This window comes from Ambystoma mexicanum, chromosome 5p (genome assembly GCF_040938575.1).
Source record: "Ambystoma mexicanum isolate Mex_15411 chromosome 5p, UKY_AmexF1_1, whole genome shotgun sequence".
NCBI lineage: Eukaryota > Metazoa > Chordata > Amphibia > Caudata > Ambystomatidae > Ambystoma > Ambystoma mexicanum.
The window spans coordinates 111,074,213-111,218,391 of record NC_090930.1 but is presented as its reverse complement, the minus strand read 5'-3'; positions in this window follow the sequence as shown (position 1 = coordinate 111,218,391).

The following is a 144,179-nucleotide window of genomic DNA, read 5'->3' as shown; positions in this document are numbered from 1 at the left end:
GAACGTACCTCTGCCACCTCACATTGACCAACAAGCACCTGGTGATGATGAGGATGAGGAAGGGGAAGATGTAGCACATCGGCCAGGTCGCGATGCACGATATGGACGTGCTGTGCACCAATTAGTGATAGGCAACCACTGGGATGCAGAGGGTGCAATGGATGTTGCACTCTGGGCACTGGGATAGTGTGCATATGGACACAGGGTGTGGGGGTAGATGGGCACTGTGCACTGTCATGCATTGAATAAACACACACGCCAAAGAAACCAAATTTCCACTCATGATATTCTTTTTAACACAACAGGTGTATTTAACTGTAAAATTTAATTTCAAATGACCCTCCACCTCCCACACACCCCCTCCGCCCTCCCCCCCAACACACCCACACACCTCCTCCCCCCAAAACACCTCACACATGATGTTCAATACATGTTTTTGGGTGCAAATGGAGTCACCACTGCTGGGTGCCCTTGCAACTGGCAGCCTCTCTTTGGATCCGGGGGCTGCATTTCTGAGCGCCATGTGCTGCGCCTGGACATCCTCACAGGGCTGGTTTGGGTCGAGCTGGCTGGTGTGCCAGATGATGTGGATGTGCCTTGTTGTGAGTCTGTTGGTGCAGGACGCCGCTGCTCATAGTTATGTGCAGTCCTGCCCAAGACCTGGGTTACTGCTGCTAACCCCTCATTGATTAGCTGTGTGTTTCTGTTCATGGCCTCTATGATTGACGCAGTGTTCTCACGGAATTGGCACCGGGTCAACTCACCCTCTGCCACATACTGCCTAACAAGCTCGGTCATCTGCTTTTGGCTCCCCTCCATTCGCGTCATGCGCCCCTCAATGTCACAAATCGATGTGGAGGTGGACGGGGCCCTTGCAGGGGGGCCCAATGCAGGGCTGTCCTCTGATGGGGACCAAGCCCCTCGACTCCTCTGTCCTCTGGACAGGGGAGATGAGGGGTGTTGTCTGGGGTGCTGTCTGCGGTGCACTGTGCGGTGTGCTGAGTGGTGGCCTGGGGCCTTGGTGTAGTGCACCATCCCCATACAGGTTGTCGTCCCCGTGTGAGTGCTCCTCACCATGGCACTCTCCCTCGGCATCACTATGGGGCGCTGATGCAGCTGCCTCCCCGATGGAGCTGGTGGCGGCAGACTGTATCCCGTCTGCCTATGCTTCCACTACAGTGGACAAGTCCGGTGTTGCAGTTTCCTCATGTGGTGTCTCAGCTGCTGTGTGTCTGTCCTGTGGCTTAGCCTGTGTTGATGGTGGTGCTTTGTGTGGCAGTTTGGGCATTGGAACGGCCCTCGATGTTGATGCCCTGGTGCCATCATCCCTGGGCCTGGATTTTTTAACAGGTGGCCTGGCCTGTGCGGCTGCAATCTGTCCGTCACTGTGAGCATCCGTGCGTTTGGGGGACCAAGAGAGGCAGGACATGAGTGATGGTAGTACGTGCATCATATATACACTGGTCTTAGTGCAGTTATTCCCATTGTATGCATTGCATTTGTGTAGTTGTGGCAGACAGGGCTCTTGCAATAGGGGGGTTATATTGACATACGTTGGGTTCTCACATTTTTGCAGTGGTGTGTGTTGTGGGGCCTACCGTTGTGTTGTGGTTTGCATGCTGTGTGACACATGCAGTTCTGCTGTGTGTAGGGTGTCCATTGGGTATGGAATTGGCATGCAGCATTCATGTTAATGTGACAGTGGTTGGGCCACCATCTGAACAGGGATATGTCCATGTGTGTATGATAGGTCCTGCATTGCCTTACTTCACTATCACATTAGTTGGCCTACATCATGTTTTGGTTATCTATGGTTTGTGGGGACACTCACCTTCATCTGCCGATGACGGTACTCCCAACTCAACATCTCTGAATCCTTTGATTGGCCACTTCCTCCCATATTTCCTTCTTGCGTATTTGGGCGGGACGCCTCAGGTCTGCAGCAAACACTTCATACGCGTGCTCAACCAATGTGTCTGCCAACATGTTGAGCTCATAATCTGAGGATCGCTTCTTGTGCTGGCGGGGGGAGCCTTTCCTGGTAGCTTTTGCCATTTTATACAGATTGTGTGTGCTCTGTAGTCAGTACAGGTCCTGTGTTTGGAGGATTGCAATGGATTGTGTTTTTAAAGATGGACGCCGGTGCATTTCCTGTTCCGGCGTGATAACATAACTTCCGGGTCCGGTATTGACGGACACAGTAATACCATTAATGGTATTACCGGGTCAATTGTTTAGGGGTGGTCAGAGGCGGAGGCGGTGTCAGCGCATTACATGATGCCGCTATCAGGGGTTTGAGGGTCATAAGCAGCAAGGCGGTACAGACTTTACTGGTATGCCGGCACACGCGTGCATACACTCTCGTAATTGGCTGCTAATTGCGGCATCAAGGCTACTCGGACGCGTTATTACCGGCATACTGCAAATCTCGTAATGAGGCCCATTGTTTTGAGTTGATTCCCTCACAAGAAGGGTTGGACCTCCCCTCATGTACAGGAGCTCCCACAAGGGCATCTCTTGAAAACTCTGCTTCAAGGGGGCACAGCAAATGCCAGGCTGACATTGGGGTGTTGCAAACCAGAGGGCCATCAAATTCAGCAGGCTTGAAAAGAGTACAATGTTACAGTAGCCAGGGAGAGCAATGTGGACTTGGGTAGTGGTTCCACCATCATGGTCTTTTGTTCAGGCTATTTCCTGTCCCCTCCACTTCCTACAGGACAAGGCATTCTGAGTATGATGCATGAAGGCAAGAGTCAATTGTTACAGTGTCCATGATTGGGCCCCTTTCTGCAGGCATGCTTGTCAAATCCACTGTAACATTTTTCTTTTATAAGTGAGAGGTCTACAACCACTTCCTTGACTGTCTCCTGAAGAAAAAGAAAACACTTTTGTAACTTTGCAGTCCATTCCAAAGTCTACTGATATAGAAGTGAAAGCAGAAGGCATCTAAGGCAGATGATATCTCTTTCCCTAACCATCCCTAGAGAACATACAGGTTGAGCAGCTGTGGACAAAGGTATGCCAACCTGTCGGCTGCAATGGAACCAGGATCCTCATTGGAGATGAAGAAACCCATGTAGGTGCCAGCCACATGCCCTGGACTAGTAGTGCAGAACAATAAGGACTCACCTTGCCTATGGGCCCCTTGATTGAGGCTCACGACAACCAGAAAGCCCAATATCAGCAGTTAACTTGGTTCCACAACTTTGGAACACCTTCAAACCACGTTGTGGTCCCTTGAAACTGACACAGGACTTGCAGTGCTGCTTTTGGGACTCAATGCAACTTCGACTTGAATTCCAGTTCACTGCAGCTTAAGGCTTCATCTTGCTGCATCTTAAAGGACTGCATTGTGCCAACATGACTTCATCTTGACCCGATTATAACACTCATTCAAACCGCTGAAAGCTATCATGGCAAGCGCCTTCTCAACCCAGCGGTAACATCATCATGAACGGACTCAACCACCGATCAAAACCTGTTAGACCCTTCGAAGTGCATTGCATGAAAAATGCTGATTTGAACCACACAGAGCACCATCTTGATGCCGACTCAATAGCAACTCACCAGCTTGATTAATGCTACTTGCCACATCTCTGACTCAGTTCAGCTCAGAGAAAGTGTAGCAAATGCCAGTTGTATTCTGCCACCCCGGACCAACCAAGCAAAAGTTAGGGTTAAGAGGCTTTGCCCCCTGGCTCACTAAATGAGAGCATAGTGACTTACAAGACTCCTTGTAATCCTTTTAGGGAAAAGCATATCCTCAATAGTGACATGGCTGCAAATGCTTTGCCAGATCACCCCTGATCAATTATCAAGAGTGGTATCAAGAGTGCTATTCTCTACCAGGTCTGCATTTTGTGAGTTTGCTCCATAGGGGTGGGTTTTTGGTGATGTTAGTACTATTCACTGTGGCTACACACTAAAACCTATAATAGACGCTTACCAGCTAAAACATGCTCCAGCAATATTATAGCAATTTGATATGGCTCTGACATATGAGGTGGCTAACAATTAAAATAATTGGCCATACTGGATAGGAATTACACCAATTAGTGTACGTATTAAAATATTAAAAGCAAAAAAGGAGGTACAAGGTCGAGCACATTTTCACGTACAATTAATCCCTGAAGTGAGAAGCAAGATCTTATTGTTTTCTTCCGATGGTGGATATTTGGCCCAAATTACAGTCCCCACTAAGGCACCCCCCCTTCATTTCTCACCATCTTTTCATCACATTCCTACTGCATTATACACTCCTTGCTCTCCCCTCTCTCTTTATCTCTAAAATCTCTTTCACAAATTTCATAACTGCAAATATTAGTGAGTTTTGCCCTCCAAATAGAAACAAATTCCACCACTCCTCTTTTGTTAGAGTGGTCAGTACTTTCCCTCTTCCCCCATGTATTTGGATCTTGTATATTCCAATGCAGGGCATGCCATTATCAAGAGTTTAAGTGACTCCCCTTGGTTCTCCTTTCCACAGAATATTCAATGTACCTCCTTTTGATTCAGCTGTTTCCTTAAGACCATCATTTCTCTCATTGGTAAAGTATTCAGTCTTAATCTCATGAATAGCTCTCTCACTTTTGGGCATGGGAATTTCCTCAGATATAATGGCAGTTGATTAATCAGTCTACTTTCATGGGTAAGATCAATAGCCATTTAAAATCTTGCTCTTTTATCCTGCGTGTCAATCCAGTTTTGAAGGTGTAATTTCCTATTCGCCCACTCTGAGTTGTATTTTAACGTCTCCGTGGATATTTCCAACTCCTTCATCCAACTGAGGTTTCTGTCATGTAGAGACTTAGACACTTCCATAAAACCACTGACTGCAGTGAGTGAAGTGCCAGTTTGCATCTTATTAGTACTATACGGAAAGTCTTTGAAAGATTTAAAACTTGCCACCAGAAAATAATCTCCAATAAGTTCCAAATCTACCTTGACAGTGTCAGTAAACCTTCTGCACCATATGTTATTATGGATATAACCATCTGCTTGTAGGAGGTTACTAGAGGTTGCATTGTGAACTTCCCATATTTCCTCTGTAGACATTTGGCCTGTGTTGCTAGACTTTTTACTCTTGCTCACAGTTTTTAATGCCATATGTATTCTCGAATGCTCCCATTCATTAGAACTCCTAGGGACCTCATTGAAGACACACATTCCAATTTTGTGTTTGCAACGTGACATTTAAATGATTTATTTTCCCGGTTATCCCAGCTCACTATCAAAAACACATAACTATGGTTTATATTGCATTTATCTCCAGGAAATTGTTCTTCGTGTATGTTTCCAGAGCTGTTAATCTTCTTTTTATGCCAATGGTATTCCGATCAAGGATCACTAAATTATCAGCGGATATTACCCATGGCACTTCCAGGCCCTGAATCCTCGGTGGAAAGGTTAAGAAATGTCTCTGCTCAGTGTTCATATCTGAGATAAAGAGATTGTATAGTGCTGGTGACATGGTACATCCCTGATAGGTCCAGATTTCCCCAGAGAGAATCCCTTGTTGTGAGAGTCTTACTTGGATTGAGTACAGTCCACGCAGTATGTTTTTTTGATCTCTAGGGCACTCGCAACCCCTTAGTTTATGCCATAGATGCTCTCTATTAATGCTATCAAAGGCTTGCTTTAGGTCTATGAACGCAGCATAAAGTTTTGTTTTCACTTCCATGGCTTCGATTTTAAACAGGTTGATTATGAACAGGTTGAGGTCCGTCCCTATCCCCTTGATGGTATGACTTTCATTCATCCCCCGGTTATTTTTCGCAGCATTATTTGCCAAAATATTGTTGCTGAAAAAACATCGGAAAATCTGGGGAGTGGGGGAAGAGGGCATATAAGTGTAAGGGGGTGTGGTGTATAGGGATAAATAATAGGGGAGAGAGATTTTGGGGGATCCCCCAAATAAAAAAAACAAAACAAATAGGCAACATAAACACCCAGCGAATGCACATAGAACCCCCTTGACAAAGTCTATCTGTCTTTGGATCTATTTTGTTGTTCTTAAGTGCCCATTCCATTAAATGATACAATAACAGCGATGTGGAAACCTTGCCAATAGGGTCTAACAACGCGATTGGTCGATAATTGCATAAGTTAGTTCTGATTTCTTTTTTAAATATCGGAATAATTATGGCTGTTTTCCAGGAGGGCACCACTTCTTTTATTCACATGATGCGCTTATATAGCAGGTTGCAGAATAACGACCACTCTTCTGGATTGGCCTTTAATATAGCATTAGAAATGCCATCTGGACCCGCTGCTCGTGAACTATTCAATTTAGCAATTTTCCTTAGAGTGTCTTCCTTGTCCATAGATATTGCCCATTTCCTCACTTTGGACTCTTTCTTTTCATTGTACTCAGAGTCTTTTTTGTGTGAATAGGGCCGTAAAATGGTCTATCCACCAGATTGTGTCCCTCATCATCCCCTCCCAGACTGTTATTATTGAAACCATTATTCTCAAGGACCTCCTTCTCTCCAAGTTATTTCAATAAATCTGCTTTCTGATCCTCGTATGCTAGCAGATTTCCTACCCTTCAAGAGGTTAAAGTTTCTGTGCCTTCTCTCTCTCCTTTTGTAACGTTCCCGGGAATAGAAGTGTGTTAATCTTGCCAGGCTGTTCAATATCGCCAGCTCGCACTCTCTCTTCTGAGCATTCTGATACATTCTGCTTTCTTTTAGTGTCTCCATCTCTGCCTAGCCAATCTCCCTTAATGTTCTCTCATGCGAGGCTTGAACTTCTACAGCCACCAAGTCTATCTGCTGATCAGTTAGCGAGTTGGCAGTGTTTGCCTCAATAGTCTTGTCAGAAGCTGGTGTATAAGCTGTGAGGGGTTCAGTCAACTTTGCAGTGTCTTTTGCTCACTTATTTCCTGTGCCTCTGTCTGCTTCTTTTGATGTCTCATCCTTGGACTTTTCCCCTCTGCTTCCATTGTGTGTTGATAAGTCTTTCTTCCACTGCTCTTCCACCGGTCTAACTCTGCTTCAACTCCGCCCAACTCAAACGCCCGTGATACCCACTCGGCAGTGCTTTTATGAGCAAGGTAGTCTTTGTAGCTTTAAAGGGACACAGCAGCAGAAAGCTCTCACCTCGACACTCCAGTTCAACTCTGCCCAATACACCCAATGCGTTCGCGCCCAGAAGTGTTTTATTGAGTAAGGCATTCTTTGTAGTGTTAAAGGGACACAGCAGCAGCAGTCTCTCTTCTTGACACTCCGGTTCAACTCCACCAATCTCACATGATGGCACTACGTGCTAAGCAGTGTTTTTATGAGCAAGGCTGCCTTTGTACCATTAAAGGGACACAGCAGCAGCAGTCTCTCTCCTCAACACGTTGGTTCAACTGTGCCCAACTCACACACAAGCGCTACATGCCCGCCAGTGTTTTTATGAGAAAGGCGGCATTTGTAGTGTTTAAGGGACACAGCAGCAGCATTCTCTCTCCTCGACACTCCGGTTCAACTCTGCCCAATTCACATGCTGGTTCGAGCACGGCAGTGTTTTTATGAGCAAGGCCGTCTTTCTAGCGTTAAATGGACACAGAAGCAGCAGTCTCTCTCCTTGACACTCCGGTTCAACTGTGCCCAACTCACGCCAAAAATATCAGAGCATAATTCTGCCTGTCATCCATTGAAAACCAAATAATAAAAAGAAATGTGACTGGTGAACAAAATACATATGCCAGAATCTCTCAGTCTGCTATACCAACTACTACAAACAAGAAGCAACTGGATGATGTAGGATTATTTAGCGTGTTTTTGGAGTGCAGCGCCACTACATGGGATTAATATATAGAGTGTTTGCGGAGTGCAGCACCACTGCAGGGGATCAATGTATTGCTATAATGTGGTACAGCAAGCCATGTGTTGCCGGTGTAAAAACACAGCATTTTTTTCACGTTTATAAACGCACCATTTTTTTTTTTCACCCGAAATTCCTCTGTTGCAGGAGACACATTAGAGGATTAATGAACTAATATAATTAACAGTACTAACATGATTTTAACTTATTAATATCATAATGTGTTCTCCAAGTGCAAAATGAGGCAGGCTGAAACTCATTTTAAACGGACATTCAGAATTTTTTTTTTTCCTTTCTCTTTCTCTGTGCTTTCAGGAAACAAAACTCAAATAAGCAGGAAATTAGTGGATGCAGTTTCTTACTGAAAAGTGAGCTACTGTTTGAAGAAGGAGGGTATGACATGATAGATTTTTATTGGATGCACGTCACATTAGGGGCTGTAACAGAGGTCTCTTGGTGCATCACGGGGAGGAAGAAAGGCAGTGAACATTTTGCACAGCTTCGGTGAGGACTTGGCGGGAGTTGCTGTGGGGCTGCCTGATTGAGGGGCGTCGTTCCAGTGTACTGCTGACCTTCACAGGCTGGAGGTTCCAGTCAATTGGCACCGGCTTGAGGACCAAAGAGTGCAGATTGGAATTGCATGTCCTCGCCGGGTGCTCTAAAAGGAAGCCCCGAGCCATTTAAAGAAAGCGACCTGTCCAGAGAGTTTGCGTGCTGAACTGCTACAATTTTGCTGGTAATTCTCTTACACAAAGCGAGAATGCGGTGTGTGAATGAAAGCTATTTCAGTCGGGCAGCGTAGCGATAGCTGCATTCTAATGTTGCCATTCAGAAATGCAAGTCAACTGATGCACTGTTCTTTTTATTGTTGCAAATAATCTAATGAAATGCCATGTATTTTGCAATTGCTTCTCTTATGTTTATTCTAGAAAAGACTGCCTTGCAAAACTGGTAATGTATGATTTTTGAAATTAAACTGATGTAAATCACAAATTGTGTAAAGGCTTCTATTTGCTTCTGTTTTTCTCTGGTGCAGTTAGCCCATATCACCTGATAAAAGGGGAGGTTATTAGGTAATATATGCCAAGCATCCCATGTGGAAAAAGTTATGTTATGAGTAATTATAAATAGCTGTGTGCGTGGTTCCACTCAGTGTATATGTGTTTGTGACTTCTGAGTGGAACACAATCTGATAGTCTGCTGGACATACATGAGTCAGCAGAGAGAGAGGCCTCTGGAAATAGTTTCACTAATGTAAATAGATTAGTGATTATACCACATGTTATTGTAAATACTTTATGGAAGCATAGCTCACGGGTGTAGATAAATCAGTGATAACAGCCATAAGCGGCACTCCATATGAAAATGTGGTGTTCTTGAATAATGGAGAAGCCTGAGGCCTCTAGAGAACAGTCTAAACAAAAGAAAGGGGGTTTGTATGTTGGGGCCACAAATAAAGCAAAGAAATTATGCTCATCACTATACCACAACAAAATGCATACCAACTAAATGTATCTGTGTACTGAAATAATGCATAGCCACGATTCCACTATAATACCAAACCCAATCTGAATGCAAGGAGTGATTATTGCTAAATTATTTTTATTCTTGGTGGTAAGAAAATACCACTAGGCCCCAAATCTACACAAAATATCCTACAATGATCCATAACATAACCCAAACCTTAAACAAACTGTATAAGGAGTCCTTGACCTGGGCCAACATCATTAGATTACCAATCTAACATATATTGATATTACACCTAGGCAGCCTCTAAAAACCTTGATATCAAATGAACAACTTTTGATTGATCTCTCAACAAAATATTAATAGCATATGGATGCATTCAACCTAATACCCTTTGGGGGAATAAACCATTATATGTGAAAGAATAACCTAACAACAAAATGAAGATGGCTATATTGTATTTAAAGGCAATAACATACAAACTTTGGAAATACAATCCCAGCTGCCAACAAACACTGTTGATTATGTTCTGCAGATAAATTGTATAGTCTGAAACATCTAAATATGCATTGTGCAGATATTAATGATGAATGTAGGAAGTACTATACCGGGTATCATACCCATGTATCTAAATGAAACAGGGAAAGAGAACATCTGGAACAATGTCATGTCAGGGAATGATGTACAACTGGTTTACTCTACTATCTAATTGTGGCATGATATCTATTACCAAAATATAATACATAACATAATATTAACCATATGAAGATTTTGGTAAATGTCACAGTTATCTTAATTCCAGCTGATTATACTACAGGATGTGCATCAAACACTATGGATTATGGAATATGAATAACATGATTGATTTTAAATGTTTGAATTTTAAGGAAAGACATCATTTTTGAAATTATGAGTTGTATATTTCAGATATACATTATTGCGCGCTATAATTTAATTACTGGAAATGTGTTAATATATTGAATGCCATTTTCTCAGGACTATCAAAAACAATTAAAAAAGTGGTACAATGCAAAGAAGCAACATATATGGGATGAGCTTACATGCCGAAGTAATCTCCATATTTACGGTTAGTATCATAGATCTAATCTGAAAGTTGCATTCATAGGGCAGTTTTTGCTTAGGCAACATTGTATACAAACATTGTGGTGCTTGAAGATTACTTGTATTACATCAAACATTAAAAAGTGAATGCAGGGACAAATCAGATAAACGTTCACATGGCCAATGAAGATTTGAGGATATCACTTAATGGCTAAATTTGGCTTTGTGAACGAGTTGCTAGTGGTACAGTATACATGTGGTAGAGTCAGTATAAGAGTCATGTTGGGGGTGGAAGGGTATTTGGTTATTGTACATGAGCATATGTGGTTATATGTTCTCATCGTTGGGCCATAGTTTTGCATTCCCTTTGACCCTATTCAGGGAATAGCAGGGGGTCATGATGAATGTTCAACGGCACATAATCTGACAGATACTACTCAAGCATTTCCTCAGCTTTTCATATTGAGAATTGATATGTTGGCAAAATTTTGGGCCAAATTGGGGCAAACATTTCCAAATAGGGTTCTCTGATATTTACTTAAATTGAGCAGCTTTGCAGTTACAAAAAGTACAATTAGGAGTTTCAAGTTTTTTTGCAATCTCCTGGAAGTGTGGTTTCGTGGAAAGTGGTAGTGCAACTGAAACAGCTTCTTTTGGAGGTAGAAAAATCAAGCTTTCTTTCAGTTCCTTTCCTGAGAATTTGCAAATGAGACCTGTTTAGTGAGGATGCTCAAACATCGATGTATTCTTTAAGTTCTCTGATTGAACTTGACCATCAAGCACTGTAGATAAGCCCTGCTCCATGTCACTCCCTCACCAGTCTGTCTAACGGCTGTCTCTGGAACCGCCATCCTACATTCTCTCCCAACATTCTCTCCAGGGGTACCATGGAACAGGAGCCTGCCCAACTTACAACATAATGTAGAGGGGCAGCCTCTATGCCTCTCTTTCTGGCGAGAGACAGGTAAATATGGTATTTAGGGCCAATACCCCACCCTCCTGTCCAACATTATAAAGGTCAGGAGCATTGTCAATTGAGGCAGCTAGGCTGCCTTATTTATGGCAGTTACATTGGAAATATGTGATTCTGGACACACGTATGTAGGGCAATATAAACCATAAAGGAATACTTAACTTATTTCTGACATAGAATATAGGTCTGCAAAAAGCAGCCTTTGTATTACCGATAGCTATAGGCCTCAAACCTCCATGAGCATTTAAAAGTGTTGAGCAGACACCGAAATATAGTGCTGTGTGCAGAAAAGGGTGTGCATTGGTTAGTAACCAAGGTACAGTGATATAGTAGATTTAAATAGCAGAATATTTGATTTCCAATGTTGTGACTCTTAAAACGAAACTGTAATACAGTCAAAAGTAGATAAGCAGGGCGAGATGGCCTAGAACAAAATGTGCTAAGAAGTCTGAAAGTAAATGCGTCATTTCCAGAACCTGTTCTGTCCAGTTTAAAGGTTGCAACATATATCTCGTGGTTCAGTGAAATTTAATCTCCTTACTATTTTATTAGTCAGGTCCCCTGATGATTTCAATTCTGCTCTATCCAATTTAGTTTTCCTTCCCTTGTCTTTCCCCATCTATGGGTTCCTGCTCTCCTGCTCTAGGGCATCCTCCTGCTCAACATCATCTAGGTTCAATAATGCCATATCCGTGAGGCTGTCTTCTTCCATCATCTCTGTTTCCTATTTTTGTCTATAACAGATTTATCATTTCTTATTTCTTGTATTTTCTTTTTGTTTATTTCTCTCCTTTTGTCCTGATGCTTATTTTTACCGTCAGTTTCTAGTTGTCTTTTAGCTGGTCGTGCTTTGAGGTTATGAATAAGGGCTTGTCAACCATTTGATTTTGCTTTCTGTTGATGAGTTATAGTTTCATTTTTTTGAAAAATATTACAAATGTTTTTGTCTGTTTTTATCCCTTATCTCCCACTCTACGGCTTCTTCCTTTTCCATGGCGGGCTGATATTTTCAGTTTCTCGTTCTATCTCTAGGGCCGTTTTTTGTTGACCTTTCTCCTGTAATGTTGAAATTATTTTTCCTTGCATTCATCTGTATCTGTGGGTTGTTGATTTAACCTTTGGGCCTCTGTTCTTTTAGTGCTCTTACAATTCCTTGTTTTACTGTCTGTTTCCATCATGTGGGGCTTCTTCAAGGCTTATCCAGTACTAGGCACTTCCTCTTCTCCTGGCATAATTTTCTTAGGTGGAAATTTTGTCTGCAGCCATTTCATTGTATCTATCATGCCGGCAATCAACATCTTTTTATCCGAGTCTTCGCCTCTTGCCAGATCACATAGTCGCGCTTGCCATTGCACTGATTGTTCCGCTTCGACATCCAATCTTGCCTGTACTGTTTTTGAGAAGGACTCCAAAAAGATTAGTTTGGAGTGAGCCATTGCTTGCAGAGTGGCTTGGTCTCTCAAGGTATCATGTAATGCTTCAGAAAGTTTTATGAATGAGGCGAGCGCTATTGACAGTGATGACATGATGGTATTTTGGAGTAACATCATCTGTTTTGGCAAAATCTCTTCTTTTGAAGATCTTTTTGCAGATGTTCTCTCACTTCCTCCATAATATGGGCTTTGATTGATCGCTAAACTTTCAGAACTATCTGAGGCTGTAGTGTATCTTACTCTTTCCCTTAAATGCTGTGCATTTAATCTCCTTTCTGGTGTGATGTAGGGTGTTTCTACTATTTGCTTTGAACACGCTTGTTCCTGATCGCATTGCAATGTCTTCATTGCCTGACTCTCTACTCTTTTGGCATTTCCATTATCTTTGATTGTTTTTGAGTCTTTTTCCATGTCTTCTTTTGCACATTCACAAGTGTATTTATCTTTTATAACTGTAGTTTGTTGTGTTTTTGATTTATTTGGAAAACTCCACTTCTTCTCTTTTTGCACTCCATTAGTCGCTGCATCTCTATAATTTTGTTAGCTAGGCGAGCTGCATGTTCTTTTGGTTTGCTATATTGGGGATATACTTCTCCCAATTTCCCCACCAGATTGTGTCCCTCATCATCCCCTCCCAGACTGTTATTATTGAAGCCGTTATTCTCAAGGACCTCCTTCTCTCCAAGTTATTTCAATAAATCTGCTTTCTGATCCTCGTATGCTGCAGATTTCCTACCCTTCAAGAGGTTAAAGTTTCTGTGCCTTCTCTTTCTCCTTTTGTAACGTTCCCGGGAATAGAAGTGTGTTAATCTTGCCAGGCTGTTCAATATCGCCAGCTCGCACTCTCTCTTCTGAGCATTCTGATACATTCTGCTTTCTTTTAGTGTCTCCATCTCTGCCTAGCCAATCTCCCTTAATGTTCTCTCATGCGAGGCTTGAACTTCTACAGCCACCAAGTCTATCTGCTGATCAGTTAGCGAGTTGGCAGTGTTTGCCTCAATAGTCTTGTCAGAAGCTGGTGTATAAGCTGTGAGGGGTTCAGTCAACTTTGAAGTGTCTTTTGCTCACTTATTTCCTGTGCCTCTGTCTGCTTCTTTTGATGTCTCATCCTTGGACTTTTCCCCTCTGCTTCCATTGTGTGTTGATAATTCTTTCTTCCACTGCTCTTCCACCGGTCTAACTCTGGTTCAACTCCGCCCAACTCACACGCCCGTGATACCCACTCGGCAGTGCTTTTATGAGCAAGGTAGTCTTTGTAGCTTTAAAGGGACACAGCAGCAGAAAGCTCTCTCCTCGACACTCCAGTTCAACTCTGCCCAATACACCCAATGCGTTCGCGCCCGGAAGTGTTTTATTGAGTAAGGCATTCTTTGTAGTGTTAAAGGGACACAGCAGCAGCAGTCTCTCTCCTTGACACTCCGGCTCAACTCCACCAATCTCACATGATGGCACTACGTGCTAAGCAGTGTTTTTATGAGCAAGGCTGCCTTTGTACCATTAAAGGGACACAGCAGCAGCAGTCTCTCTCCTCAACACGTTGGTTCAACTGTGCCCAACTCACGCACAAGCGCTACATGCCCGCCAGTGTTTTTATGAGAAAGGCGGCCTTTGTAGTGTTTAATGGACACAGCAGCAGCATTCTCTCTCCTCGACACTCCGGTTCAACTCTGCCCAATTCACATGCTAGTGCGAGCCCGGCAGTGTTTTTATGAGCAAAGCCGTCTTTCTAGCGTTAAATGGACACAGAAGCAGCAGTCTCTCTCCTTGACACTCCGGTTCAACTGTGCCCAACTCACGCCAAAAATATCAGAGCATAATTCTGCCTCTCATCCATTGAAAACCAAATAATAAAAAGAAATGTGACTGGTGAACAAAATACATATGCCAGAATCTCTCAGTCTGCTATACCAACTACTACAAACAAGAAGCAACTGGATGATGTAGGATTATTTAGCGTGTTTTTGGAGTGCAGCGCCACTACATGGGATTAATATATAGAGTGTTTGTGGAGTGCAGCACCACTGCAGGGGATCAATGTATTGCTATAATGTGGTACAGCAAGCCATGTGTTGCCGGTGTAAAAACACAGCATTTTTTTCACATTTAAAAACGCACCATTTTTTTTTTCACCTGAAATTCCTCTGTTGCAGGAGACACATTAGAGGATTAATGAACTAATATAATTAACAGTACTAACACGATTTTAACTTATTAATATCATAATGTGTTCTCCAAGTGCAAAATGAGGCAGGCTGAAACTCATTTTAAACGGACATTCAGAATTTTTTTTTTCCTTTCTCTTTCTCTGTGCTTTCAGGAAACAAAACTCAAATAAGCAGGAAATTAGTGGATGCAGTTTCTTACTGAAAAGTGAGCTACTGTTTGAAGAAGGAGGGTATGACATGATAGATTTTTATTGGATGCACGTCACATTAGGGGCTGTAACAGAGGTCTCTTGGTGCATCTCGGGGAGGAAGAAAGGCAGTGGACATTTTGCACAGCTTCGGTGAGGACTTGGCGGGAGTTGCTGTGGGGCTGCCTGATTGAGGGTCGTCGTTCCAGTGTACTGCTGACCTTCACAGGCTGGAGGTTCCAGTCAATTGGCACCGGCTTGAGGACCAAAGAGTGCAGATTGGAATTGCATGTCCTCGCCGGGTGCTCTAAAAGGAAGCCCCGAGCCATTTAAAGAAAGGGACCTGTCCAGAGAGTTTGCGTGCTGAACTGATACAATTTTGCTGGTAATTCTCTTACACAAAGCGAGAATGCGGTGTGAATGAAAGCTATTTCAGTCGGGCAGCGTAGCGATAGCTGCATTCTAATGTTGCCATTCAGAAATGCAAGTCAACTGATGCACTGTTCTTTTTATTGTTGCAAATAATCTAATGAAATGCCATGTATTTTGCAATTGCTCCTCTTATGTTTATTCTAGAAAAGACTGCCTTGCAAAACTGGTAATGTATGATTTTTTAAATTAAACTGATGGAAATCACAATCTGTGTAAAGGCTTCTATTTGCTTCTGTTTTTCTCTGGTGCAGTTAGCCCATATCACCTGATAAAAGGGGAGGTTATTTGGTAATATATGCCAAGCATCCCATGTGGAAAAAGTTATGTTATGAGTAATTATAAATAGCTGTGTGCGTGGTTCCACTCAGTGTATATGTGTTTGTGACTTCTGAGTGGAACACAATCTGATAGTCTGCTGGACATACATGAGTCAGCAGAGAGAGAGGCCTCTGGAAATAGTTTCACTAATGTAAATAGATTAGTGATTATACCACATGTTATTGTAAATACTTTATGGAAGCATAGCTCACGGGTGTAGATAAATCAGTGATAACAGCCATAAGTGGCACTCCATATGAAAATGTGGTGTTCTTGAATAATGGAGAAGCCTGAGGCCTCTAGAGAACAGTCTAAACAAAAGAAAGGGGGTTTGTATGTTGGGGCCACAAATAAAGCAAAGAAATTATGCTCATCACTATACCGCAACAAAATGCATACCAACTAAATGTATCTGTGTACTGAAATAATGCATAGCCACGATTCCACTATAATACCAAACCCAATCTGAATGCAAGGAGTGATTATTGCTAAATTACTTTTATTCTTGGTGGTAAGAAAATACCACTAGGCCCCAAATCTACACAAAATATCCTACAGTGATCCATAACATAACCCAAACCTTAAACAAACTGTATAAGGAGTCCTTGACCTGGGCCAACAACATTAAGATTACCAATCTAACATATATTGATATTACACCTAGGCAGCCTCTAAAAACCTTGATATCAAATGAACAACTTTTGATTGATCTCTCAACAAAATATTAATAGCATATAAATGCATTCAACCTAATACCCTTTGGGGGAATAAACCATTATATGTGAAAGAATAACCTAACAACAAAATGAAGATGGCTATATTGTATTTAAAGGCAATAACATACAAACTTTGGAAATACAATCCCAGCTGCCAACAAACACTGTTGATTATGTTCTGCAGATAAATTGTATAGTCTGAAACATCTAACCATGCATTGTGCAGATATTAATGATGAATGTAGGAAGTACTATACCGGGTATCATACCCATGTATCTAAATGAAACAGGGAAAGAGAACATCTGGAACAATGTCATGTCAGGGAATGATGTACAACTGGTTTACTCTACTATCTAATTGTGGCATGATATCTATTACCAAAATATAATACATAACATAATATTAACCATATGAAGATTTTGGTAAATGTCACAGTTATCTTAATTACAGCTGATTATACTACAGGATGTGCATCAAACACTATGGATTATGGAATATGAATAACATGATTGATTTTAAATGTTTGAATTTTAAGGAAAGACATCATTTTTGAAATTATGAGTTGTATATTTCAGATATACATTATTGCACGCTATAATTTAATTACTGGAAATGTGTTAATATATTGAATGCCATTTTCTCATGGCTATCAAAAACAATTAAAAAAGTAGTACAATGCAAAGAAGCAACATATATGGGATGAGCTTACATGCCAAAGTAATCTCCATATTTACGGTTAGTATCATAGATCTGATCTGAAAGTTGCATTCATAGGGCAGTTTTTGCTTAGGCAACATTGTATACAAACATTGTGGTGCTTGAAGATTACTTGTATTACATCAAACATTAAAAAGTGAATGCAGGGACAAATCAGATAAACGTTCACATGGCCAATGAAGATTTGAGGATATCACTTAATGGCTAAATTTGGCTTTGTGAACGACTTGCTAGTGGTACGGTATACATGTGGTAGAGTCAGTATAAGAGTCATGTTGGGGGTGGAAGGGTATTTGGTTATTGTACATGAGCATATGTGGTTATATGTCCTCATCGTTGGGCCATAGTTTTGCATTCCCTTTGACCCTATTCAGGGAATAGCAGGGGGTCATGATGAATGTTCAACGGCACATAATCTGACAGATACTACTCAAGCATTTCCTCAGCTTTTCATATTGAGAATTGATCTGTTGGCAAAATTTTGGGCCAAATTTGGGCAAACATTTCCAAATAGGGTTCTCTGATATTTACTTAAATTGAGCAGCTTTGCAGTTACAAAGAGTACAATTAGGAGTTTCAAGTTTTTTTGCAATCTCCTGGAAGTGTGGTTTCGTGGAAAGTGGTAGTGCAACTGAAACAGCTTCTTTTGGAGGTAGAAAAATCAAGCTTTCTTTCAGTTCCTTTCCTGAGAATTTGCAAATGAGACCTGTTTAGTGAGGATGCTCAAACATCGATGTATTCTTTAAGTTCTCTGATTGAACTTGACCATCAAGCACAGTAGATAAGCCCTGCTCCATGTCACTCCCTCAACAGTCTGTCTAACGGCTGTCTCTATAACCGCCATCCTACATTCTCTCCCAACATTCCCTCCAGGAGTACCATGGAACAGGAGCCTGCCCAACTTACAACATAATGTAGAGGGGCAGCCTCTATACCTCTCTTTCTGGCGAGAGAAAGGTAAATATGGTATTTAGGGCCAATACCCCACCCTCCTGTCCAACATTATAAAGGTCAGGAGCATTGTCAATTGAGGCAGCTAGGCTGCCTTATTTATGGCAGTTACATTGGAAATATGTGATTCTGGACACACGTATGTAGGGCAATATAAACCATAAAGGAATACTTAACTTATTTCTGACATAGAATATAGGTCTGCAAAAAGCAGCCTTTGTATTACCGATAGCTATAGGCCTCAAACCTCCATGAGCATTTAAAAGTGTTGAGCAGACACCGAAATATAGTGCTGTGTGCAGAAAAGGGTGTGCATTGGTTAGTAACCAAGGTACAGTGATATAGTAGATTTAAATAGCAGAATATTTGATTTCCAATGTTGTGACTCTTAAAACGAAACTGTAATACAGTCAAAAGTAGATAAGCAGGGCGAGATGGCCTAGAACAAAATGTGCTAAGAAGTCTGAAAGTAAATGCGTCATTTCCAGAACCTGTTCTGTCCAGTTTAAAGGTTGCAACATATATCTCGTGGTTCAGTGAAATTTGGGAAACTGCCGAGTCATACGTATTATTAGTATAGCAAGTCATGTGTTTCAGTAAGTGTCCAATGAAAATCAAGTGATGTTTGACCTATAAGTAAAATGGCCAATCAAAGCCTATTGAGATATAAGGTTTATATATCAGCATGAAATGATTGAGTAATCATACAACTGTGATATATGCAGTACAATGTTTAAACATTTACTTTTTCAGATGTAAATAGCAGTAATTAAACTAATTTACTCCCACAAAAGTTAAACATAAATATAAGAGGACTTCCTCTTATTTCCAGCAATTCAATCCTGGATCCATGTCTTGTATTTTGCCAAAACACTGTCAGAAAATAGCAGACAAAAGAGATCCAGAGTACACATTTGAAATTGTGGCACACATGAAGTCTTCAGAAAAAAACATTTCTTTGTAAATCCATTTGTTTCTAATGGCCAGTCACAAAGCTTTACAATTCTCTTCTTTTCTAATGTCCTGCCCCATGGACTCAATCTGTTTTTTGAGAAGTTGAATTAGAGGAATCACATCAGTGATGGTAGTATTAGCATTGTTGATGGTCTGTGTACCCAATTGTGTGGGAGTCTGCAACCTGGTCCACATGTAAGCTGTATCACACGTCTGTTGATAACTTTGGACTTTACATATAGGCATTGAAACATAAATAGGGTTGAATTCCATCAGGTGGAAACCTCCTCCAGGTGGATAAATTGCAAGTCAGATGTAATGGTTGAAAGTGAACAACAAATGGATGTTACTTGACTAATAGCATCGGAACAGCCTTTTTATCATACCAACTGTTCTATAGAAAGACCATCTTCCAACACACACCAAGCACTAGATATCCTAAACCAAAACCTTACTCATTCTCTGGATCTCATTGAACATCTAAAAAAAAGTCCACATCATTAAGAAAAATAATTTCTCAATCCTGGAAACACAAAATATCAGGCTAAGAAAAAATGGGGTTCTTAGAGCTGAAAGAAAATTGTTACTCTTAGAACAGATACATATCCTGAATCACTACATTTAATCTCTTGAGGCTGTAGGAGCATGCTTCTGTGTTCAGAACACATCTAATATGATTTGAGAAGGTTCTATGTTCTTTCATTGAAAGTTTCTTTTTATTTTTCAATTTGTTTTTAGCAAACATTTTTCAATGAAAAAAACAAATCACCTTTGTTAAAATTATGTTTGGGAGGGCCCCCGTAACCTCCCCTCCCCTATTACTTGATCCGTATGCCCAATCCCCCTTAACCTTTATATTATCTTACCCACCCCTATATTGATCGGTGAGATTTTTCGTTGAGCTTTTTTCAGTAAAACATGAATAAAAGAAAAATCCGGCAATGAAACATCATTGTACCTTGTGAGAATGTTCTGTTTAGATGATATTTTACAATAAATATTCAGAGTTTTAAACATGTATACTTAAATCTGCTCTAATGAATTTAATGTTCTCTGCAATCTTACACCAGAGTGCTTCTCTTCCAAAATGTCAACTATTTGTTCGGAGTTTCAAGACTCACAGTCATTCCAGATCAAAACAGCTAAATCAATTGTTGTGAGTTTAATCATCCTTAGGATGTATTCAGCACATTTCAACTGTTAACAATTGAAAACTGTCAGGCTCTTGTTTTCCTCTGCTAAATGTTCTGCTTTCCCAAGATACATTTGACAATAAAAATCTTTGACAATACTGTGTCCTCTGAGGCAGCGATTCGACTCTTGAGCCCATCTCTGTCCTTCTCAATCATTCCCGTGGACTTCATACAAGCATGAGGGCCTTCTCTGCCTCAATTAACAGTCCTTGTATCTTACTGACCCTATTAGTTTCCAACCTTTTTCCTGGTTACTTGTTCTATGTAAGCTGCTGGATACTGCAGCACTGCATTTACTCCAGGATTTCATTGAGTCGAACGGTATGTTCAACTCTTTATGAGTTGGCTTTAGGCAAAGCAGGGGTATTGAGAGAGTGGTCATTTCTATGCTGAATGACATCTGGTGGATGGTGAATGATGATGGGTCTAGCTCCATGGTACTGTCGGATCTATCATTGGCCTTCAACATAGTTGATCACCACTCCAAACCTCATCTGTTCCTGCCCCACCGGTACACTCAGGTAATCTGTGATGGGCAGGGAAATGTGGGGAAGAGCAACAGAGCATAAAAGAGTGGAAAATGAGTAGAGTGTTCAATTAACACCACAAGAGTGCTAAGGAAGGTGAGCCAAAGGAAAAGACATGCAGCGTGGCAAAACTGCATATTTTGGCATTTCTGCTGTGATTCAGGTCGCATAATGTCTGACCTGTTTGACAGGAAGAGGAAAAGCACATTCTCATCAAAGTAAATGCAGTTGGCAGTAGATGAGCTCATTCAAGTGGATCATCATTTCCCATTGCAGTCACATGTTCATGAAGACAGCAATTTGAGAAAAGATCCTCAGGAAAAGAAATACACTTGCTACTACCAAAAAAGATGCTGAAGACAGCAAAGGATGGCAATGCAATATCTGGCAAAACGTTTAGGTGAAGGTCCTTTGCACCAAGGAACATTCTTATGGAATGGATGGTGGATCTCCTGACATGCTAGCTCTGACCTGTATCTAGGAGAGGGCACTTGCTATCATGGATGTGGGCAGTCTAGATGTTGTCCATGATGTTGATGTTGAAGGGACTAGCTAAGTCTTCAAAACTGCTGCACCTCTTTGAATGCAGAGGTGACAGAGACATATGTAGGTCTAACCTTGTACCCCAGAGTGTATCTCAATCAATCGCTATGGAGTATATAAAAGGCAGCAGCCTATCTCTGATCAATTTTTGAAGCTTCAAAATAAAAAGTAAGCAAGCAAGCACTGAACAGAACACTAAATGAATGTTGCTAGGCGAATCCACAAGTGCTAAGGTCTTGTATGCATCAATGATATGATATGATATGATATGATACTTTATTTATATAGCGCCTATACACAATGCGTTTCAAAGCGCTTCAAGGAGGGAGGGGACATAGGAAAATACAGTTGCATTCAGTAAAAGTCCTTGAAACAATACAGAATGTGAAAAAAAACTATCGTAATAGGTCTGTCGACATTTCTGATAGTGCAAGTGCATAGAACAAGTAAGGTAAGAGGTAATGGAAAGGAAGGAGAACAAAGCAAGCAGTAACATTACTATGTCTGACGACAATTTACGCAGTGCAGGTGGTAACATGAGGTGGGGTGGGAGGGAAGGGGGGCAAGGGGAGGAGGGGGAAAGAGAACAAGGCACGCTACTGATCAAAAATGTCGGAGACAAATTTAAAAAGCAGGGGCGGGGGGTGGAGGGAGAAAACAAGGGGGGGGAGGGGAGACAGACAAGTTGCTATCGAGAGTCACGGGACAGATGATAGGAGTAAGTGCTAGGAGGGGCACACAGACACTCACAAGGGTGCAGGGGGGCACATAGACACTCACGGGGGGCAGGGGGGCAACACAGACACTCACGGGGGGCAGGGGGCACACAGACACTCAGGGGGGCAGGGGGGCACACAGACACTCACGGGGGGGCAGAGGGGCACATAGACACTCACAGGGGGGCAGGGGGGCACACAGACACTCACGGGGGGCAGGGGGCAACACAGACACTCAGGGGGGGCAGGGGGCACACAGACACTCACGGGGGGGCAGGGGGGCACATAGACACTCACGGGGGGCAGAGGGGCACACAGACACTCGGGGGCAGGGGGGCACACAGACACTCACAGGGGGGCAGGGGGGCACACAGACACTCATGGGGGTGCAGGGGGGCACACAGACACTCACGGGGGTAGGGGGGCACATAGACACTCACAGGGGGTCAGGGGGACACACAGACACTCACGGGGGGCAGAGGGGCACATAGACACTCACAGGGGGGTAGGGGGGCACACAGACGCTCACAGGGGGGCGGGGGGTCACATAGACACTCACGGGGGGCAGGGGGCACACAGACACTCACAGGGGGCAGGGGGGCACACAGACACTCACGGGGGGAGAAGGGGGGCACACAGACACTCACGGGGGGGGCAACACAGACACTCAGGGGGGGCATGGGGGCACACAGACACTCACAGGGGGGGCAGGGGGCACACAGAAACTCACGGGGGGCGGGCGATCCGGCGTACCGCTGTGGACAGCGGTGGACAGGGCCTTAGTTGATGGCCTTCGGTGTGTGGCTTGCTGGGCAACGGAGCAGGAAGAAAACAATTGCATTTTCCGGCAAGAATGACAAAGCGGCCATCTTGAAGGGCCTCAAATCATACTGGTAGTTGGCAGGGCAAAAGATATACAGTAAACAATGCCAGGTAGAAAAGGCGCGGAGCGCAACATGCTGCATAAAGAATCCAGAATTACAGAGACACGATGCGATTCGTGCAATTACCAGCAAACATCAAGGTCAAACGTCGCCGCACTCGAAAAATGTCCACAAAGTCAATGTTTCTTTTCCCAGCAGTGCGCACCAGGGAGAAAGTCCGGCACAGTTGGAAGGTGCTGGGGGGCTGAGGGAGGAAGGTCCACAACGAAGAGTAGGAAGGGGAGAGTGACTAAAATGTCTAATGTCTAATATGGCTGTGTAGGATGCGTCCTCTCTCACCACCACACACTCCTCTCTGGAGGATATGGCCCAGAGGCTCCATCCATCATCATCTAATGCCTCAAATGCCCGAAGATGTTGCAGGTGCCCTCTCAAGAGCAGGGAAGTACCCTTGCAAGAAGTGCGTATGAAGTGGTGGTATTTGCAAACTCATTTTACTTCCATTCACTTTCATTTGGACTGGTTTACAACGTAATAAACAGGTGTACAGTTGATGTGTGATCCTTAAACAGTGCTAGTAGGGCACATCCTATAAGGCATGAGATACAAAGTGTTACCACTTTGCCAGTCTATTTGTGTACATCAAACGAGGGTCCGAAAGACCACATGAGTTGCGATGCACTTGAGAATGTGATGAGGTTCTGTGTTGTTACGAACAGACATTTTGCACTTGTGTCATTGTCCATGTCTGATGTGCTACCACGCAAGGGCTGAAAAGAATGCTCTAACATTAGGTTGAGAGCTGCACATGAAGGCAGGTATGGCAGCACAAAGACATATCAATATCTGCCATTTACGGGCACTGTCTCCTTGGACATATGTTGCCTAGTGTAAGATGAAATGTGCTGTTAGCACAGTGATCAGAAGCAAGATCAGAGACCACATGGCCATGCAATGGCCTGTACCAATCCCCTATGAAGAAGTAAGGAATTGATTAATACGTTATAGGCAGTCCCAAAATAGAGGCATATCTGTTTTTTACCCAAACTAAAGTCATAAGAGGAACAGTAAGAAGAAACTAAGACATACAAGAAAAGAACATACTTTTTGAGCAATCAATGCATACGCTAAAAAGGGTAATCCACATTGGGGTAACAGGTATTTTGAGCATTGGGTAATTATCAATTAGATTACACTTATCTATAGCAATACTCAAGTATGTCCAATTGGGGTGTCTGTGTCAGATTGTATGCTCATCATGGCAATGGTTAAAAGGAGAAACCAATAAAAAATGCAAATGTGATGGACATTGTTTGTCCATTTAGTAATATGTATTTATCCGACGGACACCAATTGATCGTTTGTGTGCTGAGTGATTGTTAGAGCCCGAAACATTGGATACACATTTAAACATGTATGTATTTCTGTGTGAGATTTGGGATGGGTCCAGATCCATAGAGAATGTAAGATAACTGTGATTACCTTCACCTAGCATAGCATATGCCAATCTCTCTCCCTCTCTCTCTCCCTTTCTCTCTCTCTCTCTCTCTCCCCCCTCTCTCTCTATCTCTCCCTCTATCTGTCTCTATCTCTCCTCTCTCTCTCCCTATCTCTGCCTCTCTCTCTCTCCCCTCTCTATCTATCTCTACCTCTATCTATCTCTCCCTCTCTTTCTCTCTCTCTTTCTCTCTCCTTTCTCTATCTCTCCCTCTCTCTCCCCTCTCTCTCTATCTATATCTCCCTCTCTCTGTCTCTCTGTCTCTGTCTCTGCCTGTCTCTCTCTCTCTCTCTCTCTCTCTCTCTCTATCTCTCTCTCATTCCCTGTCTATCTCTGTCCACTTTTTCTTCTCTGTCTTTTTCTGTCTCTCTGGCTCACTCTTGCTCACTCTATGTCCATGTCTCTCTCCATGGGTGTGGGAAACAGGGCTGGGGAGGGGTGATAAATCCCCCTCCCAGTTTTAAGCTGGGGGAAGGCTGCCCCTCCCCCACACAATCTGTAGCAATTGAACATAAAGGCTGTTTATTTTTCCATTTAGGAAGCATGGCCGCATTTTTAGAAACGTGCATTTCTTTTGCCATGTGCTCGAAATGTAAACAGGCCGTGCTTTCCTTCTTTTGAATTGCCCTCTAAGGTCATTGTTCTGGTAGAGAAGGGGGTGAGTAGGTGCACTGCTGGATGCCAAGACACGCCCTCCCACCAACCTGTCAGATGGTGCAGGGCAAATCAAAACAATAAAAGGCAATCTGCAGAGCATCTTTTCAAATATAGTGAAATGATTTGAGCGTTAAGCCCCCAAAGTCACTAAGCAATATTTTCCTTGTAGGATTCAGAGTTAAAAGGTTTGAATATACTGGTACAGTGGCTGTAATTTTGTAATGTATTAACAGCAAATAAAAACCTTTTAACCACTCTTCACCTCTAACATCAACATATATGTAACAAAGGCACAGACGGGGCATCTTTAGAGCGCCACATGATTTCAGATCGACTTGTCTACTGTTTACCTTTAAATGGCTTATGTTAGACTTAGCAAGGCGAGCAATGGCCTCCTGTTAAACACATACTGGTTATTATTGGTAAGCGATTTATTGGCAAGGAGACATGTGCTTTTGTACCAGTAGATTACAAAAATGTCAAAGTTTAACTTTCATTAAAAGTTCATTGTGAGGGCATGGAAATCACTCTGTTGCAAAACTGATTTTTCACAGCTTGCTACAAAGAGATGTGACAACTGTCACTGGAAAACACGTGTTAGAGAGGGGGGTGACTTTTTCTAACCATTTAGTTTGGCGGGCTAGGTTAAAGTCACACTCTTTCCTCTGCAAATCACCACACAACTACAGCCCAGGCACACAATGAAACAAATAATAGACAGATAGTTGAGCAAAATATTTAATTTTCCACCTAAACAAGAGGTGTCTTAGCAGAACTGTTGTTCCCCAACCTGAAAATGACTTTAAACTGAAGGAGCTGCCCAGTCCCGAACCCAGGAGAAGCTACTTCTTAGTCTAATTTCCTACTGGAACTTCTTGCTTGCCGCTGGAGGAGAGCTGCTGCCCGCTGACTTTGCCATTCACACCAGAGCAAAAACGGCAGCGTCAAGGCAGCTTCCCTGTGTTGCAGTCTTACGACACAGAAACACATTTCTTTAATTTGGGACATTAAATGTATGCAGCACACGCTTTCCAGGATATCACCTCCTGGCAGTCTCTGGCAAAGTTCTTAGCATCGCATTCCCTTTTTATTCAGGTTTCCCCATCAGTAGCACCAGGTGTGCAATTAATAGCTTTTTACAGGACATTTAGGCCCTAATTCACAGAATGTTTCCAATGGGATTTTGCCATTATAATTCACTTCTCTACATTAGGCCATTAGTGTTTCAGCCCCCTGCTGGATGCTTTTCTTGTGATAATATGCAGCTATCAACCACTTTGATGAATTCCTTTAACTTTATTAACATTTAAACACCCCACTTGTGAATCTGTGTTCTTAGAAACACGTGTCGATTACAAAAGTGCTAGGGGGCCGCAGGATTGTGTCAGGAAGTGCTAAAAACAATATACAATTTTGATCATACATACTTTTGTTTTTAATTGTGGCCGAAAGTTGGCAAAACAGACCTTATTTTAAAAGTGTGAGGAAAGCCTTTCCTTTTCCTTTATTCTGTAAATTGAAAGTGTGTTCACCATTAAGGACATCCTTTAATTATAAAGCATGAAGAAGGCACACGTTTTGCTCAAGTGTGCTTTAGTAATAAAAATGGTAGAACTGCATAGCACTGCACATGCACACACACTAACACCAGCTAATTCAAACCCCTAGCCACATACGTACACAAACCACCCCATCACTCCTCATACTCCAACCCACTGCTCTACGCACTCATGCCAACCGCACTGCATACACACTCTACTCCAAGGAGCATCTGCACTACCCAGATCAGTGGATACATGTCACCCCACTTCACACCCACACTGCTCTGCACTCATACCACACTGCTCTGCACTGCAGACATGCACACAACACCAATATTGCTCTGAACTCACACCTTCCCCATACTGCACACATGCACACAGCGCACATTTTGCTCTGCACACACTTGTTCCTAACCTGCACTCACCATTCCCACATTGCACGCAGGCTCACAACACCAACACTGTTCTGCACACTCTGCATCCAGCATAGAATTCCCTCCAAATACAAACTATTACACTGCACACATGCTCAACCACTGCCCCAGTACTGTACTGTGCACACATATCGTCATCACTCCCACACACATTGTTCCCATCATTGCATTGCACTGTATACAGACTAACCACAGCACTGCACACACAAACTACCATGCACTACACCTAAAGCACCCAGGGACTGCTTCAAGATGGCCTCAGTACTACCCTATATGCATAGACACCACTCCAGCACTGCATATATGCACATACCCACACTGCCCCAGTACTGCACATCTGACATACACAGTACTGCACACTCACCACCCAGATTCACTGTGCACATACCCTCAGATTTGCACTGCACAGACACATATCATTCCAGCATTGCACTGCACACATCAGCCCGTGGTACACACAGTGCCATTGCACTACACACTCACACTGCCCCCAGCACCACACATATACATTCACTGCACCACATAGAAACACTTGTGTATAGGAGCGGTATAAATGTCACATCATATCATATCATACATCTCCCTTCAGAATGTCTGTGCAATTCTAACTTGGAATGCAGATGCCTTGGTTTACTCTACTGGTGGTCATAATGGTACATTGCTTTACTGTGGGAACTCCAAATAATGGAATGGGGCCGTAAGGTTCTAGTTGGCTTATTTGAATTCCCCATTGCTTATGATAAATTGGCTTATTAGTATCTGGCCGTTCTGTGATAAGAGGTTGCAATGGGACCTGCCATTGATGCCCACATTGGCCGAAATGGAATTCTGCACTGCTATGCTAGACATCATAGGATATTGCGCTGCTGCCTGGTTTGGCATTGTGGAGACTGGGACTGCTATACTAGACACAACCTTGACAATGAAGTGAATAGCTGGGGATTGAGCAGTAATGATACAACAGCCTGGTGTATTGGTGGCTATAGCTGGTAATGGTATGAGTGCCTTGGATTATAATAAGACAACCTTGACATGGTAATACTGGGGCCTTTGGTGACATTATCTGCAAGCTATTGTACATGTTATGAGTACCAGAGCACGTTATGCCAGTACCTGAAGAGTTGTGCTTCTCTCTGGACTCATGATGGAAATAGGTGGTAATTAGTATTAGTAGCTAGAGCTATGGTAGCAATGGCTATAAAATGCTTATAGATGAGCCTAAACTGTTGGCTTCATCAGTGCCAGTTCTAAAGGGAGCCTGCAATGTTACAGCAGGCATGGCAATAGGCAAATCAGTAATTGGTTCTGGTGACCTTTATTGGGGTCTTCATCTACTTACATATGCCCCTCTCAAATCATCCTCTACACGGATATTTCTGTTTTACCACCACACTCAGGATAATGTATTAACAACTCTCCCCCCTCTCCCCTCCCACCGTCCAATCTCTTCCATTCATCTCTTCCAGCAACCAGTGAAAATCTCTGAAAGTATTGCAAAACACCCAGACATCATTTATTTACACCTCTCTGCACAAATTACAACCTCGTGAAACGTTCATAAGTATTCTTCAGTCTCAGAACTGGTAGACATTTGTCAGAAAGACTCTTCCCACAGGCAGAGATGTCATTGCACAGCTGAAATAACTGCAGATCCTATCAACTATTCCAACTTCCTCCTGCGGGGCAGAGACACGCGTCAGTGTTTTGCAACGACTGAAACCCTTGCAACATTCAACCATATCTCCGAAAAGACTGAATCAGGTTGCCATGTGCAAGATAACATGGATCTGGTAGAAATACAATACTTATTTGTCATGCGTACTGAACGGCACAAAAAAACTAAAATGAGCACATTTTCATGATCATCATGGACTATGAAATAATTGCACTTTTACACTCTGGCTATTCATCCAAAGAGACATGGCGAGGGAGTGGGAAACAGCAGTGCAGACAAAGATGGGAGATGGGACTCATTGGTCTAAATGGAATTTCAGGTTTATACTTATTGTCATATTGCATATATTTTATATAATGGTATTTCTGACTTATGCTTGTTTATACTTGTGTAAATAAACCAGTGTGTGTGTTATGTAGTGTACATGCATGAACACAAAACATATATTGTGAGACAACCATGTTTTGTGGTCCATCTTATTGTTTATTGATAGATGATATTTGTTATCAATACTTATATCAGTACACACCACATTCTTAATACTGCCTGTTTAGTGGCAAGGTCAATGGTGTATGCATGTGGTGTGAGGATGGGTCTTTCCTGATCTTCTCTCACTCGCCGACATTTTGAGTGAGATTCCAGCAGTAACGCACCGTTAGTTCTCGGGTGTTGACTGGTGGAACTTCTGACTCTAGAATCAGGACTCTGATCCCACAGCAGTGGCAACCCAATGCAACAGAAATCACATCTGTGAGCTCCATCCAACCAAGGCACATTGGCGCTATAGGGCAACAGCATTGCAGCTTTCTCTATTGTCAGTGATCTAAGGCTCCAAAGTAGTTTATTTTTTTATTGGTAGTGCCAGGAGATATATTTAAAAAACACATTTTCATTATTTGTTTGTTGAACCTAAAAAAGATTTTGTAGCTTTTTGTTCCTGCACTCAATAGTACAGGAGTGCAGTGCAGAAACATATCTGTATTGCTATTCTACCTCGGAAGCCCCCGGTGGCACACTAAGGAGGCACGGACAGCAACGTCACTAGAGGATGAACTTCAGTGAACATGTTTGTGAAGGGTTTGTGAAGGGTCCAAGTGTTGTGCACATTCCCCCCAGTGCTGCACCCTCATTTAGATGAGATGACTTCTAAACCTGGCAGAACTCAAGTGGATATGATTGTGTGATAACTGGGAGGCGTGCACCTTATTTCCGTTGGAGTTCAACTTACATGTACTGGCTGGCCATTGATTTTTGTTTGCACTGGCATTTGTATTTGTTTATTATTTATATCGCGCACCGAACCCTGGGATAACTGGGCGCTGGAGAAACTTAGGAGTTACATACATCGTAAGGCACAATACAGTGACAGATGGGAGGACCTGTGGTGACAGAAAGGTCAGATAAACCGCAAAGTAAGGCATAAATGTTGCCTTGATTTTTGATATGTTTGCTGAAGGGTGCAAAACAAGGACACTGCCTTTACCACAGGGGAAAGGGAGCATTGGGGCGCCTTTTGTATGTGGCAGATAGCGAAACCCGTGCTTGCTGCATGAAAATGGAGACCAGATATGAAACACTAGATTTCACACACAAAAAACAAATCAAAATTTGACCCAGACCCCACATCTCATGGTTCTGGTGCAAATTAGCAGAAATGTAGGAACCACGATATAACACAAGACAGCGATGAATGAACACCACCATTGCAAATTGCTTATTGTTGGGGAGAGTATTGTGTACATTGAAATAAGCCCACCCAAGAGAGCATTTTGTATTCCGTGATTCAACCACACAACTCTTTTATCACAGACATGTTTGGTAAGCATGAAAATCCGTGTTGTTATGTTATGTTACTTGATATTTGTATATTGCCTAATTGCCATCGTTATGGCCTTGAAGCACTGTGGGATTACACAGCCCTTCCACAGACTATATTGTGGATAGACATTAAATAAATAGAGCATTCATTTGCATGGAAATTGTATTTATAATTTCAATCAACTTTTCATTTATTTACAGAGAGGCCTAGTTTATTGACATTATAACAGGCAAAGTATAAAGATATGATATGACTGGTTATTTGTAACGCGCTTAATACTCAGAGGTTTCTAAGCACGGACCCGGGGATCGAGGCTGTGGTGCTCCGTGTCGTCTTGCTTCCAAGGTGAGCACTTTGCGCCTGAGCTATCCTCCCGAGACTGTCTAGGGGCAGAGTGGATTTTTACGGCAGTGACGTTGTGACATCTGGACCACATTTTTCATGAGACTCAGTCGTATTCTATCAGGCAATGCACTAAAGGTGTAACTGGAGCAAGCATAAATCAGTCGATCAACCCCACGGGCAACTTTAAATAGGTTAGGGCTCTTCCATACTTTACATATCGATTACACGCACAATGGCTAACATGCTGTCACATGCAAATAAAATAAACATTTGTCAGGCACATCAACGAATCATTCAGTGCATGTTCGCGTGTCAGGCCATATTTAAGACTGACAGGACCTAATTGATATGGGCTAGGCTTACAGCCTGTTGAGATACATGTATTGTTTTCAGTGTTTTGAAAACTGTATTGAAACAAAGGGACGAGAGATGTCCTTAGTGGCAGACAAACTATCCTGACGACAATGTTAGTTTTGTGATAGTGGTATTACGTTAAGTCATGTTGTGGATGAGTGATGGCCTTGAAGTGTGCTCAAGAGTTCCTAGGAGTTGAGGACTCTGCAATATAATCATATCGGACTCCCACCTGTTGATAGCTGGAGGGGTTCCGTGCAAAGCCCAGCACGCTAACGGAGGCGTCCTAGCTGGGTACTGGCTTACTGGCTGTATGCAGCATGAGTACTGGCAGATACAAAAGGAGAGATTGACAAAAGGCTCTGCACCACCCTCAACCATATCAGATTGGTTATGAATAGACACGACATTGCCCGTGTATGCAATTCATTGATAAATAACCCACTAGAATGCAGTATGAGCAAATACAATTTGAAGTAAGATAAATGAGTGGTGATAAAACAAATTGTCAGGCTATCTAGGTCAAAGGGGACATTCAACTTCCGGGAAAATACTCTATGAGGGCAGCTCATCATCTTAAGGCCTGTATTCAGAGGCTGCCCTGCACCATAAGCACACCATTGTTGTGTTCAAATAATTGCCAAACGAGTAGTTAAACACATATTCTTCCCCTTCATCCATAGGCACAGAACGGCCAGGTTGTATAGACAAGAAAGCTGTGAGGAACTGCATGCACTCCTATGTGGGAATGGATTTTGGACTGTGGCTCATGGGAACAATACCCTTTACCAGGCTACCTGGAAGTGTCTGAAGCATGCAGAGCGCGTTATTGGTGTGACAATGGTGATGTGAGACGTTGGATTCCACTTGGCCTGAGTCTGGGGATTAATGTGAGCAATCCTGTCTTGCCTACCCATGTTCAATAAGTGCTCTTTAATTTCATGCAAAGCAGACCAAAGCCCTCATTGATGCTATTAGTTCCCTTTCCCTTTGTCATAGAGGTATTTTGAGAGAGTTTGATTTAGTTTCTTTATTTCCATATTTGTACAATTGGAGTACACCAGACTATCCATCATGGGAATTATAAACTAAGGTTATTCTACTGCAGGTTTTGATAATGGGTCTTGTCTGGTAAAACATGCAGCACATCGTATTGTGACAATATTATGTAGTGGAAGTGATCAATATAAACGTTGTGATATTTGAAGACAAGACAGTTGACACTGTTAATACAATATTACATGTTTTCCATTTTTTATAAATAGCTTCTTTTGCCAAGAATACACATTTTTTAAATCTCAAAATATCCTTCCTTCTCGGAAAAGGTAGCACTCATGTTAAAACCAGCGTTCTTTTTCCTACTGTGAGCACCAGGGTAATGTTTATTTGTGTGTGCAGGCAGCTGGCGTGTGTGCATTACTGGTGAAACAGCAAATACAATTGTAGACCCTGAAACCTGGTCCTCCAGTCCCTTACAACACGTTTCGTACCCCAGCACCCCCTGAAGAGCCTCTTCACATCACTCACACCTCCCTCTGTGCAGGCAATGTGTCCTCGGTGTGATTGTGACATCCCTGCATATGACAAAACACGTCTTCAATTACCAGTCCAGTTCCTACTTCATTTTTAAGCTGCTTTTGTAAGTATGGATGTATATAGTTTGAATACTTTGAATATTTAATAAACATATATGTTATTTAAGGATGGCCTCCATTACTTAGTTCTAAATGCATATATACGTCCTTTTACCTTTTGTATATAGCAGCCCAGAAAGTTCTAGTGGCTTCTATAATTGGTGTCTGCTCGCCTGTCTATTCGGGTAATGCTGAAGTGCTGCATTGTCACATGGTCTGTCTTTAGTATACAGAACTGCTCATTCCAGCTCTAATGAAACTGGAGCATTCGTGATGTTTATTTTAATTGTTATGCAGCTGTGGAAGATTATTATTTTAGAAACAATGATTATGTACCTTGGCAACCAGCAGCATGCCATACAAGGGTGCTTCACTTTTTTCTCTCAGTAAAAAGAGCAGTATTCTATCTGTTCATTTAGTGCCAATGACGAGAATGCGCGTCCTTTTTGCATAGACTTGCATTATAGCCTGGCACTTAACCCCTTAAGTGCCAGGGGCGAGGTATGTTGTCCTTGGGATTACCTTCCTGTTGCCAAGGTCGAGATACCTCGTCCTTGGCACTCAAGTGGTTAATGAAACAGAAAACGTTAGAAGGCATTGAATGGCGTAATACCAAAATCACCAAAAAAGGCCTTGCTACTGGGGGGGGGGGGTGAAGAGGCCAATGAATGTGTCTGGAATCCCACCCTCATGGGAAAGCCTTCCTCGATGGCCCTAAGTGAGAGGCGACCTAGCATGCCCGTCCCACTCATGGGCATGGTGTTGCAGGTGTGAAATGGAGAAAGCGCACTAGCCGTGGAGGATAGTTAAGGGGCAACGCGATTGTCTTGGAAGCAAGATAGCGCGGCGCACCACACTTAGAGACTGGTCTCCGGTATTAAAAGATTAATCAGGCAATCTCCATCCCGCATGTGCAGTTGAGCTGTCTGCCGGTTGGCTTGGTTTCACCGTCCAGTCTTAATGGCCGCCTGAGCATGTTATCATTTAAACACCTGCAGGCATGAAGTGAAGTTGACATGGAATCCTCTCATGTTTCCCACTGAGGCAGAGATTGCTGTAAGATGCTGACCGCACGCCGGAAGGAACAGGTAGATGGGTGGGTGAAGGAAGCCACCTTGTGCTGGGTGACCCCTCCACCCCCCTCACCTGTGCAAGGCTGATGCTTTAGCCCTGTCCAGGATGGGAGTTGCCCAGCAAAATACGAGCCTTCCCCCCTGTCTATTGCTGCCATCTTGAGGGACAGAGATGGGGATCAAAAGACAGTGGGCATGTTTGCATGTGGCATGTGTCTCAACGCTTTTGTGTGAGCCACTGTGTGGGAGAATGAAGTGATCAGGTCACTCTGTGTACGTTCTTCTGTGCTAGCGGAAGGTGTTGGAATGTGGCCACGTGGGACTTCCGTGGGCAGAGAGAAAGCATTGAAGAGAAAACCCGGAACTGAACTGGGGCAATGAGTGTGGTGCAGTGAGCACCACGTGGGGCAACATTGAGGCAGAGTCACAGGTTGGAGGACAGAGATATTGAGAGGGACATTGGGGCACCAACTGCAAAATGTCATGGTTAGCAGGGAGGGCCGTGATAGTGGCCGCACTACATACTGTCTGTGTGGAAGGGAGTGGGGTACACCACTTCTTCCATGTTATAATACAGAGTTGTCACAACTAAGAAAGAAGCCGACCCTGGCTTCACAGCCCATTGTCACAAACAGGGGAGAAGATAACACAAGTAATATCATTAATTGTAACAATTGGCAGCAACCCTTCCAGCAAGCCTTTACACACTCCAGACACACATGTTTATCTCCATTGGCTTCAACGGGATCACATGGGAAACACATCTCGCTTCACCCAGCTCGCTAACTGATGGGGTTGGGTGTACATTACTGATCTGCCTCAAGAGATTATAAGGCAAGCTGAGCCACAGTGTGCCTCCAGAAGTGAAGGAGCTGCTGTGGTGTTCCAGATAGCACTAATCCCCCATGCACAAAACTCCTTTCCCAACATCAGCCCTTTCTCTGTGCTCTTTTTCTTTGCTTCACTCATGTATCTCATTTTAATTTTCTTGCTTCTCATCTAACCGGCTTGTTTGCTTCTCCCATTCGTTCTGTATTACTTTCTTTTTTATTTGCTCCTCTGCCTCCATTCTCAATCAGTTTGCTTCACGCCATACTTCCTCTCCTCCACCTTATTTATCTTCTCATTTATCCTTCTTTTACAGCTTTTTTCAATTTCCCTTGGCACTGTCTCCTTGTTACCTAATCATTCTTCACTCGTTTGCTTGTCTTCTCCTGCCTATGTTCCTGTCATTTCTGTGTTTATTCTGCCATCTATTCATGACATTCCTCCCATTTCTTTTTTTCCAACCACGTTTGTCAATTTCCTTGCTTGTTTCCATTTCATTGGTATTATCTGTTCAACTTTTTCTCAATGTTCCGCTACCGATTTTCCTCGGTCTATTTCTTGTCCAAGAACCTTCTTCCTCCGCCTCTCTTTATACCTCTATGCTGTGCTCTTCAATTCCATCTAATTCACCTTTGCTGTTTCTAACATTTTGCCTTTTTATTCCCCGTATCCACATTGTTTCTCTTTACCTTTCTACTCATGTGCACTTATTGTCCTCCTTATTTTTCCCTCCATCGTTTTATCTCTGATTTGTTTCTTTTTTATCATCTTATACTTGTTTTTCAATTATTTCCCTGCATTTCTATTTCCTCATTCTTTTTTCATAACCCGCTGTGTTTTCATTTATATGTTCTGCCTTCTATTACTTTCCATTTTGCTTACTGTTTCTCTTCATCCATCCACTTTACCTTGCCATGTCCTTTGTCCGTTCTTGCACCATTTCCCTCCCCGTTTGCTCTGATCATCCAATTGCGTTTGCCTTTACACTAATCTTTCAATTTCTTCAACATATTATTTACCTGTGTCATTTTTGTATTTATGTTGATCTCGTTTTGTCATATTTCCATCAGCGATTTCCCTAGATACTCCTCCTCCTAGTTGCCTGTATTTATTCCTCCTTTTGCTTCCATTTCCTATCAATGCTTTCCTCCTCCTTCTCTTTAACCTCTCCGTTCCAACTATTTTTCCACTACTCAATGTGATTGATGTTGAAGTGTAGAAAACACATCACAGGCATGTTCCCCAAAGTGTGACGAAAAGGAGAAGATATGTACATACATATGTTCCAAAGTAAACCTCACAACGTATGAAGAGAAAGGGGTAGCACCCTGGAGTTTCCTGCAATTTGCATGACCAATAGAAAACCTTCATTGCATTGTACTATACCTTTTCCGCCAACTTTAATATGATGAGTTGTTTTCTGTAACAACTTTTGGCACTAAATGTTAAGACTTTCTTTACCACATAAAGCAAAAGGTTAACATTTTTGGAAACTAGTATGCAAACATGTACAGGTGGACAAATCGAACCTGCTCTAGGTGACAACCCTGTGATGCCACCAATTGGTTTTAAGGCAAAAAAGTGTATATAAAATATGTAACATTCGGACAACAGAAAATCTCTCAATTTTCTGTTCTGGTTGGCCCAGAAAATGTGGATCGCTGGACTTCCCATCTGACCTGGGATGGTGCTGCAAAAATGGACAGGTACAAGATTGCATATATATGTACATATTTTTTTTTTGTGTTGTATAACAGTTAAACAAAGTTAATCTTTAACAGAATACACAAAGAAGAAAAACAAAAGAGGACAAACACACATCTTAGACAACAATTGAAATCACGTTAAAAGAAATAGAAAGTAAGCATGATTGGAATATTAAACAGCGTGTATTAAATACCCTGGCCCTCATTACGACCCTGGCGGAAATCGCGGTGCAAAATGCACCATGGAGCACGGCGGAAAGCTGCCGATAGCGCCATGGGGGTTGGCGGATTTTCCGCCCCATTCCGACCTTGGCGGGGCGGTAAATCCCCATCCCCCATTTTACCCTTCCCCATTCCCATTTAAGCCCCATAGGGTATAATGGGAGTGGGGAAGGCGTTAATTACGCCACCTCAAAATACGGTGGCGTAATTAACGACAAGGTCCCGTAGCGCCATGGATTTCTCCGCCCGGAAAAACCAGGCGGAAAACGCTCCATGGCGCTACGGAAACTCGTAGTAGGGCGGACGGGTCCGCCGCGAATAACGCTGGCGTAAACCCACTCCGCCAGGGTCGTAATGAGGGCCCCTGTGTTAAATTTCATTATGAGTTTAAATAAAAAGAGATGGGCAGAAGAAAAGAAAACAACGGACACGGAGGTGCATCATATAGCCTCAGGAAGTAGGAAAGCCCTCCTTTATCCTTAGTGCTTTTAAAAAAAGTAACATCAATTACAGTTGAAGTAGAGTGACCAGATACATAAGATTGTATATATGTTGTACGACTGTAACAAAGTAATACACTTTGCGGAGAAAGAATTGCAAATGGTAGACATATTGATGAACTGTCGGATTCAGCGCACTGTAATGCTATGTGTACTAGGCATCTTCCCATCAGAACTACATCTACCATCTTATAGGGCATTGATTGTGACAACAAAACAGATCTTGTTAATCTGGGAAGATAATGGAAATGAATGACAAACCCGGATGCAAGGACGGGGAAAGTAAAGATCTCCTATCTGAAGAGGAAATTGCTGGCCTACTATATATCAAACGAGGGTTCCTTCAATGAGTTGTAAATATGACATCTCGTGTAGTGTATACTGAATATCTGCTTGCATAAATTTCCCTATAACCCATCCACAAACCCCCTTCATTAACACATTACCCACTGCAGGTCTTTACCAAGAGATGGTACTGCGTAAACTGTTATAACTATCTAAGACCACCATTATAAGTTGTCCCTTGAAATTCACTTGGATGGAATGTACAGAGTGCATCTCCTTCTTGTATTTTAAATAATGTATTTTTAAAAAATGATCACCATTAAATTGTGGCCAAATTCATCTCATCTTCTGACCACTCACCTCCCTTCAAAATACTTGTTTGCATAAACTCCTCCCACACCACATGTCAAGCATACAAACCTAGATGAGTACGCTGGGATTGATTGAAAGGAGTTTAGGATTGAGGAGAAGGTCCGCCATGGAGCAAGTCCTCACATGACCAATATGGAGGGTTTGACTGGGTTTCAAATTAATATTATTCAATATTTATAGCAGAGTTCCTACCTTCAATAGTAAGAATGTACTCCAGTAACAGACCACCCCCAAAAAGGAGCATCAATTAAGATGTAGAATCTGCACCTTCAGAAGGGAACGATTATTCTAATAAAGCACCCCACGTCCCTCAGATGGGAGGTGTTATTCTGATTCAGCGACTTCCCCTTTGGGGAGAGGACATTATTCTGTTACCGATCCACACGCAATTTGAATGGCAATTGTTATCCTGCTTCAGAGGCTTCCCTTTCAAGAAGGGGAGATGATTCTGATGCAGAAACCCACCTCATTCAAATAGCAGCTATTGTTCTGATTCACAGGCTTTGGCCCTGAGGAGTGAAAAACGATTATGATACAGCGTCTCCCCCTGAAAGGCGAAAATTGATTCTCGCTTTCTACCATTTCATACAGGATGGTGTATGTGATACTGAGTTTTCCCTTCAAGCCGGAGAGTTGTTTCATTACGAATAGTCTCGGCGTTCAAAGAGTAAAGTCGTTATTGGCAAACACAGGGGCTAGATTCTCAGCTCATGATAAAAAGTGTCTGGAAATACGACAGTTTCCAGCACCATCATTCTGAAGTGGATGGGAGTATTAAAGGGGAGATGTTGTGCTTTACAGCAGCAACAGCTGGTTAAATCAGTGGTTGTGGGTGATACATGTGCTCCAGGGAATTGTGGGAATTTCTTAAAAGACTGCCACTTTTCCAATTTAAGAAAGTTTACTTAAACTGTCATTAAACTAGAAAAATGATGCTATATTCACAAAGGGAAAACGTGTGCAGTGGAGTATTCTAGCCTTATGTCATGCTAAATCAGAGCTGCTAGGAGGAGAATCCCCTCCATGTGGCTGCTGTGCATTCCTGATGGTTGCTAGGGCTGTTGTCAAGCCATACATCAGGCAAATACAAAAGAAGCGTTCACCCCCCTGCACCACATTCCTTTTTTTATTATCAGAATATGTTATGGTAAGTGATTTCAATCCGGCACATACCCAAGTCAAAGCTCAGCATGTAGTACACAACTGAAATCTTTATTTATTTTTGTCTAAAATTTCATTATTCTGAACGATATACCACTCATATCACACCCTTTGGTATCAGTCTGTACCACAAAGATTTAGTTGGTAGCTGTGGCTAAGCAGTCAGACTTATCTCAAGAGGGAGATGAGCAGTATTGAGGGTTTATACATTAGGACTACAATGCTATGGAACAAGGAAACACTGACCAAAGCTTTGTGTCAAAAAGAATATATATATTTATTTTAGACATTCTGATGTTCACACACAAATCACTATTATAAAAACAAGTTAAATCAGTCAGGAAAAGTATACACAACTCCCTATTTAAATTGTAGAGAAGTTTGAGCAAGAGTGAAAACTGAGCAAAACGGCACAGTGAAAATCAAGTAGAAATGGCACTCTAACAATTTTTCAAAAGGGAGGGAAATGCCAAGTTATACAGAAATATACTCTTAAAGACACCAGCAACACTTCCCAATGAGATTGTGAACAAGTTAGGCAAGCAGTACTTTAGCATGCATAATAATGAGGTGAAAACCGAGCAAAATGGCACTTCACAAGTTTAAAAAGAGGGAAGGAAAAGGTGGTTATAAGAATTAGGTGCACCATCACATTTCTAGGTGAGAAGCAATCTAGAAACGGCAGTTATAACAGATTTAGCCAGAGTACCCACCTTTAGCAGTACCCAATGAAAAGGGAGGCCTGGCGGAACAATGTACCTTAAAAGTGGAAGAGGCTCCTGCGGTGGCCGTAGTTCCTGGCAGTTCCTGCAGTTTGGGAGATCCAGCAGAGGAAGAGAGGCTCTCATTGTGGAGGAAGGTTCGAGTTACTGCACTGCCCAGGGATGAAACCAGCCGCGGTGCTGCCCAACAAACAAAAGGTACGCTCCTTTTTAAATCGCGGTACGGGTGGACGGGTGCCTGGCTATCCGGTCTCCTAGTGCTTGGCACTGGAAATTCGACCAAGGCAGGTCCGGGAAGGTGATTGGCAAACTGGTTGGCCCCACCAGCTCAAGGGAAGAAGACTCTTGCAGGTGAAGATCTTCTCGGGTCGTTGAAGAAAAGTGGTGAGAATCTGCAGCAGGGCTTCACTGGTAGTTCAGTCGTTGCATATATCTTTGGCTTCTCTCCTCTTCGGCTTCTTAGTTCCAGTGGCAACGTCTTGTCCTCAAGTCCTCAGGACCCTGCTTTTATGCAGCAAGACCCCCATTTATACAGCCTAGCTGTCACTCACACAGTGGGGTGGCTCTCCTGGCGGGAGAACCCCCCAGCATATCAGGGCAGAGTGTGACCTGGGTTGCATAGGCAACCCTGCCCAGGGTGCCTATTCCCCCTCCCTGTCTACCCCAGACTCAGTGGCACCTAGAGGAGAACTTCTGTGCAGAAGCCCGCCAAAAGGACGAACAAAGGATCCCCGACCTGGGTTAGGACTATAGAGAAAGACACGAGAAAGAAATTAAATCAAAGTTCTGGCAATATAAACCTACTGGAGTAAAGTTAATATTAAAATAAACTGGCGGTATGTTAGAGGCTGCCAGTAAAAGTGGTAGCCTCGAACAATGGGAAAATCCTATAGGAAAATATTTGCGGTCGAATATTTACGGTAGTAACCACTGCCACCAGCCAGAAACTTTTGAGAGAGGGACTGTATGGTACCCCTCGAAAATGAACACTAGGGGAAAAACTATCAACCCTTCCCAGTACCTCCATAGTAAGATGGGTTGTACTGGTTTTGTTCATAAGGTTTGACTAGTAAAGTCAATGGGGACTTTACATGCCCTAGGAGACAATAGTCAGTCTCAGGGTATGGAGTCTATGTTTGGGGGTCGCTATGGCACCCCTGTGGTACAGCACGGAGGGTGCTTTGTACCACACATGTAAAAGATGATTCCTATGAGGGTGAGAAAAACCCCATAGACCATAAGCACACAAGATAGCCTAAAACACACGCTAGCAATCTGACTAAGAGTGGGAAAAAAGGGTCTCACTCTTAGCAGGAGAAAAAAAGAAACCCCTCAAATCCAGCAAGGCTGCTGGGGGACTCGATAGGTAAGGGAAATTAGCCATAGAAGAGAATTCTCCCTAACAGTTTGCAAAGGTAAATATGTATTTATGTATTTCAAATTTAATCACAATATATTTTAATAGGTAAACAACAATCACCAATGGGGTGACAGAACACTGAGTAATATCTTTAATACACGAGGAGTAAGTTATGAGCAAAACAAAAGCAGCACAGAAAATAATACTTTTGTGTTGGTTCAGATCAGATAGCACTGTGGTTAGCAGTTCCCCCTGCAACACCCCTCAAACTCCCAATAGGCAATGTAAAGAGATAGGAGGAGAAAGCAGGTATTCAGGAAGGGCACTAATCAAACAGAATATCAGTCCCACTTTCCCCCAGCAACACAAGAAAAAACGGAATTGACTTTCAGCTGTCAGACTGGCTTTCAAGATTGACTTTAGAATGGACTGGGCAAAAACACCAAATATGGTCAAAATTGCTGAAATTGTTATAACTTCCTATGGTAGCCACTTCGGATAGTTGCACACAAGCACAAGCAATGATTTGGTCAGTAGAAAACAATTGAAATATTAAGGTCCATGTCAGAAGCAGTTAAAAGCTATTTTACACATGTAGAAATTCTCAAAATGGAAGATGTGTTGTGTGCAAGAGGGGAGGAGACCATGCTATGAAACTCTGCTTGGATATAATATAGAGGGAACAATAGATGCATAGATCCAGTGTGTGTATAGAAAGGAACACAATTGTGTTAGATTCATAGCTTTGCATGGAGGCGCGGCCCAACTATAGCTCCATGGAAGAACTCGACTACGCCCAGACCATTAAGACAGGATGACCAGTTCTCATGGAAGCTTCCCCTTGTCCCTTCACTGTTGCAATTACTTAATATGACTGGGAGGAATGCACCCTGCAAGACCGTGAAACAACACCAGGCTTTTTGCAGTGCCCATTCATAACAACCAAGCTATCAGCACACCTCTAATCCCCACCCAGCCTACCCAGAGCCATGACTGCACCACTGACCCAGCCCAAGAACCGCTGCATTCCCTGATAATGAGTGACCGCCAGCCCCCAGTCATAAAACCAATGGCCATAAAGATCTGAGCATGTGTGGCCGTTTCACCTCTCCACATGAATACATCCTTTGTAAAATGAGGTACATGGAGGGATAAATCATAGATCAAAACAAGGGCGGAAGCATTTGGTGCGAGGGTACTATATCAACAAAGTTCAAAATGTGTGGGTCAGCGTGACTGTATTTCTTCCTTCCTTCCCCTTAGGCACCAGTACCCGAAACTCCCAGGTGAATTCAACAGTGATATACTAGTAGTCTTAGTGTATCACAGCAGTTCTGATATTGTAACGTATGAGGAACCTGACCGTCACTCTCGGCGAAATGAGCCCAACTGACCCACATGGGAACTGACAGACGGCGGAAACACAAACCAATCATAGTCTGGCATCACCTATGGAACATGCCCTTGTATGGTCTCACCAATCAGCCATGTGGGTTTCTATTTTATATGATGATGTCACTGATGATGCTGTGTACCTTCTTAATGTGCTGCTCATGTAGATTTTGCCAGAAGGTTCTCGAGCCGCAGAGTCTTTTGCTGATACCTTTGTATTCTGTACAAGTAAACCTTGTTATCCTCGCAAGCTATCTCTTGGCCTTTTTCCCTAGAGTGTTGTATTCATTCTGGCCTGAGCGTAAACAGGGAATTGCCTTCAACTGATACCCAAAGTTAGAGCCTAAGCAAAGTAAATGCAATTAGAATAACCACTCAGAAAGAGGGACATAGACTCTTAGTCTTGTTGGCATTTATTGGCTACAGATCACAAATGCATCTGTTGGTATAATACCAAAACTTGCAGACACAGTCACTAGCCCAACATGGAGCTTTACATGTTACCCTGCACATTTTGCCATTTCTGTTGGGGTCATATGCCCTAACCAGGGAGGCAAGAACGTGCACCATTACGAGAGAACATTTGTCAAACAATAGTCCACATTTTCCAAAGAAATCATAGTAACAAGGTGAACGATGCATGTTCTGTCATGGGTCTGCAGAAAGGACACATGCCCTCATGATTCGAATATTTGCTTCTTGACAACAATGTCCTGAGACTAGTGAGTTTGTATGTTAGGGCAGCCTACAACTCTCTGTAAAGTAGAATAATGCAACATAACACAAAAATAATAACAGCAGCAAAAGGACATTCCAATGAGAAGGATTAGGGAGTGCGTATGTACACCTATAATTATTTCTATAACTAAAATTAAAATTTTTATAGCAAACTGTAGAAAAGAATTACATTGAGCTTCACAACCTCCAGGCACTCTGCATAATAATGATGGAACATACATCCGAGATGTGGGGCCTAACGTTTCTGGTTCTCACACCATAGAATAAATACCACTTTTGGTGCCCAGCAAATCACTCAAATGTATGCTGCCGAATGTCCAATGTACGTTTAATGCCAGCGGTGGGTGCAGCAACCAATCAGGTTGCTCTGAATGCAGGTTGCATCTACAAGTGCAAGCTCTCCTTCAGCCAATGTTCCAAGTAATTTCTCTGTCTCTGTCGCTTTCATTTAAAAACAACTAGTGTCTAAGCCCAGGACCAGGATTCAAACCTGTGTTGCTCGGAGTTGGCTGGCCCCCAAGAAAAACACATCCCCCCTGAGTAATCCTGCAGGTATACTTAGCTCTTCTATCACGTTTTGCTTCTGCTCTGCTCCCTTCTTTCTTCACTCTCTCTTTCATCACCCCTTCATTGGGCCTCATTCCGAGTACGGCGCTAACCAATGGCGCTATTAACGCCTTGGTTGACGCCGTACCCGGACCGGCAGCGCCTTGGTGGTTGGCGGAATTACCGCCCCATTCCAAGGTTGGCGGGGCGGTAATTCCCCAATCCCCATTTACCCTTCCCCATTCCCATTCATGCCCCATAGGGCATAATGGGAGTGGGGAAGGCGTCAATTACGCCACCGTAAATTACGGTGGCGTAATTAACATCAAGGTCCCTTAGCGCCATGGTATTTAACGCCTGCTAAAAGCAGGTGTTAAAAGCACCATGGCGCTAAGGGAACTCGGAGTATGGCGGTAAGGGATTACCGCCACCGCTCTCGTTAGCGGTGGCCGCTATCCCTTAACGCCATACTCGGAATGAGGCCCATTGTATTGAAGAGAGAAGAATTAATTCTGTGGCAGGTGGAGAGTAGATAAGAAAAACACCAAGTGGAAAGGTACTCTGTATTGAACATGTAAACCACAATCGTCGAGTTCTAGTAATAACGTTCGCCTACATCGATCGCCTGCATCAATGTGGGTGCTGCAAACGATAGGAATGTACCCCGCTTTGAGCTACCGCGAGAAGATGGGCAGTTACAAGTTTCTTTGGCTTTCCGTCTTGGTGATTATTGCCTAAATTCTCAAGTGTCTCATTTCAAAACGAGAGGCTGCACCTGTACTGCAAAGCACAGCATTCTGAAAGCTGCGGGGTCTCGTCATGCTGCCCATTATCATGTCCAGTAGTCCTCGTGTCTTGTTCTCCTGCAGTCATATTTGCAAAAAACCTAAGTGAAGAAAATATTGAATAGCAATACTCTTTTGTAAAAGAATAAAACTCACTTCTTCATAGACAATGAGATTAATGGAGCTGATTGACACAAACACAATCCTCTCCGAGACCTGCATGCAATATCCATTCAATAAATGAGCAATTCTTCACAAGAAAAAACATTCAGATTGCTACATTTAGCAGGAGATGGTTGCCATCTTGTTTCATTTATTTATTTATCCATCTGTATAGCTCACACAAGCCCTGAGGCATCGTGCTCTCATATATTCATGACATTATGGAATCTACAGCAAGGTCATTACTGTAAAGGTAATGCATTGTTTACATACTAGTCGGCCCTATTGAATCATTACATGATATCGACTTCTCGCACTGAAGAGATCAGCCCCAAAAGATCATCTGCAAAAAAACAAAATCTAGGGCTGTTATCAACTCATTCTTCCAATGAAGATGTGATTTATTTGTATTATTAAGTCTAATCATGTACAATCATAACCCCACATCATATCAGGACTGTATACAAAAGAGAAAGAATAAATACACATATATCCCGCCTCATTACAGGTTCCCACAAATGTGGTGGTGTCTCTCCCACACAACTGCACAAGCTTCTGCCCACTCCCCCACCCCCGACAGGATCATATTCAATAATGCATGTATAGCCTGCAGTACCGGAACACCAACTTACTTGTTGACTGATCTCCATGCCTCTGCAGGCTCTTGTGCCTCACGTTGTAAAACCATGAACAGGTTGGAAATAAGGCTAGCTGAGGAAGGGAAGACTCGGAAGAAGCCCTCTCTTGGTAACTCAACGACCATCTGGAACTCAATCCCGGCAGGGTTTGAAAACGCACATACCATTTTTCCATTCCACGTAGTACTAAAAACGTGGCTCTTCCAACAATAGCTGCTGGACGAATACAAATCCTACCTTCTCCCCACCAACAGGATTGTGATATGTGTAAAAGACAAAGCCAATGCTGGGACCCTCCTGCTGTTCTGGAGCTAGATTTGCATTTGGAGCAATGCAAAATAATGAAAGAAAATAAGTGACAAGAATACTTATAAACTTCTAAAAAGCTGGACAATTAAACCATGATAACAATAATAATGATAATAATAATAATAATAATAATAATAATAATAATAATAATAATAATAATAATAATAATGTAACCCGTACTGTATGCTTTAAGGATATTGCAAGTCACAGTGGAGTTCTGTCAATCAAATAAAGGAATGACTTTATAAAGTCATGGAACTCTGAGGTGACTTTCAAATATCCTTTTTGTGTACAGTAGGAGGTAGTTTATTCCTTATAATACATGGCCACACACCGTTACTCCCTATACTACCTGGCCTCTGGCTTAATCTAATGCAAGAGATCTTCCATATAATGAATGTAGAATGTACAAAACGAGGTCCAGGCGCCCTCTGGAAGAACGAACATGGCATGATAACCTGTTCTGTGGGAATGTACCCACTCACGGTCCCCAGCCGCATGTTTTAGCTCACTGTACCTTTCACAACGGAGGAATATTCATTTGCATATCAGTCGTTGTTCTGCCCACATGACAATCCAGCACTGAAATGCTACAGCAATCCTCCTTTGAACAAGAGTACCAACAGAAACCCCATTCACATGTGTCAGCCTTGGTGCGCCTCATTAGTGAGGTGAAGCTGAGCCTCTCTGAGCACAGTGAGGAAGGGATACACGTCTGTATGACCATAGGAAACCTAGGGTGACGAAAACCAAGTTCTTTTTACATACAAAAAGAGGTCAGGTCGCCCCTCCTCAAGAAAGAACACAGCATGATAACCTGTTCTGTGGGAATGTAACCACTCACAGGCCACAGCCACATCTTTTAGCTCACTGTACCTCTCACAAAGAATGAATACCCATTTACATACCCATCGCCAAATCCTTGTCGTAATCACCGGTAAGCGGTAGGAGAATCTGAGTGTCATCTGCATAGTTAGTGTAGGTGACACCCAGAAGGTCCAGATTGTCGAACAGTGGCCTGGTAAAGATATTGTAGAGGGTGGGTGAGACGCAAGATCCCTGGGGCACTCCGCAAGTTATGGGGATGGGGTTGGCTGCTGCCATAGGAGAGAAGACTCTCATAGTCCTGTTGGTTAGGAATGATTGTATCCATGCAGTGGCTTCTTCGGAGAAATGAGCTGCCGAATCCAGATGGCTGCATAGGACCCTGTGGTCGACCAGGTCGAAGGCAGCTGATAAATCTAGGAGCAGAAGGCGGGCTGATTTTCCTTCATCCCGGAGTTCATCTATCTGTGACTTGAGGTCTATGAGAGCTGTTTCTGTCCCATGTTGGGGCCGGAAGCCTGATTGCCTAGTTCCTAGTAGAGAGTTGGTTTCCAAGTATTTTTGTATCTGGGAGTATGTCATTTTATCTAGGATCTTTAGGAGAAACGGCACTGTAGTAATCGGGCGGTAATTAGTGGGTATTAGTGGGTCTAGGGACTGCTTTTTCAGTAGAGGAAGCACCCATGATTCTTTGAGGTTGGATGGGATGGTATTGGTGGAGAAGGATGAGTTAATACGTTTTGTGATAAAGGGGGCCATATCTCTGGCTGCATCCTTTAGAAGTTGAGCGGGGCATAGGTCTCCTTGACAGTTGGTGGGTTTGAGAGATAGTATGGTATTTTCTGTTTCTTTTATGGTGACTTTGGAAAACTTGAATCTGGGGTGATTGGTAGAGTTACTTAGTTGTTCTAGGTTGACGCTAATGGGTTTGTTGCCGGCGAGTGTGGCTTTTTTCTTGGCTATTTTTATTTGAAGGGTAGTGACTTTGTTGGCTAGAGCTTGTTGTATGTTGGAGCACCAGAGTTGGTCTTTGATGCAGTTGTCTGGCACCGGGATGGGCGCTTCTAGCTCTTTGAGGATGACAAAGAGTTCTTTCGTGCTAGAATTAGCTTGGGCAATTCTAGCGTTGTAGGTTTCGCGTTTAGCTAGGATGATTTCTTTTTTGTATAGGGCTGTGATGGAGCAGAGGTTGGCTTTGTTTTCGTCAGAAGGTTGTGCTCGCCAGGATGTCTCACAGTGCCTTTTTTGTTTGCGCAATGATTTTAGGTATGGGGTGTACCATGAATTGAGATGGGCTTTGGGTTTGCTTTGTCTAAGTTTGAGTGGTGCAATAGAGTCTAGAGATGTGGTCATGATGTGGTTAAATTCCTTAACCATAGTTTCGGGGTCCAGGTTTTCCAGGATGGCGTTGAGTGTAGGGAGGATGAGGGGTAGCAGTTTGTCACAGGTGATGTTTTTCTTGTTCCGGGTGGGAATGGACGGAGCTAGGGGTGTGGGAGACAAGGTAGGTTTGGCGGCAGTTAGGGTAAAGGTTATGAGGTGGTGATCTGTCCAGATCTGGGGGGATATGGAGGCTATCGTGGTTTTGCAGTTGTAGTCTGCTACCCAGTCCAAGGTTCTGCCTTTGTTGTGTGAGGGGGTGAGCACTCTTTGGGTAAATTCTTGTTCCTCTAGGATACTAGCCACATTAGATGCATGTGTGTCTTTGGGGTCGTTATAACCTAAGTTCAAGTCGCCTAGTAGTAGGACTTGAGATGAGTTTTTTAGATTATTCGTGATGATATTTGATATGTCATCTTCAAAGGTCCCAATGGGGCCTTGAGGTCTATAGACCAAGTATATTGTGAGAGTCTGGGTGTTATTTATGTTTAGTTTGGCTATCAAGAGCTCACATGAGTTGATGACTGGGGATGGCACTAGTCTGCAAGGTAGATTGTTTCTTATTATGAGTGCAGTGCCTCCACCTCGAGTGTCGGTTCTGTCTGATCGCAGTATGGTGTATCCGTTTGGTATGGCCAGTGAGAGGGCGGGTCCTGCTGCGGCGTGTAGCCAAGATTCGGTGACTGCTAGGAAGTCTAGCTGTTCAGAGTTGATGATGTCTGCTATATCTGAAGCGTGTGCAACTAGCGATCTAGAGTTTATTAGGCCACCCATGAGGTTAGGTTTGTTTATCTTTGGAAAGGTGGGACTAGTTGTAGTTTGGGTCTTGGAGGGGGGGTTGTTGGTGGTGGTTGGATTGGGCCAGTGTTCTGTTGTTCGTTTGTTATAGGATGTCAGGGTTCTAGCTAGTGGTTCATAGAGTTTTGCAAGTCTTGAGCGGAGTCTGCTGTTCCTCTCGAGGGTATTGCAAGTTAGAGTGTTTTGTGTCTGGTGTTGCAGGTTTAACGTGGTTGGCCAGGGTTTAACGTGGTTGAGAGGTAGTGACATGGTGTTGTAGTGAGTGGTATGGTATTGGTACGTTGCTAGTACTAGGAGCAGGATGTGTATGATACTTGTTGTGTGGGAGGTGGGGAGCAGGAGGCACAGGGGTTCGTATGCCCCCCTGAGGTCCAATTCTTGACTTGGTCCAGCAGTTCTGCGATAAGGGGTAGGGGATAACGTTTTTTTAACTGTTACCTGGTTTAGTGCGCGGTAGTCGATGCACGTTCTCAAGTCCACCTCCTTCTTGGGTACGAAGAATATGGGCGAGGCTGTCGGGGATTTGGACGGGCAGATAAAACCGTTTTCCAGGTATTGGTCCAGATATGATTTCAAGTGGAGGTTTTCAGGTTCGGTGAGTACATAAATTCGACTACACAGGATTTGTGCACCAGGTACGAGGTCAATCTGACAGTCATATGGCCTGAAAGGGGGCAAGGTATTAGCCTGTTCTTTTTGGAAAACATCTTGGAAATCCTGGTATTCGCTTGGTAGTGTACTTGTTACACCTAGTACCAACACCTCTTTATCTTGGACAGGTGTCTCTGGGTCGGACAATGGCATTTCCACTTGGTAGCACGTATGAGCACACTCATTGGAGAAGGTTAATTTATTGGCTCGCCAGTCCATGTTAGGATTGTTATCCACCAACCATGGCATCTCTAGAATCACCCGCAACTGAGGGGCCTTGATAAGGTCGAAGGCAATGGTTTCCCGATGTCCATCTTGGCACAGAAGGAACAATTCTGCTGTTCATTGAGTTACAGGAACAGAAGCTATCTCTGTTCCGTTGACAGTGGTGACCTTCTCAGTTGTTGTTGTCTGACAGAGGAGAAACCCCATCCTTGTTGCCAGGCCTTGGTCAATGTAGTTACCAACGGTTGACGGTTGTTGGTGACTGATCAAAATCACAGGCAGGGCAAGGTGTGAGGTCTATGGCTCTTTTCCTTCGCTCGACAAATGGACCTCTATGCTTCCTTTTGTCTCTTTCGGCCTTGGTTAATGGGCTCCGTACCCCCCCAATTTCCATGGGTTCCAAAGTGTTTTCTGACGAACGCGGACTGTTCTCCTTTGAGCGTACATTGCCAGTCCGATTCTCCGTTCTGGCTGCGGTCTAGCTGCACCACTAGATTGCAGAACTCTGCACAGTCTTTTGGCGGGTTTATCACCTGAGCTAGGACGTCTTTCAATTCCCCCCATAATCCTCGATGGAATAACGTTGTTCGTTTCTCCTCAGGCCACCCAGTTTCAACGAAAAGTCTGTTAAAAGTCGCGATTTATGTTTACAAATCTTGGCTGCCTTGGCGGAGGGACAGAAGTTCGTTATCCAGAGCTTGGCCCTGGGTATGTTGGGCGAACAGCTTCTCCATCCCCTTTTGAAACCCCCTGATATCCTGCAGGAGTGGGTCATCCTGGCTTATTAACAGTATGGACTAATCCGCGGCACTGCCACTCAGATATGACAGAATGAAGGCAACCCGTGACTGATTGTTAGGAAAGGGTCTGGGTCTACAAAGAAAATGGAGGCAACACTGGTTCATGAATACTGCATGTTTTCTTGTGTCCCCCGTAAAACGTTCCGGTGGGGCCAAAGGAACTGCCCCAGGGAGGACCACCTGCACTGGATTGACGGAAGTGGCTGGAACCGACAGAATACTTCCTGGCAATGGAGCCTGCCCAGCCTGTGTTTGGAGCAATTGTCTGGCTAATTCATTGGTGCGGTCCTTGGTGACAATCAACTCCCTCCTAAGGGCATTGGTTTCTTGCCGGGCGGAGTGCACCTCGGCCCGTAATTCTCCCAGTAACTGGGCTAGTTGGTCAGTCTCTGATGTTTCCATGACACCCAAGTGGATGTTTTAATTGAGGCTTCGAGTTCTGTTACGCTCACCTGGTATCCACGGGGGCGCAACACAATACTGGATGGAGGTCTAAGCACTATCCCGGACCCCTCTCTGCTTGATTATGTGCCAGACATTGGGTAGCGTCTTAGGTTTTTGTGCGTTGAACTCTCCGTCCTGCGTCTCTGTGCAGGGATGCGTGAATGGTGTGGGCGTTCCATGGACCTAGTTGCTTCACTGCTCCATGTGCCCTTATGTCGGGTCTAGACCGGCTGTGACTCCGACGCTGCTTGCTGTCTTCCAGGTGAGTTATAATGTCTTTTCCGTCTTTATTCTGTCTCTAACTTTCCCTCCGTTTTCTCTGTCTTCTCGGCGTCTTGCTCCACTATGCTGTTCCCTAACAATGTCTCTTTTTGTTTTCACAGGGATGGATGCAATCTCAAGATTTGCTGTGCCGATGACGAAGACCACGGTGAGTTGTTGATGCGCGGAGCGCTGCGCTGTTTATTGGTGTTAATTGCTAACCTGTATCCTCTTCTCTTCTTTGTACAGGTTGCAGTGATGTTCTGGAGTGATGAGCAATCGAAGCACTGCTTGCCCAGGTAAGTGCTTTGTTAATGCTGACCTTGTTCCTTCTCCCTTGCAGGTTGTGGTGAAACCCAGAGATGTGCGAAGTAAAAGAAGTGCAGGGTGCTGCCAGGACTCTCTGCTTGCCCAGGTAAGAATTGTTATTAATGCTGTTCTTGTTTCTTTACCTTTGCAGGTTGCTGCGAAATCTGGAGATGGGCGAGGTAAGCGAAGCGCAGGATGGATTCAAGGCCAGTTACTTCACAGGTAAGTGTTCTCGCTTTCTAATGCTGTTCTTGTTCTTCCAGGTTATTAATGGAATCCGGATCTAGGGCTTCAGGATCGGGTCGCCTGAGAAGGAGATGCGCAGGTGCTGGACACTGTGAGCGTTACGCTGCAGGAGTGCAAAATAACTCGAAGCGTGTTCGGCTGTTTGGGTGTGGTTTAAATAGCCCAGGTAAAGTAGTTCCAGGCCCAGCCACACCCAAAATACTAGACCGCATGGCTTGGTTCTAAGAACTGAGCTGTGTAATAGGCCTCCATGTTGGATTAAGGTCCAAAACTGGTATTGCTTTTTTCCCGATAATGAGCCTGGCGCCGAAGGTGCCAGGACTGACTCCATGTATGTTTCTGATGGCATTCTAAGGCCCTTGGGGCCAGTGTGAAGGGCTTTAACCCCACTGCTGCCAGGGGGCTGTTATACCTGAGGGGGTCAGGGGCATGGATCGTGACACCTTTCCACGTAGATGATATTATCAAGACGTCATACATTTTCCTTCGTCCTCCTTCTGACAATTTACTGTCTGGGAGATGGGCAAAACAGTGCATGGGGGCATATCGTGTTCTCTGGTACAAGGTAACATTTTTTGTACAGCTTATCTGTGTTGCTCCTGAAGCCTAAGGTCAGTCTGCTCTAAAGCTTGGGAATAGGGTTTTCTCTAGAGGAGCACGTTGCAGATGCACATTATTACAATTAATGGTTCAGTGGAGAAACCATGGTTGAGACAGGCAGGCACCTAACTTATAGATTTAGCTATGCTTCTGCATGGACCTCAAGGTTCTACAGTATAAGACAAGCAACACGCTTAGCAGAATGTGCATTCCTGTCTCATAAATAACGGAACGTTCATGCCGCAGTCTTCTACCACGTTCAGAGTTAGAAAGGCAAAATGAGACAAGGAACTGAACATTGCATCCAAGATGGTGACTAAAACAAAATGGCAATGCGGCCACCATTATTGTGGCAATAGCTTTGTAGCGTGATGCTAAAATCTGCTTAGGCCAATATGCATACCTTATAAAACACTAAACTAAATATATTTTCACTCCTCTGCCTCCTGCCCCAATTCCAGACCCTCAAAACCCCACCAAACTCCTTACTTGAAATGTGCTCTTCAACATGGGCCACACTGTCTGGCTAACTTTCTGGTCATGCGATGGAAACAGAAACCGAGCCCCACCTTCCATTTCATGGCAATCCTGACTTTCCCCAGCTGCTGTTGAGAATGAGGCAGAGCAGATGTTTTCTTAAAAATATGAATTGCTAATAGCACCTCAAAGGTTTTGCTTTTGTAGATCTTAATGGACGTTTTACAAGAATATTCAACCTTGTAGTTCAGTCAAGCAGCAGTTACTTCAAAGTCTTCATCCAGACCACAAGAATGTTAAGCACATGGCTCCCATTAGGTACCTGAGCTATGAGCATGTGTTTCCACTTCCTGCATTCCTTAAATAAATTAATGTGAGAAAGTATGACATTGGGTGGAAACTCGATGAAGAGTTAAGGTAAATGGAATGGCAGAGAAGCAGTGGTTACACTTTCCTAGGAAACAATTACTGATGATATTGACTCTTTGGGAACGTTGTGCCCTTTGTCTCTAGTCACATTGGACAGCCTGATTTCTGGAAGACCACAATTAGATGCCAGCAAGACCCTCGCTGAGCCCACTGCATAATAGTATTGGTGAGGTCCTCAAGATAAATGGGCGCTGACCGACAGATCCTTTGTGATAACTTACATGACCAAGTTCAGAAACATCAAGGCCCTAGTCAAGTGAAAAGGAAAGTGGGTGTCAACAAGGACCCTTCAGCCTTGTCACTGTATATATTCCCTCAAAATGTTTCTTTAACACCCATTAGGTAGCCACAGCTTTTGGCAGTGCCAACTTTCCATGTCTTTTGGGCCCACTAGCCAGGCTTCTGGCTCTGGCTAGTGACCACGGCCTTTAGCTGTGCCCACTTATATTTTAAAACACTACCAAAATTTCAGACATATCCCTTGTACGAGTCAAAAGTTATTAGCAATTCATTTTTGGGGTTTCTTATTGTACTTGATACTCAACTTAACTATAGTGTGGCTACCACAGCACAATTGTATATAGATATATATATCTTCACTGAACAATCTTTGTTAAAGGGACGTTATGGTTAAGTTGCACTAATAAAAACCTATGAAATTCAATGAAAAATCTTTGTTAAAGGCATGTTATGGTTACAAGTAAAACCAAAAAACCTCAGAAATTCGCCAGTTATGGTAAGCTAAGCAACCATCACTCGCACCACCACTGTGCACTGCTAAGACCCAGGATATCAAAGATAACATCACAAGTTTTTCTGTGCCATAACGTCCCTTTAACAAAGTTTTTGTCAGTGAATGTCATGGGTTTTTACCAGTGCATGCTATTTTCCTACAAATTACTAACATCATACTTATCCCAATATAGCAACATTTTTGTCCATTTCCCACCTTCTAGCATCATTTTTAACACTTCTATACACTTTTTGCAATGTTTTCTACTGTTTTTGCATCCGTTGACGTTCACAGATCTTCTGGACAGTGGCACGTGACCATGCACTTGCGCGCTGCATGATGACGTGTCTGCACTTTGCAATCAGGTCCGTGCTTCGAGGACAGTTCGGAACTGCATTTTCGACCAAACTAGCAACTTTCAAGCTCAAAATGTACCCTTGCACAACTCCTACACCTAAACTTACTCATTATCCATTACCAATCTAGTACAATGCACATACTTGGAAGAATATTAGCAAAAATGATATTTATCTTTAAAAAAAAGGCATCATATATTGCCATCCCTCTTCCCCAAGAGCCACCACCACCACCAGATGGAGGACCTACACAACATAAAAAGTGCATTACTTCCTGAAACAATGAAGATGACCAAGAACATGAGGTAGAGGAAGTGACTACCTCTAGCACCCAGAGCGAATCATGGATGTGTCAGCTCATTACCAATGTTGGGAATGTACCAAAGGCTAAAGCTACTAAAGTGAAATGCACTGAGTGCAACTTTTTACTCAGTCGCGGACTACCTGCACAGTACTCCTACGGGACCACCTCTATACACAGCCACACCAAAATCCAACCACTGCAATGCTCTCAGAAAGGTTGTTCCTTTCTTAGCAAGTAGTAGGCTGTCTTCCTCCACCTCATCTTCCTCAACCAATACTGTAACCACACAGCCTACTTCTGCTACCTTGTGCAATAAAAGTGACTGTTGGTCCATATCTTTCGAAAACAACAGTCCTCTGTATATACTGCAACACACCACTCTGCAGGGGGAAGCAATTTCAAAGTGCTTTGGAAGCTGTCATCAAGGAGCATGATAAACACTGCCCAGGAACTTAGAAGTAACACACACGCAACAACTTCCCCTGTCCACCTGCCACTCCATATTACTGCTTGCTGCCTCTTCCCTCTTTTCCCTCCCCACCTTACATCATAGCATCTCCTGTTAAAAGAAATACATCAAACAACATCAAAAGGAAGGTTCCTTTAGGAACCACCTTTCACAGTTAGAAAATAGAACTAAAGAAAAAATCTTGTAGACTCCATCTACTTCACATTTCTCAGTAAAGTACATCGACTAAGATTTTCCAACATTTCCATTAGCATTTTGTGTGATGCTAAAGGGAATAATGTGGTGTTCATCCCCCGTTCCCAAAGGGTTCCCATCTTGAAAGGGGCCCTTAGGGGTCCCTCGTGCTATGGAAACAAGGCAATGACCATACATGAAAAGATGCGCCAGACACGAGGTTTCAAAATCCCAATGCTAGGGTTTATTGCAAGCAAAAGATAGTATGAATTGGTCAATTCTGATCTCACGCCCCACGACGTGAGTTTCCTAGACCTCGAGGGACGCAAGAGAGCGAATTACGTACATCAGTTATATATATACAAAATGCATATCATACAATCAGCAAAGTCATGTTCAACACCACTCTGTACTAAGTTCCTTTGAACTCGGGATGGCGATGGACATATCCGACGAATATGACGATCATAATGCTTTCGATGTCTATTCTAGTAACAATGTGCAATTTACAAAGTGCGGAGGCATCTTTTAGAACACAGCGGTTTTGTTGTTGGAAGCAATCTGTACATGGGGGAAGAGCCACATTCCAAGCTTTACTATCTATGAGGTACTATTCGTGTCCTGGGAGCCGACACGTTCTAAGGGGTTTTGCGAAGGGGGGCCGTAAGAGAAGCATAATTCAAGCCTTTAACTGTATTATTCTAACATATTCTACCATCGTACGAGACTGGCTGGCAGCTGTGAAGTGAATAAATGCCCTGCAGCTTCCTCACAAGGCTACAGAGAGGGAGCTACTCATAAGGAGTTCAGTAAACTCTTCAGTCCCGCGACCTTGTCCTTTCATATTCAGACAACAATGTTAACAGTTGAGCAGAGTAAGCAGAATCCGCAAGAATTGCAAGCTGCAAAGCAGTTTTTCGACAGAAAGCAATGAGCAATGGTTAACAAGCAAAATGGTGATTCTGCTACGTTTAAAATGGCCGCTTCTTGGTCAAGCATAACAGTCTATATTTCTATAATTCAGTGCATAAAACGGTTGGCCCACGGCCATCAAGTTACGTCTGTCATTCAAATGAAGGGTATTCATTTTTCCAGATTGACAAACCCTCCTTTTGGCCATGTGCCAAACGTCTTATTTATTCATTGTATCCTCCTCTTCGGAGGAGGAGTCTGGGGTATCTGCATCTGAATCATCTCCATCATTAATGTCTATCGCCATGAATTGTTTTACTATCTTTGTTTCCTCAGTGTCTCTGTTATTCCGGCCATGCGTCTGTTTTCCTCTCAACACCATGTGCATACATCCCTTAGTACATCCATAAGTTATTTCAGTGCATATTATTGGTAAGCATTGTATTTAACAAAAGCATATTATGAATATCCCAAGTACCATCATTAGTATTGAAATTAACTTCCATCCCCAAAACCGCAATAATCCCCATAACCAGGATTCTATCCCCCAACCCTCTGCTTCAGTAGAGAGTGTGGAACTTATGACATGTAATTTCCAGATCGCTTTAAATATCGTAGGGGAGTAATCATCGATATACACACAGCATGCAGTTTTTACGAGCTTGCAAACTCCCCCACGATCAACTAATATTATATCGAGATCCATCCTGTTTTGAAGTGCCATCAGTCTTATTCCTTTTTCTTCTAACGTCATATTCAATAAAATATCTGTTGTGGAATCTATTGTTTTTTGTAATATTCCAGACAGTTTTCTTATATTGTAAGAGTTTTCTATTTGGGACAAGAACGGTATAAATGATTTGGCTATATCAATTGCTATCATTCCATCCTCACTACTCCTTTGAGTTCTACCTTTTGTTCGTCTGGCTACTTCTGCTGTCACCAAGAGGAACACTCCTGGAAGCAGTAGACCTAGGTAGCATGTACCTCCCCAGTTCCTAGGTAACCATGGATATGCTTTTTCTCCACATATAAAATAAACAGGGTCTCCCACGTACACGGGTTCTATTTCATGTTTTAAAACCACTGTGTTCATGCAGTTACTAAACGTTCCTACTTTATAGGAACCCTTTTTCTGTAGACATAGGAGAGCAGTTTTGGGGCTGTGATCCACTGCATAGGCAGGGGGCAGGGCATCTTTTTTCCATTCATCCCTCATCCGAAATGTCATTACTGATGCTCTTTCTGCTGGCATGGTTGGTCTATTCTGCCTATGTAATCTATCTAGTCTTGTTATTTTTCGTGTATTCTTTCTCACAGGTTCTAGTGCAAATACGCGAGCTTTTTGGAATATGGAACGACCCACAGGTCTCATGAATTCTTCCTCAAATTCATTCATATTGGTCTCATCTAGCTGACCCGTATTACTCTTGTTCCACTTCCCAAAGAACATTGCACTTAACGTTACTTCACAGGAATAAATCAATGGCAATGGTTGTGAATACCATCCTATCCCTTTCCCACCGTGCTGTGGTAAATGGGCGCAAACCCAGCAATTTTTTTTCTTTAACACTGCATGTTCATGATGAGCAACAATGTATTGTTGTCGTAACCTTCTCTATGTCTTTCTTCCATTGGGGACAAAGTACCAGTGATTACATGAACCGGGCTTTCAGTAGCTGTTTTTGGCAAAAGTGTTTCTAATGGGTGTACGTACTCCAGGAACCATAATGTAATAGCTGTTATTGTTGGTACTATCATACTTAAGAAATATAGGACCAATGTCCAAATTAGTACCTTATTCTTCTCATCATGCTTTTTCCCTAAATTTACAGTCTCTAAATCTATTATCTTTTCAGCAGGGGTGCAGGAGGAGGCTGAAACCGGTCTTGACCTCTTCTTCATCGTCCTTCTTCTTGCTGGCAAAGTTTGTCGTGAATGTCTCTCGTTCTTGATGCCAGAAAAGTTCAACGAAAAATGTCACAGTTCAATTCTCCCAGCCTTTTCACAGCCTGGATCATTTATTCACTCCAGTGCAAGATTAGTTGTTCTTTCTCCCAATGCTCAGACCATTTCAGAACAGTTCTTTATTGATAGAGTACCATGTGCATCCAGCTTGTCCCACTCTGGCTTAGGACACAGGTACTCTATAAGCGCACCGAGGAGCCGTGAGTTTTGAATTGTCCGACTAGCACAACTCTCACACTTCTCTCCTCTACGCCCCTGGTTCCTACTCCATCCGTGAGTAGAACCAAAGGCCAAAAAGAAAAGCACCAAAGATCTGTGGATCACTTTGCCTGTCGAGGCCGCAGATTATATCTATTCACTCCTGCTATGGTATGATCCGTGAATAGTGCCCTTGCATTTTCAGTATCAGGTTCAGTGTCTGCCTGTGGCACAATGATGGGCAGCGATGGGCGTCGTGGCAATGATGTAGTTTCTTTCTCTGGCTTTGGTGCAACGCGAGAACTGGTGAACGCCAAAGGGGTACACGCGTTGTTTCTGCTCGTGTTTGCAATGCAGGGTTTGTGTCGCTCGGCAGTGATGTTGTTTCCGCTGAGCAACGTTAGGGCACTTTTCGCCCTTCCCCCTTACTGGCAGCCTCCTCAAACTCTGTTTCGAGTTTCACTTCTCATTTGCGCTTTGTTTCAACTTTCACTTCTCGCTCAGGCTGATGCTGTGGCACTGGACTGGCAATAGTTTCTTAAGTTTCCGAGACCGTTGTCTTTTTATCGTCGTTTGGATCAGGCAAAGTTTTCAGTGACGCTGGGAACCTTTTGGCATGGATAGCATGGATCCATGCCTTACGTCCGTCCACTCGGATGGCCGTCTGTGTTGCCAAAAGTACTTGATAGGGGCCACGCCACCTGGGTGCTAGTGCTGTCTTCCGTTCAAAGTTCTTGATCAGCACCCATCTCCTAGGCTCCAGTGAGTGTCCTGGTCCTGTATATCTCATCGGCAACGCCTCCTGCACCTGCTGATGAATCAAACGCAACTTTTGTATTAAAAGTCCACAGTAAGTGCTTAACATAGGATGCTCGACCTCACATAATTTTCTAGGCTTGGGTGCGCACCATACATTTGCTGGTCTCCCCATTATAATCTCATAAGGGGAGAGCCCAGTCTTAGCCTGCACAGACGTGCGCATACACAACAGCGCTAGGGGTAATGCATCCACCCAACTCAACTTGCTCCCAGCGCAAATTTTCGCCATCTTTGACTTCAGGATTCCGTTGTGCCTCTCCACAAGCCCGGCAGAACTGGGATGCCTGGAACTGTGGAACCGCTTCTCTATTTGCAGACCTGCACAGATCTGCAGCACTACTGCGCCCACAAAGTGGGGGCCATTGTCTGACCACAGGACACGAGGCAACCCAAACCGGGAGAAATACTCCTTCAGCATTACTTTTGCTGTGGACATGGCAGTACAGTCTTTTAAAGGATATGCCTACACCCACTTGCTGAATGCACAGATTACCACTAACACGTACTTGTAGTTCTGGCACCTTTCCATTTCTATGAAATCAAAATGGATTACCTCAAACGGCATAGAAGGTGGGCCGAAACTACCTGCTGGAGTCATGGTTCCCTTTCCTACATTGTGTTGCAGGCACGTGATACAATTCTGCACTAGTCTTTCTGCATTCTTTTTTATGTGCTCATTTTTCCATACTGTGGAAAAATGCTGTACCATTTTCTTTGCGCAAATGTGTGTAGGGCTATGCGCCATTATAACCATTGCAGTTACGTAACAATTTGGCAACATCCAGTTCTTTGTTTCCTTGTCCACCCAACATCCTTCCAAATCTAACTCAGCAGAGCCCTTAGCCCACCCCTGAATCTCTTCGGTCGTGGCCTCAGCCTGCATTTCTTTGACTGTGGCAACTCCATTCTCTATCATACAAGGTACTTCCTCAGTCTGTACTGTCATCATTTTATTCCCCAAATCTGTGGCTGTTTGCTTAGCAATCCTGTCTGCAAACGCGTTTCCCTCTCTGCATATTACTTTCTTATGCGCCTCTCACTTTACTATAGCCAGGCGTTTTGGAAATGTTAGCGCAGACAACAATCGCACAATCAAAGGGCCATGCTGAATCCTGGCTCCATGTGATGTCAAGAAACCCCTCTCAGCCCAAAGTCGGCCAAAATTGTGAACCACGCCAAAGGCGTACTGGCTGTCAGTATAAATATTTACGTTCAGATTCTCAGAGGGTTCACAGGCTCAGGTCAGTGCTATTATTTCTGCGGCTTGTGCCGAATTGTAGGGGATCCTTCTGCTCTCTACAACTCTCTTTAGGGTAGTAATTGCGTATGCAGCCGTTGATGTGCCATCAGGTAATTTAAAACAAGAGCCATCGCAAAATAACTCCCCATCTGGCTCTTTTTGCGGGATATCGCTCAAATCAATCCTTCCCTTTGTTTCTTCTTCAGTGATCATTAAACAATCATGGGGTGGTGATTCGTTGTCACCAATTTCTGCTATGGGCAGTGGCATTAATTCTGCAGGATTCAATGCGCTACACCTCATAATTTGGATGTGGTGTGCAAAGAAGATGAGCTCATATCTTGTCAGTCTAGCTGAGGTGAGGTGTTGCATCTGCGTCCTATTTAATAGAACGTCTATAGCATGTGGCACCATCAGAATTAAAGTGTGCCCCAATACCATTCCTTCCGTTTGTTTCACTGACGTAGCAGCCGCTGCGACGGATCGCAAACATCGTGGTAGTGCGCGCACTACAGGGTCCAGCGTGCAAGAAAAAAAGCCACACGGCCTATTTCTTCCACCTTGTTCCTGTGTAAAAACTGCCAATGCACATCGTTCACTCTCACTCACAAATAGTCTGAAGATCTTTTTATAGTTAGGAGTGCCTAAAACTGGCGCAGCATACAATGCAGCTTTCAATTGCTCAAATGCTTTCTGACATTCCTCATCCTACTGTAAAGGCATCTCTGCATCCTTTTTAGTCAACTTTATCATCGGCTCACAATCAACGGAAAATTACTGATCCACTGCCGACAATAAGAGGCCATGCCTATTACAGCTCTCACTCCTTTTTGAGTTTTTGGAATAGGCATACTAGAAATAATTTCTATGCGTTCTGGTGTTAATCTTCTCCCTTCTTTCGAAAGTAGGTATCCCAAATAAGACACCTCCTTTTGATTATACTGGAATTTCTTCTAACTTGCCTTATGACCATGGGTCGCTAAATGTGTCAAGAGTAATACAGTACTTTCTTTGCAGATCTCTTTCGTGTCAGCAGCTAATAACAAGTCATCTATGTACTGCAAGAGTATGCAACCTTCGGGTAATTCTAGCATGTCTAGCTGCTCTTTTAGCGCTCTGCTGTAAATGCTCGGGATTTCTGTATATCCTTGTGGAATGCGTGTGAATGTGAATGATCGACCTCCTAGAGTGAACGTGAACAGATATCTACTGCTCTTATCCACTGGAATGCTAAAGAATGCGTTCTTCAAATCGACTACACTAAAGTATTCTGCAGTGGCCGGTATCATTGTCAGTATTGTTGTGTCATCTGGGACCAAAGGTAATTGTGGGTCTACCACTTTGTTTAATGCGCACAGATCAATTATGAAACGATAGGGTACTTCATTGCCTCCTTTCTTGTAAACTGGAAGAATCGGGCTGTTGCACGTGCTTCCTGCAATTTCCTCAACCACCACCAATCTCACCAGGTCAGTAACAATGCTTTTCAATCCCTTCTCACCTTCAACAAAAATCTTATACTGGGGAATTCGTGGTAGTGTGACACCTTCTTTCAAAGTTATTTTTGCTGGCTCTATTTTCAAGCATCCTACATCATTATCATGCATTGCCCACAGACAGGTTGGTACTCTACTTAGCTCTTCTGGCAACTCTTTTGACATAAATTCTGTCACTGGTGCATCGTGAGGCCACATTGTGAGGAACACCCCGTCTGCCGTACAATGTATGACTGCCCCCAATTTTCTCAAGAAATTTAATCCTAGCAAGTTCTCTCCACAATTCTCTGTCAAAAGAAATGGACACTGTTCCGTAAATGGTCCTATTGTAATTGGGACAGCTTCAGACATGGGGTTATTTACTGGTGTACCTGCAAACCCTACAGAAACATTCTTCTGCCCCGAGAGTGGTATCTCCGGAACCAAGTGGTGGTCTATCGAGCACTTCTGTGCCCCTGTATCTACAAGGAAACGGTGCTCCTTATTCCCGACTCTCATTTATACGTAGGGTCCTCTCTGATTCACGGGAATAGACACTGGTTCCGACCCCTGCCGTGGGCTGTCCTATCGCAAAAATAACACATTGTACGATGTGTAGTCACAGCTGCTGCTATAATACATGTTTGGCTGTGTATCAAAAATATTCCCATTTCCCCCTCAATGTCCTCCACTCTGATCATTTCTCTGTTGGCCCTGCCCGCCCTGATTTTGGTTCGAAACACTTTGGTTCAATGTCTGGTTCTGTTGTGCTTGGTTTTGGCCATATGATTGGGTTTGAGTACCTCCATTGGTATATCCCTGCTGCTGCTGCATGTTACTTCTGCTTTGCCCGTTTGACCCCTGATGTCCTCTATGAGGCCTTCTCTGACCAAACCCACCTCTATTCTGTAGGTGCGGGCATTGTGCTCGCCAGTGTCCTTCCTCTTTACAGTACGCACATTGATTTACTCCCAATGACACCCCGTGCATATTATTCAAATTTCCCCGGCCTTGTGCATTACCTCTACCATTATTGTATCCAATGACCTGCTGCAGCAACACCCCTACTATCGTTTGCATCGCTTCCTTCCTCATCTCCAATGGGTACCCATTACATATCTCACTTACTTCTTTTACTGACGTTCATTTGTTCGACATCCATCGCATTGTTTCCCCTACCAATACCTGCAATCTTTGTTTATCGCCTATCTGTCCCGGTATCGGCAAATGCTTTGTACTACCTGGAAAAACTCTTGCCCATGATTTTTTCATACTCATCCTTGACGCCTCCTTCCTACCTTTCTTAATAAACTCTCTACTATACTCAGGTGTAGCAAACATTTCAGCATATCTGTCTTCCATTTCATTCTTTACTTCAATCAGTTTGTGAACATGTTCTCTTACATCCTTATCTCTTTGCTCACTGCGTGCTAACTTATTCAAATCTAACAACTGCTGTGGCGGTAAATTCCCAAGTATCTTTTTCCACTCTCCCAACAGAATTTCCCCCATGCATTCCAACACTACCTGTCTCTCGTCTCTTCTTCGTTACCCATACAATGAGGCCAATGCTGCCGTCTCATCATTTCCTTCTATGTACATTTCTGCCTCTTGCCGTAATTCAATCTTTCTCTCTTTGCTGATCGCGCTTCGAGTTACCCGTCCAAATCCAGTTCCTTCAGCCCCGCCTCTCGCCTCCCCAGTCTCAATCTCGACTTCGGGAGGGGCGGATGGTGCTGAATCTGTCTCTAAAGCGGGAGGTCCGGATGGGACAAGTGACACAGGCAGCAACTGTGAAGGGCCTTGCTGGGTGCTGGGAAATTGTATGTCTGCGGTCTGCGCTTGTGGGAGGGCTCGAGCTGTGGGTGGGGCTTGGGTTAATGCTTGCGTGAGGGGAAGTGCTTGGGCTACGGGAAGGGGTATGAGAGCTATTGGTTGGGCCCGCGCAGTCACTGCTGGCGTGTTTGGTTTCGATTCTGGTTTTGGGCCTCGACCCGTGTTAGTTAACACATGTTCCATTAATTCATCTGCTATGTGTAGTTCCCGCTGCGGGTATATTCTGTCTATGTTCATCTGGTCACGTCTCCCTTCCCGTCTTAGACTCTCAGTCCACTCCTCCTCTTCCTTTTCTTCTGCTATCTCAAGTTTCATTTTATGCCTATGCGCATGCTTCTCTCTACTCCTTAATCGGAGCATCGCTTCCCTCCTCCAATCTTTGACGGTCTCAAAAGCTGCAGGTCGCGCTTTCTTTCTAATCAGCACCCTCTCTAGGTTATCTATTCTCCCCATCTCAAAACTACCATTAATCGGCCACTGATGGTCGGGTTGCTTTCTAGGTTGCCGATGCCAAATTTCACAAAATATTATCGCACCCACACCATATTTTGCATACATATCATAGGCCGGCGTTCCCCCAGGCGGTGCACTTTGGCCATATTCCAAGGACTGTCTACCGCAGCTGAAAAGCCCCGCTAAAGTGGACAGTACTCCAGGCATGTTTCTTTAACCTTCCCCTTTGGTTAGCCAACTTTACCTGGACTTTTGAGTTTGCAAAATCAACACTCTACCAAAAATCAGGGTTCTCTTTGAATCGGGGAATGACTCACCTGATAAAACAAGTCACCTGTTCTAACACACCCTCTCCCCATGTCGTGTCTGCGCTTCTCTGGCTATTGCCTCATCTCGTGACCCTCGCCTCCTTTGCCCTCTGGCCCGGTACGTCGATCAGGGATCAGATGTGTGCAGATCTGCGGAAGGAATCTCTCCTCTCTTCTATAGGGCGCCCCGTACACTTCCGCCTTTACTCAGTTACAACGTATACGACGGGGCAAGTGGGGGAGGGTCCCTATTCGGGCACCATCTTGAAAGGGGCCTCTAGGGGTCCCTTGTGCTATGGAAACAAGGCAATGACCATACACGAAAAGATGCGCCAGACACAAGGTTTCAAAATCCCAATGCTAGGGTTTATTGCAAACAAAAGATAGTATCAATTGGTTAATTCTGATCTCACGCCCCGCAACATGAGTTTCCTAGACCTCGAGGGACGCAAGAGAGCGAATTACGTACATCAGTTACATATATACAAAATGCATATCATACAATGAGCAAAGTCATGTTCAACACCCCTCTGTACTAAGTTCCTTTGAACTCGGGATGACGATGGACATATCCGACGAATATGACAATCATAATGCTTTCGATGTCTATTCTAGTAACAATGTGCAATTTAGAAAGTGTGGAGGCATCTATTAGAACACAGTGGTTCTGTTCTTGGAAGCAATCTGTACATGGGGGAAGAGCCACATTCCAAGCTTCACTATCTATGAGGTACTATTCGTGTCCTGGGAGCCGACACGTTCTAAGGGGTTTTGCGAAGGGGGGCCGTAAGAGAAGCATAATTCAAGCCTTTAACTGTATTATTCTAACATATTCTACCATCGTACGAGACTGGCTGGCAGCTGTGAAGTGATTAAATGCCCTGCAGCTTCCTCCCAAGGCTACAGAGAGGGAGTGTGGGCATTCCTTTCTGGGCTACTCATGAGGAGTTCAGTAAACTCTTCAGTCCCGCAACCTTGTCCTTTCATATTCAGACAACAATGTTAACAGTTGAGCAGAGTAAGCAGAATCCGCAAGAATTGCAAGCTGCAAAGCAGTTTTTAGACAGAAAGCAATGAGCAATGGTTAACAAGCAAAATGGCGATTCTGCTACGTTTAAAATGCCCGCTTCTTGGTCAAGCATAACAGTCTATATTTCTACAATTCGGTGCATAAGACGGTTGGCCCACGGCCATCAAGTTACATCTGTCATTCAAATGAAAGGTATTAATTTTTCCAGATTGACAGGGGGTGCTAAAAAAACAAAGGGTTTTTCTTCCTACACGGGGACGCCGCTATAGAGCCCATCTTCCCTTTCCATGGCAGCCTGCAGAAGGTAAAGATAGAACCCTATGACCATATTACCACAAGCATCATTTTTATTTCCTTTTCAAACATATCCCACTTTCGAATAACTTTACCACATAGCTGGTCCCAGATGGACAAGGCCATTTTAACCCAATTTGTCGTCCCTTATGTCATGACCCGGATAATCTGGCCACTGCCCATGGCCACAGGCTATACCTCAGTCACCAAAAGTATATCACTATTTTTTGTGCCTAAATTATGACACGTTTCAAAAAATAAAACACGGACACATTTGGAAAACCATGCTTTCAGGTCCTTGCCAATGCTTCTTGCACAAGTTTGCTACAAATTCTTCCATGTTTTTTTATTTTTTTTTATTTTCCATATCTTCCATATTTGAAAAGTGTCAAAAAGTATGTACATAAAATAGTCATATAATTTAGCCCCCACTTGACAAAATCCATTCTGACCTTGCACATAGATTCAAAGTTTGGTCTATAAACTTTCGGCAAACTTGTGTGCACATTCATCAAATCACAATACAAATATAAGCCATCTAAAAATGTTGAGACCCCCCTCTTATTTTGCTCCCTTTTGACAAAATCCCACCAAACTTTCCAAATCCATTCCATTCTGGGTCTAAAATTCTTTTGCAAACTTTTATGCAGATTTGTCAAATGGCACCACATTTATACATCTTTCAAATAATTTGGGACCCCCCTCTACTTTTGCTCCCTTTTGTCAAAGCAGCACCAAACCTTGCAGAACCACTCAAGGCCAGTTCTAGAGTGATATTGCAAAATGTCATGCAGTTACATTGAGTTATCAGCCCAAAAAAAAACTGTTTTTCACCAACCTTGTAATTCAGAAGTAGGCATGGATGTCCTTGAACATCTGAGAGGTTTGCGAACATCACTGCACTGTTCCCGAACATCCGGACTGTTTGCGGACTTTGTGGATGAAAAAATCCAAGTTCTATGGCTTCTTATGGCCATATTCCATCCCATCCTCATCACTTTACTGCGATGTTCGCGTACAACAGGTGCTGTCCATGAATCGAACATGGCTGACTTTTCCCAAAAACATGACGCACCTCAAGCTTTTTACCATACAATATGCAGGCGCGTCCAATATCTGTGGACATCACACCACCCTCTGGACCAATCAGAGGCCCGTCCACAGACCGAACAGGGAAATGAGTCCGCGGACCGAACTCAGATGTCACTAATTTGTTTTACTTACATTTTGTCCATTAAAAAAAAAACTACTGAGTGGATTTAGACCAAGCGCCTGCACCTGGCACAAATTTGGTGAACATCTGTCCAGCGGTTTGAGCTGTACGCATGAGCAAATTTGTTTTCCATCGTTTCTATGGGAAACACTATAAATTATGGGACCCCTATATAACTTTTTCCCCCTGCACAAAACCTCTACAAACTTCACAGAATCTATCTGACAGGGCAATATACATTTTTTGCAAAGTTCTGTGAGGATTCGTCCATGAGGGCAAATTTATAAGCCACCCAAAAAGAGCTCTTTCAATGGGTTGTGCAATTTAACAATAACCAAAGGGCTGCTACTGCAGGCTCTGTAATACACCTACGAGCCATGAGAATTTTGATTATTCTATTGATAATAACATTTGAATTGCATGATGGATTGGGCTAATATTTTCCAAATGAAAAAGTTTGTCACAAGCCCTCCCAACTGTACTTTTTGGAAAGTTTTGTTAAAAAATGCTGTTGTCAGCCTCCAGGGTAGTCCGAAGTGCAAAATTCAGTGGGCTTAATTGGACCAAATAAGCAACAACTTGGTCATAAAGCATTGACTCGATTTCCGGTAATGGTTTGGGGAAAATCTATCCAGTCATTTTTTTTTTTATATTTGAAAGGGAAAAGGGTTCTCCCTTCTCCCAAAAAAATAGCTATATCTCGCATGCTGCTTTGCAGCAGAAAGGCTGAAAGGCATTTCAGAAATGAAAAGTTGAATTTTTCCCCAAAATTTTATTCTAATAACTTTGGACTTGTTTGATGGATTTAGATGAAATGATGCAAACAAAATGTTTGTCAATGGGCCCCCCAAAGTGGACATTTTGGGAACAATACATTAAGATATGTTATTAAGAAAACAAAAAAAGCACAGTTTGTTTTCAACGTACTCTCATTCATATTCCCATAGAGAAAAATAACAGTTTTAGAACAAATGTAGCTTGAAAACTGCTGCACACATTAGGATCAAATAAGAAAGAACTTGGGCACAAAGAGGTGATTTAATTTCCTTGACTGGTGTGAGGTAAATCCATCCAGTAGTTTTTTAATTATTTGACAGAGAAGGGAGTGTGCTGCACTCCTGTAAACCTTTATATCGTCCTTGGTGCTTTGCAGCAGAGAGGCTGAGAGTGGCTAGTCATTTTTGACTACCTGGACAGGTTTGGATGACGTTTTCCAAACAAAAGGTTTGTCATGGGGGTCCCCAAACTGGACATTTTGGGAAAAATACCAAAAAAAAGAAAACTTTATTAAGAAAACATAATGAAAGCAGTTTTGGAGCAGCCATAGCGCGAAAACCACTGAGCAGATTTTGACCAAATAAGAAACAACTTGAGCATAAAGTATTGACTTAATTTCCTTTACTGGTTTGAGGTAAATCAATCGAGCAGTTTCTAAAATATTTCACAGAGAAGTGGGTGGGTACATATTGGCCCTGGTGCTTTGCAGCAGAGCATCTGAGAGGGGCTAATAACTTGTGACTTGTGACTTGCTGAATGATTTTGGAGGACATTTTCCAAATTACTTGTTTGTCAACACCCCTCTCCCTTCCTCCTCAATGCCCCCATCTCGAAATATTGGGAACAATTTGTTAAAAAATGTATAACATATTAAGAAATCATACAAAACACAGTTTTCCACCGATTACCATTCATTTTCCGATATAGAAAAAGTACAGTTTTTGAACAACAGTAGCGTGAAAACTGATTGGCAGATTTGGAACAAATAAGAAACAACTTTGGCACACAGTGTTGATTTAATTTTCTTGACTGGCTTGGGATTAATCATCTAGTAGTTTATAAAATATTTGACAGAGAAATGGGGGAGCCAATGGTCTTGGCTTTGGTCACTTGCCATGGCTAGTTCAACCGAAAGAAAACTATTGGTGCAATGTCTACTGTGGCATCGGAAGAAAGTAATGGTAGGGAGACTTCAAGAAACAAACTGTGCAATGTCTTTGGCCACGGCTAATGGAAATGGCTAGTAGGCCCAAAAGAAAACGATTGGTGCAGCATGTACAGTGGCCTCAGCCAAAAGCCATGGCTAGTGGGTTCTAACGAAACTACGGTATAACAAAACCCTTGAAATTCAATAAAAAACATGATTAAGAAAGTGTTAAGGTGATCAGATTTAACACCCCTGAAATGCAGCACTTGCATTTCAAGTAAGCCCACCTTAACTATACGCCCCCTTTGCACAGCATATGACCACACTGGTGACATCACACAATACGACCCCATGAATTCACTGATGGTGTCACTAATGACATCACATATGACATTGCTGATGAGATCAATAATTACATCATATATAACATTATTGATTATATGGGTTCACATGGAGCAATACACTAATACAGAAGTATCACATGATTGTGCATGGAGAGTTCATTTGTAGTACTTATTAACTTATACACTTTAAAATAAAAATATGTAATGTTATACAAATGGTTTAATGTCATGCATTAGTTAAGCAATGTAACTTGGGGATGGGAGGGTTATTACCAGTGAGGTAATGCCCAGTGGCAGCAGTTAGAAGTCCACATATTATATTGCTATTAGCACCCCGGCACATGGTAACAAGGTGCTAATAGTGTATTTTTCTTGAGTTGAGAAACGTTGTGTTACCCGTTTCTAAACTAAAGAAAACATTATAAAAAATGATGGTCATGGATCAGGGAGAAGGGAACTACACGTAGTCCCTGCTCCATTTCCATGGAATCCATTTGAGTGATGGGGAAGTGCCGGGAACACTGCTGTTCCTGGCACCGGCAAGGGACAGCAGTGCAATGTAAGTGGAGCGGAGGTTGGAGGGGGACTAAATATGTTGAAAAGTGGTGTTGGGGCAAGTGGATGGGCATGCAGTGCTCAGAGGAGGACTTACATGATTATCTGGCAGGGGAAGTGTTACGGAGGGGGGACGATTATCCCACGCCCCCCAGCACTTTTGGATGAGGCAAAGGCCTGAATGTGTGCAGTAGGAACTCAGGCAGGGTATAGGGAGCAGGGAAGAATTGACAGAAGCTACTGTACGGGGAGGGGAGTGTGTGTTGTTGCTGTTGTTGTACAGGGGGAACCAAACGCCATCTTAGATAGTAGCAGCCATAGTGGCATTGAGGCCTATTTCTGCGCTGCAGCCAGGGTCACGGCTCAAGCCACACACATTTGTATGTATGCAAGACTAGGGAATAAAGTGTATTGTGGACACTGGTGAGAAAGACCAGCTCTACAGAGATTCATAGAGCCATCATTGTTTTATGCTGCCAGCATTTGTATTCCAGAAGGAATGAGCCATGCAAGATCACGAGGGGGTTGAGAGCTCTCTCCGAAAAGCAATCCCATGAGAAGGAGGGCACGAGCCTCCGATCGTCCACATCCCAGCTCTAAGTAATAGCACTCAGATGCCCCATCCCAAAATTCCTAACATTCCAGGGTACCAGTCAGTCCCACACCACTGAACATAAAACTGTTAAACCCCCAAACAATCAAAAAAGATCTGAAAACAGGGATCAGATACCTTCATCACACGTCAAGTGAAAACAACAAGGCCAAAACGAGGGTAGGGAGCTTTGGCTGGGCGTCGACGTGTCTGGAATCGAGCTGTAGTTTGCTAGACGTGATGACCTCAAAGTATCTTCTTAGCCCATGTCTGCAGTACCAGGTGGACATCCGGTTAGAGATAGAACCAGCATTGCTTTTCTTCACATAATTGCCAATTATTTGTAGCTTCATGCCTGATGACACGCACAGAGGAGCCAACGTCGAAGAAGATGGAAAGATGGGGTTAGGACCAATGGGGTCTCGATCAACCAGCCATTTGGATTTGTACAGTATGTAATTTACGTCACTAATAATGCAGTGTGCCTTCAGAAAGTGTTGCTCGTACTGAGTTTGCCAAAATGTTCCGTGACAGCAGCCTGCTATGCTGGCTCATTTTCTAATTTTTGTGAAATAAAACTTTGTTCTCCTTGCAAGAGGTGTGCTGGGTCTTTTTCCCTAGGGAGTTGTATTTTTTCTGGTGTGAGCATTGAGGGGTTTCTCTACAGAAGATGGTGCCCTCCATCTCTGAGGATGCTCAGAGCAGGGGCTTTACCATTTGGTAAAGCCCTTAAATGGTAAAGCCCTTCTTCTGAGCCTCCACATTGACTGGGAGGCCGAGAGCAGGCCTACACTGAGCACTAATAAGCAATTACAATACTTAATTGTAGGGAAAGTACCTGATTCTGGTAAATCTATTTCAGTTATTTCAAACATAGTATAATAAGAACATGTAGTAGTAAAAAATAAATAAGAATAGCTATAAGTAGAATTAAGTGTAATAGTGCGTGTTATGAAACTAGTAAATGTGCACATTTAAACCTGCAATTCTCCTTATTGTAATAAAACTACATGAGCACATTATTTTCTAAATAAAATCACATATAATGGAAAGTACATGCCAGTGTGCATTGTGATAATCTAAGAATGCAGAGTTAATATACAAAAACAATCAGTTGCTTAACACTACATATTTACATTTCTAGAAATTAAAATAATATTAGAAAGTAAATAATAAATTATAGATATGGCAAATGTAATTACTAATATTTATTGTAATTTCTTTTGAAAATAAATGATGACTTTTATTTTTACGAAGGCCAAGGCTAGTGGGCCCAAATAGAACTATTGGTGCAACATGTACAGTGGCCAAGGTTGACAGCTGCCACCCCGGATCAGGGTCGAAGGCCATGGCTAGTGGATCCAAATAAAATTATTGGTGAAACATGTACTGTGGCCAAGGTCGATGGACGCAGCCCCTGATCAGTGTCGAAGGCCATGGTTAGTAGGCCTCAAGAAGCTATTGGTGCAACATGGACAGTGGCCACGGATGCAGTTCATGGATGGTGGGTCGCCAATGAAACTATATTATAACAAAACTCTTACATTTTAAGAGAGAGATAAGGTGATCAGATTTAATGTGAAAAATTCTAAGCAACAAAACCCTTGAAATTAAGCACACAAGTCAGGCATAGCCACCTTAACTGCTAGCCCCCTGCCATGCAGCGCATTACCACAATGATGACATCAGAGATTGCATCTCGGATGACATCACAAGTGAGTATGGGCAGATCAGCAGCAGGTACAGCTCTTGACTGATATTCTGGCCGGATGCGCCAGCAATCTCAGTAAACCATTGGCAACAACAGACGAGCAGTGCTGAGCATCAGCAACCAAATACAACCACAGCCGAACATTGGCAACAATTGTCATCGGCTGCCAGTAATTGTTCACTATTGCCAGCCTTGCTCCACAACTATCAGTTTTCAAGGCCGAGGATCAACAGCCACAGATGATCATTCCCAAACATTGTTAACCATTTTCAACCATGGCCAAACAAAGGTCAAATGTTCCCAAATGGTGGCAACCATTGTCAGCGATCCCAAGCAGGGTCAACAATGAACGACCAGGGTCATTGGGCCTCATTACGAGGTTGGAGGTGGCCATGGCGCTATTAGCGCCATGGCTGTCTCCAAACTCGTTCCGACTCAGCCCTGGTGAATGGAGCAATTACCGGTCCAGTCCAAGGTTGGCGGTACCGGTAATTCCCCATTCACCAGGGCCCTTCCCCATTCCCATTTGAGCCCCCATAAGGCTCAATGGGAATGTGGAAGGTGCTAATAATGGTACCGCAAATTGCGGTACCGCTATTAGCTCAAGAATCCCTTTGCGGGTCACGTCCTTAATGCATGGAAAAACCAGGCATTAAGGGAGGACCCGCAAGGGGAACTCGTAGTAGGGCGGTAAAGGATTACTGGCACCGGTGCCCTTACTGGTGCCAGTATTCCCTTACCACCCGCCTCATAATGAGGCCCATTGTTTGTTTGTGATAAACCAGGGTTGTCCATCGTTGATCATAGATCGACCATCAGCAACCATGGTGCATGTCCCAAACATGACCAATCCCATGTCAACCATAGCAACCCATGAGTGACCATCACCAGCATAGTGCAATACAATCAATAACCTTTTTCAAAGCCAGCAGGGTACTGTCTAACATTGGGCCTTATTCCGAGGCTGGCGCAAAGGGATTACCGGCACCGGTACACCGGTGCCGGTAATTTCTTTGCGCCCTATTCTGAGGTTCCTTTGCGGGTCCCGCTAAGGCCACCTGGTTTTACCAGGCAGCCTTAGCGGGAGCCGCAAAAGGTCCAGGGAGCAAATAACGGTACCGCAAATTGCGGTATCGTTATTTGCACCTTCCCCATTCCCATTGAGCCCTGTGGGGGCTCACATGGGAATGGGGAATGGTATTTTCAATGGGAATTTACCGGTCCCGCAAAGGTCCAACTAGACTGTTAAGTCCCCATTGAATGAGGGCGGACTCGGTACCGTTATTGGAGGCAGCCATGGCGCTATTAGCGCCATGGCTACCTCCAATCTCGGAATGAGGCCCATTGTCTTGGTATTGCACAATTTGGGTTGCCCAGACTTGTTTTAAATGCTTTAAACATTGCAATGATTGCATCATTATTGATCACCCTTCCTTCAATAAGGCGAGGTCAAAAGGCTTTTTGCACCTTGGAGACGATCTTGACATATCCCATCAAAATGCTAAGCGAAGAAGTGCAACACTTGCTTTTCTGCAGCGTTTTTCATTAAAATTGCAGAGCTTGGATGTTCTCTGGGCAGGCAGTGGGTCATCTGAGAGGCATCGAACAATGAATACAAGCAGCACGTATCTGCAGTCTCCCACTTTTCACACTTTCAGCAAAAAATGTCACCTATCCCGGGGGTGGTCACATTTCTCAATTCCCCTCACAGTGGGCGGAAGAACCATTTATTAGAGATAAAATGCACGTCTTCTTTTTAAAAGGGCATTTATTTTAGGAAGCAAACAACATGAACAGGGGGCAGGTGTCCTTCCAGAAATGCAAACAAACTGAGTTTAATCATGTCAATAACTCTCTTCTCAGCATCTGAGAGTTTATGAAAGCCAGTCATATAAAACCTGCAGAATTCTTTAGACACTCTTTAGACACTCAGTGCAGTCACATGTGCTTTAACCCTTGTTTTGCTGACACTTTATGAGGTGGGCCTTAATTTTCAGAATAAAACTTATGTAAGTCAAATGAGGACCGACCACACAATATCCAGGAACTGTTTAGTATGTGTTTATTCCTAGTCTCCTCAAAACATGTTGAGGTTTTCAAAAAAACGGATTGAAGTGCTTCAATAATTGCCTAATATAATTAAGTGAATACCTTTGTAGACCACAATGAAGAGCTTGTCCACTGTTGAACATTACAGCATGGGCGTCAGGAAGCCTGGCCGAGGGCAAATAAATAAATAAATAAATAAATAAATAAATAAATTAAATACTTCCGGATTGGACAGAATTATATGTATTTAGTAAAGACTGTTGGTATGCACAGTATGTGCCAGTACATTATACTTGCCATATTAGGTTCATCTGTGCTGATAGTGATAGTGACAATATCTACTACAATGATAATAGCATACTTGTTGTATACCCCTTTTCTCTTCTCCATTTCACCACATTGTATCTCGGGTAAATGTGGTAAAATTGGTGAGGGGTCATGGTAAAAAAAGGTGTGCGCGTGACAAAATCACTTCAAGGGAGAGTAGTAGTAAAACCACTTACTCAGTAATCACACCTCTTCAATCCAACAGTGATCACACTCATAATTGAAAAACAGACACAGTTAAGAGACATAACTCCTTTGCTGCAAATTGTGGTAACGTGGGTTGAGGGCAGGCTAATCTCTAAAGAGGGGTGTGAATGTGATTCTGCAGCAATACAAATAGCAAAGTACAACAGTCCAAAATAAAGGGAATGCCCAATCAATATTCTATACAATTATGTAATCTTTAATTAAACACACCATCTGCAAGGATAGGTAAATAGAAAAATAGTACAAAACCCACCCTGTGGACAGAACAGAGAAGATACAGAGAAATGAAGCGGAAGCAGTCTGGATAAGAGTGCAGGGGTGAAAGGCAATTCAAGAACCACAATGTTCTTTGAAAAGGATATGTCTTTGAGGGAAAAGGTGGACAGGTGACCTAACCAGCCTCTATGTGCCAGAATTGGCAAGGGTGGCATATATGGCGTAATAGTACTTTCTTGGTGGTTCAAGAGCATCGAACAAGGCTTCAAGAGGTTGTGCACGCAGATTGACATCACTTTGGGCACACAGGATTGTGTTGGCCAGAGCGGCAAGCTGTCCTCAAGGCGGTTCAAATGCATTAGCTCAGAGCAGTTTGAGGGAGGCATTTTGCAATGTGGGTCGGGGTGTCCATCAGGATCGGTTCATCGCCAAGCCGGCTCAATACATGTGCTAACTGCTCAGTACGGTAAAGTGGCGGTGCTAGGTCAAGCCAAGTTGAGTTATTCGGAAACTGATGGTATGAGTCAATGAGTGACACACCTGTGGTTTGGGTTGGTTCTGGCAATGAGCAATTTGATTTGAGATGAGCAGGAGGAGGGCTTTGCAAGGACACACTGTGGTGCTGAGCGCATTGAGCTGGTTCGAAGTTACAAGCAAGGTGGTCCAAAGTTTTGGTTGAGTGCCAAAAGCAGCACCAGTGTGTACTGAGGTTTGAGCCATGGCAAACCCAGTTTTAAGGCAATGAGATCAGTTTGAGGCAATTAAAAACAGGGATCTTGGCTGTCTTGGGTCTCAGGAAGCAGTGGGCCCCCCGCTGTGGTCTGAGGGACAGGTTCAGTGCTTACTCCCAGGCTTACAAGTAAGGGAGCCTGACCACATATTCAGGATTCCTTCACCAGGATGAGGTGATGTGCAGTAGTGTGGGTGGCAGAAATGCAGGTCTTGTTCCAGCTGCAGGTCACCCCAATGTGCTCTGCCTAGGATACACAGGCTTCACTGAGGTCAGGGAAATTGGGTGAATGGTTGGAAGGACGGAAGGTACGGAGGCTGGCCGCCCCGTACACAAACACCAGAAGAATATACAGCGAGATGACCAGTAAAGGGATCTTTTCAAAGCTCCATATTTAATGGGTGAATCACGTCTGTGTGTTCTGTGCCAAATGCTACTAGGAGATTCAGTTGGACGCATTACTTTCAATGCATGAAGTAGAAACAGCATCGACATGTTTCTTGTACCAGAGTATCAAAATATTAAATTTAATACATAAATATGTCGCATTAGTAACACTCAAGTAGGCTTAAACTGGATATTTAAGCTCTGCAAAAGTATGTGCAGTTTATAGGTGCAAAGTATGGGGATGTGCTTGGAAATCACATCATTTGAGCCAAAAAATGCTTTGACGAACTGGCCGTACATGTCTGCTCCAAAGATCACTACTTATTACTAATTTAAATGACACCAATATTTTCATTGCATGCTCTCGCCTGCCGTCATCTTCCATCCTTGAAGTTATTCCTTGGGTCTTAAGTCTCTGTTTATTAACTTAAGCCACCTGACCCTCTCTGTTCAGTGATCAAAAGAAAAGCATCTTCTTCTGTACCTGAAATAATAAAGTCACATTTACCACCTTTGGCATTTTGGTCTGATCGATTCCAGCCAATGCAGTACCTGCCAGCAAAGGTTGTGCATAATATATATATATATATATATATATATATATATATATATATATATATATATATATATATATATATATATATATATATATATATATTCAGTGAAAAAACTTTGTTAAAGGGACGTTATGGTTCCAAGTAAAACCGCTAAGCAACCATAACTCGCGCCACCACCGTGCACTGCTAAGACTAACACCCAGGACATCAAAGATGACATCACAAATGTCATTCAGAACAACGCGATAGTTCTTAGAACACTTTCAACTTAACAACGAACAATACGGACAGCGTCCTAAGGACACCCCCTACGAACATTCCAGGACACCGGGAGTGTTCTCAAAAACGTCTTCAGAACACCCCCATTTTGTTTATTTGCAAACATTTCAGGACACCGCAGGTGTTCTTAGAACACATTCAACTTGACAGAGAACAATACGGACAGCGTCCTCAGGACACCCCCTACGAACACTCCCCGGACACCGCAAGTGTTCTTAGAAGCGTCTTCAGAACACCACCATCTTGTTTATTTGCAAACATTTCAGGACAACGCGAGTGTTCTTAGGACACATTCAACTTGACAGAGAACAATACGGACAGCGTCCTCAGGACACCCCCTACGAACATTCCAGGACACCGGGAGTGTTCTTAGAAGCTTCTTCAGAACACCACCATCTTGTTTATTTGCGAACATTTCAGGACACCGCGAGTGTTCTTAGGACACATTCAACTTGACAGAGAACAATACGGACAGCATCCTCAGGACACCCCCTACGAACACTCCCCGGACACAGCAAGTGTTCTTAGAAGCATCTTCAGAACACCACCATCTTGTTTATTTGCGAACATTTCAGGACACCGCGAGTGTTCTTAGGACACATTCAACTTGACAGAGAACAATACGGACAGCGTCCTCAGGACACCCCCTACGAACACTCTCCGGACACCGCGAGTGTTCTGAGAAGCGTCTTCAGAACACCCCCATTTTGTTTATTTGCGAACATTTCAGGACACCGCGGGTGTTCTTAGAACACATTCAACTTGACAGAGAACAATACGGACAGCGTCCTCAGGACACCCCCTACGAACATTCCAGGACACCGGGAGTGTTCTTAGAAGCGTCTTCAGAACACCACCATCTTGTTTATTTGCGAACATTTCAGGACACCGCGAGTGTTCTTAGGACACATTCAACTTGACAGAGAACAATACGGACAGCGTCCTCAGGACACCCCCTACGAACACTCCCCGGACACCGCGAATGTTCTTAGAAGCGTCTTCAGAACACCCCCATTTTGTTTATTTGCGAACATTTCAGGACACCGCAGTGTTCTTAGGACACATTCAACTTGACAGAGAACAATACGGACAGCGTCCTCAGGACACCCCCTACGAACACTCCCCGGACACCGCAAGTGTTCTTAGAAGCATCTTCAGAACACCCCCATTTTGTTTATTTGCGAACATTTCAGGACACCGCGGGTGTTCTTAGAACACATTCAACTTGACAGAGAACAATACGGACAGCGTCCTCAGGACACCCCCTACGAACATTTCAGAACACTGGGAGTGTTCTCAAAACGTCTTCAGAACACCCCCATTTTGTTTATTTGAGCACATTTCAGGACACCGCTGGTGTTGTTAGAACACATTCAACTTGACAGGGAACAATACAGACAGCGTCCTCAGGACACCCCCTACGAACACTCCCCGGACACCGCGAGTGTTCTTAGAACAGTTTCACTTTGCTTGCGAACAAAACAGACACATATTGAGTCCTTAGAACACCCCCCGGTCAGTTTATTAACATTTCAGAACACCTGTGATGTCCGCAAACAAATCGAACACAAAAAGAACGTCTAACACATAAAAAACACAACTTTCATCCTATCTCATACACTCCCACCCTCCCCAAACACTCCTACACACCAACACACTCCACTAAATACACATTTTGAACAATGTTTCACCGCGCTGTCCGTGGACGTCCGCGAATCCAAGATGGCGGGTGCTACCGAAAAATCTGACGCGCTTCACGCTCCACGCCGTCCAATCAGCGAACACGTTGCATGTCCGCGAACATCACACAAGACGATTGGCCAATCAGGACACTGTCCGTGGAGCGAACAGGGAAGTGTGTCCGCGAACAGAACACAGATATCATTAATTTTTTTTACCTACTTTTTGGTCATTTTAAAAAAAACTACTGGACGGATCTTCACCAAATTTGCAAAAGCACGCTTTCGGGACCAAGCCGCTGCTCCTGGTCCAAATTTGGTGGAAATCCGTCCAGCGGTTTGGGCTGTAGGCGCAAGCACATTTTTTTTCCCATTCAGTCTATGGGAAAAAAAAAAGTTTTGGGACCCCCCCTATAACTTTGCCCCCCCTGGACGAATCCTCACCAAACATTGCAAAAAAATTCAGAGTGACCCAAATACTTTTTGGTGAGGATCCGTCCAGGGAGAGCGAAGTTATAAGCCACCCAAAAAGTTCTCTTCCTATGGAAACAGCAACTTAACCATAACTACATGGCCACTACCGTGGCCATGTAATATATTTTATTTGCTGTAATTGGCCTCATCGCCCAAACATGTTCAGACTATTTTGGACCCCATGTATCTCCGAAACACATGATACCACTAGAAGATGTTCATCATTTCAGCACTAGCTGACTCCCTAAATCCAGTAGGGGTGAAAACACCCATAGTTTCATGCCCTGGCTCAGGCCACGAGCACCCTGCGAGAATGAAGAGAGCGTGAAGTAGGGATCCTCTCAAGCACATTGGGACCAGGCACCCATCTCTCTGTGAGTGGAAAGCTTACTTGGTTCACTTGTAATAGATTAAGGATCCGAATTAAAACTAGTCTGATCCATAAACTGGACAAACGCCTGGTCAATTGGGTGATCTTTAAAAATGTTTTGGGAAACATTATTTTGTTATTAGTGTTTTTTTTTTTAAACTTCATAATATGCAGTTTCTTTCAGACGCAAATATGTGTCTTCGCTTCATATTCTGCAATATGATAAGCAGCATACACTGAATCCGGGGAAAAACATTTAGAAGTGGCCGCAGTGCCTTCAGGCCATGTGATAAATACAATTTCAGAACACATCAGCCATTCCCAATGTTTTTTTTCTTTTTGGAGCTGATTGGAGTTGTATTCCAAAACATAAGGTAGATGTGGTGAAAAAAGTGCAATTCCGGTGCACTTATTTGTGGTAGTTGTATTTATTTCACCCACCAACATATTGGAGCTACAGTATAATACATTGTTGAACAGATTGTTATCACGCGGCCTGGCTGTAGGTGAGCTGCCATCATGTTACTCTAGACCCATCACAAGGCCCCAGCTGGCAACATTTTTGACACTGTTCTTCTATATTATTTCCTGATCACACACATTCACACTAGACTCTGCCATCGACTTAAGCAACGGCCCTATAAGAGGCCCTTGATTTGTTTGTGATTTTTGATATTTATAAGTCACTCGTGTCAGACTTAATCGTATAGCAGTGCAGCTGATGTAAAAAATGTAATGGAATCCACAAAACAATGTGTACGTGCAATTGCCCTTTCACTTAAACAGGAACGTCTTGAGTGCTCTGAGAAACTGATGGAGAGTCTCAAGAACCCTGATCTCTCTGTGGATACTGTGCCACAACTTTGGCTCAAAGACTGCAAATCGTCTACCTCCCCTTGACACACATACTGATGGGGGAACAGTCAAGAACAGAACAGAAGATCTCTTGACATAGGCACCTCGAAGGTTGGTACCAACAAATCTCGTCTCTTAAATAGGCAGGTGCCAATCCATTTAGGCATTTAAAGATGAGGCACACCACCTTAAATGTGATATAGTTCTCTACTGCCAACCAGCAATGCTCGACGAGAAGGGGATACAAAGGCCGATTTGCCTAGACAGCAGACCAATCTAATGGCCGCATTCTGAGCTTTTTGGAGTCTATAAAGTAGTTTAGCCAGAATGACCATCAACAGACTATAGGAGTAGCCCAGATGGGCATTTGTTAAAACACCCACCACTGTTGCATGATCTTCATCTGGGATAAACGTCAGAACCTGCTGCAACAATTGCAATGAATAAAAGACTCTCTGTACTCCTATCTGACATTCCCTACGAAGATTGTCCTGCCAGATGCAACCCAGGTTTTTAATCTTGAAAGCGAACCCCAGCTCCGTACCTAGGAGGGTAGGAACTAACATTCTTTAGCGGTTTTGAGTAGCTGTCAAGGTCCAAACAATATAAGCTCTGTTTTAGACTCATTTAAGTGGAGCTGATCCACATGCATCCACTTGCTCTCTTCTTCCAGACATTGCTTGACCTTAATGAAAGATTCGTCAAAATGTCCAGTATTGATGAAGATCTCGGTATCATTGGCATAAGAGTTATAGTTCATCCTGTGGCACTTCACAATCTTCATCAATGGGTGTAAATAAGATATAAAAATGAAAGGCCACAGTGAAGACCCTTGCGTTACCCCGCATCCCATCACAATGCTGTCAGAGAAATATCCCTACAGTGTGATCTGCTGTTGTCGGTCGGCCAGAAATGATCCATAAACTGATTTACCAGAATCAGGTACTTTCCTTGCAGTGAAGCATTGCAATTGCTTATTAGTACTCGGCGGGGGCATGGTCTCGGCCTCAAAGCCATGAGGAGGCTCAAAAAGGGGGCCTAACACATGGTACAGCCCCTGCTCTGAGCATCCTGAGAGCTGGAGCCCACCATATTCCACTACTGTATAATCAGGTAAGTCCCCCCTATGTCCCGCATCCCCATCCCCCTTTGCCCACCCCCCTTTTCCACGTATTTAGTCCCCCTCTAACCCCAAAGCCACTAACCTTACGCTGCTGTCAGGGACGTCGTTGGGGGGTCGCCAGGGGTCACAACTGCAACCCCTGGGAGCCACAGTTGCAACACCTGGTGACTCACTTGCGACCCCAACTTTTAAACAAAAACAATGTTTTTTGGCAAATAAAAAACAAGTGCAACTGGTGTAGCGGGAACACCCGCGGCGCGGGGGTCCCGCCACACTAGGTCTGGTGGGTCCTTGGCCCAGTTCCCACCCATCAGGGTGAAGGCTGGGCCGGGTAGGCACTCAGTAGGGGTTGGAGCTGACCGTGACATGTGGCACATGTCACGTTCTGCTCCAACCCCTTCTCCCTCGGCTTCCTTGCAGCTCACATACAGGAACTAGGAAGCTCTTGTAGCTTCTTGGTTCCTGTTTGTGAGCAGCACAGAGGAGCCGAAAGGGCCTGGAAGTACGTACTTAAGTGCAAGAAAAAGGTAAGAAGGCTTTTCTTTTGGTAATATGATGTGTGTTTTGCATGTACGAAGTGTGTGTCAGATATATGTATGTGGATTGTGTGTGATGTGTATTTTTGAATGTTCTGCGTGGATGGGTGTGTGCCTGTGTAGAAAATGCAATGTGCGGATGTAATAGAAGGTGTGAGTGACTAATGAGTGAATGTGAAGTGATGGCATGTGTGTTTTTGTATTTTCTGGGCGGGTGGGTGTGTGCCTGTGTAGAGAATGCAGTGAGTAGATAAGTGTGCCTGTGTAGAGAATGCAATGAGTGGATGTAAGAGAATGTGTGTGTGTGAGTGACTGGTGGGTGAATGAGTATGAATGTGATGGTGTGTTTTTGAATCTTCTTGGGTGTGTGCCTGTTCAGAAAATGCAATGGGGGGAGGTAAGAAAAGGTGTATGATTGAGTGACTGGTGGGTGAATGAGTATGAATGTGATGGTGTGTTTTTGAATCTTCTTGGGTGTGTGCCTGTTCAGAAAATGCAATGGGGGGAGGTAAGACAAGGTGTATGATTGAGTGACGGGTGGGTGAATGAGTATGTGATGGTGTGTGCCTGTGTAGAGAATACAATGAGTGGATGTAATAGAAGGTGTGAGTGACTGGTAGGTGAATGAGAAGTGATGCAATGTGTTTTTTCGTATGTTCTGGGTGTGTGCCTGTGTAGAGATTGCAATGAGTGCATGTAAGAGAAGTTGTGAGTGAGTGACTGGTGGGTGAATGAGCATACATGTGGTAGTGTGTGTTTGAATGTTCTGGGTGGGGTTTGGTGTGTGCCCATGTGGTGAATCCAGTTTGAATGAGTGCAAGAGGAGATATATGGGTGAGTGACAAGTGGGTGAAAGGGAATGCACGTGTGTTTAAGGGCCTGGGAGACCGGAGATCACTGGAGCATTGTTGCCACATCCTTTATTGACTTTCCATGTTTTACTGGTATTTTTGGGGAAAGGCAAGTTCATGTGTCCCATTCCCTGGCTAGACTGCCATTTAGGTGCAGTCAATATAGCCATTGCTTACTGTGGCATGACTTTTATTACTCAGCATCTTTATAAAAGCAAGCATGATAAGTAGTGTTACCTCGCTAGACTGATGTTTTGGTGTAGAGACATGTATATTCTTCACTGTAGCATGACTTTTTATTAACTGGGCCTCTATCATGTATCAAGCAAGATAAGTGTTCTTATGGGTCAAGACTGGCTTACATTGGAACAAGTTTGGACACGTTTTCCTATTGTGACATGCCACTTTTAATGGCCAAACCAACAGGAGTATGAACTTACATAGGAGTACTGGCATGTATTGGCAGAGCCAGTTTTGTGACCGGTGCCAGTGATGATACTAAAGAAAAACTTCTTAAATCGAACATAAGTATGATCTTATATGGGAACAAACCCATATGTTGGTGGAGTCAGCATGGAAATATATGGGCACAGCCAGCATATAAATGTTTTAATACTGGCATATATTGCAGGGACCGGCGTGATAATGCATTGGGAAATGCCCTGTGCACTTTAGGTGACTTGCATCTATTGTACTTTTTTCATGATTTACCCTACACCAAACAAAAGCGATTGTTGTCCTTTTACCCACATTGTTGGCCTTTTGCCCAAATTTTGTTTGCTGTGTAATGAACTATTTTAACCCATTATTCAAAACATTTACTCTGGGGAGGGAGATGAATCCCCCTGAGCCCCCCGCACCCCAACCCATTGTCGTTAGTGCGGGCCCCCTCGCTATGCTCAGTGGCAATCACGTACTTGTGTCAAATATTGACACCGTCCAAAAAAACAACTCACCAGCCACCACTGGTGGCGGGTATATTTGTGGAACAGGCACCGCCCCTTCTCTCTATATTACGTTAAAGATTTAAGCTTTGATTGAAAAACATGTGTATTACTTTCACTTGCAGTAGTGCATGCCCCTGTAGGCGCATAATCATCGTGAACATTGTGCACATTTGGTGGTCCAGACTGGCTCCCGGTGTAGCCTGCCCTATGCTTTGTTAAGGAGCTTGGGCGGGCCCCCACACCATGGCTCGCAGGGGAGCTGCCAAATGCTGTGCTACGCCATTGGGCACCACTGGGTCTGACGAAGGGGTAGGGTGCAGGGCGCGCCATGAATTCTGCCAGTGAGTTCCTGGGTGAAACCAACTTGAGGGTGTTTTCAATTTAAAATAATTGTGTGGTGCTATGAATTTATGTGTGCAGATATGATATTACTTTAAATGGTGTTTTAAAAAAAATTCCTCTGGCACCCACTTTTACGCTTAGATAATAAAAAACGATAGGGGTCTTGGGTATATTCAAAGAACCGTTCCCAGGTATTATATTCCAGCAAAGATAACATTATCAGGTGCACTCCCCTCTGTGCACACAGAACAGTCTAATAGATGTCTTCTATCGTAGTTGAAGCTGAATTATGTATACATTTATAGCCATGGAATTTTGTTGATACTAAATCCTGGTCAATTATTTAATTTCAAGGCCTTGCTCGTGTAGCATTTTTCTCCTGGTTAAACAGCAGCGCACACCTCCCCAGATCAGTGCTTTTTTGTCTTGTTTAACACAGCAATGCCACAGATAACACATACTTCTGGGTCCATTGATCTATAGATGTTTCATACACTAGCTGTAGCTTGCGTTACAGATTTCGGTTAGCCTGTTAGAAATGCCTCATTATGTATGTTTTACATATACACCCCACATCGAATCTGGAAAATGGCATTCCCCAAATGTGTAAGCGTGGACATTTCATGCTGCCCTCTGTGCCTCGGTTCGTATATCTTGCTGAAATGAGTGCACCTGTAAACACAGTTGCTAGAAGCATCTAAAACATCTTAAGGTTGTTTTCCATCACTTCCTGTGATGTCATCAGGGGGTCAAGTGTCATGTGATGTCACCTCCGCTACCCCAGGCATTTTGGTGAAATGACATCCCTGGCTGCTGTCCTTGGCTGGTGCCGGGAACAGTAGTGTTCCCAGTGCTTCCCCATCACGCAAATAGCTGCCATGGAAATTGAGAAGGGACTATGTGTAATTCCCTTCTCCCAATACTTTCTCGAGTTGAGAAACGGGTAACATGCCATTTCTCAACAGGAGAAAAATACACTATTAGTGCCCCCGTACAACATGCCGGGGTACTGATAGCAATATAACGCTGGTGCGTCTAACTGTTGCCCCAGGACATTACCTGATTACCTTTGATAGCATGCTCAGAGACATTACCTACAACTCACAACCGGTCAAGCAGAATGGGGAGGTTGACCATGTCAAAGGCTGCAGATAGGTCCAGCATCACTAACAGTGATAGCTCTCCCCGATCCGCGACCCCTAAAAGATCGTCCTGTACAGCCAACAAGACCGTCACTCTACCGAACTTAGGTCGAAAACCTGATTGAAAGGGGTCTAACAGCGACTCCTTTTCCATGTAATCCTGCAACTGGCAGGTAACCGCCTTCTCGAAAATTAATGTTAGTAGTTTTGGAGATTGATGGGGTCCAGGTTTGGTTTTTTTAACAGTGGTATTAATATAGTATTTATTAGCCTCTGCGGCACTTTGCCCTGGTTCATAGATTTATTGATAAACTCTGTCAAAAATGGTGAAATTTCTTGAGCCATACGCCTTGCTGCGTAGACAGGCATGGGGAACTAGGATTTGTTTGTAGGCTTAAGGTCTGTGATCAATTACGGCACATAATCCTCAGATGCCAAGTGAAAGTCAAATAGGGCCGGTTAGGCACTCAGTAGGGCATAGGGACCCTTACTGTAGTTTGAAAATATTTTAGGTCCTAGCAGCTTAGAACATCAAAGCAATGCCTTCACTTACTCACCATTGCTCCGTTTCTGCCCCTAAACCATTCCATATGCCCGGTTGCCAACATTTGTCAATCAGCACCCTAGCTGTAATCTCAGCCAGCGTTCCTGGTCATGGTAGGCGGGGGTGTGGTGTGGGTGGGCTGGAATCCATAGAAGTAGGCTTTCTCAATTAGAAAAACAGGGAATATTCACATTGAATTAACTTGATGCTAGAACAGTTTTGCTGTGTGGGTGCTTCTACTTGAATAATCACAGAGTAGCTGACTATTGCCTGCACTGCTCTCAGGCCTACAGGGGTTGTTGCTTTGGTGGACAAGAAGACTACAAACATACTGATTGTCAGATTAATGTGTGCACAGCAAAACATGCCATACCACTGGGCTATGAGGCTGCAACACTCATAGAACCGCACAACATACCTACAATCATAAAAGCTTAGCCTGAGTTGAATTAAGGAAGCCCCCACATTCATGAGTGCCAAAGAGATCTTATTTATTCACATGATGCCATTTTGCACCTGTGTTTTGTGCCATCATGGACACCTTCTCACCAATTATTTGAGGCAGCATTAGGCATACATTGTAATACGTTGATGTACATTGTTACGCCAACTTTTGAGGCTACAGTGTATGCTTACATACATCAGTTGCAGTACTTGCATTCCTGGTTATGTTATGTTATAGAAACGTATAAAGCGCACAGTCACTCGGGGTTATCATGGCGCCAGAGAGGAAGGACGTTGAACCGTAGGCCCAACAGCAGCAGTCACCTAAAAAAAGGTATCTTTTCAGAGCCTTTCTGAAGGCCGGGTGGTTAGGCAGTTTTTTTACTGCCAACGGAAGATCATTCCAAAATAGTGCTGCGGCCACCGAAAAGGCCCGGCCACCAATTCTGGAAGGGAGGAACACAAAGCTGGCCTTGTTAGGGAGAATTCTCAGAAATGTGCCAATTCCTCCCATTTTAGAGACCTCCAGCTCTTTTGCTAAACTTTGTTTCTTTTTGGTTATGGAGTCTAACAAACTCCATAGGCATCATCTTTTACAGTTGTGTCACAAAGCACCTTCAGTGCAGTGACACAGGAAAGTCTTCCAGATTTCCCAGAGTTTAATTACCTTCTTGGATAAACTACTGTTTCCCAGAGCAGTATAGTGACATTGACTTTACTTAGCATTGTAACTTTCTAGACCCAGCACACACTATTTTATAATAGAGTGCTGGAGGGGTTAGCTAGTATCCCCTTTGTCTAGCTTCTTATGTAACATATTTTATGTTACCCTTTCCTCAACTGAATGGCTAGTGGCAGTGGTTTTGTTTTGAACTACTGTGGTTTGCATTTACCACAACCCTTTGCGGCTCAGGTAAAGCAACCGCGGGAGCTATCTTTTTCAAAATGGCGCAGAGCCATCTTGATAAAAGGGCCCCCGGGCTTCTTTTTTCGCCATGTCTTTGTGGAAAGTTCCTTCTAGAGAGTTTCTCAGCACCAAACCAGGTTGGGATCTTTGTTCATTTCGCCTTTGCCAGGGTTTCTGAGTGACACCCGCCTCTGGCTCCAGAATGTCTTGGGTAGGCAGGTAGTGAGGTAGGTACCTAAATGCACTCTGTGGTGATTGGCTGACTGACTGTCCGGGAAGCACAGCCACTCTGCTGAGTGAGTGACAGCCAGGCTGGAATGAATGGGAGAAAACTGAATAAAAGGCGGGTCTTTTGGCTTGAAAGGCAGAGTCGACCACTGGACGAAGGAACCGAAGAAGAGCTTGAAGAGGACGCCTGCTGCAACTCCTGGAGGCTTGCCCAGTGAAGCACTGCTGCAGTGCCAACTTGCCAAGTTCGTATCGACAGAGAAGCCCTGAAAGGACGACTTCTCTCTTTGAGTTGGTGGGACCAATCAACTCAGAAGTTAGCCACCTGGACATCCATCTTGGAGCTGGTTAAATCTCCTCAGAGTTGCTGCAGGAAACCAAATACCCAGGGAGAGGAGCAGCAGATTGTGTGCATTACTTTTAAGTTGGCCTAAAGCTTTTGGAAGATCCTCAAGACTGCCACGAAGCAGGACTTAGCAAGCCTGAGCCCCCTCAGCAGAGTGTGGGACCCCACAAGCAAGGAAAGTCCACCTTGAAAGCCAGGAACCACATTGTTGCTATTTGCGGTAGTCGCGAGAAGCTGAAACGCAAAACAGCCACTGAAAGTGAAGTTTGCCGGTTGCAAGTTTTGACAGTCCCAGTGCATTGCAGGATTCCCCCGAAGTCTTCCCTCTTGTCCCCATGACTGAGGCTCAGGAACAGAGGAACAATGAGATCTGCAGAGCTGCACAGTAACAGAAGTCATCAGCTGCATCTTTTCTTCTTTACCAAGGAACTGTAAAACAAGTGTAAGAGAACTTACTTCTTACTGTGGAAGTGCTTGTAACTTCTGCAACTCACAAGTCTAATCTGCTTGTGGCCCTACATTTCATTCTTCTTTTTATCAAAGACTCCTAAAAACGTGTTAAAAAACGTTTCCATTTACTTACCTGAAGTGCGGCATCCTATAGAAAGACTTTTGCCCATTGACTTTGGCTTAACCTATTGAATTGTATGACTCTTCCAAAAGGATCTGAAAGTATTTGCCCTGCTTAAGAATATTGGTGATCTCTTGTGTTCTAATAACCTTTGCCTTTTACTAACTTTTAAGAGTGTTCTGAATGCCAACAGTAAGATATTAATATCCCCAGCACCCTTGTTATTGAAGTCACCTGTGGGTATAGGTTGTGTCTGTGGGCCATCCAAAAGGGTCTTGTCTGATTCAGAAACTCAGAGTGTACAGTATTGAAGTGTATTTGTGTATTACTATGATATTGCTCCCTTCTAAAGAAGGTTTTATAACTGACTGATAAATAAATTAATGATTGTTTATGCAAGAAACCTTGGGTTTAAGGGTTTATTTGAATATCTGTAACTGTGAATCTTTGTGTAACTCCACTACTGATCACATTTCCCCTCTTGAGATAAGCCTGGCTGCTCAACATGCTACCAAAACTGTGTAGTACAAGCTTATACCAAAGGTTGGGTTGCCTATACCTTTAGTCATAGTTCTTTGTAGTGTTCCCAGAGGGTACTGCATTCAAACTTTGCCTAACAGGCCTGCTGAAGCTGATCGTAGCGAGTGCTTTGGAAGGTAGTGGGTAAATTTAGTCTGCAGATATTCTGCCCCTTGGTCATGCAGTGCCCAATGGACAATGCAGATCGCCTCAAACCTAATGTGCTGGGCCACAGGAAGCCAGCGCAAAGAGCGCAAAACTGGTTAAATGTGGGCCCCATAAGGTGACTCCCATTGCGATCCATACCACAAGATTTTGCAAGCACCGGAGCCGTTGGACTATACCCTTAGTCTGAGCCCGATAAAAGGAAATTACAATAGTCCAATCGGCTCAACACCATGGCCGCAACCACCGGTGGAACGAGGGAGGTCGGTAGCATGGGAAGCAGCTTTTTCAATATTGTGAGAAGGAAACTGGCCAGTTTGACATACCACTGAAACTTGGGCATCCATAGAAAGAGAAGCAGACAAAACCACTCCTATGTTCTTCACGTTAACTGCGGGAAGGGGAAGGGGACCAAGAGAACACGGCCAGAAAGAGGACATCCAGAGTGAAGGATCCGGGGGGGGGGATCCTATCACCAACACCTCCATCTTGTCTCCATTCAATTTATGGTAATTGTGTTTCATCTACTCCCCCACTGCTGCCAGGCACTGACAAAGGCAAAACAACATCTCAGCTTGATCAAGACCTGCAAAGACCCTTTTTGTTTTTCTCTTTATATGACTTTCTGTTTTCTTCTCCTCCCTATATTTTTACTGAATTCTGGTCAATGCTTCTTGCAGTTTAAAAGAAAACAACATTGCCAATGGCAGTCAAAGAAATTCCATTTGCATGGACACAGTGTATAGCTTGTGAATTCATGATCTCATAGTGTGTGGAGAGCATCCCATCAGTGCATATAGATTCTCACATGCTTCTGTTCATAAGACAACTTCCGAGCTCTGGCTGGTGACAAATTACACCAGCATGGTCCCATACTCCTCTTGGGAAAACCACCTTGGCAGTGGGAAAAGTCTGCATCACTGTATTCATCAACTTCTTCAGGTGACGGAGTAAACGTCCACACGACATGTAACCGAAATATAGACCTCCATAATGCACCACGACAACTTCAACAGTAGCGACAGAGGCCACATATCTGCAAAAGTGAACCATACCACCGAAACTGCACTCATAGAGGCTGCCCTACAGAGCCTCCACTCCTTCCAACCAGAAATTAGTAGCAATGCCTTTTTGCAAGGCATACCTGTGCAGATCTTGCACAAAGGTATCACCCACGATCAGCACTGTGCATCTCTCCATCTCGGCCAACCTCACTACACAGAGCATTGGGAAAAAATAGTTCTGCCCTTCCCTGTAAACCACACCCTGAACACCTGATTGGATAGTCCCCACAATTCCATTTCCATGCCCACCATGCTCAGAAGTGCAGTATGTGGCATGTGCGCTTTCCCAGCTACAGTGAGGGCCACGTCCAGGTAAAGCAGGGACAGTCCTTCTTCCCTTTCCACTGTTCGTTTTGCAGCACTCCCTCATTGGGTACTGTGAAATATTCACACACGCATGCACCAATCACATCCAAGACCTCTATATCCAACACTATAATTTATGTACAGTACTCCATATGTACCATTAAACACTCCGAGTACACATTGCATGTGATTCCAAAGCACCTCCAGTAGAAAGTTCTGCAAAAGAATCCATGATTTCAGCATCTAAAATCATCCAGAGTGGCACCCATCACAACTTTGGCCATGCACCCAAGAGTCTAGGTCTTGCCCACACCCAGCACAACATAATGGAGCCAGGCATGCAAACATGTGGCCAGGTACAACAATCCACAAATGTAACTTATGCAGTGGCACTTCTACCGAACCCCAGCACCATAACACAGCGATGCATGGAAACATGTAACAGTTAGCAGAATCCACAAACATACCACAGCCTCCAGCACCCCTACCCACTTCCATTCACAAAGTATTGTGTCACTGCCAACCAAATCACAAAATCTTCACAAAATTGGGCCTACTCCCAGCAATCTACACAAAGGAGAGTACCCAAGCACATAGAAGATCCAGTTCAACCCTACCCTCTTCTATACTAACAGTATTCCAACATTGCACCCAGTGGGCACACTGCAGGACTTGTCACGGCAGCATCTCCAGCCATACACCAAAAACTGTTGGATGTTCTAACAATCACCACACCCATTGAACCAACAATATACACATGTCAGCTCACTTGTGCTGCTCTACCAAGTCTAGAATGTGCTCCAGAATAATGTTTCACCAGGTCACCACCTCTGAGAGATGCAGAGTGAAAACTGCATGGCTGCAGTGGGTGTGATCAAGGCCTAGGCTCTTGGGTGCAGGGCCTGCGGCCTACAGCCTTTGGTCATGTACCCAAGATTATAGGCCTTGGCCACACCCACCGCAACATAATGCAGCCATACATGCAAACATGCGACCAAGTTCTATAATCCACAAACGTACCACAGCCACCAGCATTCCTACCCAACCTCTGCACTGTAATACAGCTATGCATGGAAACATGCTACAGTTAGCATGATCTACAAACATAACACAGCCTCCGGCACCCATACCCACTTTCATTCACAAACTATGGTGTTACTGCCAACCGAACTACACAATCTCCACAACAGTGGCCCTGCTCTCAGCCCTCTATTAAGTGCACAAAACCAATACTTCTTAGTTCAGTACAGTAGTCAGCACTCCGCGCTATGGACACTACCCAAGCCAATAAAATATGCAGTTGAACCCTATCCACTTCTATGCACACAGTGTTTGAACATTGCACCCAGTGGACACACTGCAGGAGTGTTCACTCAATCAGCTCCAGCCATGGACTAAATACTGTAGCATGTGCTAACAATCACCACACCCATGGAACCAACAATGTATGCAAAGCTGACAAACCACACACACAAGGCAATAATGTCAAACCTACTTGCAACTAGGTCACATAGTTGTTGGTGCAAGGCCTCCAGACATGCATGGAAGGGGCTATGGGCTTACCACATGCAACACACCATAGTATATGCTTTGTTCAAATGTTCATGTCTTGTGCAATGCTCACCCCCTCTGCAATTGACCTGCCACCAGTCACCATGGAAAGAGGTTGCCGCACAAGCTATTTTGCCGTAACAAAGACTCCCTGCATTTACCACACAACGTAGTCGACTGTGGAGGTACCCAGAAATTGGCACAGTACACACGGATACTGCGGGCACACCAACGTCTTCTTCTACCTAATTAGATATATCAGATGAACCACTTCTCACTCCCACACCCTTTCCATCCCTTCTTCCCACAACCAAATGGCATAAAGTATGTTTGCCAGGCCCTTTCGGTGCCACACTGCCCTCAGATAGAACATGTCGGCGTAACTCAAAATTGTGATGCACAGCAGGCTTCTCTCCAGCCAACCACCGCCTGCGACCAATGTTTGTCTACAACACGGCATACTCCAAGCCAATGACACTTTTGACTGTGGAACGAACAGGGAAATGGGTCAGCAGAACGCAGCCACATATCACTAATGTTTTGAGCCATGCATTTAAGTTCTTTGCAACAAAAGTAATGGTCGGATTTCCACCAAACATACAAAAGCATGCTTTCGGAACCAAGCTCCTGCAGCAAATTTGATTAAAATCTGTCCAGCCGTTTGTGCTGTAGGCATGGCCAAATTTTGCCCATTCAGTCTATGGAAAAAACTATTTTTTGGGACCCCTCCTATAACTTTGCTCTCCCTCCAAGAAACCTCACCCATTTTTCCAAAGAAATTCACAGTGGGCCATATACTTTTTTTTACAAAGTTTTATGGGAATTTGTCCAAGGGGAGCGAAGTTATAAGCATACCAAAAAGTCATCTTACTATGGGTTGAGCAACTTAACCATAACAACACGTCCGCTGCTGCGCACCGTGCAATATATATATATATATATATATATATATATATATATATATATATATATATATATATATATATATTACATGGACACGGTAGCATCCATCTAGTTATGGTTAAGTTGGTGTTTCCATAGGAAGAGCATTTTTTGGGTGGTTTATAACTTCGCTCCCTCTGCAAAGTTTGGAGAGGTTTGGTCCAGGGGGGGCAAAATTATAGGGGGGGTCCCAAAACTTTTGTTTTTTCCCATAGACATAATGGGAAAAACCTTTGCGGACGCCTACAGCCCAAACCGCTGGACGGAATTTACACCAAATTTGCGGCAGGCGCGGGGGCTTGGTCCCAAAAGCGTGCTTTTGCAAATTTGGTGTAAATCCGTCCAATAGTTTTTTTTAAAAATGACCAAAATGTAAGGCAAAAAAATTAGTGATATCTCTGTTCGCTCCGCGGACGGACTTCCCGGTTCGCACTGCTGACAGTGCCCTGATTGGCCGAGCGGCTTGTGTGATGTCCGCGGACATGCAACGTGTTCGCTGATTGGATGGCGCGGTGCGTGAAGCGCGTCAGATTTTCTGTGGTGCCCGCCATCTTGCATTCGCGGACGACCGCGGACAGCGCGGTGAAACTAGGATTAAAAATTGTATTTAGTGGAGTGTGTTGGTGTGTAAGAGTGTATGGGGAGGGTGGGGGAGTCTGAGATAGGTTCAATGTTCTGTTTTTTTTATGTGCTAGACACTTTTGTTGTGTTTGATTTGTCTGTGGACAACACGGCTGTTCTGAAATGTTCTATATAAACTAAATGGTGGGGTGTTCTGAGGACAGAGTATGTGTCTGTTTTGTTCGCAAGCAAGCTAAAATTGAGCTAAGAACACTCGCAGTGTCCTTAAATGTTCGTACATAAACAAAATGGGGGTGTCCTGAGGACGCTGTCCGTATTGTACTCTGGCAAGTTGAATGTGTTCTAAGAACACTCGCGCTGTCCTGAAATGCTCTGATTACTTACCGGTAATCTTCATTACTCCTAGTCCTACTCTTCCTCGTCACAGTACTGACGAACCTCCTCACCCTCCCTGCGGGGAAGGTCCCATGCTCTGGCTTGGTAATATGAAACTGAGTGATGTGGATGTGGGGGAGGTGTTATAGGAATTTAAAGAAATAGAAGAAGGTCCTGTGTCGGAGGCAGGGGCCTCATGAAGTAAGTACTGGGACGAGGAAGAGTGGACGTGGAGGTAATGTTTGCAATTAAACAAAATGGGGGTGGTCTGAGAATGCTGTTCGTATTGGTCGTTGTCAGGTTGAAAGTGTTCTAAGAACCCTCCTTATGTCCGTTGACATTACAATTTCCTATGGCCCTTACCCGACTTTTTGTCCACTAAACAAACGATAAATCAGGCTGCTGTGCGCCGACATTATGTGATAATCCTATCACTTGCGCCATCTACCTGGCTGACCTGCTTTTGTGACACTAAATCATATCTCCTGCCCCTAAGCCTGACATTATCAAAGCATTAATATTCCCCGTCTCTCCCCGTGACGTTACAGGGTGCGTAGCCAAACGCGCCCAGTCGTCTCCGGCCCTACACGACTTTACACAGAATCCGGAAAACAACACAGATCATCTCACAACACAGCGCGCCACAATTCGAAATATGAAACTGTGATTTAAAAGCAAACAGCAAGATTGTACATTTCGCAAAGTACTTTTATTTGACATCAAATGTTTAGAGAATATTCAGCGATTTGCATTTGTCTTTGCTGTCGATCCGCAAAAGTTCATCTTGAGTCACGCGCTGTTCCTTTGCGGTACACAGGGTGTTGGTTTATGATAAGAGAAGCTCTATGGTCGCACTGATAATCGGAAGGCTGTTCCAACAATGAGGCATTAGACCACCATAATGGTTGGTATGTTGCTTCTAGCCGCTAGTACCGCGTAAGGCCCAGTCGTCTCCAGTCCTATGCGACTTTATACAGAACCCGGAAAACAACACAGATCATCTCACAACACAGCGCGCCACAATTCGGAATATGAAACTGTGATTTAAAAGCAAACAGCAAGATTGTACATTTCGTAAAGTACTTTTATTTGACATCAAATGTTTAGAGAATTTTCAGCGATTTGCATTTGTCTTTGCTGTCGATCCACAAAAGTTCATCTTGAGTCACGCGATGTTCCTTTGCGGTACACAGGGTGTTGGTTTATGATAAAAGAAGCACTATGGTCGCACTGATAATTGGAAGGCTGTTCAAACAACGAGGCATTCGACCACCATAATGGTTAGTATGTTGCTTCTAGCCGCTAGTACCACGTAAGGGCATATTGGTACTTGGCGATTGTCCCATAAAATGGTGAGGGTCATGAAGTTGTTTAGAAGTAGCTGCACCTGGCAGTTGAAGAATCCGTCAGCCAGTGTCTGAAAATCGTGGCATTGACAGTAGGGAAGGATGGAAGGATGTACCTGTTTTAAAAACATAAATTAGTCTCACGAGCCGATCTTCATTAAAAATATTCATTTTATTTATTAGGGGGTGAAACTATTTGCTAGTGAGGATAGTGCAACAGAGTATGTTAACTTATTCCCACTAACCCACCCTCTCTCCTCTGACTTTTTCAGAGCCGTCTGAGCGCCAGGGGACCACTTTGGCAGTGATAGTGCACGGTACAAAACAATATGTCACATTGAACGAACAAGTACAACTTAACTGGGCTTTAACGCCACGCTATTGTTATTATATTACGGTATAAAACAATCTAAAGGGTTACTTACATTATATTGGCATTTTCCATTGTCTACGTGTAATGCAGTCCCTAAATACGACTCTGTCTGTGCCAATGATCTTTCTCATAGTGATATAATATATAAAAGCGGTTTCGTTTCAGAAATTTCATCCTTATCGTCTCTTACGTTTTTGCACCCCTCCTTCAAAAGAAGTCTTTTGGCACGATCCCTGTCTGTCAAGGTCAAAAAACAATAGAACCTTATAGTGCGAGTCGTGGGCCACTCCGGCCTGCAAGCAAAAAATGGAAGCAGCTGACCTTCACTATGAACGAGCATAAATTCTTACTTTGCAACATTCTGTGTAAAGCCATCCATGAGAAATTGCTTTTTACACGCCATCTTTGTATATTGTCTGTGTGCTAATGAAAAAAGATTGTTAAAGGGAGTTTATGGTTAACTTGCGCTACTAAAAACCTATGAAATTCAGTGAAAAAACTTTGTTAAAGGGACGTTATGGTTCTAATTAAAACTGAAAAACCCCTGAAATTCGCCAGTTATGGTAAGCTAAGCAACCATAACTCGCGCCACCACCGTGCACTGCTAAGCCTAACACCCGGGACATCAAAGATGACATCACAAATGTCATTGATGACATCACTGATGACATCACATGTGCATTTACCTTTCATGAAAAGTCTGTACAAGGTATTCTAGTGTAATATTAATTAAAAAAGTGTCAAAGATTATTGGAATAAATATCAACTGCTAATCAGTGCATTAACCTATGCATTGATATAAATAGCATTCTATTATTAACTTCAATCCAGTATACTAAGGTACTCATGTAGAAACATAGGCATGGTGTGCAGCATACTTGATGGAGGTGCAATATTCATAAGCTTGCCATGTTGAATAGTGAAATGATAACTGTTTTCATATTAGAGTTTTGCGTACAGTGAAACTTGTGATAAGTAGGTAATATAACCCACTTACTACATAATTGCATTATTATAGACAAATCACAAAGAGAGATACAAATATGAATATATACAAGGGAATTGAAGTAAGAAAAAGAAACAGCAATAGTAGCAGAAAGTGTTCATAACCTAACTGATTACCTTTATGCAGAGAAATAATTGCTCTGTTTCAAAGCTGTTACTTACCCTATCTATATATATCACATGATGTGTCTGGATCCGAAGGAAAATAGTGTGAGAACAACATATAAAAATATGAGCATATACAGGGAAAGTACAGTAATCAAAAAACATCAAAACTATCAGAAAGTGCTGATAACTCTACTGATAATTTTAATGCACAAAAAGGATTGCTGTCTTTCAAGGTTGTGTCTTCCCCTATCTATATGTTTCATATGATATGAGTGGACCATAAGGGAATTATAGTAATAACATACTTGAAGGATATGTCTACAAATATAGTACATTTACAATTTTTAGTTCCTGACTGTTACTGAAGAAAATCATGTGGCCTAGATATGTCAGGAAAGGAAAAAAGGGGGCGTCAGACATGTGATGTCATCAGTGATGTCATCAATGACATTTGTGATGTCATCTTTGATGTCCTGGGTGTTAGGCTTAGCAGTGCACGGTGGTGGCGCGAGTTATGGTTGCTTAGCTTACCATAACTGGCGAATTTCAGGGGTTTTTCGGTTTTACTTGGAACCATAACGTCCCTTTAACAAAGTTTTTTCACTGACTATATATATATATATATATATATATATATATATATATATATATATATTACACAGCCACAGCAGTGGCTGTGTAGTTATGGTTAAGTTGCTGTTTCCATAGGAAGAGCCCTTTTTGGGTGGCTTATACCTTCCTTCTCCCTGGACGAATCCTTACCAAACTTTGAGAAAACAGTATATGGGTCACCCTGAATTTCTTTGCAAAGTTTAGTGAGGTTTGGTCCAGGGGGGGGAAAAGTTATAAGGGGGTCCCAAAACTTCTTTTTTTTCCCATAGACTGAATGGGGAAAAAACTTTGCTAACTCCTACAGCCCAAACCGCTGGACGGATTCTCACCAAATTTGGACCAGGAGCAGTGGCTTGGTCCCGGAAGTGTGCCTTTGCAAATATGGTGAAAATCCGTCCAGTAGTTTCTTTTAAAATGACCAAAAAGTAGGTCACAAAAAATTAGTGATATCTATGTTCCGTCCGCGTACACACTTCCCTGTTCGCTCCACGGACAGTGTCCTGATTGGCCAACCGGCTTGCGTCATGTTCGCGGACATGCAACGTGTTCACTGATTGGACGGTGAAGAGCGTGAAGCGCGTCAGATTTTCGGGAACGCCCGCCATCTTGGATTTGCGGTGAAACTTGGTGGAAAAATACTATTTAGTAGAGCGTGTTGGTGTGTAAAACTGTTTGGGGAGGGCGGGGGAGTAAGAGATGGGTATTTATTTAGGTGGTAGACCCCCTGTTGTGTTTGCTTTATCCGCAGACAATGCAGATGTCCTGAAATGTTCTAAATAAATGAAATGGGGGTGTCCTGAGGACACTACGCCTGTACTTATGGTTCGTAGACAAGTTGAAACTTTTCTAAGAACACACACGGTGTCCTGAAATGTGCGAAAATAAACAAAATGGGTGTGTCCTCCGGATGGTAAGCCTGTCCGTTTTGTTCGCAGGCAAGTTGAATCTGTTCTAAGAACACATCATGTGTCCTGGGATGTTCATCAATAAACAAAATGGGGGTGTCCTGAGGACGGTGGATGTTTGTCAATAAACAAAATGGGGGTGTCCTGAGGACGGTATGCCTGTCCGTACTGTTCGCAAGCAAGTTGAAATTGTTCTAAGAACACATGAAGTGTCCTGGCAGGTTTGTAAATAAATGAAATGAGGGTGTTCTGAGGACACTACGCCTGTACGTATTGTTCGCAAGCAAGCTGAAACTGTTCTAAGAACACTTGCGGTGTCCTGAAATGTTCGAAAATAAACTAAATGGGTGTGTCCTCAGGACACTGTCCGTATTGTTCGCTGGCAAGTTGAAATTGTTCTAATAACACATCATGTGTCGTGGGATGTTCATAAATAAAGAAAATGGGGGTGTCATGAGTACGCTATACCTGTCCGTACTGTGTCCTAAGAACACAAGCAGTGTCCTGAAATGTTCGAAAATAAATGAAATGGGTGTGTCCTGAGGACGGTATGCCTCTCCGTTTTGTTCGCAGGCTAGTTGAAATTGTTCCAATAACACATCATGTGTCGTGGGATGTTCATAAATAAAGAAAATGGGGGTGTCATGAGTACGCTATACCTGTCCGTACTGTGTCCTAAGAACACATGCAGTGTCAAGAAATGTTCGTAAATTGACGAAATGGGGGGTGTCCTGAGGACGCTGTCCGTATTGTTCGCTGGCAAGATGAAAGTGTTCTAAGAACACATCATGTGTCCTGGGATGTTCGTAAATAAACAAAATGGGGGTGTCCTGAGGACGCTATGCCTGTCCGTACTGTTCGTAGGCAAGTTGAAACTGTTCTAAGAACACTCATCATGTCCGCTGACATTAAAAGTGCCCATATGGCATAGTTAAAATGTTTGACTCTATGGGTGTGATATGTTGCGGTGGTTGATGCCAGGGCATAGAGTCTTGGGAGCCATGCTCCCAAGACTCTATGCCCTGGCCACAACCAACGCAGCATATCACACCCATAGTGGCTTGTAACTTTGGGATCCAAGAACAAATTTATAAGCAACAAAGTTATAAGCCACTATGGGTGTGATATACTGTGGTGGGTGTGGGCTGGGCCTATTGTCTTGGGTGCATGGACAAGACCAAATGTATAAGCACCAAAGTTATAAGTCACTATGGGTGTGATTTGCTGTGATGGTTGTACTTATTGTAATATACTTACTGTTTGGTTTAGTAACTCGAGTACATGTATTTCTTGTTCATTTCTGTGATAAAAGAAAATATAATGTTAGTATTGGTATTTTGTAACGACTTATAACATTGAATAATCAACATTTTCTTTTTACCCTCAAATTTAGTAGATTACAAACCAGTGTACTGTGTAATTTGCTCAGTTTCTGTGTTTGTTGCTAAAATCATTGGGACTGTGCAAGAAAAAAAAATCCATGTTGGATTAAAAAAAGTTTTTTGTTATGCTACAGTCTATTTGTTTGTTTGTTTTCAGTGTTCACTTGTTGTTTCTGGCTAATACTCTACATATTGGCTTGTTGCAGATTTTTGGAGCAGTTAGATACCTGTTGACATATTCTAACAGTCTATTTTTTGTTATAATGAAGAGGTATTGATTTATCTGTTTGGATATTGTAACATTTTGCGGCAGTTAGATACCAGTTGGCATATTCTAACTGTCTATTTTTTGTTACAATGTAGTGGTATTGATTTATCTGTTTGGTTATTGAAAATCTTGGGGTAGTTAGATACCAGTTGGCGTATTATAACTGTTTATTGTTTGATATAATTTAGTGGTATTCATTTATCTGTTTAGTTGTTGTAGAATCTTCGGGGAGTTAGTTACCTGTTGGCATATTCTAACAGTCTATTTTTTGTTACAATGAAGTGGTATTGATGTATCTGTTTGGATATTGTAAAATTTTGGGGCAGTTAGATACCAGTTGGCGTATTCTAACTGTCTATTTTTTGTTATAATTTAGTGGTATTCATTTATCTGTTTAGTTGTTGTAGAATCTTGGGGCAGTTAGATACCTGCTGGCATATTCTAACTGTTTATAGTTTTTTTTATAATTAAGTGGTATTGCTTTATCTCTTGGGTTATTGTAAAATCTTGGGGCAGTTAGATACCAGTTGGGGTGTTCTAACTATCTATTTTTAGATATAATTTAGTAGTATTCATTTATCTGTTTAGTTGTTGTAGAATCTTTCAGTAGTTATATAGCGGTTGACATATTGTAACAGTTTATAGATTTTTAATAGTTTAGTTAATGTTTAAGTACAGTTTAGTTAATACATTTTGGTTTTAAGAAGATTAAATAAGCACTATATGTGTTGTCAGGATTGTTTGTTGTGTTTCTATGAAGTACTAACATTTGCAATCACAATTGGTCTGTACTGTGTAAGTAAATGTTGGCAACAATTGGTGGTAATTGAAATAGAATATTCATTGCTACATTTGCGTAGCAACTTACACCAATTACATTTGAAAGTTTAAATGGACGAGGTAGTTCTGTATCTGAGTGTTTTTTTTTAGTTTGTCTTCCTTTTTTGAAGAAGTATCTGGTTTACTTTTTTGTTTGTGGTACTTGATGAAGTATTCGTTTTTTTATTCTCTTTGGAGGATTTGCAGTTACATCCTGTTGAATTTCTGTTTGATTTAGTTTCCTTTTAGAACATTTTACTTTTTGTGAAACAGGATATGTTTTTAAATGAGGAGTGTATAGTGAACAAAGTCTATTGTTTCCTAAAATGCAAGGAATATCAGCGTTTACTTTACTTGCATCAAAGTTGATTAGAAATAGACCGTCAAGTGTACATAAGCGTGATAGTGCTACGTAGCTCATGCCTTCTTTAAAGACTGTGTTACCAATGTCTATCAATGCTTTGTCTAGGGTAAGACCTTGTGATTTATGAATGGTGACTGCGTATGCAAGAGTTAGAGAAAATTGTTCTCTGCGTACATACATGTCTTTGAAGAGAAGGAATCGAGCTGTTGAGTGTCCTATCCTTTTCACTACTGAGAGTTTGTGAAAGAGAATATTGACACACTGGATGTTGTTGTCACGTGGGTATGTTTGAAAGCCAACAACTGTACCCAGTGCTCCATTAACTAGTCCTTGATCCACGTCAAGGTTACGTTTAAGCATTACTCTGCAATTTAAGGATAATTTTAATAATTTTTTTCAATCCAGCTGTGTTGGAGATTGAATTTTCTAAACTATTTAGTCTAGTTGTGGCTTGTTCACACATGGGTAGTGTCATACCATGTATGTCTAGTTTGTCTGCGGCGCTAATTTCAATTATTGGTTGCATTTCTTTACTTAACATTATTTCATTGAATTTGAAACAGCTTGCAAGAGTTGGCATTAAGGCCATACAATTGACATTTTTTTGGGCTAATTGTTCAATAGCATCCGTAGCACATGCATTATCACCATAAAGTGCATGAATATGCCAGGTTTTCAATATTGCTTGTGCTTCTTGAGATAATATACCAACTCTAATACTTTTTAAGATGTTGGCATAAGTGAGATCTGCAGATTGCTGCATATTTTCTGTTAATTCTCTGTATTGGAAATGTTGCCAAAGGTTGGCATTTCCAATGCTGCCAACAGTTTTATGGCAGAGTTTGTGTCCTAAGGTTTTAAAAATAGGCTCACTTTTCACTGGTGTCAATTGAAGAAGATCTCTGAAAACAATAATGTGTTTTCCTCCAAAGAGCTCTTCTGAGGTGAATCAAAGCCAACATTAGGTTGGAGAACATTCTCACTTCATCTATTAGTAGCATTTTCATTTGTTTTAATACTCTGCATAGTTCCATTGCAGCTTCTGTCGAAAGTTTGTAATTGTCTAATTTGTTTTGGTGTTCTACTGGCAGGAGTAGTAATCGGTGTAAAGTGACACCGCCTATGTTGTAAGCAGCTAAACCTGTGGGGGCAATGACAACAGCTGACAGTTTTTTATTTGTCAATTGTTGAAGGAATTTACTGAAGATTTTGATTACGAATGTTTTGCCAGAACCAGCTTCACCTCTGACGTACAGTAGTATAAGTTTGTAATTTTGGCAGGTGCATTCTCTGTTTTCATGTTGTGCACCATGTGCGATTTCCTTTGTTACTTCTTCAAAAATGCTACGTTTCTCATTTTTAATTTTTATTGTAGTATAGTTAAGTCTTCTTTATCTTCATACTGACACATGGTGTTTTCTTCTTCCGGCTTAGCTAATTCTGCCTCATTTGTTATTAGTGGCTCTCCCAGTAGTTCTTGGCTTCCTGTTACAGAAGGTTGACTACTGTCAGGAGTGTCCTTATCTAGTTGGGCCTGGAGTTCTTCTTCGTGTTGCTGTTCATTGTGCAACATTGTTTTGTACTGTGTAAAGTTTACATCGGTTATAGTGCTTTCATTTGCTTTGAAAGCGTCTTCATAGGAGTCATAGTTATCTAGCATTTCTTCATCTTTTCTGCATGGTTTAAAGAGTTGTAGCAGGGACATGTAATATAGTTCTTTATGTTGAGGAGTCTTTAATGACAATTTGATATGATTAATTCAATTTGGTTTGGTGAGTTTTACTAAGCTGCCTTCACAATTTGACACTCTATTTTCCTTTTTTTTTCATCAGGTTTTATATTATTTTGTATGTGAAGTTTTGAGCCATGTGGTATAGACACATGGTTTCCAAAGTGGTACTTCTGTTTGGGTATTATGTGTACAGTAAATTGTTTTTTAAAATGTCTTGGCTGTTGTGATCATGTTTGGCTATTGTTTCTATATCTTTGTATGATTTTATAACTCTTTTTCTAGATTTAGCAGGACCAAGACTTAGCCATACTGTATTTTCAGATTTTCCATACAAAGCAGTACCAGTTAAACGATCTGCTGCTTCATGGGAGCCACATTCTCTATGGGAGAGCATTTTTATGGCCAAGCTGTATAATTTCTGAGACAGTGTTTTGTCTGATGACAGGTCATTCCAGAGGTCTTGGAGCTCTGTTTTTTCAGCTTTGGTTAAGTATGCTGTAACATATTGTGCAACTGCAGTGGAATTGTCTGCAATGTACTGCACATCATTGTTTGCATTCCATAAGTGGGCAATGATTACATTGTAATCATTGATATATTTGTCTTCTTCTGTTCTTTTTATGTAATATGTATTTTTAGGTGATTTACCTTTAACAGTATGGGCCTCATTCCGAGTATGGCGGTAAGGGATAGCGGCCACCACTAACGAGAGCGGTGGCGGTAATCCCTTACCGCCATACTCCGAGTTCCCTTTGCGCCATGGTGGTTTTAACACCTGCTTTTAGCAGGTGTTAAAAACCATGGCGCTAAGGGACCTTGATGTTAATTACGCCACCGTAATTTACGGTGGCGTAATTGACGCCTTCCCCACTCCCATTATGCCCTATGGGGCAAGAATGGGAATGGGGAAGGGTAAATGGGGATTGGGGAATTACCGCCCCGCCAACCTTGGAATGGGGCGGTAATTCCGCCATCCACCAAGGCGCTGCCGGTCCGGGTACGGCGTCAACCAAGGCGTTAATAGCGCCATTGGTTAGCGCCGTACTCGGAATGAGGCCCCATGTCTTACTGAAGACATGAAGTTATTCACTTGACCTGTTTTTGTAACCGGTCTAGGGAAACCAAAGCAGCATTTGGTGTAGTATTTCCCTTTGTTTTTGTATTTGCGACGACAATATTTGCCAATTTGTGTCTTTCAAATTGTAAAATTTGTGCATGAAGATCACTATGTGTTGCTTCTGATGGAATTTCACAAGTGACATATTGGTAATAAACTGTAACACAGTGACGGCATGGTCTTGACCAAATTTAGGAGCATCTTTAATCCATAAAAGCATGTGGATATGTGGTGCTCCTCTGGCTTAGTATTCTTTTCTCCAAAAGAAGTGTTGCACTTCTCCGAGGGGAGGAACAGTTTTATTACAAATAAAGAGTAGCATAGCAATGAAGCGATGGTGAAAATATCTTGAAACATTAACAGGATCTAAAGAACAAAGTTCTCCAGGTTTTAGTGTATCTATGTTTGTTTTGTTTTTGGTTGATATGCGTAAGAAATCATGTAAATCTTCCCATGCATATTCTGCACAACTTAATGCAACAAACCAAGTGGGTGGGCCAAGGTTTCTTATCATACAACGTACATCTTAAATGTATCGAGTTGTGAAATCTAATGTATAATTGAAATATGTATATTTTATTTTTATGGATTGTATATGTTTTGTAATTGTGATGTTTTTAACTGTTGTATATATAAAGCTTGATAGCTGTATGTATATTAATAAATTGAATTGAATTGAAATCACAACGTACATCTCCATGACGTCGAAACCAGTACTCTTTACTACCACGCATGTTTGCTAATATATTTGTAATATTTGATTGTAAAACCTCATCTTTTTGTTGCACTTTTTGTAATAATTGTGTAGCTGACATATTTTGAAAGTGGGATCCTGATTTTAATTTGTGTGCAACTCCGTAACATAAAGTTGCTAGTTCACTTTCAAAGAGTAAGTGGAAAACGGATTCCACATTTTGTCTAAATCTGGGATATTCAGAATGCATCCGTAACGACTGGTATTCTGATGCTGTTATTTGAATAGGTCTATCATCGTACCTTCCTCCTTTGCCAGTAGGAAAGAGTAGATGTAAAGCACGTTCTTCTATACTTTTTTCCCATATGCTGATTGGTGATCCTTTTGTTTGTCACATTTGGTACGTTTCTAGTGCATCTTCTACGGTGTCATTAGAGCGCAATGGATGAATTGTATCATGGTCTAAAATATTGGATATTGTAGCAGGATCTAGGAGCTCAAATTGACCAGCTTTTTGTGACTCTTGAATTATTTCAGTGGTATCCTTCAAGTTTTCTTCAATATTGATTTATTTGTAGTATTCATTATTGTCTTTTAGATATTGCAAGGCTTGTCTAACTTTATGTAAATCTACCAGTTGTTGCCAAATTGTTTTGTCTTTTTTAGGTACACCATTTACTGAGATAATTAAAGATTGCTCCATTGGACGTTGCACTCCTAGAGTGTGCACATTTTGTTTTAGATCTAATGGTAAATACACTAACTTTCCACAAAAAACTTTCACTAATTCAGAGGGAGGTAATTTTGCTGTTTTTGGTTGAAGGCGTATTATTGCTTGAAAGGGGTGCACTGTTTGAATTATGATGCTCTCATATAAATTGAGTTTTTGTAGAGGTTTTGGTAGTGGAAATAATGCCAAATTATTTGTGATATCACGTGAAGGAGTTTGGTTGTTCTCAAGTTTTGTAGTGCAGTAACTGCAAAGTATTAAGGGGTCAGTTATTTCGTATTTGTTTTCTGCTATATGTTAGAGAGCTAATTCAAACCATTTAGAATCTTCATGTTCTTCTATTTTGTATGTTAGGTCTACAGTTTTTGTGTTACTTTTATGAAAAGTTCTGTGGCAACATACACACACATGGTTTGGTACTTCAGCAGATGTACTTTTAAATGTCAGTATTTCTTTTTTGTATGTGTGTAGTAGAAGGTTGCCATGCATAGAATTGTTGCTAATTTGTTTTAAAGCTATTTCATTCTGTAATTGGCTTTCACTTCCAAAACATTTTTTCTGGATATAGTCGATTTCTTCAAGTAGGTCTTTTGCTGTACCATGTAGAAGAATGTTATTTAAATTGGCTCGTGCTAAAGCAGGACTTTTAGCATAGTACAGTTTATAGACTAGATTTATTATAGTTGAATGATGTGTTGATATCATTTTGATATAATGGAAGGTTGTTTTGCAAGTAGGTTCTGAAATGCAGGCCAATGAATGTCCCTGTAGTCCTGTCTACTTGCGCACTGGACAGGTATCCATATTTTGCAGTAGTTTAATTTTGATTTTGTCTTTGCCTTTCACATATTGATTGAGGAATTGGTGTAAAGGCTTGAAAGATGTGTTTGGTAATGTTACACATTGACGTCCATGGCCATTTGTATACTCAACTTTGTGCTTCAGTTGAATGGAGAGGTAATTTTAAGTTTTATGGGGATATTTTTGCAAGCAGTATTTCTTGTTCCATTATGGTATTATTAACTTTTTCATAACCTTGTCCACTTCTATTTATGGCAATTGTATTTGTTTACTTTTGTTTGTATGCTTCTTCATTAAAATATGGTTCTGTGCTTGTAGTGTGACTCCACTCACCTCCAAAGATATTTAAGAAGTAATTTCTGGTGACATTCCGTTTATTGAGAAGTCTTTTTTGTAATTTAGTCATTAGTTTTGTTAGTGGTTTCATTTTGTTTAACACTAAAATGAGTAACTTTCTTTTGAGAAGGATTGCACTGTCTATCAAAGCTTTTAAGATTAATTTCCTACGAATGGTTTTAAGGGTTGTGCCTGATTTCTCTCCTGTTTTTATAAGATTTTGAAGGACTCTGTGATGGAACATTTTTGCTAAAACACATTTTTTGGTATGCTTACTTGGCACTATATCAAGATTTATAGGAGCAGTTTTATCTGTAGTGGTAGCTGAATTTTTGTTAATTGTGTTCTGGTTTGTTTTACATTTTGATAGAGGAGGCAAAGTTTCTGTACTTGAAGCTTGTTTTGTTTCGCTAAATGACTGTATTAGCTGTTTTGTTTGAACTTATTTTACAAATTCTGCTAGAGATGGATGCTTATTTTGAACACTTCTATTTTCATTTGCTCTGCTTCTGCGTTGCTTTCAACGGACTTGATTTTTGGTAGGCATTCTTTAGAGTCTGTTGAAAAAAATAAAGAAGGTATGGGTTGGGGTGTTCTGCAATGTATGTGTGCTGTGTGCATGAGTGTATGAGTATGATGATAAAGATGTATGTGATGGTGTGTGATTGTGCATTGGGCAACTACAACTAGTTGTGATGGGTATTCTTGAATTTATGTGCTACTAAACTTGGGTTCAGATGACTGTAGAAAGTAAGCTACTGGTGTGGAGAAGTACACATAGTAAATCTAATGGTATACAATTAAAACAGTTGTTTGTTCTATAATATCAAAATTCTAGGGGCTGAGATGAGTCATTTGTGCGCTGAAAAATAGGAATTTGTGCGCCATTCTGCCTGGAAATATCTGTTGAAGAAATGGGGATTTGTATACAGAATATTGCACAATCTCTATTTTTAGGCACAGAAATAGCATGAATTAACCTTACAGTGTGTTTGAGTAATAATACAAATATTATGGTGGTATTTAACTTAATTTTTTTCAGGAATGAGCAGGTTTCTTCTTAGTTGTTCTTTGTACTTCAAATTCGGATGCTTCTTTTCTGGAGAGTGGGCTTCACTGCAATTGTAAAGGAAACAAATTACTAATTTTGTTTGTATATAGCACTGATTTTATTTTAGACATTGATTTTTATGTTTTTGTACAAGTATTGTTGTTTGATATTTGAACATACTGTGTGCATGCAATTTTTTTTGAGTATGTTAACTCTTTATATTGTACTTTAAATATTTTAGTTCAACGTGCTTTGCAAATGTGTATGTAAAAAGAAATTAAATAGCAGATAGGTTTGGAAGTGACAGTTGATTATAGGAGATGGGAAAAATGACAGTAAGTTCATTTTATAGGTTATACAAGCTAAAAGTCAGTTAATCTGTTTATATGAATCTACATGTACAATACAGAAAATATGCATACCCGTTGTCTGTGTTCATGCATATAGATATGCATGCAGCTGCAAGTAGAAATCTTGGAGACTTGTACAGTATTTCTTGTAGAAGTTGCTTTCCAATGATATGACACTTGTACTCAGATTAACAGTACATTTGAAGTGATGATCTATGATGATGCAGTTAGATGTAGAGATCTTGGATGTGATTGGTGGATAGTTGTGTGATTGTTTAGCTATATCCAATGAGGGAATGGCACAGAAAGTGAAATGGAAATGGTAGAAGGACTGTCCATGTTACGATATATCTGCAGACATGGTGGTAGTCCGCGGACATCGCATGTTAAATCCAGGGATTTTGGGGTGGGGAGGCATGCAAATGAGAATGAGCAGAGCAAGGGCTTGGTCAGTAAAGTTTAATGGGTGTGTTGTGCCAGGAGAGAGTTTCTCAGATACTCTTTTTGCTGAGAGAAGAACAGATAGCTATGGCTGTGTGTTTCAGAAAAACAGATTGTTTGGATTTTGGAGACTCGTGGATACATTGGTTGAAGGTGCATGCAGAAAGCTGTGGAGTAGCTGTAGATCTTGGATTCCAACATGTGGAAGTGCACTGGCATGGAGTACGTGGAATGAAGTGGTTAGACTTGCTACCTCTCTTTGCTACTTTGGAGACAGAGTGTCATGATTCCTGCCCCTCATGTCCCCAGCCCTCCAAGATGTCAGGCTGGAGCCAGGCCACGATCACCTATATGGCCCTCAAGGGCCTCTCCATCCCTCCAAAGACCCACTTGGAGTCAGACTTAGTGCTTGTGGCACCAGACTCACTCACTCCCATAGGATAACATTGGGGATTGGACTTGTAGTGCATTGATGGGGACAAGATGGATGCCCCCACATATTTCGGTTCCCAGAACTGCATGTGCGGTCTAGTCTTTTGAGTGTGGTTCAGCCTAGAGACACCTGGGATACCCAGAGACTATTTAAGCCACACCCAGGCTGAGAAACATGCTTTACGTTTTCTGCACCTGCAGCGTGACACTCACCGTGTTCGGATCGGTCTCCAGTAGGCCTGCATCTTTCTTCTGCGCTCAGCTCCTGCAAGAACAAGAACACCGTTAGGAACAGCCTTACCTTGCGGCACTGCTGCCCATCATTCATCACTCCTTCTGTTCTGCGGGCATCTTCGACGGTGTCATTCCAATCCCGGCACGTCGCTTCCTAAGGAAAAGGGAAAAGAACAGAAAAAATGCATTAGTAAGCATTCTGCAAATCGTCGCTTATTTTTTAAAGCTGTACGAGCTTCAAACTGAAGTGGGAGAATGGGAGAAAAGACTCCCCCCAATCTCCTCGCGCCCCTTGCCTAGAGGATCGCGACCCAGACACCCGCCACAAGATGAATTTGCCTATCTACCAGACGACCAAATACCCTGGTACAGGACAATACGGATGTGCCCATCAGCCTGCCCACCAGCCTGCCCTGCTCAAGCCGACACCTGCGGCATGGATGAATTCGACTAAACCCTTCAACAGTAAATAAACACATCGTTAGAGATGCCATGACGACCTAGCCAACTGTCAGAACACCCGTGCAACCATGCACACTGGACACCCCCACACCAATCCACACGAAGAACATACTCAGTGCTATGACGTAGGTGACGGACACACCCACTGACGCGCATCTTTATTATTTTTCACATAGGTTTTTCGAAATGCAGAAACACAAGACGCACAAAGCACTCATCTAAATGATTCCAGACGCTTCTCCTAACCCTTGCATTGTGATGAAAATACAACGAAGACATGATCCCGCCTATGAAGCAATGTGATACCGCATCTTAAAGTGCCGTGCATTTAACATCCCCACCTATGCACCAGGCCCAAGTAGGCCGCAAGCAAGAGCCTCCACGAACATTGGACGAGCAAGAGTACAATTGCTAACCCTGCAGAACGCGCCCAGCGAGAACTGACAGCCAAGGTAGTGATGTTGCAACTCGCATGCCACCAGCCGACGCCAAGGTCACACCTGCAAGCTAAGCCAGACACAGAGTGGAAAATACAACTTTAAATGAGCAGAATTCTGCCTCAACCACGGTCCCTCCTCACGTGACCAAGCCAAACCTGACAGGGTGCCAGACCCAGGAGGGAGAAGTCGCCTGGGTCCCACGTTTGAGACACAGGCTGCAACAATCAAATGACCCAATGGACACCTACAGCGATGGGAATGGCCTGCTCTCAGGCATATGAGCAAATCTACGCATTGTCAGCACGAACACATAATTACATATTGTTGCAAATGACAGGTACACCGCGAGCTGGGAACAACGATGGTCCCAGGCTGGGGGGCTCACGAGTCGACCAATCAGAACATGGGGCACTCATCACTGACGCCACTAACATTAACCAATCATTCTTCGTGTAACAATTTTCAAGTATCTAATAGAAGGGACAACACAAGTATACCACCTGACTGACCCTTAACCACTAACAGCGTTCTCTATACGTATGCTATACTAACCCTACCACTCGAGGAACCAATCCAGAGTGGCGATATGTTTTTTGCTAACTTTCCCAGGTGACGCAAGTAGCGCATCATACTGAGGCAAAAAGGGGCCATGCGAGCCCCACGAATTTCTTGAGTCTGGACGGATGCGTACGATCCTAGACCCATCCCTGCCGTTATTCAATAAACAGCAAAAACACCTTGCTTCTTGTGTGTGTCTCATACTCATTTTTGGGATACGCGGGAGGAGTTGGGGTCTCCCAGCCTGGAGGTCCGCGGAAGGCCAGCCGACCCCGGGAGAAACCTCCCGACAAGTTGGAGGCACTGCTGAGATCTGTTTAAGATCTGCCTTTTATTTTTCCGAGTGCTCTCGTTGCGAGGAGGCCCGGCGGTGTGGCCCCCTCTGCCGCTGCCCCCTTTTTGAGGACTACAGGACCATCGTGGAACTGCGAGAAGACCGGACAGCACAATCCGGATATTGGCCCTCGGGAGCCGGTTGAGAAGTATCCTGCCCGCGGTTGGTGAGTGTCCAGACGTGGTCCGGAGGAGGAGAGGTGGTCAGCCGCTTGGAGGGGTGCACGCAGTCGAGCAGCCCCGCATCAAGAGAACTTGGTGAGTATGCCACACCCAACAAGCAATGTGAAATTATGAGGGAGGGGGGAGGAATAGAATACGGGAGGTGGGAGGTGCTACCAAGGTGCGCAGCGAAGATTTGCTAAATTAGTGTTGACGATAAAGTGAATGGCAGTTGGACAAGTGCAAGAGCAGTCCGCTACGCTATGAAGAAGGGTGGGCGGAGCACAAAAACAAAAAACAGCTCGTAGACACTGATTGGCCTAGGTCGCAACCACCTGTAAGGGTGTGTGTGTGTGTGTGTGCGCTTTCCTACGAATTGGCGATTATTGATCAATGAGTAGATGAGGATCCCTATTGATCGAGCAGAGAAACTCGATAGACAGATGACGTTTTCCTGTAGGCGGTAGCTAGCTGGTTGCCTAATACGGAAGATAATTGGCTGGTTAAGCCCTCCTGTTGAGGGGCATATCACACGCGAGGCAACGCAGCGTGCGCAGTCTGATTATATTGTTGATTACCTTGTTCCAGGCGTGACAAGAGGACAGCTGTGGGGTTAACGGGGATAGATAGAAAACCTTTTTCGAACTTTTGAAACATGAAAAGAACTTACCGGTAGTTTTGGAAGAGGTCGGTGACGTCACCGGTAGGGCTTTCATAGAATACCTCGAGCACAAGGCATTGTTGAAGAGTGGTGGGGAAGAGAATAGTGGTAAGGGAGTGGGCACGGAGGTAAACGGTAATGATTATATCGGGGCAAGGTGGAGAGAGGGACGTGACCGCGCACGGAGAACGCCGGCCACGACGAGTGAGGAAAGAGGAGGAGGGGTGAAATAAAGTGGGATGGCTGTATAAGCACGTCACACAGGGCACGCAGCCGCAGGGGTCTACGTGCGCCTCGGCCATAGAGGGGCCGTAATGGTGTTAGGTGAAAGAAGAAAAGACAGAAAAGAATATATGATTGCAAATGCTATATTTTATTATTTTCTTTTAGCGGACGATCGCAAGTCCCCAAAATTACGGGGCCAGGTAAAATATCCAAAATTGTATAGTGTTCATTATTAGCAAGATAACCGTCACCATATCCAGGGAGGATAACAACACAGTGCTACCATGTCATACGGGACAGGATCGGGAGGGTGGGGGAACACCCTCACTACCCCGCTACAGCATATATGTAAAACACTGTCACCCCATAGGGAGAAACTGATTAAATACAGCATAGAATGGACACAGGGGACGGACAACAAAATGACGACACCCTGGCCTCCTAATGGCAGTTTCGACCCATATGTCCAACACTCACTATTGACCCATCTAGATAACACATACAAGGGGAAGAAGTTGTCACACCATGTGGAGGTGTTTAACTTATGGAGGATGTTCCAGGGGTCCCAACCAGGACCGAACGGAATGTTCACTGTGGGGGAAACAAAGGAGGAGAAGAAGGTTAAGGAGGAAGAACAGAATGGGGAAAAAGAGAGTGAAAACACACAGTGCACGGGGAAAGGACAAGAGGGAGGAGAAAAGAGTAGCAATGAAGATGAAACAGGAATAAAAAAGGAACAGGGCGACGACATGCCCCTAGCGAAAGTAGTGAAAAAGGAGGAAGGGGGCTTATATCCTATAACGGAACTACGAGAAATAGTGAGAGAACAATTAAGGGTGGCTGAGGGGTATTCGAACCCAGCATACAGCCCACCACCATATACAGCTACAGGTGGCTACATGGGAGGAGAGGCGACAAGTACGGTAGGGTCAACTTATACGAAGATGCCCGTAGGGGAAGGGAAGACTAGCGAAGAACAAATTGCAGCAATAGGACACGACGAATGGGTAGCTGCGCAGGTGTTATTAAAATTGCGAGGTTCATTAACAGGAGAAGAGAAGGAGGTAGTAAGGAAAATGAACGAGGACAATGACAGTAAGAGCGAGATGAAAGGGGAAGGGGGGAAAAGAAAGGAGGAAGAGCTGTTAAGAGAAGAAGAAGATATTTTGGAGGAACGATTAGCGGAATTAAGGAATGAGCAAAATGCCCTGATCAAACAGCTTGAGAGGGAGGTGTAACGCTCACCTGATTCTCGCAGAGGCGCCGGTCTTGACTGGGCGACTACCGTATCTTCAAAGGTGATGTGTAGCACCCGGTTGGCTCTTGGGCTGGACCTCTGTGCACTGTATGCCTGACGTGTAGAGTAAGATGTCTGCAGATAGAAAATATGGGGTTAATGAACTGGGGTTATTGGGGTGTCCCTATCTCTTTCCTCTTCTTCTCTCCTGTACACCCCCAAAGGTTAACGCTCTCACCTTAGGTAAGTGAATGCCGAGCTCTCCATCTGCCTCAGGGCAGGGTGCTGTAACCAGTTTCTTCACTGGATAGGTAGCGCAGGCCTCTTGACTTCAGAGGACTGCTGTCCGTCGTTTACTGCACGAACGGTAAGTTTCGAGTCATTCAAATGTCTTTAAAGTCTTTAGTAATGATGTCTCTTGTTTTGCAGGGTTCCGGCGATGGCGGATGACGGGCTGAAGTGAGTTGAAGATGGAGCCCGTGTGATGAATAGAAGCGCCTGGAAGCACGTAAGTAAGCGCTTGTTGCCTGCTTCACTATGCGCTCTAACTGTCTTTTTATTTTGCAGGTACGAGTTCGGAGCGGCTGAAGGGTGCCGGAATACCCACTGGATTAGATGTGGAAAGGAGTAATGGCACGTGAGTATTAAAGTTCCCCAATGTCTTTAAACGCACCTTGTTTTGTCTTTCAGATGCGGGATGCAGCGCCGAAGACCTCCGGAGCGCACGAAGAGTAGGTAAGCCTTTGCCTTTCAGATGCCGGAATGCTAACCTGTTCTTTCTTGTCTTTATAGGTGTTGCTGAAGACTGGATTCAGGATGGTAAGCCTTTGCCTTTCAGATGCCGGAATGCTAACCTGTTCTTTCTTGTCTTTATAGGTGTTGCTGAAGACTGGATTCAGGATGGTAAGCCTTTTTCCTTAGGCCCAGGACCGGATGCAGAAGACACGATGAGCGTTCTGCTGCAGAGGTTGCAGAATAACGCAAAGCAAGATTCATCCACCGGGTGTGGTTTAAATAGCCTCCTGTAGTGCTTAGGTGTCTCCTTCCACAGCCACGCCCAAGTAAGAAAAGAGTTCCTGGTAAGAAAAGAGTTCCTGCCTTCCAGAAGAGTTCCAGTGTTCTGAATCTAGGGAGTGGCTCCAGCCCCACCCAACAGGAAAAGTAGTTCCAAACAGAAGAGGATCAGAGGCTCAACTGGCAGGCAAGTAAGCAGCATGGTCTGCTGAAGGTAAGTCCACCCAAGCATTATGAGCCCGGCGCTTCCAGCGCTGGGACTGGGCATATTTATGAGCCTGGTGCCACTGGCGCCAGGACTGGGTCCAAAAGGTCCCAATTGGGACTGGTTGGCACTCGGAACCTGGGTTATGGATCTGCTTCCAAGGGAGTTGGGAAAACCCTGACCTTTTGGAAGCAGAGATCATGACAGGAGGAAAGAGAGAGAAGGCGAGAAAGGAAAGAAAGTAAGAATGAGTTGGAAAAAATGAGGGAACGAACTGAAGAACGAAAGAGGGAAGCTGAAAGGGTGAAGGCAGCAGCAGAAAGGGTATCTCGAGCAGCACAGCGCAACAAGAAAAGGGAGGAAGAAGAGAAAGAAAAGGAAATGGAAATATGGAAGAGGAAAATACTATCAGAAACGACAAAGAAATACGAAGAAGGGAGGATGATAGGAAGCATATTAGAACGGGAAAGAGAGAGATGGGAATGGAGGAGAGAGGAGGAAAGGCTATTGGAAAATATGAGTAGTGAAGTAATGGAGGAATTAAAAAAGAAAAGAGAGGAAATGGGTGGAGAGATAGTAGAGAAAAAAGAAGGGGAACGAGAAGATAGGAGAGGGGAGAGCGAAATAAGGAAATATGTACGCAGGAACACAGAAGTAGCAACAACATCAGCGCAAAGGGGAGCAATTGGTAAAGAGGAAACGGAGGAACGGTTTAATAGATTTAAAAACAGTGACGATTAGGGGGAAAAAGACGGATTGGGGGTTGTCACGCCTGGATGACTTTTGCAGCGAGGAAGAAGAAGGAATGGAGAGAGAAGGAAGAAATAGGGAAAGGGAAAGCTTAGATAAATTGTACATCACCCGGACTAACAGGGAATCACCATGGGCCTGCAGAAGGAAGGAAGAACTGGGGGGAAGTGAGGGAGAAGAGCAAGGAATGGCGGGAAGGCACACACGTGCAGCTACACCCTCATCATCCCGTCCAACATGCTCCACCACCCCGCACTCATCCCGTGCAACATGCCCACCTACACCCGCACCCGCCCCTCACGAACACACACCCTACGGTGGCAGGCTTAGAGATCTCCCTGGACGCAGGCAGGAAGAACGAATACACACGCCCACATCAAATAAAGGAAATGATAAACGAAGGGGAAGAGATGGAGTGGAAACAGCTACGAGCAGGGGAAATATGGACATAACAGACGATGTAGACGACACGGAAGAAGAGGAGGGTTATACGGACTCAACACTGGGAAACCCGGGGGGTAAGATAGGACACAACCTAATGCCACTTTTGGAAAGAGGAGGGGTTAGACCACAATACGTCCCTTGGAAGCATGCAGACAAGGAAAATATAAAGTGCAGGCTCCCATCACTAAGTGGAGGTGCGGGGAAATGGATATATGAGATGGAAAAACACACAGCAGGACAGAAACTGGCAGTAGGAGACGTGAAGTGCCTACTAATATCAATATTGGGGGATGCAGCAGATGACATCTGGAAGAGAGCGGGCTTCCCCGGGGTCACAATAACAAACACATCACCCGACAGGGCGCCATGCGCAAACTGCAGACATGCATTATGGCAAGCATTGAGGGTACAGTACCCAGACACATCAGACATAGGAGCAATTACATCGTGCAAGATGCGTAAGAACGAAGATCCTGTTGATTATATCCAGGAAATTCAAGAGAAGTGGCGTATGGAAACTAGAGAGCAATGGGACAAGACACCAGCAATATTTTATCATATACTAATACAAGGGCTCCCGGAGGCAGTGCAGAAACAATTGAAGAAAGTAGTGGGGATGGAAGCAAAGGCTTGGCCGGAAATACAACTGACGATAGTACATCATTGTAGGACATGGCAAGAAAAGATGAAACAAAAGGAAGAGGATAGGAAAGCGGAAGAGGCTAAATTAGTGCAGAAAAAGCTTACTAGGTACTCAATGGAAGGTGCACTAATAACTACACCTACAACAATGACACAAAATGCCATGCAAGTAGTGGCCGCACAAGATCCCTCCCAAATACAATCACCACAGATTGTAGCACAACAGCTGCCACCACCCCCACCATACACGACTAACATGGGAGGAGGATACTCAACACCAGGAGCTGGATATTATAATTACAACAGGGGAAGGGGAGGAATGGTGAGGGGGAGGGGATACGCCTATAACGCACAACAGCAGGGGGGAGGACTCAGAAGCTTCTACCCCACTGGGCAACCAGTATACCAGGACAATTCAGGAAGTTTCCCATGGCAAACCAGAGAACCACCTGTATGTTGGATCTGTGGATTGTTAGAAAACATGTCACGCACATGTAGAATGAGACCCTCCACACCTGGGTGGGGAGAACAGGGACAACAAGGGCCTACAAGGGAACAGCAGGGTCACCAACAACAGCAGGCACTGCAACAGGGCAGTACGCAGCAACAGTTAGTAACGCAACAACAGCCACAGATATATTCACAACCGCAACAACAGGTAGCGATATCACAACAACACCAAGTGCAGCAAGTACAGCAGCCCACTCAAATTCAGGACCATAAGGTAACCTCCACCAATACACAGCTACAGCAAACACAACTGGGAAGGGTGACTGTCCTGGGACCCAACCCTTACACAGGAAGTGGTCAATCATTATACCCACAATAGGACAGCCCACAGACGTCTTTGGTGTGTCCCATCCTGTCGGTAACACCTAATAGTGCGGAGGAACCACGCATAGAGGTAACGATGGGTGACAAAAAGTTATCATTCCTTGTTGACACTGGGGCAACCCGGTCTTGCATAAGGGAAGGTAAATTTAAGATGTCAGGTGAGGCCATGAACACCCAAGGATTCTCTGGGGCTAGGGGGTTGGTTCCCTTTACTGCTAACATCCCCTTAACAATAGGGGATTATGACATGTCCGTCCCGCTTTTATATTCAAGGGACTCGCCAGTAAATATACTTGGGAGAGACATAATGAGCAGGTTGAATATGACAATCTCCTTCACGGAGGACGGCATAATTTGTTCCACCCCTGGAATAAACATGCTCACTGCACGGCAAATTATGCAAGCATACTGTGGGCAGACAGTGACTAGGGCTAAGCCAGTAGATGGCGAACTGTTCCAATACGGAACAGACATGGCATTCGCATGGATGCCAGGAATAGAAGGGAAGATCTGGAAGAGGCCAGCAGCCTATCTGTTCAGACCTGAAACACCAGCCAATGAACCAGAAGGAAAGGTGATTTCAGTGGGCATCGAGAGCATTATAGTGACTGCTGATTATATCGCAGTACATGCCCAAGACCGGGAAGGAAGAGCATGGAGGGCAGTGATAGCGCTGGCTGAGGGATGCAGGCTCACCCAGGTGTCAGATGAGGAGCTCTTTTCAGAAGACAAGGAAGAGGGTGAAATGGTATTTATGATGAGTGTAGATATATGGCTAAGAGTGACATACAAGCAAGTGGCACAGAAAATTGCAATGGCACTTGAAGCACCCGCATCTACCCCAGTTCCCTTTTACGAGGAGGCTATGGCAAAAGTTCCAACATCACTGTGGACCACTAGTCCCTATGACGTGGGTTGCATAAAGTGTATCGGGGGAGTAAGAATAAAACTGAAAAAGGGTGCAATACTCCCTAGAGTGAAGCAATACCCACTATCAAAAGAGGCAGATGAGGGCATATATGAAACAATAACGGCCCTTATAAATAACGGCATACTGGTACCATCAGAATCACCATGTAACACGGCCGTGTATCCAGTGCGCAAAGCTAAAGGAAGGTCTTGGCGTTTCATCCAGGACCTCAGGCCCTTGAACAACATTGTAGAAGCAGAATACCCCATTGCAGCAAACCCAGCCACCATATTATGTGGAATTCCAGCAGAGGCCTCACGATTTACAGTGATTGACCTCAAAAATGCCTTTTTCTCAATACCCCTGCATCCAGATTCACAAGACCTGACAAGCTTCACGTACAGAAACACAAAATGGAAACACACCAGGTTACCACAAGGGTACTGCGAGTTACCCTCAATTTTCAACAGAGTAATACAGATGGACTTAGGAAACATTGAATTGGAAAGTACGGTGCTGCAGTATGTTGACGACATAATAATTTGCAGCACAAGCGAAGAAAGGTGTAGGGAGGACTCATTGAAAATGCTGACAATATTGGCTGAAAAGGGGTACAAGGTAGACAAAGAAAAGTTACAGTACTGTCAGGAACAGGTATTATACATTGGTCAACTGATATCCCAACACGGAAGAAAGATTGCACCACAAAGAGCACAGGCTATATCAAACACCCCATTGCCACAAACAGTGAGGGAGCTGCAGCAGTTCCTAGGATTGTGCAACTACTGCAAAGCATGGGTTTTTGATTACAGCTCATACATAGGACCCCTACTTGAAGCATTGAGAGAAGCAAACAAAGGGGAGAAAAAATTGGGGTGGACAATGGAAATGAAGGAAGCATTTGACGAATTGAAACACGCAATATCAACTGCTCCGGTACTGGCCACCCCAGATTATGAACGACAGTTCTTTATCTTTTCACATTGCAACTCAGCAGTAATGAAAGCAGTGTTGGCTCAGAAAACAAGCATGGGATACAAGCCAATAGCATTTTAGAGTGGTCACTTGGACCCTGTTATGTTAGGTCACTTCCCTTGTGAACAAGGCCTTGCCGCAGCTGCCTTTGCGGTAGAGAAACCATCATCTATTACAATGGGGTGCTCAACCACACTATTTGTGGAGCATGCACTATTTGCAATATTGAACAAGCTTAAGTCAACACTAACCACGCAGAGAGCGTCAGGTTATGAGATTATCTTATCTAGACCAGAACTATCTATTGTTAGATGCAGTACAGTTAATCCTGCAAGGTTTATAGCGGAAGTTATTGAGGAAGGTGACTATGCTCATGATTGTACACAGACTACTGAAATCTACTCATGTACTAGAAAAGTCGAGGATGATGCGGTAAATGGAGGAGAGCTCTTGTTCATTAGTGGGTCATCGACAATTGACCAGAGTGATGGGATAAGGAGAACTGGGGCAGCATTTGTAAAAATGACAGAGGAATTGGTGTGTGTCGCGGTGAAATGTGTACAGTTACCACAGCATTATTCTGCTCAAGCAGCAGAATTGGTTGCACTGATCTTGGCGTTGAAGGAAAGCTTTGACAAAAGAGTTACTATATATTCTGATAGCGCATATGTCAGGTCAACTGTCCACTCGGGATTGACAAAATGGCGGAGAAGGGGGTTTAGGAGAGCTGACGGCACCCCAGTGCAACATGCTCTCTTGTTAGCTGAATTAATTGAAGTAATAAATAATCCCCAGGAACTAGCTTTGGTTAAATGTCCCGCACACACTAATGGAGAAGATCATATCTCAAAAGGGAATGAAGCAGCAGACGCACATGCCAAGTATGCTGCATATTTTGGTGAAATATGGAACCCCCCAGAGTCAGAGAGAGGGAGAGTGAGGGGGATAGCTAAAGAGATGTTGATGAAAGAAGGGCATACCCATCTCCCAGCCACACAGATAATGGAATTACAAGCGGCCGCACCAATGGCAGAAAAAGAAATATGGGTAAAAAGAGGATGTACAATGTCGCCAACTGACGCACTATGGCGTCAGGGTAACACTGGTAAGATGGTCATGCCATTGGCACTATTGAACACCGCCCTGAGCCAGCTCCATCACCCAGCTCATACAGGGAAGGAAGTTATTGCATCACGAATTAGGGAAGACTGGTTCTGCCCCGAGTTAAATTCTCATGTAACAAATTTTGTCACACTCTGCAAGTGATAAAAGGTACTATACCCCGGCCAGAGGGACACTTCCTGCACATTCATATTGATTACGTTGATATGATCAATGTATGTCAAGGAAATAGGTATATGATTGTAGTGGTATGCCCATTCTCCAGGTGGATTGAGGCAGGACCCTGCTCACATGCGGATGCTTTCAGAGAAGCTAAATTTCTAGTGAGGGAGGTTTTCCCCAGGTGGGGAGTGTGCGAAGTACTGCGGTCAGATAACGGCCCGCACTTCGCTAATGAAATGTTTCAGCACATCGCGTCCTTACTGAACATCAAGCATAAATTTGCGTGTGCATATCACCCACAGGCCAACGGTATATGTGAATGCCTGAATGGCCTATTGAAGGAGGCAATCGCAAAGATACAGCAAACAACAAAGAAGAGTTGGCTGTATTGTCTTCCGCTAGCTCTATTTGGGCTAAGGAATAGGCCAGGGTCCGACCACCACCTCACTCCTCACGAGGTGGTGACCGGACGTCAGATGCGCCTTCCCTTAACGCCAACATCAAGAGCATTCACAGACTATGAAAATACTGCAACTGTTCTTGGTGATGAAATGTACCAGTATGTGTCTTCTTTGATTACTAGTGTAGCATTTGTGTCTCAACAGCTCGAGCGCACGCGGGGCGGGTCTAAGAGTTACCAACAAGAAGACGCCGACAAAGAATTTGAAAAGGAAAGACTGTGCAAAATTGCTAAAGGTGACCACGTGCTACTCCGCAACTTCAATAGAAGGTGAAACAGCCCACGCTTCACTGGTCCCCACTTGGTAGAGGAGGTATCTACGAGAGCGGTGAAGTTGCAGGATAAGCGTGCTTGGAATCACCTACACGACGTGAAGATCTGCAAACTCCAGACCCGCCCTAGCGTTACCGACAGGGCCATTGGAAGAACAGCGACAGCATCACCTACGGAGAAGGAGACGTCTACCACAACTGACGACCTTAGTGTCACTATACCTTATAACCCCCCAGAGTGCCCAGAGACAAGTACTGAAATAGACACTGGTCATTTGCACACCGCCCATCCCATGGTCACAAGATCAAAGAGTAAAAAGACTTCCGCCAGTTGAGCCCCAAACCCCCTGCCCACCACAGCCACCACCCAATTGAAGGACATTGTTTTGAACACATACACATGTAAACACTTGTATGTTTTCTTTTTCTTTCTCGCACATGCAGGTACTGTGTGTAATTGTATTATTAAGAAAGTAGGTAACTAACAGCGTACATTGCCCAGGAGTAGATGTTACCCACAGACGATAACTACCCTGAAGCCCTATCACACCAATTTGTATATCACATAAAAAGGCCAAAGTACCTAAAAAGAAGGAGGGTACGTGTTTATCTTGGCCATAGAACAATCAATGCCCCATCTTCACCAGCACTTACCTGCTCTAAGAGATAGATTGCTTAGATTAGCGTGGGAGCAGCTCTTCGCCTGGGCACTGAACGACTACCTGATAGGGAGGGCTTGATAACGACAACTAACCATAATAACAAGCGTATTGAGAATTTTCAGGCGGGCAACTTTAACGTCGCAAGAATAAGCGGCCGGACTGCAGCAAGGTAAGAGCAAATGCCGGTGAGACTAGCTTTTGTAATAAAAATGATAGGGGTTTTGGTCATCACTGGTTTTTTGGCTGCCTCTGTATGGCAGAAAAGTTATGCTATCAATATTATGGCTGCACCCAAACCTAACGTACCCCCAACCACGGCTGCAACAGGTGTTACGTCAGGTGGTACTAGCAACCCTCCACATAAGGGAAGTAGAGTTAAACGCAGCACATACTCAGATAATAAAGGTATTGATAATTACATAACAGATTCAGCACAAGTCTCAAACAACATGTGGTACCAGCACATGACCCAAATAGGTAAGCAGACAACAGAAGACAGCTGCTATGTCTGCTCATTGATCCCATACGCTATGAGGGCTTCTCGAACATTCGTTGCCACAGAAATAGAAGAGAAGACGGCACGATGTATAATCTATCTGGCACTATTCCAAACGAGAGGGCGATTTCAAGGAACGGTGGTGAGACTAGTGTGGAAAACGCGAGACACATATCCATACGAAAACAACTTCCTCAAGTCATATTTGAGTTACCACAAGAGCAGAGTGCATGCTGAAGCGTTCAGATACATGACAAGTGGTCCTGAAAAGGGAGAAACGAAGAAAGTAACACTACAATACCTACCATGTGACTGGTATGCCACTGAAGTTCCTGGTACACAAGGCTGTTGGAAAGACCACTGGTAACAATAACCGGGAAGGTATACATGAACAATAAATGGGACATAGGAGTGGTTGGCAGCAACATGGTGACAAGAGAAAATATTACCACCATAGATGAACACAACAGATGTTGGACGATATGGGGCAAGTACGTACCCATGCTGACATGGATGGCGAAGGATGAAGACCCAATGAGCATACTGCCACTGACTGCACCTAAGCTATGCTACCAACACAGAGGAGATGTGGACGTGGGATACAACACCAACTGTGCAAGCGTGTTAGAGTTACCAGAGGAGGGAGCAGGAACAGCAGTATTAATGGACCACTACTGGGCCTGTGGAAATAAGGCATACCACACCCTGCCCCCGCTGTGGAATGTATATGCACAATGGTACACATTAATGTACCATCACTATTGGTGCCCCAAAAACATGTGAACATGGCGAACTTCCCCAAAATGGTTGAAGGAAACAAGAGGAAGAAGAGATCGGTACAATCTCAGAGGGGTCAGACAACAACAACAACAACAATAATGTCCTGAACAGGAAAAAGAGACAAGGAGAACCTCTGACAGGATATTACCTATGGGGAAGGTCGGAAACAGCACTCACTTCAATCCCACCAGAACACAGATTATTCAGCAGAGCAGCAATGTTTTTCTCGTCAATAATACACCCTGGACTACAAGCTTATGCAAACGCTAAATGGCTCCAGATAACCCGATGGGAGCTGATGATGACAATTAATTCAACAGTAAACGGATTCAATGCAATAAAAGAGGAACTACGAGCGGTGAGGATGGTAGCACTACAGAACAGATATGTATTAGTTCTCCTTACAGCAATGGAGGGAGGAGTTTGTGCAAAGATAGGACAATCACGCTGCACATTTATTCCTGCTAACGATGCCGACAATGGTACACTCACCGAAGCAGTATCACAACTGGCCCAGATGCACTCCAAAATGATGGTAGAAAGTAAAGGAGTGAAGAAGGATGACAGCTGGTTTTCATTGTTATGGTCATGGATGCCGTCATGGCTGGCGGACGGGCTGAAGATTATAGTTGGATGTATAATACTGGCTGGGGCTACATTGATTATAATAATGTTCTGGAAAGCCCGGAAAGCACGCACTACAGACGAAATGATCGAAATGGTTGGTATGCACCCCTTGATGCCAACTGATGATGACCAGCACACAGACACAATAATAAAGGAAAGAGAAAAACTGCGCAAACAGATCATCACCAACCACCTGGACCCGCCATCAGTGAAGCTCGAAAACCCAAGAAACCCGAGGAGCTACATCGGGAAATGGGTATACTGCACACCGGGAGGAAGTTGTGTGTACATGTATTGGTCATTTGAGGACCATGTCAACCACTATGGACACCTGGGAGGAGTAACTAAAATATGGAGAGTAAGAGGAGATAAGGAAAAGGATATGTTTGTGGTCGACAAGTCGACCAGAGGGGGGACTGAAGTGGGAGAATGGGAGAAAAGACTCCCGCCAATCTCCTCGCGCCCCTGGCCTAGAGGATCGCGACCCAGACACCCGCCACAAGATGAATTTGCCTATCTACCAGACGACCAAATACCCTGGTACAGGAACATACGGATGTGCCCATCAGCCTGCCCACCAGCCTGCCCTGCTCAAGCCGACACCTGCGGCATGGATGAACTCGACTAAACCCTTCAACAGTAAATAAACACATCGTTAGAGATGCCATGACGACCTAGCCAACTGTCAGAACACCCGTGCAACCATGCACACTGGACACCCCCACACCAATCCACACGAAGAACATACTCAGTGCTATGACGTAGGTGACGGACACACCCACTGACGCTCATCTTTATTATTTTTCACATAGATTTTTCGAAATGCAGAAACGCAAGACGCAGAAAGCACTCATCTAAATGCTTCCAGACGCTTCTCCTAACCCTTGCATTGTGATGAAAATACAACGAAGACATGATCCCGCCTATGAAGCAATGTGATACCGCATCTTAAAGTGCCATGCATTTAACATCCCCACCTATGCACCAGGCCCAAGTAGGCCGCAAGCAAGAGCCTCCACGAACATTGGACGAGCAAGAGTACAATTGCTAACCCTGCAGAACGCGCCCAGCGAGAACTGACAGCCAAGGTAGCGATGTTGCAACTCGCATGCCACCAGCCGACGCCAAGGTCACACCTGCAAGCTAAGCCAGACACACAGTGGAAAATACAACTTTAAATGTGCAGAATTCTGCCTCAACCACGGTCCCTCCTCACGTGACCAAGCCAAACCTGACAGGGTTCCAGACCCAGGAGGGAGAAGTCGCCTGGGTCCCACGTTTGAGACACAGGCTGCAACAATGAAATGACCCAATGGACACCTACAGCGATGGGAATGGCCTGCTCTCAGGCATATGAGCAAATCCATGCATTGTCTGCACGAACACATAATTACATATCGTTGCAAATGACAGGTACACCGCGAGCTGGGAACAACGATGGTCCCACGCTGTGGGGCTCGCGAGTCAACCAATCAGAACATGGGGCACTCATCACTGACGCCACTAACATTAACCAATCATTAGGGGTCTTCGTGTAACAATTTTCAAGTATCTAATAGAAGGGACAACCCAAGTATACCACCTGACTGACCCTTAACCACTAACAGCATTCTCTATACGTATGCTATATTAACCCTACCACTCGAGGAACCAATCCAGAGTGGCGATAGGTTTTTTGCTAACTTTCCCAGGTGACGCAAGTAGCGCGTAATACTGAGGCAAAAAGGGGCCTGCGAGCCCCACGAATTTCGAGACTCTGGACGGACGCGTACGATCCTAGACCCATCCCTGCCGTTATTCAATAAACAGCAGAAACACCTTGCTTCTTGTGTGTGTCTCATACTCATTTTTGGGATACGCGGGAGGAGTTGGGGCCTCCCAGCCCGGAAGATCGCGGAAGGCCAGTTGACCCCGGGAGAAACCCCCGACAAAACGCTTATCTGAATCCCAGCCGCTCTGGGGGAACTCTGTCTCTGGAACTTCTCATCCATCTGCAAGAGGGAAAATACACTCCAGGTTAGCGTGGAAACATCTAGAGGCGCTGCATACCGTGCTTACCCAAACCCCTGCAATTCGCCAGTTATGGCAAGTTAAACAACCATAACTCGCGCCACCACTGTGCACTGCTAAGACTAACACCCAGGACATCAAAGATGACATCACAAATGTCATTGATGACATCACTGGTGACATTGCATGTGCATTCAATTTTCATAAAAACTGTGCAATGCATTCCTATTGTAATGTTCACAAAAAAGTGTCAAGGATCATTTGCATAAATATTGTGAGCTACTTAGTGCATTAATCAATACGTTGATATAAATACATTCTATTATAAATTCTATCAAGTATACTAACACACTCATTTAGAAACATACGCATTGTATGCAACATACATGATAGAAGTGTAATATACATAATTTTGCAATATTCAATACTGAAGTGATAACTACTTTCTTACTACAGTTTTGCATACTGTTACACATGTAAGAACTGGGCATAAGAAGCAAAGAAATAGGTGGTTTTGATCCCCGAAAGTCCACAAACACTCCAGATGTCCTGGGACAGTCCTGTGGTGTTCGCATTTCTGCACTACAGGGTTGGTGAAAAGCAGTTTTTAGATGGCTTACAACTTTGGCGCCACTCAATGAAACTGCATGTCATTTTGGAATTTGATTCTAGACCTAATTCCAAATGGTTTTTCAAAGATTTGTGAGATTTGTCAAATTAGAGGGGGGTCCCACAATATGGTAAAGGCTTACAAATGTGATGCCATTTGACAAATCTGCACAACAGTTGTCAAAACGATTTTGGATCTAGATATAAATGGTTATGAAAATTTGGTGGAATTCTGTCAAGAGAGGGAAAATTAGAGGGGGGTCCCAAAATAGTGTGAGTAAAATGTGTACACCTATGAATATATACAGGGAAAGTATAGTAATAAAAAGCCTATGTATATGTTTTCAAAGGAAATGAATGGACCCTAAGAGAATTACTGTGAAAAAAACTTTAGTGATAACTCTCTAATATATTACCTTTTCAATTGTTATTTCCTGCCTACTACTGAAGAAAACTGTGAGCCCGAGATATGTCAGTAAAAGAATAAAGGGGGAGCCAGACATGTGATGTCATCAGTGATATCATCAATGACATTTGGATGTCATCTTTGATGTCCTGGTGTTAGTCTTAGCAGTGCACAGTGGTGGCGCGAGTTATGGTTGTTTAACTTTAAGCTAAGCAACCATAACTCGCGCCACCACCGTGCACTGCTAAGACTAACACCCAGGACATCAAAGATGACATCACAAATTTCATTGATGACATCACTGATGACATCACATGTCTGGCTCACTATTTTTTCTATTGCTGACATATCTAGGCCACATGGTTTTCTTCAGTAACAGTCAGAAACTAAGAATTTTATTTTATTTGTAGACATATCCTTCTAGTAGGTTCTTACAGTAATTCCCTTAGAGTACAGTCACATCATATGAAACATATACATATGGGAAAACACAAGCTTGAAAGACAGCAATCCTTTTTGTGCATAAAGATAATCACTAGACTTATGAGCACTTTCTGATAGTTCTGTTGTTTTTTTATGGCTGTACTTTCCCTGTATATGGTCATATTTGTATACATTGTACTCACACTACTTTCCTTAGGGTCCAATCACATCAAGTGATACATATACAAAGGGTAAATAGCAGCTTTGAAACAGAGCAATCATTTATTTGCATGAAACTAATCAGTTAAGTTATGAATTGTTTCTGCTACTACTTGTGCTTTTTGCTAACTTCACTTTCCCTGTATATACCCATATTGGTATGTGTTCTTGTGTCTTTGTGTTTTGTCTATAGTAATGCAATTATGTAATACATGGGTTTTATTAGCCACTTATTACATATTTCACAGTACACAAAAATCTATTAAGAAAACAATTATCATTTCATTATTCAACATATTAACATTACGAATATCATACCTTCATCTTGTATGCTGCACACCATGTTATGTTTCTGTATGAGTAGCTTAGTATACTAGATAGAACCCCATAATAGGATGCTATTTATATCAATGCATCGTTCAATGCACTTATTAGGGTATATTTCTTGCAATGATTCTTGACACTTTTTTCACAACATAATAAGAATCCCTTCTACACATATTTCATAAGAAGTACATACACATGTGATGTCATCAGTGATGTCATCAATGACATTTGTGATGTCATCTTTGATGTCCTGGGTGTTAGTCTTAGCAGTGCATGGTGGTGGCGCGAGTTATGGTTGCTTAGCTTACCATAACTGGCGAATTTCAAGGGTTTTTCGGTTTTACTTGGAACCATAACGTCCCTTTAACAACGTTTTTTCACTGAATGTCATAGGTTTTTAGTAGCGCAACTTAACCATAACGTCCCTTTAACAAAGTTTTTTTCACTAAATTTCATAGGTTTTTAGTAGCGCAACTTAACCATAACGTCCCTTTAACAAAGTTTTTTCACTGAATTTCATAGTTTTTTAGTAGCACAACTTAACAATAATGACTTTGACTTTATATACATGTCATATGGAACTGACTAGATCTCTTCTTATGAACTTGATGTCCGCGAACTTATTTAATGTTCGCGGACATGTTCGGAGAACAGTACCACTACCTAAAAACTGTGGGCGGGGGGGTATGTTCGATTGTTATATCATAATATAGGAACACTTAACAAATTCAAAAAGCAGCACACAAACACATTATATATAGTAATACATAAGAAAAGTAACCCATATATGTAACACACTAACCATTCATTTAAATACAATATGTTCTGAAATGGAATATACCACAAGAAGATAAATTGGCTTCCAACATAATTACCTCACAGACACAACCGAACTGAGAACAAGACCAGACCCACTGAATACATAGGACTTATCTTACCAGAAATAGTAAGTGTACTTCATTTTACTCATATATTTATAAACTTTCTGTATTAGATTAAAAAATATATTATCTTTTTTTTTTTCTCACAGAAATGTCTAGTACTCTGGAATGGCTAGAGGACAATTTCCCACATGAAGAAATGTCACAAGATAGTGAAACTAATGGTAAGCATTTTATAATATAAACCATTTATTTATTATTTGTTTTATATACATTTAACATATATATTATTTTTTTGTACAGAGCATACCAAAATAGAAAAAACTTCCGAAAACCCTGTTATGGATAACAGTCTTCACAATATAGAAGAAAAAATTGATGTATTGTTGGCTAATTTTAATAATTTAAAAACTTTTGTAGAAAATCATTTCAAACCAAAAACCTCGTACCATTGCCCCACATGTACTTGTCCCTCCTCACCATATCCCAGTCAATTATCCCCAAACCCTCTCCATAATCCAAAATGTTTTGATGAGACTTCCATCCCTTCTTCACCTAATACCAATCATGTTGAATCCCCAAATTCTCCTGCTTTTGTTTCTGTTTCTGCCTCACCTTCTCTGTCATAAATTATTAATATATGTTAAATAAAGTTTAATTTTTATATTGTATTGTGAATAGTTTCCGTTTTTTTTTTAAAAAAAACAATAAAAGTGTCTGCGGACAGTGCGAGTGTTCTGAAATGTTCGTACATAAACGAAAATGGAGGTGTCCTGAAGAACACCACACCTGTTCGTACTGTTCGCTAGCAAGTTGAAACTGTTCTAAGAACACACGTGGTGTCCTGAAATATTCGTAAAGAAACAAAAATTAAAGTGTTCTAAAGAACACTATATCTGTCCGTACTGTTCGCTATCAACTTAAAACTGTCCTAAGAACACAATTAGTGTCCTGAAATGTTCGTAAATAAACGAAAATGATGTGTCCTGAACAACAGTACAACTGTTCGTAGTGTTCGCTAGCAACATGAAACTGTACTAAGAACACACGCGGTGTCCTGAATTGTTCGTAAACAAATAAAAATTAAAGTGTCCTAAAGAACACTATACCTGTCCGGTACTGTTCGCTAGCAAGTTCAAACTGTTCTAAGAACGCTATTGGTGTCCTGAAATGTTCGTACGTAAACGAAAATGGAGGTGTCCTGAAGAACACTATACCTGTTCGTAGTGTTCGCTACCCAATTGAAACTGTTCTAAGAACACAATTGGTGTCCTGAAATATTCGTACATAAACGAAATTACACGTGTCCTGAAGAACACTATATCTGTCCTTACTGTTCGCTGCCAAATTTAAACTGTTCTAAGAACACACGTGGTGTCCTGAAATGTTCGTTTCACATGTGACGCACTTTTAATTACTTCAGAACCCGAACAGTGTCCGTAGGACATCAATGCGCATGCGCTAACCAATCTCCGTGCACTTGGTGTCCTGCGGACAGGCGCTTCCATCGCGGACTAGTTCGCGAACGGATCATATGACCGCGCCCACGGTCATCGTGTGTCCTGAAATGCGGACACTGTTCGTGTCCCCGAACAATTTAAAAGTACATTTTCAGTTAATCCATAATATTTTTCAATAAAATATCACCATGGCACAAGTCCCACATAGCAATCTTGAGTTTCTATATACCTTTTGAAACTTTCCAATCCTTTTTTTGTGTTTGTTCTGTCCGCGGACAGTGCGCATGTCCGCGAACTGCACACAAGCACCCCTATAAAAGACCACGCCCAAGAGCTTATTCCCATTGTGTTTCTGGCTTTTCTTCAGAACACAGTGATTTTTGCTGCCACCTGCAGACTACACCATCATCGAGATGGCATCCTTGGCTGCTGAACTGCCACTTGGTGCTGCATCTGCTTCAGCACCACCCCTGCCCCCTCCACCACCACCACCTCCCCAAGGGCCTGAAGAGGGGAACAGGAGTGAGGATGCGGAGGAGGAAGAAGAGGATGATGAGAATGAGGTAGAGGAAAACCCTACTACCCGCACTAGGCGTGAGTCTTGGGTGTGGCGGTTATTTACCATTCATGGTAATGTTCCTAAGGCTCGTGCGAACCGTGTTACCTGCAATGAGTGCAAAATGATACTCAGTCGCGGGAAGCACGGTAAGTACAGCTTTGGGACCACTACTATGAAGTGACACCTGAGGTCATTTCACTCTGGGGCTATTTGCAGGGTTGTACCTTGCGAAGAACGTAGCAAGTTGATTTCCTCTACTTCATCCTCTGTTTCTGATCCTGTCACCACAAGGACCACCTCTGTGGGACAGCGTCTTCCTCAAGCTGCCTCACAGGCCATACAGAATGCTGATGACCCTTACCTTTCGAGGGTCACAGTTGTATGTATGTACTGTGACACACTACTCTGCAGGGGGGAGCGACTTCAGAGTGCTTTTGAGACTATCGTCTCAGAGCACGAGAAGACCTGCTCACTACCCAAATAAAACCCACTCTACATCTTCCTCTCTCAGCTCGCCCTTTCTTATCCCTGTGGTTGGTGTCCCCCCTTTACCCTCCTTTACCCTCCTCTCCTAGTGTGTCGTGTCTGAAAAATAAAAAAAAATACAAAATTACAAAAATAAAAAAAAAATAAGGCTCTTTTCAGAGCCGCCTTTCCCAGTTAAAAAATAGAAGTGAAAATAAATGAAGCAGGGCTCTTTGTATTTTTTAGAAGTCTGCGGACAGTTCGCGAACATTAAAAAAATTGGGTTGCTACTCCATCACAAACATTGTAATTTTCTCTGGAAAGAAGTGGTGGCTCTGAAAAGAGCCTTTGGGTGGTGTTTGTAAGCCAAAAAATGTAAATGCTTAACATCTACTTCAAAATCGTTGTAATTCCAAAAAAGGTTGCAATGCATTTTGTACATTTCTCAGAAAAATCTGATTGCCAGCATAAGTAAGATGGACTCCATCTCTGCGAAAAATGTATGTACTACAAAACATAATATTTTCATTGTGAAAAGAAGACATGCCAAAATCTCTTAGAAAGGCACAAACAGCCTTATTAACATTGCGTCTTGCTTTTTCCATTTGTGGACCAAATGAAGAAGAACAAAGCCACATTTGTCTCTGCGCAATCCGTGAAAATATCACTTGAGAATTAGGAAACATGTCCATAACCTTCCTAAGTCCTTCTTTCATAGCAAATTGCAAATAAATTCCAGTCACCTGTCCTAAACTGTTCCCTCCACAATGAATTACAATTATGTCTGGATGTTGCTCTGTCTCCAAAGTAGCACAGAGAGGTAGCAAGTCCAACCACTTCATTCCACGTACTCCATGCCAGTGTACTTCCACATGTGGGAATCCAAGATCTACAGCTACTCCACAGCTTTCTGCATGCACCTTCAACCAATGTATCCACGAATCTCCTAAAATCCAAACAATCTGTTTTCTGAAACACACAGCCATAGCTATCTTTTGTTCTATCAGCAAAAAGAGAATCTGGGAAAATCTCTCCTGGCACAACACACCCACCAAACTTTCCTGACCAATCCCTTTCAGTGCTTATTCTCATTTGCATGACTTCTGAACCCAAAAATCCCCGGATGTAACTCCCGATGTCTGCGAACTACCGCCATGTCCGCGGACATATTGTAACATGAACAGCCCTTCTACCATTTCCACTACACTCTCTCTGCCATTCCCTCATTGGATGTAACGCAAACATCACATGACCATGCACCAATCACATTCAAGACCTCTACATCTAACTGCATCATCATAGATCAGCACTGCAAATGTACTCTGAATCTCTCTGAGTACAAGTGTCATATCATTGGCAAGCAGCATCTACCAGAAATACTGTACAAGTCTTCAAGATTTCTACTTGCAGCTCCATGCATATCCATATGCATGAACACAAACTTCAGGTATGCATATTTTCTGTATAGTAGATGAACACATTTTCAAACAGACTTTTACCTTGTAAAATCTGTAAAATGAATTTACTGTACTTGTTTCAATTTCCTAAAATCAACTATCACTTATAAACCTTTATACTATTTACTTTCTTTATACACACACACTCAAATCATGTTAAACTAACATTTTTTAAATGAAATATATAGACTACATATATTCAAACAAAATTGCATGCAAACACAATCAATGTTTAAACCTTTATAAAAATACTTATACAATTTCATATGTTTTGTTTTTATTTATTTATTTACTTAATTACTTTAAATTAGACATGACATTGAGGCGCTATTACCTAGAACAGTTTACTTACAGAAATAGTGGTATTCACTAATATATTATAAATTTCACAAGACATAGTAAAGATATTTTTTTTTGCTACAGTTAGTCATTCAATACAATTTGTTCATTAAGAACATATCATATGTACTGAACTGATGCTATGTATCTTATGTAAATAAATTTGTTTAATGGTTTTACAGAAGGCACAGAGGATTTCAATTAAAAAAATCAATATCTAAATTAAAAATAGTGCTATATACAAACAAAGTTACTAATTTGAAGCTTTTACAATTGCAGTGAAGACCAGTTTCCTGAAAAGAAGCAGCCGAATTCGAAGAAGAAAGAAAAACTAAGAAGTTACCTGTTAATTTTAAAAAACAGTAAGTAAAATATCACCATAATATTTGTATTATTAATCAAATATACTATAACGTTAATACGAGCTATTTTGGTTTCTAAAAATAGAGATTTTGTACCATTGTGTCCAAAAATTTCCATGTCTTAAACAGCGATTTACAGCCAGAATGAATGCATTAGATTTACTATTTGTACTTTTCCACACCACTAGCTTACTTTTTTTTTGTCATCTGAACCCCAGTTTATTAACACATAAATTCAAGAATACCTATCCCTACTAGTTTAAGTTCCCAATGCACAATCACACACCATTACATACATCTTTATCATCTTACTCAAACACTCATGCACACAGCACACATACATTCCAGAACACCCCAACCCATATCTTCTTTATTTTTTCAACAGACCCTAAAGAATGCCTACCAAAAGTCAAGTCCGTAGAAAGCAACGCAAAAGTAGAGCAAATGAAAATAAAGGTGTCCAACATAAGCATCCATCTCTAGCAGAATTTGTAAAAAAAGTTGAAACAAAACAGCTAATACAATCATTTAGTGAAACACAAGAAGTTTCAAGTACAACAACTTTGCTTCCTCTATCAAAATGTAAAACAAACCAAAAAACAATTAACAGAAAATCAGCTATCAGTACAGATAAAACTACTTCTTCAAATTTTAATATAGTGCAAAGTAAGCATACCAAGAAAAGTATTTTAGCCAAAATATACCGTCACAAAGTCCTTCAAAATTTTATAAAAACAGGAGAGAAATTAGGTTCAAAGCTTAAAACCTATCGTAGGAAATTAATCTTAGAAGCATTGATGGACAGTGCAATTCTTCTCAAAAGAAATATATTTATTTTACTGTTAAACAAAATGAAACCACTAACAAAACTAATAACTAAATTACAAAAAAGACTTCTCAATAAGCGGAATATCAACAGAAAGAACTTCTTAAGTATCAGCGGAGGTGAATGGAATCACACTACAAGCACAGAACCATATTTTAATGAAGAAGCATACAAACAAAAGCAAACAAATACAATTGCCATACATAGCAGTGGGCGAGTTTATGAAATAATGAATAATACCATAATGGAACAAGAAGTACTTACAAAAATATGCCCTGAAAACTTAGAATTACCCCTCCATTCAACTGAATCAGAGCGTCTAGTGTACAAATGGCCATGCACGTCAATATGTAACATTCCCAAACAATGTTTCAAATCTTTACGCCAATTCCTCAATAAATATGTAAAAAGCAAAGACAAAATCAAAATTAAATTACTGCAAAATATAGATACCTGTCCAATGCGCAAGTACACAGGACTACAAGGACAGTCATTGGCCTGCATTACAGGACCTACTTGTAAAACCACTTTCCATGATATCAAAAGGATATCAACACATCATTCATGATATCAAAAGGATATCAACACATCATTCAACTATAAGAAATCTAGTCTATAAACTGTACTATGCTAAAAGTCCTGCTTTAGCACTAGCAAAGTTAATATAACATCCTTCTACATGGTACAGCAAAAGACCTACTTGAAGAAATTCACTATATCCAGAAAAAAAATTTTTGTAGTGAAAGCCATTTACAGAATGAAATAGCTTTAAACCAATTAAGCAACAATTCTACACATGGTAACCTTTTGCTAAACACATACAAAAAAGAAATACTAAAATTTAAAAGTACATCAGCTGAAGTACCAAACCATGTATGTGTATGTTGCCGTAGAATTTTTGTATAAAAGTAACACAAAAACTGTGGACCTATCATACAAAATAGAAGACAATGAAGATTCTAAATGGTTTGAATTAGCTCTCTACCTTGTAGCAGAAAACAAATATGAAATAACTGAGCCCTTAATACTTTGCAGTTATTGCATTACAAAACATGACAACAACCAAACTCTTTCACGTTCTATCACAAATAATTTGGAATTACACCCAGTACCAAAACCTCTACAACAACCTAATTTATATGAGAGCATCATAATTCAAACAGTACACCCATTTCAAGCAATAATACGCCTTCAACCAAAAATAGCAAAATTACCTCCCTCTGAATTGGTAAAAGGCATTCGTGGAAAAGTAGTTTATTTACCATTAAATCTAAAAGAAAATGTGCATACTCTAGGAGTGCAACGTCCAATGCAGCAATCTTTAATTATATTAGTAAATGGAGTACCTACAAAAGACAAAAAAATATGGCAACAGCTGGTAGATTTATATAAAGTGAGACAAGCCTTCCAATATCTTAAAGAGAATAATGAATATTACAAAGAAATTAATATTGAAGAAAACTTGAAAGATACAACTGAAATAATTCAAGAAACACAAGAAGCTGGTCAATTTGAGCTACTAGATCCTGCTACAATATCAAATACTTTAGACCATATACAATTCATCCTTTGCACTGTAATGACATCGTACAAGATGTACTGGAAACTTACAAAATGCGTCAAACAAAAGGATCGCCAATCATTACATGGGAAAAAAGTATAGAAGCACGTGCTTTTCCTGTACTCTTTCCTACTGGCAAAGGAGGAAGGTATGATGATAGACCTATTCAAATATCAGCTTCAGAATACCGCTCATTACGGATGTATTCTGAAGATCCCAGATTTAGACAAAATGTGGAATACATATTCCACCTACTCTTTGACAGTGAACTAGCAACTTTATGTTACGGAGTTGCACACATATTAAAATCAGGATCACACTTTCAAAATATGACAGCTACACAATTATTAGAGAAAGTGCAACAAAAGGATGAGGTTTTACAATCAAATATTACAAATCTATTAGCAAATATGCGTGGTACTAAAGAGTACTGGTTTCGACGTCATGGAGATGTACGTTGTATGATCAGAAACCTTGGCCCACCCACTTGGTTTGTTACATTAAGTTGTGCAGAATATGCATGGGAAGATTTACATGATTTCCTACGCATTTCAAATAAAAACAAAACAAATATAGATATTCTAACACCTGAAGAACTTTGTTCTTTGGATCCTGTTAATGTTTCAAGATATTTTCACCATCACTTCATTGCTATGCTACATTTTATTTGTAATAAAACGGTTCCTCCCCTTGGAGAAGTGCAACACTTCTTTTGGAGAAAAGAATACCAAGCCAGAGGAGCACCACATATCCACATGCTTTTATGGATTAAAGATGCTCCTAAATTTGGTCAAGACAGTGATGCCCCTGTTTTACAGTTTATTGAAAAATATGTCACTTGTGAAATTCCATCAGAAGCCACAAATAGTGATCTTCATGCACACATTTTACAATTTCAAAGACACAATGTGGAAAATATTGTCGTCGCAAATACAAAAACAAAGGCAAATACTACACCAAATGCCGATTTGGTTTCCCTAGACAAGTTACAAATACATGTCAAGTAAACAACCTCATGTCTTCAGTTAGAGATAGTGTTAAAGGTAAGTCACCTAAAAATACATATTACATAAAAAGAAAAGAAGAAGAAAAATATATCAATGATTATAATGCAATCATTGCCCACTTATGGAATGCAAACATAGATGTGCAGGACATTGCAGACAATTCTACTGCAGTTGCACGATATGTCACAGCATACTAACTAAAGCAGAAAAGACAGAGCTCCAAGACCTCTGGAATGACCTGTAATCAGATAAAACAGTATCTCAGAAATTATACAGCTTGGGCATAAAAATGCTCACCCATAGAGAATGTGGATCTTATGAAGCAGCTGATTGTTTTACTGGTACTTCATTGTATGGTAAATCTGAAAATATAGTATGGCTAAGTCTTGGTCCAGCTAAATCTAGAAAAAGAGTTCTAAAATCATATGAAGATATAGAAACAATAGCCAAACATGATCCCAACAGCCAAGACATTTTAAAAAACAATTTATTGGACACATACTACCCCAACAGAAATAATACTTTGGAAAACATGTGTCTATACCAAATAGCCCAAAACTACACATACAAAAATAATATGAAACCTGATGAAAAAAAGGTAAATATAGAGTGACAGACTGTGAAGGCAGCTTAGTTAAACTTACTAAACCAAATTTAATTAATCATATCAAATTGTCATTGAAGACTCCTCAACATAAAGAAGTATATTACATGTCCCTGCTACAACTCTTCAACCCATGGAGAAAAGAAGAACAATTACTAGATAACTATGACTCATATGAGGATGCTTTCAAAGCAAATGAAAGCACTATAACTGATGTAAACTTTACACAGTACAAAACAATGTTACTCAATGAACAGCAACATGAAGAAGAACTCCAAGCCCAACTAGATAAGGATACTCCTGACAGTAGTCAACCTTCTGTAACAGGAAGCCAAGAACCACTGGGAGAACCACTAATAACAAATGAGACAGAATTAGCTATGATAGAAGTAGAAAACACCATGTGTCAGTATGAAGATAAGGAAGACTTAACTATACTACAATCAAAACTAAACAATGAGCAAAGTAGCATTTTTCAAGAAGTAACAACACAAATTGCACATGGTGTAAAACATGAAAATAAAGAATGTTCCTGCCATAATTATAAACCTATACTACTGTACGTCAGTGGTGAAGCTGGTTCTGGCAAAACATTCCTAATCAAAATCATTAGTAAGTTCCTTCAACAATTGACAAACAACAAACTGTCAGCTGTTGTCACTGCCCCCACAGGTTTAGCTGCCTACAACATAGGTGGTGTTACATTACACCGATTACTACTATTACCAGTAGAACACCAGAACAAATTAGACTATTACAAACTTTCTGCAGAAGCTGCAATGGAATTACGCAGAGTATTGAAACAAATGAAAATGCTACTAATAGATGAAGTGAGCATGGTCTCCAACCTGATGTTAGCTTTGATTCACCTCAGATTACAAGAAGTACTCAAAACAGACTATGAAGAGCTCTTTGCAGGAAAACACATTCTTGTTTTTGGAGATCTGCTTCAATTAACACCAGTAAAAGGTGAACCTAGTTTTAAAACATTAGGGCACAAACTCTGCCGTAAAACTGTTGACAGCATTAGAAATGTCAACCTTTGGCAACATTTCCAATACAGAGAATTAACAGAAAACATGCGCCAATCTGCAGATCTAACTTATGCCAACATTTTAAAAAGTTTGAGAGTTGGTATACTTTCTAAAGAAGCAGAAGCAACATTGAAAACCCGGCACATTAATGCACTTTATGGCGATAATGCATGTGCTACAGATGTTATGGAACAATTAGCCCACAAAAATGTCAATTGTATGGCCTTAATGCTAACTCTTGCAAGCTGTCTCAAATTCAATGAAATAATGTTAAGTAAAGAAATGCAACCAATAATGGAAATTAGCACCACGGACAAACTAGATGTACTTGGTATGACACTACCCATGTGTGACCAAGCCACAACAAGACTAAATAATTTAGAAAAAATCAATCTCAAACACAGGAGGCTTAGAAAAGATGTTAAAAGTATCCTTAAATTGCAGAGTAATGCTTAAACGTAACCTTGACGTGGACCAAGGACTAGTTAATGGAGCACTGGGTACAGTTGTTGGCTTTCAAACATACCCACGTGACAACAAAATTCAGTTTGTCAATATACTCTTTGACAAACTTTCAGAAGTAAAACGGATAGGACGCTCAACAGCTAGATTCCTTCTCTTCAAAGATATGTATGTACGCAGAGAACAATTTTCTCTGACTCTTGCATACGCAGTCACGATTCATAAATCACAAGGTCTTACCCTAGACAAAGCAATGATAGATATTGGTAACACAGTCTTTAAAGAAGGCATGAGCTACGTAGCACTATCACGCTTACGTACACTTGACGGTCTATTTCTAATCAACTTTGATGCAAGTAAAGTAAACGCTGATATTCCTTGCATTTTAGAATATAATAGACTTCGCTCACTATACACTCCCCATCTAAACACATATTCTGTTCCACAAAAACTAAAACGTTGTAAAAGAAAACTAAATCAAACAGAAATGCAACAGGACGTCACTGCAAATCCTCCAAAGAGAGTAAAAGAAACTAATACTTCATCAAGTACCACAAACAAAAAAGAATCAATTAGAGAAAGTAAACCAGGTACTTCTTTAAAGAAGGAAGACAAACTCCAAAAAAAGCAGTTAGATACAGAACTACCTGGACCATTTAAATTCTCAAATATAGTTGGTGTAAGTTGCTATGCAAATGTAGCAATGAATATTCTATTTCAATTACCACCAATTGTTGACATTTACTTACACAGTACAGACCCTTTGTGTTTGCAAATGTTAGTACTTCACAGAAATGCAGCAAACAATCCTGACAACACATATAGTGTTTTTGGAATAAGACGACAATTGGACTACTGTGCTGGAATGGTGAAATTCACTATAAACTCACAGGAAGATCCACAAGAATTTCTAATGTACTTACTATTAGTACTGGAAAACAAAAACATACCTATAAATGAAATCTTCCAGATTTCATACATGTGGAAACATACATGCACTCTGTGCAACAATGTGACACAAGATGAAATTCCCAATGAACGCTTCATATATATATCAATACCAAATTGTGAATCCATTCCATTTCAGCAACTTGTACAAAATGCAAACCATGGTAGATTATGCTCTACCTGCAATTCAGATAATCGCTCCACGTTCGTAATGCAAACACATAGTAAATACGTAATACTAATGCTTCTACGTTACAATGCAAATGGTACCAAAAACAACTGCAAGCTGACTGGATTCACACATAGTCAAATATCACTTGGTAAGAAAACCTTCACAACAATAGGTATAATCTACCACGCAGGAGCCACAACCAATTTAGGGCACTACACGGCATATATAAAAAAGAAATGTGGATGGTTTGAATGTAATGATAGTACCATTACTCTAAAGCAGAGATTACCAGCAAATCTTACAAATGCTTATTTGATGTTCTTAAAACCAAAATTTGATAAATAAACTGTAATTAAACCTTTAAGTAAATTTGTGTTAAAAAATATAAACTGTTAAAATACTCCAAAAGCTATCTAACTGCTCAAAGATTCTACAACAACTAATCAGATAAATGAATACCACTAAATTAGACCAGAAAATACACAGTTAGAATACGCCAATTGGTATCTAACTGTCCCAAAATTATAAATTTGTGTTAAAATAATATAAACTGTTAGAATACTCCAAAAGCTATCTAACAGCTCAAAGATTCTACAACAACTAATCAGATAAATGAATACCACTAAATAAGGCAAAAAAAATTAACAGTTAGAATACGCCAATTGGTATCAAACTGTCCCAAAATTTAACAATATCCAAATAGATAAATCAAAACCACTAAAATATATTAAAAAAATAGACAGTTAGAATACGTCAATTGGTATCTAACTGCTCAAAAATGTTATAATATCAAAACAAATGAAGAATCTGTTACTGCTCCAAAAAAAATACAACAAACCAAAGTATAAAGCATTAGCCAGAAACAACAAGTGAATACTGAAAACAAACAAACAAATAAACTGAAGCATAACAGAAAAAGGTTTTTTTTTTAATCCAACATGGATTTTTTGTTCTCCCACAGACCCAATGATTTTAGCAACAAATACAGAAACTGAGCAAATTGCACAGTACTCTGATTTGTACTCTACTAAATATGAGGGTTGAAAAAAAATAAAAGTATATTGCTTATACAATGTAATAAGTCATTACAAAATACTAATACTAACATGCTATTTTCTTTTATCACAGAAATGAAGAGGAAAAACATGGACTCCCATTACTAGACCAAACAGTAAGTATACAATAATAAGGACCACCATAGCAGCATATCACATCCATAGTATCTAATACCTTTGTTCCTTATACATTTGTTTTTCACCCAAAGTTATAAGCAAATATGAATGTGATATGCTGCGGTGGTTGTTGCCAGGGCATAGAGTCTTGGGTGCACGGCCAAATGGCTATGCACCCAAGACTCTATGCCCTGGCAACAACCACCGCAGCATATCACATCCATAGAGTCAAACATTTCAACTATGATCTATGGGAAACTTTTAATGTCCACGAACAATGTGAGTGTTCTTAGAACACTTTGAACTTGCCAGCGAACAATACGGACACCGGTTTCAGGACACCCCCTACGAACATTTCAGAACAACGCGATAAATCTTAGAACACTTTCAACTTAACAACAAACAATACAGACAGTGTCCTAAGGACACCCCCTACGAACATTCCAGGACACCGGGAGTGTTCTCAAAAACGGCTTCAGAACACCCCCATTTTGTTTATTTGCGAACATTTCAGGACACCGCGGGAGTTCTTAGAACACATTCAACTTGACAGAGAACAATATGGACAGCGTCCTCAGGACACCTCCTACGAACACTCCCCGGACACCGCGAGTGTTCTTAAAAGCGTCTTCAGAACACCACCATCTTGTTTATTTGTGAACATTTCAGGACACCGTGAGTGTTCTTAGGACACATTCAACTTGACAGAGAACAATACGGACAGCGTCCTCAGGACACCCCCTACGAACATTCCAGGACACCGGGAGTGTTCTTAGAAGCTTCTTCAGAACACCACCATCTTGTTTATTTGCGAACATTTCAGGACACTGCGAGTGTTCTTAGGACACATTCAACTTGACAGAGAACAATACGGACAGCGTCCTCAGGACACCCCCTACGAACACTCCCCGGACACCGCAAGTGTTCTTAGAAGCGTCTTCAGAACACCCCCATTTTGTTTATTTGCGAACATTTCAGGACACCACGGGTGTTCTTAGAACACATTCAACTTGACAGAGAACAATACGGACAGGGTCCTCAGGACACCCCCTACGAAAACTCCCCGGACACCGCGAGTGTGTCATGATGCCTACCTCCAAGGAGCCAGGTCCGACCCAGCAACCCCAGAGGCAGGCATCATTCCCCCCAGGGAAGTGCCAGCGGGCCCAAGCTGGGGCCCTTTGGACACAGTCCTGGCGCCTTAGGCGCCAGGCTCATGTTGAACCCCTGTCCTGGCGCCTTAGGCGCCAGGCTCATAAAGCTAGACATGTGTTCAAGTGTTTTAATGTGCACTTACCTGATGCAGACCATGCTGCTACATCCAGGCCCTCTTGAGGCCTGAATGGAACTACTTTACCTGTGGGACTACTTTCCACCTGGGTGTGGTCGGGGAAGGATACATACCTGATCGGTGGAAGGATACATACCTGGAACTTCTTCCAAAGCTATTTAAACCACGCCCGATCAGCAACTCACGCTTCGCGTTGTTCTGCTCCTCGCAGCTGGACGCTCACCTTGTCAGCTCCTGCATCTGGACTTCAGCCACGCCTGTCAGCATCCTGGGTCACCTGCTAAGAGAGAATTGGAGAGAAAGAAGATATTACCTGCTAAAGCTGCATCACAGAGACATCACACTGACGATCCTGAAAGGGAAGACATCATTTTTAAAAGCATTTCGCTTCGATCGCTGCAGCGCTGCATTTCACTCACCTTTCCTGGGCACCTCCATCTTCAGCAGCTATCATCCGGATCCGCAGCCACTTCCCAGAGCCTAGAGAGAAAAAGACAAGAACACAAGGTGAGAGAAGGAAGGGAATAGGAAAAGGTCAGCTTCCTTCTAAGACTTACCTGCTGGGTCATTCCCATTTCATTTCGGGTCCTGCCGCTTCCTGGCATTCCGGACCGCGGCCCCTATGGGGAGAAAAGACAAAGACATTGAATGAGCGAATGCAAAGACATTACCCGAACGCTCATCCAGAACTTACCTGTCATTTACTGGAACTGCATGTTTCACTTCGGGTCGGCGCCATATCTCCGGCATTCCAAACCCCGGCCCCTAAGGGGAAAAAGACATAAGCGTTAGCGCTTGCTGCAATAAGACAATGAACATTATTATTAAGCTTGAACTTTTGAACTTGCTACAGAACTCTTACAGCGCCTTACCTGAATAGTCAAGCTTATTTGAACTCCCATCAAACCTCAATCCAGTGAAGTAACTGGGTTTCAACGCGCCCCTGCATCAGAAGCAGGATGGAGAACTCATCCTTCCAGACCCTAAGGTGAGACTTCACGGGGAATCGTGGAAAGGTATCGTGGAGGGTTGGAAGGGAGTGGGAGGCTTGAGCATTATTCCGTCAGTAGGTAATACTCCCTTTTCACGCACAGGGGAATATTCCTGCAAGCCAGAGAAGCCAGAGTAGACGGGCCCTACCTGTCCATCCTCAGAGTCCTGCGCTTCACCATTGAAGAAGCATCAGCACTCGAAGCCAGACCTGCGCCTCCGTGGGAATCAGGTGAGCGTGACAGAGTGTTCTTAGAAGCGTCTTCAAAACATCCCCATTTTGTTTATTTGCGAACATTTCAGGACACCGCGGGTGTTCTTAGAACACATTCAACTTGACAGAGAACAGTACGGACAGCGTCCTCAGGACACCCCCTACGAACATTTCAGGACACCGTGAGTGTTCTAAAAACGTCTTCAGAACACCCCCATTTTGTTTATTTGCGAACATTTCAGGACACCGCGGGAGTTCTTAGAACACATTCAACTTGACAGAGAACAATACGGACAGCGTCCTCAGGACACCCCCTACGAACACTCCCCGGACACCGCGAGTGTTCTTAATACAGTTTCACTTTGCTTGCGAAGAAAACGGACACATATTGAGTCCTTAGAACACCCCCCAGTCAGTTTATTTAGAACATTTCAGAACACCCGTGATGTCCGCAAACAAATCGAACACAAAAAGAACGTCTAACACATAAAAAACACAACTTTCATCCTATCTCATACACTCCCACCCTCCCCAAACACTCCTACACACCAACACACTCTGCAAAATACACATTTTGAACAAAGTTTCACCGCGCTGTCCGCGGACGTCCGCGAATCCAAGATGGCGGGCGCTACCGAAAAATCTGACGCGCTTCACGCTCCACGCCGTCCAATCAGCGAACACGTTGCATGTCCGCGAACATCACGGAATACGATTGGCCAATCAGGACACTGTCCGCGGAGCGAACAGGGAAGTGTGTCCGCGAACCGAACACAGATATCACTAATTTTTTTTTACCTACTTTTTGGTCATTTTAAAAAAAACTACTGGACGGATTTTCACCAAATTTACAAAAGCACGCTTTCGGGACCAAGTCGCTGCTCCTGGTCCAAATTTGGTGGAAATCCGTCCAGCGGTTTGGGCTGTAGGCGCAAGCAAAAAAATGTTTTCCCATTCAGTCTATGGGAAAAAAAAAGTTTTGGGACCCTCCCTATAACTTTGCCCCCCCTGGACGAATCCTCACCGAACTTTGCAAAAATATTCAGAGTGACCCAAATACTTTTTTTGCAAA